This window comes from Lampetra fluviatilis, chromosome 50, assembly GCF_964198595.1.
Source record: "Lampetra fluviatilis chromosome 50, kcLamFluv1.1, whole genome shotgun sequence".
NCBI lineage: Eukaryota > Metazoa > Chordata > Hyperoartia > Petromyzontiformes > Petromyzontidae > Lampetra > Lampetra fluviatilis.
Window position 1 is genome coordinate 8,597,105 of NC_136324.1, and position 130,342 is coordinate 8,727,446.

Below are 130,342 nucleotides of genomic sequence, written 5' to 3' on the forward strand. Positions count from 1 at the left end.
TGGTCAGGGTCAACGGCGGCGTGGTGTATTCCACAAATATGGCCGACTGTGAGGGCGGGCACAAGCCGTCGTAAGTAGGTTAAACGTTGAGTTTTATAAGGGCACCACGGGGTGACCAGCCCCTCCCCACCCAGCCCCTCCCCACCCTCCCCACCCAGCCCCTCCCCACCCTCCCCACCCAGCCCCTCCCCACCCTCCCCTCCCCACCTAGCTCCACCCTCCCCTCCCCACCCAGCCCCTCCCTCCCCACCCAGCCCCTCCCTCCCCACCCAGCCCCTCCCTGCACGACGGACGGAGGGACACAATAATCCCCTGTGGGCTGGTGTAACCAGGAGGTTCCTACCAGTATTAATCCACTGCTGGATGCTGGTCGTGTGGGTCATTTGACCATGCTGCAACATGCTGGTCAGTATGGGTCAGTGGCAGGGACCATAGAGATACTGAAGAACAACGGTCTAACATTATCCGTAAAACATATAACAAAGCTGCGCATGCATCATTTAATGCATCACTCAACGCTTCTTGACTCATTAATTACTTACTGCCATTGAGAAACACAGCCGCTGTTGCCCGTTTTAGCAAAAACAAGGCAGGACCCACATTAAAAATAGTATTGAGACGCAGTGGGGGGATTTCCCGGACAAACAAGCGAAACGATAATAATTAGTATGCTAATTAGTATGCTAATTATTATCGTTGCGCAACGACAGTCCCGAACCATTTCATTAAACTAAGCAGGGCGAGGCAGTCACAGACAAAGATCCCCCGTGTAGCCGAAACAGACTGTTGTGGCAAGTGCTGTTCGCGAATAGCACCTATAATAAGTGCTCCACTGACACTAACACACATACACACACAAAGACAAATATCCCCCGTATAGCCTGAACAGGCTGTTGGGGCAAGTCCTGTTCGTGAGCACCTACGAAGGCCGGCATGGCGCACGAGGGGGGTGGGTGGCCATCAACACACCCGACCGCCTTTGTCTTCCCAGTGGCCATGTTTACACACCGCATCATATACTAATTTCAGGCTGAGTCGACCTCGGGGAGGCCCGGGACCGGTTCAGATAATGGTTGCCGCGAGTGGGAATCGAACTCGGGTCGCGGGGGTTCGTAGTGCGAACCACTTCACCACCGCGCCCATTCCACACAGTCGCCAAGCGCCCAGCAAGTGAGGATGGTGGACGAGAATACGTCACAGCTTTAAGCAATCAACAACAGCCCAGGTGCTCGCTACACCGCAGGTGCTCCTCAGGTAGAATGTCATCATACCTGTTAACCCTTTATCAGTGCCTTCCTTATTACAGACCAATGTAGACCTTATTGGTCACCCCGTGTCCCTTATATATCTCAGCGTTCATCCTACAAAGTCCCATCACAAGGGAGAAACATACAAAAATATTAGAATTTTGTTTTTACTCAATGTCCCTGTACAGGAATACGTGTATGGAATGTGTGCACGTGGGTAAATGGGGGTTGAGGTGCTCGTCAGAAACGAGTGTGGTGCCAGCAACGCATTGTCGCACTGTGTGTGGGCGCATGCATGATGCACACATTCAGTACCTGGGTGCGACGTTTAGAAGATTAACCAATAGTTTTTTTTTTTGGGGGGGGGGGGGGGGAGGCATTGGGTATACCCGGTAAACATGGAAGGTTGGGCCAACGTTGGTCCAACGGTTTCCAAACATATGCCAATGTTGGCCCAATGTTGGAATGCTTGCTGGGTATATACTTTAGCGTTTGCCCAGACCATTGCATTATAGTTGCGAATGTTACGGATCATCCCAACATTGCCGACTTTATTAGGAACGTACAATATTCACACTGTGTGGTGAAGGGGTGGGGTTTAATGCTACTTATTTTCAGTCTCTTACACAGGGAGATACTTTATCAATTCAGTCAGGGATATATTATATTATACAGTACAATATAGCGCAATTCTACATATCCGCCCTTACCAAATAACTGCCCACACCCAGCATGCAGTGTTTGCACGAGCCGTAACTGACATGTTCTACAGACGTTCACGAATCCGTCCCTTCCACATACATCGTAGTCGTGGTTTCTTCACAGCGCGTACATTCGCTCACTTGTAAAGCACAGTGAGGCATTTCCCCATGCAGTAATTCAAGCAGCTTGCGCTTTATTTTTTTGTCCAGTAACCAATTCGTCCATGGCGTCATTTTACACACACGTTCACATATCTGACCTGTTCAAATCTTTACATGCGTAGTGTAATAGCGCCGGCTGGTGGACAGCAGTGGCAATTGTGACAGTACACACGCCGGTGGGTGTGTTGGCAGAGAGGAGGAACTAGGGTAAGGGTCACGGAGGACCCCATCTGGAGGCCCCTGGAACCTGCTGGCGGGTTCGAGAAGGGAGGCGCGGTCAGGGCGGAGCCAGGCCGCGCTGGAAGCATAAAAGGAGCCGAGAGCGGAAGCTCGAGGCTGCCGGTTCTGGGAGTGGACTCGTCTCGTCGTCGCTGTTGTCTAGTCGCCGTCATCGTGAAACATCTCTGCTAGATATTGCGCTATGAAAGATAGTAGTTGGCTACCTCAGTCAGCGCCGTCAGTGTTAGACGGCTGGTGTTGTGTACAAGCTAGGCTGAGCTACTGTAGAGTGTGTGGACGAGACGGTGAAAGTTGTTAATGAAGAAAGTGCCTCTTAGAAACTCTGTCTCTGAATCGTTGATACTACACATGTAAATCCGCCCAAGCCTCCCATACATCACGTGACTTCTGTGTGACCAACCCCACTCTGAATTCCTCCCCTTTCCCGGGCCACTGTGAAAACAGACGCTGCTCCGTAAACAGTTGAGGCCCTTTTGCCGCTTCTTCTTCTCTATCATCTTTCCTGGCCGTTTGGTCCCGTTTTTCCACCCTTTTCCTCCTATTTCCCATTCTTTCACTTTCCTTCGTACTCTTTCATACATTATGTACTTGTATGTATGTATGCTGAACTTCTTTAGCATGGGACGTATCCAACCGTGGTGTGCACGGGTAAAATGTTGCTAGTATTCGGTGACACCTCCAATCCCCAGCGAACGAGATTTGTGATGTACGTACTACATATATATTGGTATTTTAGTCTTCATTCGCACATTGCCTACTTTACACACACAGGATATCAAATGGAAGCTACTGATCTCTCCTTGTCACATACTAACATTTTAATTGCTATATCTTGTCGGGTTTTTTTTCCCATATAAAATCACGATGTAAAAACTTATCGTTACATCCAATGGGTAAAAAAATGGATGTGCCACGTGACAGCGCCACATAGCGGTGGCACGCGGGCAATGATGAGATCCAGGCGTCGAGCATTTGGGAATAATAATAACTAATCTTCTTTGTTCTTTCGGCTGCTTGCGTTGTGGCCTGGTCTTCACCTGAGGACGGCTGCTTGCGTTGTGGCCGAAACGTCGTGAGAATTATTTTATTATGTTTCATTTTTATTATTTTATTACTTCCCTTCTACGTGACTTTACCGAAAGAACCAAGAAGATGAATCCCTGCAGTCACGAAAGCTTTAAATCGAAATAACAAGACTGTATTCATATTGCTAGTTTAAGATAATGAATGAAATACACGCATTCCCAGGCAGTGTGTTTTCAAAATGTGGGTCTCTGAAAGTTGCGTAATTCACATCAAAACATATTTAGCATTCTTTGCGAATTCGTGTGAACGCCAAAGGCTCCCAAAGTTAAACTAATCAATCTTAACAGAGATCGTAAAAGTAATGGGAGAAACGTTCCAATCAATTCTGGCAGGGGGCCGTCCATAAGTGACGTCACGCGATTTTTGACGATTTTTGACCCCCCCCCCCCCATCGTCACACGGCCTCACAAAAAGTCAGACCCCCCCTCAAATATGACGTCACAAAGCTCTGCCCCCCCCCCTCCAAAAAAATTAAATATGCTTCAAATCGCTTTAAACTATTGTCATTGTAGTGCGTATTTAATGTGGCGCTGCACTCTAATGTTGTAGGAGAAAACATTTATTAAAACGTATATTTAAATACGTAGAACGTGTTGTCTATATTCATTTAAAGTTGCGCATTTTGATGTGACGTCACATTTCTCACCCCCCCCCCCCCTCGTGACGCATCGTCACAAATGTCTGACCCTCCCCCCCCCCTAGGTGCGTGACGTCATTTATGGACGGCCCCCAGACCACTTTATTTAAAAATCACTAAAAGGTCAAAACAGTATCTCTGAAAGTTCACTATTAAATGCAGTGTTATTGAGTGGTGCAGTGATTCACACACTGCGCTATGAATCCAGCAAACCTGAGTTCTATTCCTGGCCACGGCTGTCACCAAGTAGCTTGATTAATTTCTGTACCGGCCCCCCTGCCTCCCCCACGTCAACCAAGCCTCAGTGATCAGCATGGTAAAGTATGGTTAAACAACCCCCCGTCACTGACACAGCGTGGGATTTTATACGTCAGTCATGGGGGTTGCTGTAGGTTGACAAAGAGCTGTCTTAAACCCTATTTTTGCTCTTCCGCTTATTAAACGTTTAGTTTATTTAGTAAATGGATTACAATATAATTATCTTCATGCAGAGTGCCTGCTGCTGCTGTCTTGTTCAGCGCTTTGAGATCCTTGATGAAAAGCGATATTTAAATGGAATTATTTTTACCTAGGTGGAGTTTGACTTCTATATTTAAGGGGGGGGGGGGGCAGGGGTTCGCTTTGTCCCTCACAATCGCGGGTGTGTATAATTAAATGATTTATAATCATAATTTTTAATTACTGTAAATAAATGCATAAATGTATCCAGTTTGCGGATACCCCCTCCCCCCGCAATCTCCGCCCATGGCTGATGATTTTTTTATTGAATGTGGTGGGATGGAAAAATAATACGTATACTATGCACTTTAAAACGTATTGAAAATGCTTAACAAAGATTTGGACCTGCCATTAATACTTCAGCCATGCCACTAATACGTACGCTTCTTCTGATGGATTATTTGATGAACAACAAATGCTTTTGTTGTTGGCCGGTGGCCGGGGCATTCCTTCGATTCCTTATATTCATTCGTTGTTGGTGTCCAGCAGTGGCCTGCTAACCCTAATGTTTGACTCGCCTTCTCTTCCGCCGTCCGCTCTATCCTTTGATTTCTCTCGCAAAAGCCACTCGGTTGTTAATTCCATTCCAGCAAACACATGCCAACGTTAGGCTAACGTCGTCAGCATGTGGTTGGAAATGTTGGCCCAACGTTCCATGCTTATTGGGACAGGATAGGAGCTGAGTCTAACATTTTAAAAACCCATACATTAGGTTAAATCATGATGTATTCAAAGTGATGATGGCATTCACCACAATACGGTATATATTAACACATTTGATTGTATTAATTTCACAATTAACATACAGTATTATATTAATTTCACAAATTCCCTTTAATATTATTTAAGTCTTTCATGATATTGTTATATTACATTTATACTGTAGTAGTAAGGGTCTCGGCTAGGCAATTAACAATATATCAGCCCATTTAATTAGCCTTTTATGCTGAAAATCACTTGAAATTTTCTTAAGCGATTTACACAATTCTATACAGATTTAACGCTCGCTCTACATATTTGCAAATTGTGCACGGGAAACAATACAGTTGTGGTAAAAAACAAGATCAACATTTGTTTTAAATCAAGTAGTGACCCCCCCCAATATGATAATGAACCACTCTTGGGGGGGACAATCGAAAGATGTCTGGTTCTAGATAGTGGTGGGGTTATCGCTCAAAAGATAAAAGCTTTTGCAGATGCCCTCTTTTCGCGGTGCGTGGGACGCAACAGACAACAGTACAGTGTCTTTTTTTTCCAGGCCTGGCATATCAGCTTTACACACCGCCGCTGCATCTATTGTGTGTGTACACAATAGATCATTGGTTGCTTTGCAACCTGAACTGATGCCACCTAAGCGCTTGCCAGGTGGAAGTGAATCTTTTATTACCACGGACCAACCCTTTAATTTCCTGTACGTACAGCAAGCCTCTCCTTATCACGACTCGGGCAGCACTTGCAAACCCGCACAGACCGCATTAAACAACAGGTGTCTAAATGTCGCCTGCCTTGCGTATTTTCTGTGCAAATTGTGGTTGGCTGTGCCACATACGTTCATGTGCATGTGCTAAACCGCCTGTAACCACAATATCCCAGAAAATCAGATGCTTTCATTCTTAAAAAAGCAGTCGCCAGTGTGTACGCACGCATGGCCACACGTATGCGAATATAACTGAGTCATTTAACACGCAGGCTTTCGCGACCAGTATTATCCATAATTCCATAATAGAGGTTTTTTTTAGGTGAGATCGTGTAAATATAAATGTGTCGTTAAACCCGCCACCACCCGACACAGCCAATTAGTAAGGTTTGTCACGGAAACAAACAAAACATGCCAATGTGTTACTAGTACAGCACACCGGTGTGTTGGAGAGTAAACCCACGACAGCATTTACATTTCGAGTACTTACAATTGCAAGTACTCGAATTGTAAGTACTCGTACCCACAATATTTACAATTGTAAACCCATAATATTTACCACTGAAAATTGTTGTGGGTTTACTCTCCAACAGCGGTGTGCTGTGCTAGTAACAAATTGGCACGTTTTGTTTACGTGACAAACCTTACTAATTGGCTGTCGGTTGGTGGCGGGTTTAACAACAAAATGTATATTTACGCGATCTAACCCCCCCAAAAAAACCTCTATTATGAACTAAGTAATTGTGATGCATGTTTAATAAATGGTTCACTTGCGCCGAGGGTTACACTGCAGCTCACAAAGACGCAAACGTTGTGGAACGTAACCTTATTGGAGCATGAAACAATTCCCAAGAGTTACTCAATTAGCCTTGCGTTTATTTTTAAACGAGACGTGCCCCTAATGTGTATCCTGATTGAGCCAACAAAAAAACGATGTTGGCCGTAAAAGAAAACCCGACACAGTATAATTGTTATTGCATGTTTGTTTAAATGAATGTCAGAGGTAATTTCTGTGTGTAAATATAAGACAAAACATATATAAGACAACAGAGCTCTCCCTGTAGACGTATGTCTCCTTGCGAGTCACAGACATGCAACGCAACGTTGACACTGAATGTCCCCCCCCCCCTCGTGAACACGAAGAACAACAACCTCATGGTCATCATCAGCAGCCATGGTCGATCCACTGCTGGATGATGGCCTCGCCAAGCCGTCGCCACCCCTCGTAATTCTGCGATGCAATTATTTATTCAGCACCTGCACGCGAACCGATTTCATCGCACCATCTCCCCGGTGGATAATTTCTCGGATGCGTTCCTTTCCTTGACTGCCACTTTGACCAACATCCCTTCTGCCCAAGTCCACCCTTTCGTTGGAACAGTTTGAAATATGCCATTGAAGCTGCTTATCTTCCCGAATCGACGCGCTCTTCTTTCTGTATTTCAATGCAATTGATAAAGCGGAAGACACTGATTAGAGAAAATACGTCGGTACATTTTGCTGTTAGAAACGCACGCTTCATTTCAGAAAAAAACCCTTAAATAATATATGTATCAATTTGCATAATCCCAATATAATTGTTTTTATTACACGACAGTATTTAACTGTTGATGTGTTAGTAATTAGTCACCAATTAAACAAAATGTTGTCATGCTGAAATTTCCTTCTGTTCTTCCCACTCCGATGTTGTGATGATTATGGAAAAGGGTGCTTAGTGCATCACGTGTCACATTTAGATGTGTAATTGTGCCTTCGTCTCTCGTGAAGCCCTTAAAATGTGATCGAATATGCACACGTATTTTTGTAATGAATCAGAGCAAGCTATGATTCACGGCGCCCTGCCCACATATTCTCCAACCACAGATCCTTCCAGATGCTCTGTGAGCAAGCTGCCAAAATGTTGTCAACAAGAATCGGCCAACCACCCCACATTTCTGAAATAACTGCCTAATTACTTAATCTAACCGCTTACCTTGTGGCTTGGTTTTATTCATTTTTCCAGTGTCATAAAAAAAATCTGCCTGTTTCATCCAAAGAAGGGCCCTCTCTCTTTGTTTAAACGAAATTGTCAATTGTACAACTAACGTATATAATCTTTGTCTTCGGCAATCCCTCGCAGTCGACGGTGATTGTCCTTCCATCATCGGTGCCTTGTCTGTGGGTCTCTAAGGTGGCCGACGGGGCGGATGATCCGGGATCCACTGGCTCTGTAAGTCGCGGCTCGTGCTCCGCGTATTTCCCAGCTGAGCGCGTGGCCCTGGGTCGCTGGTTCAGTCGGCGACGACGCTGCTGTCCTCTGCCACTCACCCTTTGGCTTCCTCGTGTCATCGCCGTAGGGTTTCCGAAGTGCCGAGATCCTCGCAAAGGGGACCCCTTCCTCCATCTGGGACGATCCCGGGCAATAAGAGTCACCCCACGAGTTGTAAAACTAGTGTGTGAGTTATGTATATATGTCTACTGCCCTTTGTGAATCTCACTGCTGAGTGAAGCAGTGATTCTCCAGTGTGCGACTGTGGTCATCCAAAACAGACCGTGCAATGTGTGACGACGCAATTCCCGATCCACAAATACGAAGAAGACATCACGGCGATACACTCCGCTGCTCCTGATGCGGTTATCTGCCTTGGCCACCTAAATGTGAAATTCTAGTTGTTACTCTGCATCTACATCAGAAGAAGACGATTGCAATATCAGTCATGGGAGTGGTTCGACTATACTTCGCCATGCTGGTCAGTACGGGTTAGTGAAAGGGGAAGTGGCTCAGGCCTGGTCCAGATATCATTCGGCACGGATGTATCTTAACTGTGGTCACCGAGGTCGTAGCACAGTTTGCTAACCACTATACCACCACTCTACCTGATGTATGCAAAATATAATGTAAAGGATAAAAGTTACATTTACAACGGTGTATTTGTTTACGTTGTCAACTCGGGAAGTTTAATTACATTATATTGTAAAATACAGTATTTCACGTTGTTTTTTTGGTGAAGTAATGGAGCAGTGGTGAGTGAACTCTGCTCTCAAACTGGCCACCTGAACTTCATTCCTGGCCACGGCTAATATTCGTGCCGAGTGATCTCTGCATCAGTCCACACCTCCCCACACTTACCAGCGTGGTGAAGTATGGCCAGACGACACCCACAACCAACATGGCATGGGAGGGCCGTCATCTATCACTGCATTGACAAAGTGACTGTTCACTATTAAGGACAGCTCATTCTAACTGATCATACCATTGCCATACTGAATAAGCATTTGAACTTGTTACATTTAAGATAAATATATGACAATTTTGTTCCTCTATACATTGCTATATGTTCTTGCTATATGAGTGTTCTTGCTTGAGCTGGGGTAATATGAAATCAATTAATCGGCCAAATGTTATAATTACCTATAGTTTGTATTCGATTACTCGGACCCCTTTAAAAAAAACGCTGGCCCCTCCCACACCCTGCCTGCTGAAGGTGGGAAACCCCCATAGAACCACGCCCAGTTTGAAACGGCTGATGGCGCCGAAGACAACCACGAAACCCCGGGCATCCCCTCCCGTCCGGCGCTGGTGGGAACTGAGGTGATACTTTTCAAATGAATTTCGTGTTTACCTTTCGGGTAATTGAGCCGATAATCGAAATATTAATCGATTACTTAAATGATTAGATTCCAGTTGACCTCTGGTTCCTGCCTTATTAATTAATGTCCAGTGTTTATGCTCTACTCTCCACAAGACATATCAGAGCGAGTGACTTGGGTGTTATCTACAGACACTTCTAAAATGTAGGCAAGTGTGCAATCGGGCTTTGGGCACATTTTTTAGTGAAGAACGACACAATTAACATTTGTACGTATAGTGCCCGTGCATGTGTAGGGGTGTTACGGAGGGGCTGTATACATAGGATCACACGGGAAACAAACACAGTGGGCGGGGCTTCGTGAGTGCACGGGGAGGTGCTCTCAACGACGTCCGCACAGGGCAGCCTGGGGGGGCTGGCCCCACCCCTCAGCGAGGGGTTTTGGTATAAAAGGGGATGAGCCGGAGAGCTCGGGGTAGAATGTTAAAGCTAAACCAGTGAAGACCGAAGATCGTCTAGCTAGAGCCCTGGACTCCCCTGGGTCGCCGCCCTTGTCAGGGCCGCGCAGGACCGAGCCAGCGGCGTGGTCCCGAGAACCAGAGCTAGTGCTCTGGGACTCCGGGTACCGTAGCCCGACTTACCAGTGTCGGGCCAGACAGCCTCCCCTAGCCCGTTAGTGGAGGACTAGGAGGTAGGTCAGAGATAGCTAGCAGTGTATTCCCAGCTAGCGGGTGAGGGGGCCGATACCCCCTCCAGTGTTGTATGTCCGCGGTTGTGACAACTGTTGCGGAATAAATACGTGTGCCTCAACCCCGGCGTCCAAGAGTCCTCAACGATATTACACATGCATATCTCAAGAATTACATTTTTACCATGTTAAACCATTTTCGTTGGGAGGAGTCTTCAGAACGATTGACCCCCCCCGCACCCACCTCGCCCCCCATACATCTTTGAGTTGTCACGGTTCAGCACAATTACAGAGAGGTGGGGGGGGGTAAATGGGACGTTTTGCCCAGGGCCTCAGATCTGGCGGGGCCTTACAGAGGGCGAAGCTGACCTCCAGATGGGACGTCGCCTTTGCCATTTTGCCCCGCGCCTCCCGAAACCTTTGGCCACTTCTGAGATTGGGGCTCACCATTGTATTCACGAATTCCATTGTTATTTGTCTTGTTGGTACTGTCTGTATTGTATATCTGATGTTTCTCCCATGAGCTGAAATGTATAATATCTCCATACAATATGCGTACATTTGGAAATATACTGCTCGTTATTCGATATATGCATTTATGGAGAGTAAGAATGTTTGGAAATGAATGCACCTAAGAATCGTTCCAGATACTAGCAGCTGTTAGAAGCAGTGTGTGAATGCTTAACGCGTATTTGCTCAGGCTTCATCGGCACATCTGCGGGTTATTCTGGGCCACGGTGAACATCTGTGGCGAATGATATCTGATCTGATCCTGGGCGCACAGCTGTTTTGCCAACACCTGAGCTCCGCCAGCAGGGTGAATTCTGGTCTAACAAGCCTCGTGACTGACACGGCGCAGGGTGGTCATCATCCAGCAGCGGAATGTCAAAGCGCTTGGAATAATTTGCATTACTAGTACTCGTAGGCGAAGTTTGAGTTTGAAAATATAAATGAATAAAGGTCTCCAGTTTGGGCTGGACATTGCCCCCCCCCAACTCCGCTCATGCTGGTACTGTATTAACATATAATATTAATGCTACTCCTTTTTTGGCCGAAATAACCAAAGAGTAATTATTGCAGTCACGAAAGCTTCAAATCAAGTTTGAACCACCTCTACGGGGAGGATGTAAGTTGTTTTCTCTCTCTCTCTATCTGTGTCTCTGTCAAATTTCACGTGTAACTTCTAATTTTAGCAATCTTTGGAGATCGTAATGTGTGTTCGCCGACTCTGTGTTGAATTACATTACATTACCAAAAGATTTTCTACATTTAATTTTCTCAAACTATTTATCTCTCTAAAAATGTACCAGGCTCTCATAGGGCCATTCGATACTTCTTTTGTGACTTCCAACAATAAAGTGGAATGCCTATAAAAAGGCATACGTATGATGGAAATGCGATGTCTTGCCATCTGATTTGGCTTTGCCCAGTTCACGAAGTGTGGGGAAAAGGGGACCTGCCCTTGCCAAACCATCAAAACTTTTTTTTCTTGAATCATCTTGGCCGATAAAAATAGGACCGAGCTACCTGGACCAGCACAATCGACCAATTACCACATACAGTGAGTGTGTGCTGTGTGTACGTGCCACCAGTGGGGGATCATTCACGACTGCTAGCTGCCCCAGCAATGAACGCAGCGGCTAACAACATTCAACGGCTGTGACAGTCGTACTCAACGGTTCATGGACAACAATGACTTATAGTGACTTCAAACTTGAAGGCACTGCAGTAGCGGCGGTATGCAAGCACAGGGTGACGCGTTCTTCACCGCCGCTGTCAGAGACGTATCCAGCGTGATAGCAGTGGCTCTAAAGAAGAGCAACTGCCCAAACCCTTCTCTTCTGAACACTGTTAAGACACACTGCGTATTTACATACCTAATACTGTATATAATGTTGTACATATAATTCATAGTATATCTGTGGGTTCATTCATCCCATGCATATACGCACATATTGTTATTTGGATTATTGTTATAGTGTTATTAGGTTTGTAATTTGGATTTTTTGTGGATTATTTGTTAGACATTCTATTGTAATGTTGTGGAGCTGACAAGCATTTCGCTGCACCCGCTATAACATCAGCTTCACTGTGTATGCGACCAATAAACTTTGATTGATTGATTGATTCTTTTCTCTGCCCATCAGCTCAAGAACGACGATGGGGCCGAGTCAACTCTCTCCATCATTGGTCTGACTTTTTACGGCTATTAAAAGGTTCGCACTCATTACACGCAAAGTGCTTGCCACAAATGAACCACAATACCTTGCTGATCCCGTCAAGGAGCATAAACCATCATCACGCAAACTCTGGTCATCTTCGCAGCAGCGGCTTTTGGCTATTCACCCAACAAAGACGATCACTGCATCGGGTGCTTTTAGATGCGCTTCTGCGGCCGTCTGGAATGCTCTCCCTTCTGATATTAGGAAGCCACTGGAGCTATGCACTTTTAAATCTAGATTGAAAAACTCATTTCTTTACAACTGATTTTTTCTATTTCGTTTGTTGTCCTTCCCCCACACCTCCGATTCATGCGGTTGGCTATGTACGGTGCAAAATAAGTTCTACATACTTACATACTTAGTTTTGTTGCTTCATTTGTACTCACATTTGTTTGATCAATATCATTCATTTATACATCAATACACCTTCCTTGTCTCGTGCTGCAGGCAGGCCACATTGTATACACACGTTTTCCATGTTTTTTTTGCCAAAGTTTCACTTGAAACAGCCAATGACTTTTGGGACTGTTGTCTCGCTACCAAGTCAAATGCAGGGGACACATTTCAAATGATTGGTGATGAACACAACACTGCCGCGAGGCCCTGTTTACTTGAAGCTCAGATGATGCTTCAAGTAATGGCGTACCATTGGTTGTTGGCATAGGCCTTGGAACAATTAATAAAATTGGGCCCCCCATGTCAATTTCCCCTCCCCTCTTCATAGCCCGGCACCTGGACTACCTCTGGGCCTGGGGGGGGGGGGCATGGGTACAGTTGAACCCAAGACAAATTCCACCCCGGTGCAGGCTCATCGTCGCCTATCATTGTAATAATCGTATCAATGTCTGTGCCTCGTGCATGTATGTTGAACTTCTTTCGCGCCGCGCGTAGCCAACCGTGATCGTCGGGGAACTTGTACGTTAATGATGAAACCAATCGTCCCCCACGTGAATCGAATAAAGTGTGGCCGCGCCGCTGCTGACACATTGAGCGTGTGCTTGCTCTTGTCTTGACGTCATGCAGCCCAAACAAAACGGCGGGCAGGCGATGAATTATTCAGATCGCAGGTGACAGTTGTTTTCACTGCGTCACTGTGCACATTAATATTCCATTTTAATGTACACATCGTGGATTGTACGTGGACGCGCTGCAAGCCTCTGTCGGTAGACTGTTGGAGGAGGGCCTCCCGCGCGGCACGATGGGTTTGTTGGGGTTAATTGACGCGACCTCGCCATGCTGGTCAGTGTGGCTTGGTGAAGATGGGGAGCATAGAGGTGCAATACAAACGTGGATTTTACTGCACTGCTCTCTTGCTATCCACAATGTAGCCACAAAGCCTGAGACGGCCTTCTGTGCATTTCTGATCATTTAGCCTTGTGGATTCTCTCCTTTAGTTTCCTTCCGTCCTCTAAAAGACGAGGTGGCTGTATTTAGATATCTCTACCTGTTGCTGCCTTGTACCAGCTTCCGTGCTTCCTTTACCTCGAGTATTATTGTTCGACATAAATTTCCACTGTGCATCCTTTGATCCTCATCTATTTCTTGAACGGTGTGCTTGTGTGCATAATGCCAGGTTTGTTTGTTTTGGATCCAAACCATCAATTGCCTCTTAAATCTTTCTCTATCAGTGTTGCATCTTGTCCCACTCATTCTCTCACTGAATCATTTCATATTTTCCGTTGTCTCGATACTCGGGATTATTCTCAGGCAGCTCATTTTGTCGGAATTTGTGCCATACATCATTATCAGCGAAACGTCATACTCGAATGGTAAATGTTGTGGGTTTGCTCTCGAACACACAACCGGTGTGCTGACCTAGTAACGAATTGGCACGTTTAATTTACGTGACAAACCTTACTAATTGATTGTGTCGGGTGGTGGCGGGTGTAACGACACGTTTATATTTACGTGCTCTAACCCAAAACAACTCTATTATGGACAGCTATAGTTCATAGGCCTTGGTTTTTTTGGTAAATATCTCTCGTGGACCATCTATTGCTGAGCTTCACAAAGGCTACCGCTGCGAATGTACGATGCTTCTCTCGATGTCTTCTCAACGGCTTCTATTTTGTGTCACTTGGCCTCCAAGGTACACAAATGTGTCGCCCTTTTTATAACCCTTTTCTTCCACCTTTATCGTTAATTCGTCCTCTCGTCTTCCAGTCGTCATGAGCTTTGTCCTTTCCCTGTTGATACACAATACAAATATTCTTCTTCAGTAGGTGACAGGGTGCATCCCCCGTCTCACCCCTAAAAAGACATCCTGAATGATTATGTTAACTTTGTAACCACTCTGACTGCGCTCGCTGACTGGCTGTAGATTCTATATAGCAACTTGAGAAACTTCTCTGCCATGCCGTTCCCTTCTCAGAGCCTGCCATAGCCCTTTCTGCCAGATGCCTTCAAAAGCCTATTTGATGTCAATGTCAAGTTATTCTAATATTTCCTATTATATTTGGCATGCTATTAAGAGATGTGTCTGATTGTAAGTAACTGGTCTATCATACTTCTTCCTGCTCTAAATTCAACTTGTTCCTCTGCCAATGCTGTTTCTATGTACCTCAGAATTCTTCATGAACACTATCCCTGCTACACTTCACAGTCTGATTCTTTGATAATAATTGAACTCGCTCTTGTCTTCTTATTTGCATATAGGTAATATTATCGCTTTTCCCTGCTCATTCGGTACTTGCTCCTGCTGACTAATCTTGCTTAAACACTTGCAGGGCTTTCTTATACTTGCTTACCCAGCTTGAATATGCATTTGTACAATTCTTAATGAAATTAAAATCTTGGATTTTTTGTCTTTTGTTTTTACCCATTCTTTGCTAAAATAAAAAATGTCGTGGGTTTTTTTTCCTGGCCAAAGCGGTTTAAGCCTTGGGCAAGTTCCATCACTGCCCCTGTCCATATAGTGGTATCCTGCTGACACTGGAGAAGGCCAATTGGTAAACCGTTTGTGGTGGAGTGTGTGTGCCACACCTTCAGTTCAAGAATGCGAGGGGGTTAAATGTAGTGCAAATGTTAGTCCACCATCCTATGAACCTGTTTGATTTCCATCCACGGCTAACATCAGTGGCTAATGATATCTGAACCGGTCCTAGATCCTGGTCACTCCTTTTCACCACCCCGCAATGACCAGCATGGACCTGCACCGGGAGGTCTAGAATACCCTTGAGAGGATATTTGGCCTACTCTTTCAGGCTGGCCAGACAGAGTAACCACACTGCACCCCGCCACATGCAGCCTCCAAGTCGACTTACTGGTGTACCCCTCTATACTGCAGGGTGAATAGAGGCAGGGGGGTTGTATAAAGTCGCTCATTGCAAGTCCAGCATGCTAACCATTATATTACGTCAGCATCCAATGTAGAATTGTGGGCGATAAAATGATGGGTGTTGTGGAGGCTTGGGAGGATAGGTACAGCAGAGCAATTGTAGGCAATCTCTTGCACAACAGGAAGGGATGTGCTTTTGCATGATTTTTATAGGCTGCACTTAGACAAAAATCTCGAATTTACGCAACATTTCTCAGTATAGTACTTATTCAATTTCAGGACTGCAGGAGTGTTTGTAAAATACTGAGAATGCCAGATTTGACTCTCATAAGAACTTACTGTTTTGCATACTACCATTATCTTCAGAATATTCGATGCTCTGGAAAGCAAGACTATCCTCAAACGTGTTCTGTGTCAATAAAGTTACACAATACATACACACACCTACTGGATTTAAGAGACACACACCCAACTTTATCTTTAAAATACACTGAAGGGAAAACATGTGTCTTATAATCCAGAGAATATAGTAGAACCCTAGAAAATTAGTTTGGACGACACACTGCATTATTAGCTTGGTGGCCTACGTTTTTTGACTGGCCATGGTCTCTGAATTTCCAAGTATAGCCAAAAATCCCAAATAACTGACATGGCATGAGGATGCCTCCATACAGTTGTGGATTGATACAAGGGTTCAAATACATTACTTTATTATATTACTATATTAAACATATCCTTTGCATTTAAACACATACTTAAATACACTATATCAAATTTAGCATTGCATTATTGGGATTGCAATTGTTGCTACTTTATCATGAATAAATCAACAACCACAAAAACAATCAGAAATCAGTCAATATGATGCAAAACACATCACGTTGACTGATAACAGCACTTAGGCTTGCGCAGCATGTCTGTGTACATATGTTGAAGTTCTTTCGCACCGCTCGTAGTCAACCGTGCTAATGCGGAGGTGTCCGAGGTGTCCACAGACGGGTATACCAGACGAAGGGGAGACCATCACGGAGATGGAGCGATGGAATTACATGAGCTCGTGTGCAGGTGCTGGATGGATTGTTGCATCGAAGGACTTCTGGAGACAATTTGTTCCAGCAGTGGACACAGATCAGAGCTGATGATGAATCCCAATTCAGAGAGCCATTTGCAGGTATGTCCGCCTTAAATCCAAGTTAATGGAATTAATAGAGTCATGGGCATCTGCACATGAATTCGATCTTTTGAATGACAAATTTCTACTTGTCACAAAGGCGCAACTTGGCATAAGCCCGTGCAAAGTTCAACGGATACAGTATAAAGGGCAGCTTTGTTTAACTGCGCATTTCACGCGCCGTGTGCTGTCGATGCAGGCAGAGAATAATAAAGCCAACGAGGCTGGGATCACACGCTGCCGTGGGCGCGTGACAGACGGATTCGTCGCTCGTGCAGTCGGCCCAAGGTTCACCTGCAACGCGTTAACGCGTTAACGTGGAACGGCGGGTGCTGCGTCTGGTGATACCCCCGTGCATCTTCGCCGAGAATGCACAAACCCCCCCCCCTCCCCGCCACATGTAGCTTCTCTCTCGTCGTGCATTATGATGATGGTTACATTCTGAAACCACCCCCCCCCCCCCATATCTCACAACCGGTTCGGCCGGATGTAAATAGCCCAAGGGGCGGTTACAACTCTGTCATTTGTTTCCCACCTTCTACTTTTGCCCTTCGTGAAGAGAGAGAGACGAGAGAGAAGAGAAAGAAAACCCGCCAGCGAGACACTTTAAACAAAACAACACATCTTTGAGTTCCAGGCTGTGGACCGAGAGGGTTGCACGCCACCAACGAAGCGAATGTTATAAACCTCGAGACTGTACGATCGAGAGAGAGAGAGGAGAGTGAGATGGCTCATCGCAAGAATCTTCAGTCGAGGCTCGCCAAGCTGACCAACTTCTATCAGTCCTTGGGCAAAGATGCGGATGCCGACACGGAGTCTGGCTCCGAAGCTGGATGGGAGCCCGGCTACAGTGACAGGTGAGAGGGGCACAGGCAGCCACAGGGTGGTGGGTCGGCCTCGTCGCTTCCTCCCTTCGCAACTTTTAAGGTCGCCTCTGTCGGCTCTTTCAAACAACAACAACAACGCGCACGAGAGAGAAGCGACTGCAAGCGATGTTACATCGGCCGCGTACTTTTGATCCGTGTCTTTCATTTTTGTTGTCGTCGGTTGTACAGATTTGATTGACGCGGCGTGAGTTTGGGGAGTTGTGAACCACCCATCCCACCCATTACCCCTCGTGTGCCACCACAGTTGTCGGCCTTCGTAGGGTGCTTGCTGACACTCGCTACTCGCAAGCACTTGCCCCTGCAGCCTGTCGCAGGCTACACGGGGGATCTTTGTCTTTGGGGTCGTTCGCCGGCGAGAAATGATGATGGCGATTACTGTGATGATGAATGATAATGACCCTTAGTGGGTTGTCCGGAGACGCACGCTTAGCGTTGAGAAATAATCTGAATTAACAACAACCTTCAGCTGTGACACAAGTTTTACGACGACTTGCGGTAGCAAGGCAAGTGTTTTGCTTCACGTTTTGCCCTCCGAAGTTGCCGAGTGATCTGATAACGCTGTTAACCTTGTAAAAACATTCCTACTGTCACGTTTTCACAGTGTGTCTTTAAACCACCACAACTACCACGGGTCTACTGTACTGTTCAAATAGTTTTAAAATGCAACATATGTTCCCATTCTGCTTCAAGTAAACATTTAACATCTTTATATTTTAGTTTAATTTAAGTTCCCAAGTGTTTATGAAATCACCTTCCACCAACAAGGGCAATTTTCCCAAATCATTGTTGATATTGCATATAGTTTTGGTACAAGGCCCCATGTATTATATGACCATGTCATGATTAAATCTGACATGTTATTTTCCATACATGTGAAGAGGAGTCGTAGACGGGTTATGCACTTGCTTATTCTTCAACCCACAGCCACACTCGTTCCTAAAACCAATCCCGAACATGCGTCTCGCAGCCCCTTTTAAACCCTCAATCCCTGCCCTCGTTCCCAATACACATCCTCGTCTCGCACGCCGGGTCCGTGTGACGTCAGTGCCCTTTAACCCTTGACCCCGTGCGTGTGATTGGTGCGTGCTATGCTGAGTGCGGACATTTCATGTCTGCATGGTGCGAGTGCGTGAGGATGGCTCGCAGATCCCTTACAACCCCCCCCCCCTTCCTTGAGACAGAGCCGTCCTCGGCTCAACAACTGTGTGCCTCGGCCGGTCAAAGCCAACTGCGGCCGGGCGCATGTAATTTCAACAACAACAAAATGTGCAATAAAGGCGAAATTAACACAACACAATTCCCCCTCCGTCCCCTTGTTAACAAGAGCGCCGCCTTTGTCGCAGACTTCCCCCACGATCCGATCCCTCGACCGAACACAACAGGGTTGCAGGGATGTCCGTGTCCACAGCTGCGACGAGGCGGCGTGAGCGTGAGCGGGTTAAGAGGCCCAGTCCTGTGGCCAAGTCCTCGGCCGATGCCGCGGCTGCGTCTTCAGCCACGGACGCCGATGGATCCGGTGCTGGCATCCCGGTCACCTGTAGTCCTGCAGGACGGGTAGTGGCTGCATTGTCAGTCGGACGTATAGCAGGCCGCGAGTGTGACAACCTCCTCCCAACCGGCCGAACTGACGATGAAGGTGGTGAAGGTGACGATGCTCGTAGGGGCAGCTCGGCCACGACGTAACGTTTTAGCCTAGAGGGGTGAACGTACCACCTACGTTTTCCCAACTGAATGCAAACACATTGAGGTCGCAATACCTGCACCACTGTGACCGGGCCCTGCCAGGGCCGGTGCAGTTTCGCTGACCTACGTAACGGTACCTGTGGGCAGTGCAGCCAAGCCTGGTCACCCACTGCAAAGGGATCCGCGACCGGCGGCTTAGCCCGCAAGCGCTCGTTCGTAGCTTGCGCAGATGCGGATGCTGCCGAGGCCGCCTTGCGAGCCTCGTGCAGAATGCGGCTGACCAATCTCCCGAACGCGACGGGACAGGGCGCAACTGTGCCTCAATCGGAGGGCTCTGCTCGCGTCCATACATCAAGAAAAAGGGTGAGTATCCTGTTGATGCCTGCGGCGCCGAGTGATAGGCCGTCAAAACCCCAGGGATGTGCAAATCCCAGTCCGTCTGCTGGTCATTGACCATCCCCGAGATGGTGCGGTTAAAACGTTTTTCCATCACGTCCGTTTATGGGTGGTAAGGGGATGTCCGCACCCTCTTGACACCCAGCATGTAACACACCTCCTGCAAAAGCTTGGAGGAAAAGTTTCTGCCCTGGTCCATCAGCAGCCGCTCAGGAGCCCCCTTGTCAGCGAAGTACCCAATTACAAAAGTGTCCGCTGTGGATGCCACAGTCTGGTCGGCCAATGGGCAGGCAAAGGGCCAGCATGTAAAGTACTCCATCCCCACCAGTAGGTATCTACTTCCTCGGAGTGGCGGGGAAGGGGCCCAATATATCGAGGGCCACGAGCTCGTTTACCTGAAAAACTTCCTGCGCGCACAGTCTGCGCACGCCGATACCCCACGGATATCGGCAGACATGCCCAGCCAAAAATAGCGAAGGCGTAGCGCAGCCTCGGTCTTACGGCTACCTAGATGGAGCAACTGTCGGGCGTGAACATCGGAGTATAGCTGACTTCGCAGGGAGGAGGGGCACCACCAGGACTTTACGGTTCACAGTCATATCCCAGCGCATCAACAAGCCTTCCCACATGAGGAAAAACTTCCCTTACGTGGGGAGATCGTCAGCACGTGCCATCTCCGCCAGCCGGCGAAGTAGTGCTAAAGCCGCGTCTGCCTGCTGCTGGTCCCTCCATTCCCGCAGGGTGAGCCCCAAGTCACAATCAAGCGATACCGGCGGCCCCGCCCGGTCCGTGTCTACAGCGCGCGGATCCGTTGCCGCAGGTGCACTTACCGGGGGCTGCCAGTCTAGACAATGCCTAGGCGTTAGTATGCCTGATTCCTTTCTGATGCACCACTCGATACGTGTACTCTTGCAGCCGCTCCAACTATCGGGCCATCTGGCCGGTCGCTTGGTCAATGCGGAGTGAGTACTGCAATGCCGCATGATCCGTCCGAACAGTGAAGTCGCGGCCGTACAGGTAGGGCTAAAAGTGCTGAACAAAGTGGACAACATCAAGCAACTCGCGGCACGTAACGCAATACTGCTGCTCGGCCTGCGACAAGACATGACTTCCGTTGACAATGACAACTTCTCTCCCCTCCTGAATCTGGGAGAGAACGGCCAGATGCCCACGTCGCTCGCATCCGTATCCAGCAGGAAGGGAATCGAAAAATCAGGGTATGCTAGGGGCAATGCTTTTGTCAAACGCTGGCGCAGTGTCAAGAACGCGTCGGTCTCTGCCTGGCCCCAACGAAACGACTGTCCCTTCGCCGTGAGTGCATGCAAGGGCTTAACGATGGGAGCAAAGTTCTCGACAAAACGGCGGTAATAGGATACAAACCCCACGAATCTGCGGACTTCAGGCACGGACGTGGGTATTGGCCAATCACAGACGCATGCCATTTTGTCGGGATCTGTCGCGACCCCCAACGCATTAATGACATGACCCAAGTATTTTATAGAGGAGCGAACCAGATGGCACTTGGAGGGTTTTAACTTGAGGTTCGCATCACGAATTTTCGAAAACACCTGTCACAACCGGGTTAAGTGCTCCTTGAATGTGCAAGCAAATATAATTGCATCGTGCAGATAGATGAGGCATGACTCCCACTGCTATCCCATAAGTACCAGCTCCATCAATCGCTGTAAGTGGCATGAGCCGTCTGTAAACCCATCGGCAAACAGTTGAAATGAAAGAGACCTTGAGGTGTTCTGAAAGCCGTTTTCGGTCTGGATTCGGTATCTAGTGGTAGCTGCCAGAATCCCGCCAAAAGGTCAAGTGTGGAGAAATGTTTTGCTCCTGCGAGTGCATCCAATGAGTCATCTATGCGCGGGAGGGGGCAGGCATCCGCCAAGGTAACTTTGTTGAGCCGCCTGAAGTTTATGCAAAACTGCAAGGATCCATCCAATTTCTTAACCAATACAACCGGCGCCCCCCATGGACTCGTAGATGGCGCTATGATGTCCAACTCCATCATCTCCTGCACTGCCCGCCGCACATGCTCCTCGCTAGGACCCATCCTATAGGCGTTCTGCCGAATGGGTGGCGCATCACCTGTATCAATGTGGTGCTCCATCAGCGTCGTGCGACCAACATTGTAGGGACCCTGACTGAACATGTCTGCAAAGTCACGCAACAAAGTCCTAAGCTCCCCCGATTCCTTTGCCAACAGATCGGTGTTCCGTGCCAGGAGCGCGTCTATCCATGGCATATCCTCTGCGCCGACCGATGGACCATCCAAATGCACATTGTTGACATTCTACGCCTCAGGGTTCGAATGCATGGGACTGACATTTGCAAACAAGGTCCCTTCCTGAACTGCAGGAACAGTGGCTGATTCCTGCGCACAAGTGTATCAGCTGCTGCTAGGCAATGGCGACCCACCACCGACGGAACTGCGGAGACGACGAGCGGCGCATCTGACCGGGAAGTGACGAGCGAGATGCGATATCGAAGCAGCACCAAGGCCTGCGCACCAGGCAGGATCGAGACCGTAGTCCCGACTGCGCCTGAACTCACGGAAGCTGCTTCGGTTCCCCGTCTGGACGCAAGAAATACAAGCGACCCCCCCCCCCCCCCCCCCCCCCCCCGACGGGGTTTCGACGCAGCCTTCACCCGACAGAATGCGAAGGGGCATAAGCCCCAACAGGTCCGTGTCCAGCAAGCAGGGGACCGTGAGCACACTGGAGACCAATACCGGAGCCCGTACCTCCAGCTCCCCGATGCAGACCGGCACTACTACTTGGCCTATTATCCCCATACTTCCCCCATTTGCGGCTATGTACCTTGCCTGAACCAGCGCGAAATGACGCTGTCCCTCCAGTAAGAAGTCAAAGACGCGCAGGGATATGATGCTGGCCGAAGCACCCGTGTCAACTCACACGCGGACGCTAACTCCTGCCACCGAGCCTACCAACACGGATGTCCCAGCCGTGGCCGCCACCACCATTCTGGCCAAACGACGCCACTTATTAACCGTGTCTGGCCATGGCTCCCGGACCATTAGTGGGAATCCTAGCCGCCCCCGAGGAATGAGATTTTTGATGGGGTGATCCTGGGGTGGATGGTTCCGGCCGGGTCTCCGAGGTGTCAGCACTCGCCAGAGTCAGAACGGCCGCGGACTGAGGCTGATGATCCCGTCTGGTCGTCCCCGCTGCACTCGTCCTGCTGCGACATCCGCGGGCGATGTGTCCCTCACGACCGCAGCGATGGCAGATGCCTTCTTTGGTGAGGTGCCCAGCGCCGGGGTCGGCGCTCCGCTTCCCGCAGCATCCTCGAATACTGCTGCTATGCCGCCACCGTCTCTCCCTCGTCCTCCTCCGCCGATGACGCGTGTCTGGTTGGGGGCCGTGGCAGCCCCTCGACGTCACCGCGATCCCATGCAATGTGTGCCACACTTCGCACGGGTCCCACCATCTCTTCGTATAACCCATAGCGAGGTGTGGGCTTTCTCCTCCACCACCGGCAGCATCACTCCAGCCTTCTGTGCGATGGCAAGGAGCCGCTCCGCCACCAGCGAGTCCAGGCCCGGCTCGTTGAGCCGCGGGAATGCGGCTTCTGCCAGCTTCAACAATTCCGTCCTGAAGACCAGGAGCGATTTAGATGCTTCCCGTTGGCGGTTTTTAAACTTCCGCCATCTCATTGTAGACGCCCTGCAGGGATCCTCTTTTTGCAGGCTGAATTGTTGAACACCGCCAATGTGGGGTCGTCCGACACAGTGGGCAGCATTGTCAGGGCTTGTCCGTCCACTTAATTTCCCGGGCAGCCGTCTCGAACCGGCGGACGAAAACGCGCAATTCTCCCGATCTGGACGCGAACCTCTGTATCGCGTCCAGCTGGTAGCTCCATCCTGATCCTCCCTCCGCGGGCTGCCTCGGCTGAGTTTCGGGCTGAATCTCGCTACCGACCTGTGTCCTTGTCCCTTGCCTGGTCAGCTGCTCTCCACTGTGCTCCAGTCGTTCATGTCCCCGGTGCCGCTGCTGTCGGCGGATATCGGGAGGACAGGGCAGAGTTTTCTCCCAGGTCCCGCGCGGGACGCATGGTCGGCCGCGTCGCTGGTGCTGCTCCATCCCCTGATAGCTGCTGCGGAGTGCCTGGTCTGGAAGGCTGACCGTGGCTCCCGTCCCGTCGCTGGGGAGGTGGTGCGGCTGAAGTTCCCCCCGCTCGTTCGAGCTCAGGACTCAGCCGGCGAAGCAGCGCAGTTACTGCCTCTGGCAGCTGATCCATCCTCCGATCCCTAGAGGATGATCTGCAGTGGCGGCGGCTCTGGGTCTGCACCGCCGGGTTGGTGTAGGAAGGTGCCCACACGGGACGAGCAGCTGTCACGGATCCTGCCTATGAGCCGGGTGACGAATCCCGACTCGTCGGTTCCGTTTCCGAGCAAATCTCGTCCCGGGCACCTAGAGCGTCTTCTGGTTGAGTATCCACCGTTGGGATCTTGCATCGGCTGAGGCGAGATATCCCACCGCTGCCACCAGATGAAGATGAGTCGGAGACTGGTTACGCACTTGTTTATTCTTCAACCCACAGCCACACTCGTTCCTAAAACCAACCCCGAACATGCATCTCGCAGCCCCTTTTAAACCCTCTATCCCTGCCCTCGTTCCCAATACACATCCTCGTCTCGCACGCCGGGTCCGTGACGTCAGTACCCTTTAACCCTCGACCCCCGTCTACTGTATTCCCGTGCGTGTGATTGGTGCGTGCTATGCTGAGTGCGGAGATTTAATGTCTGCGTGGTGCGTGTGCTTGAGGATGGCTCGCAGATCCCTTATACATGTTTACCCCTTTATTTCCACGGTTTCTGTTTGGAAAACGGCGTTACTCCTTGTCTAACCCTGACATTCATTGTATTACTAGCGTCATGCAGTCTTGGTGTAGCAGTTACATTCTTGTAAACAGTTTTTTTTATGTTTGGATATTTGTTTTTGAGGCCTTGCTTTGTGAGACTGCGGATAATGACCGCCAGGCAGCGGTGGCTAAAATGCACGTGGCCTGCCATCTAGCATTGCATGGTGTGTGGGATAGAGTGTTGTCCTTCTCGCACGCATGGGTTTCCTGCGGATGCTCCCAGTGCTCTCTCGCATGTTAACACTCAAGCCTACGTGTTAAACTCAATAGTTGCCTGAAAAGAACGTACTATTAGAGGACAGCAGAGCTTTGGCAATATTGGTAACGCCGGCTCACTGCCTGTCTGCCTTTGGCTTGTCTGTGGTTCCTCGCCCCTCTTCAAGAGAGACCAAATAATGTACAGGCTAGGCATAATGCTAGAGTATATGATCATTCATCATAGATTTTTGAGTCACATCTAAGTATAATTTGTTTTGTAAACCCTCCTCCACCTGACACAGCTGGTTAATAAGGTTGTTACCTGAAAAAAAGTGGCAATTTAATACTGCTTCAGAATGCTTTACCGAAAGAACCAAGAAGATGAATCCCTGCAGTCACGAAAGCTTTAAATCGAAATTTATCCACACATATTTAACACTTGGGTAGTCCGACATTTTTCTGGTGGTCACAACCAGTATCATCAGACAGTTGCCATAATTGTGAAGATGTTCTCCAGTTGTGGGCCTTAAGTCGGGTGGTGTGATATCGTCAGTGTACACCCACGAGGTTTTGCACTTACGCAATAATATGGGTCGCGAAAACATGGGTGTTAAAGAGCATGTGACGTTCATTTGTATGAAAAAATAAGTATCGGTTTTACCTTTTCTGCCAATAACACAGGAGGTGTTCAGATGTGCAAACACTAAATAGAAAACCTTTTGCAAGGAATCAAGTCTGTATTGACCACACGTACTTGTGGTGAACATGCAATCAAACAAACTCTGATAATATATGCATTGTATTTGAAACTAATTGGCCTACACCAGAGACGGCTTTCTTCATTTGTCTTTTCCAGAATCTGATTTATAGCACAATATGTATTGCAGTCATCAATGATGTTGCAGTACGTACTCGATTCATTGTTTTGAATACGGCTGCTTTCCTGTTTCCACAATACATGAATGTGACATTTAATATCAAACTCATACACATTCAGTGTTATTGCCTTAATACGCATGACATCAGCCCTGACAGCCTGTAATTCTGCAATACATGACCTTTGTACATTTTACAAATAAAAAAATAAAACCTTTGCAAGCGGTAAAAATGTATGCAATATTTATTTGCATTGCCAATTGCAAATTATTAGGAATTAAATTATTAATCGATGAAACTAAAATATCTCTGACAACGAATGCATAGAATTGTGCAAGTAATAATAATTGAGAAAATCTATGCTTATTTTACGTGAGTGTTACTTTGAGGCTAATGAAGCCAACAACAATAACAAATGTGTCAATACATAGCAGGGGGTGGAGGGTGGAATATGAACGAGACTGTAAGAGCAGGACAAAAATACAGGAATCCAGTCATCTGTAAATTCCTGTAATTCGGGGATTCCCGAACGGTTCATGCCCATGGAGGTGGAGATACAATCTGCGTTTTCTCTGCAGACTTTTGGACTTCTTCTGGCAGTGGGTAATTCATCCAATAACTCCTGGCACACTGCTCTGGGGATTATAAGACAACTACAGTATGAAAAATAAGGAAATGTTTTACCCTTTATGGTAATAAAATAGGTGTTAAGATGTTAAAAACCAAAAATAAACCTTTTGCAGAGAATCAAGACAATTACAGTGCCGTGAAATGTAGAGTGCTTTGAATTTAAAGCGCCACTACTGGGCATCTGTAAAAAAAATGCTTTATAGCTAACCAGATTCCTGCTCCAGTTAAAATTCATATTCTGATTGATTCTGAAAGGGGCCGTTTGGTATATCTGAAAGCAATGTCCGGATGTCTTGAAAGAGGTGGAAGGTGCCCACACTTTGCAGTCCCACACGACCTGCCAATCGACTTACTGTAGTGTTTACATAACCCAGCATTTCTACTGATGGGTGGGCAGGAGGCTGGGTGATTTAAGAAAAACGCACCCATTGTTTCCACTGCCCTATGATGTTAGAAAAGCTTTTCCATGATTGCCAACAGCCTCCATCCAGTGGATGCTCATAACACTCTACAACACATCCCTGACAACTACCACCTTTCCACGTGCTCTCGCGGGAGTTGTCTATCTTCACGCAGAGCTTAGCAGGCGATTCCAGGTCTCCTCTATAGAGTCTTTCTCTCTCTAAAATCCTCCAGTCTTTATCCTGAAAAATCACTCTTCCGCTCTTCTGTTACATCCCTTATATGTTAGAGTGCCTTCCCACAACCGTGTCAAGCTTATTCACATGACGTAAAAAAGAAAAGTTGTTCAATGCACATACTTGTATTTGCACTCAGAAGTGGAAAATACAGTATTTTGACCCCATAAATAATACAGTTTTATGGGCTCGATAAATGTGGGTGGCTTGCATAAGGAAAATTAAACTTATCGAAAGGGGTAAAATGTACCATTATTAATGATTAAAATTGAGTTCAAAACACGAATTGGACCACAATGGGCAGGACCTGGACCAGGTTTATTTTATCATGAAAATCTTGAATTGTCACTCCGAGGCGGCGAGTCTGTGTAGAAAATGTCAGCTCGTTAGGGCTTCGTAGATCCGAAGATGTTAAGCGTCAAAGATTCCAAAGAATAGAAATGGACAACACGGCAGGTTCAATAAAAGTGTGTAAGAATAATACAAGTCAGCACTGTCATACGTCCTGTGTCAGCACTTCCCCCCTGTAATTAAACTCGCTCACCTGGCACCCGATTAGCACGGTTGGCAACGTGAAAGTGTGATAAAAGTTCAAACGTACATACACGCGTACATGCCCTGTCTCTATCGAACAGCCTTTGCCTTCCTCGCGCATCTTTGATATTTTAATCGCATCGACAACGCATTGCTCTCTTATCCAACTCGACAATCTTGGCCATCCTCAATCCAAGACATGCAAACGCAGAAACTAGAGACTGCACTTGTTTTCATCATTAACATACCTGACATAAAGCTTTCCTGACTGCAGGAATTCATACTCTTTGGTCTTTCGGTAAAGTCACGTAGATAGAGAAATAATAAAACAAAAAAATCACGATATTTCTATCGCAACACAATCGTCTTCAGGTGAAAAGAAAATCAAAATAATACAGCAGTCCGCCTGCTGTTTTTTTTCACCTGAAGACGATTGCTTGTGTTACGATCGAAACGTCGTGATTTTTTTGTTATTTTATATTTTTTCTATCTACGTGACTTTACCGAAAGACCCACAGAGTATTAACACACCTGTCAACCCCTTAATAGTGCCCTACCTTATTACAGACCAATTCAGACCTTTTGGTCACCCTGTGCAATTACAAATCTCAACGTTCATCCTACAAAATCCCTTCATAAGGGAGAGACACAAACAAATAGACAGAAATTATGTTACTAAACAAAAACTGTTTTTTCTTTACTAATTTTGATCATTTGTGTCTGATGGTTCTTATCATGCTACTGTCTGTGATCTTGCATGCTGATGCTGCTTGCTTGATATGTGGACGCACACACTCATATTGTGAATGTACAACAAGAAACACAGAACATTATGAAGGGTTAAACAATACACCGTCGTTCATGTACATCCCAATCCTGTTTTCACAAATGTCAGGGAATCCTCAACAGAAAGTGCTTTACAGAATCATTGTCAGCTACTATGGGGATCGCTACTCTCCAGAGTAAACAAAAAAAACGCTGTCCCACGACTTTTTTTTATTTGGCCATATGAACCTTATGGCTGGACCCCGGGGTCCCAAATAAACGTCAAAATCGTAATTAATTCATTTTTGGCGACTCCGTCCCACCGCGCACACAAACGCCGCGACCCACCTAGCGCGGATCATTCTGTTGTCGTGTCGTCCAAGCGCAGCAGCGAGGACGAATGCGCAGAAGAGCTGAACGAGCGAATGCACTCCATGCTCGGATATGGGCAGGATCATGAGTCTTATCCAAAGCTGCTTAAACTGCCGACACGACTTAAGTCCTTTATTTGTCATAACGGTCTGCACAATACAGTGAAACTGCTCTCTTATCTTCATTACTATCTGTGACCTACCAATATCTACAGCCATGATCAATCGATGACAATCCTATTACCTGCAGATACTTAACAGATGAGATGCGTTGCACTGTTAATTCCTCATGTTTGATAATACTTCTCTTGCCCGTATGCATCTGTGCAGATAGGTGTTTTTTTGCGGTTAAGCCATAGTCCCCACATACCGCTCGTATCAATGCGGATAAGAGGAGGGGCGACCCACTACTCTGTAGAGTAACATTGGTATAAACAATTGTTAAAATATGAACAGCGCATTGAAAACTCATACTATTTTATGTACTGTTTATAAAGTGTGTTCACAAATCCACAACGAGAAACACGATTATTGACAGAGGGGTGGAACTTTTTTTTTAAATAGACGTACTGCAGGTAAGTAGTTTTCAGTTTTAAAGGCATAGTTTAACAAGGCAACACTTGCCATCATCCTTCAAACCCATTGGTGAAAAAGATCAAAGTTTTTGTTACATTATAATATAATGTTTATATTCTTTGGGTCTTTCGGTAAAGTCACGTAGATAGGTTCAAAGAAAATAAGAAAAATAACAAAAAACTATGACATTTCGATCGCAATGCAAAAGGTCGTCATCGGGCTGAAAAAAAGAGAGGAAAGCTGCTGAGGCAGACTGTTTTAAAGGTTTGAAATGGGTAGTAGCCCAAGGACCATCAACGAAGTGGGCGGGGCTAGTGATGTTAATGTGATAAATTAGCATATTAATGTAAGATCGGAGGGCGACCTCCACAACGAGCGCACATAGGTGGCTCTGTTAATGTGAGAGAGTTATTAGCATGTAATGTAAGATCGCAGAGCCGCAGCCATGTCGGCGCACGAGGTGGCTGACAAATTTTGCCTGTTAATGTAAAATCAGAGAGCTGCAACTAACAACTAACATCGGTAAATAGGATGGAAACATCACAGCCAGTTAAATGATTTTAAACGGCTGTACGCCGTATGGACCTAAAAACTAAATTTCCCTGTACAAGAATATGGGGTAAACCGTATGGGTCGACAGGTATTCATTAACACCATGTGACGTCTCCTTAATCGCCCCCTCTTATGTAATAGCCCCATGATAAATCAGCGTTGACATTTCCCCGCGCCCTCATTACCACCTTTAAATAACTTCGTGGTGTTCTTTAAGATTTCTGAGACATCTGCATGATTTAACCCTCTCGTGCATTAATAATAACAAATTTAAAAAACCCACCAATTTGTAGTTGAATGTGAATTTCGAAGTAAGAAAAAGAAACAAAAATCGCAAACATGCTGGCAATGTGCCGGTTCATTTCGTAAGCAATCATTTAAATCATAGCAGTCCACCACAGTGGAAAAAAAATGTGTTAGTGGGAGTTAGTAAAATGTCCATTCAGGTTTTGTTTGATGAGGTACTGTATATTTATATCTCCTGAAAATGCATTTCATATGACCGATTACTTTTTACTTAAGGTCCTTAAGTGCAAACTTGTGAGATTCATTATTAACACTGACCACTCAATATTAATACAGAATGCCAGTGTACATGTAATAACACTTGGCAAATGTTTAAATGATGTATTATGACTCGTTATTACAATTAGGTAAATTACACAAGTGCTGTATATGGGCTCCACCCATATTTTCGTTAGCATGCCGCTCATCATAAACCCAGCATTATGGTCAAAGTACATGAACAGTGCTGATTGCATTAATATCGGGGGCCAAATTTATCATATTTTTTGCAGAAATCAACTGATTTTCATCAGGCGCACTCCACCATATTCCATATCCGTCATTCACAGCAAACCTACATTTGCCAGAGAAGACGGTGGGGTGCGTGCGGCCGAGTTTTGAGTTTGTTGTAGAGGGGCAAGGGCGTAGGCAGGGAGACCGACCAGGAGCGAGTGGCAATAATCCAGACGAGTGAAGATGAAGGGGAGTGCACAAGAAGTTTGGCAGTGGTGATGGTGATGAGGAGGTGAATTTTTCTGATATTGAAGCGATGGAAGTGGCATATGCGATTACGCAGCACGTAAAGTCAAGTTTCTTTTTGGTCGTTTTACGAAGTGACAACTCCAGAGACCGAATGATGCACAAGCCCCACGTTGTTGGGAGGGTGCAGGAGAACTTGGTGCAGGAGAAATTATTACGGGAGAAGGCCGCAATACATCCCAACATTCGTTTGACATTGAGACGTTTTTTTCACACCCCTATGAATCCCAACGTAGCCTCGACTTTGAGACTCACAAATGAAGGACAGACATTGTTATCGTCACTGCTGTATTATTATTACTGTTACCGGATTCTTGCTGTCGGTCTCGTCTGCCGCTGTTTATGCTTGCCATTTTAATCTGTAGCTTTTTTCCCCCCACTCTGCTTCTGTCCGTCACTGCCTCTGTAATCCCTGCGTAATCTCTCCTACATTCTCTTCTCTCCGCCTCTCACCTGTCACAATATAACGCCACTTGCTATGCAAGCCTGAATTTACACCTGGGCTTCTGGATCTGTCTGTTTTTGGATGGTGAATTTTCATGAAATTACGGCTGCACTTGTCAGTTGCATTGCCATACTTGTCAACCCCTTATCAGTGCCCTCCCTTTTTACAGATCAATTCAGATCTTATTTGTCACACCGTGCCCTTATAAATCTCAACGTTCAACCTACAAAGTCCCAACGCAAGGGAGAAACACAAAAAAAATAAACACAAAAATATCTACTTTTTTCGCCCGTAATGACACGGCTGTGCACCGTATGGACTTGAAAACTCAATTTCCCTGTGCTAGAATATGGGTAAACCGTATGGGTTGACAGGTGTGATACTATACACCACCACTATACACTATATTACTATACACTACTACGTACCTGTCAACCCCTTATCAGTGCCTACCTTATTACAGACCCATTCAGACCTTATTGGTCACCTCGTGCCCTTATAAATTTCAATATTCATCCTACAAAGTCCCATCACAGAGGAGAAACAAACAAATAGGCAAGATTATAATTTTTTACTCAATTTCCCTCTACAAGAATACGGACAAACCGTATGGGTTGACAGGTATGCATTGCTCCAACCAGCGAACGCCCCTTTTTGGCAGAGCAATGCTTTAAACAAATAAAGTTAAGGAGCCAATAAAGTTAAGGAGCCAATAGCAAACCTCTAACAAAGCAGACCAAAGACAAAGACTCTCCGTATAGCCTTAACAGACTGTTGGGGCAAGTGCTGTTAGCGTGCACCTAATGAAAGCCGGCACGGCACACGAGCGGGTGGTTGGCCAGCACCACGCCCGACCGCCTTTGTCTCCCTCGTGGCGATGTTTACACACCGCACCAGGTACTTGTTTGAGGCCGAGTCGACTTAAGGGAGGCCCAGGACCGGTTCAGTTATCACTGGTGTTGGGTGTGAGCGGGAATCGAACTCGAGTCGTTGGGTTCGAAGTGCAGCGCGCTAACGGCTACAATACCGCTCCCCGCAATAGCAGACCCCGCCTAATGGCACACCCTGACTCTCACCACTTCCCACGACCAGGAGACCACAGCAACATTACTCACCATCCTGCACTGGCTGTCCAATACTGTACAGATTATAAATTGTACCCATATATCTTGCTGCCTTTCTTTCCCTTGCCCGGTCCCTCCCATTCACTAAACGTTGTATGTACCTTATGGGCTTGTTACAAATGTAAGTTGTTGTTATGTGTACTTGCGGGACGTGGAGATTTTAAATGGCAATGCCATTTTGTTTTGGTTGTGTCAAAATGTGCATCTTCCCACATGTGGATCACACTCAATGTGTGTATGTGCGTTTTATTGCCAAAACTGTGTTATTGTGTTTCAATGTTTACAGTTATATACCAATGGCCTATTATGATAATTATCAGATCACCTTCAATGTGCCCTGTCTCATCAGATCTCGGTAGCTAAGCAGGTAGAGCCTGGATAGCGCTTGGATAGGTGAACACCACGCACAAACAGGTCGTCATCGGACAGCAGGTTTTAAGCAGGCAGTAGGGCAGCAGTGCTGCAGAGATTTTTTTTCATTTAAATCTGGAGGTTTTTTTCCCACTCTCTGCTTCTCTCTGTGATCTCTGTGTACTCTATTTCTACAATATTCTCTCCTCTTGTCGTACTGCACATCTATGACTCCCACCTTTAAACTCACGCTGCCCAAAGTGAAACACAGACAGATTATCCTCTTGACCTGCGTGGCGTGGGGAGACCCTCATCCAGCAGTGGATTGACAAAAGGGCTGTGTATGTACACGTTCCATTGTGGAGTTAACATCATGTGACTGGATTAATGCATTTGTATATTCAGGGATTATTTGGCGAGGAGTGCATTTCATTATGTCAACGAACAACCTTTTGAAGATTACATCTTCGAAGAACAACTTCTGAAGTCACTTTTATAAAAACCTCTTATCCAAACAAAGCGGTGCACCCTTTTTGTATGCTCTGAAAATAATGTTAATCACACGCCTTTTGGCGTCCTCTGGTCTAACACCGTTTGAGGCTAGGCTCGAAAGAAAGCTGTCTCTGGTGTGGACCAATCAGTTTCAAAGACAATGCTTAGTTTGTGTCTGCAGTAGTAGTTCCATTGGGGAAACTAAACGACATGTCTCGGACCGTGTTCGTGAACATCAGGCAGATCTGAAACACGGTAGGACCAATACCTCAGCCGTGGCTGATCATTGTTTTAATGCAGTGGGCTCACACGAAATGGATTTCTCCAAGACGAATGTACTTTGCAAGCCCACTGGCTATCAACAAAGATTCGTTCATGAAGCCATCCATATATATAGACACAGACACAATTTCAACCAAGAAGATGGGTACAAACTGAGCAATCGTTGGAAGGACGTTATCAACCAGTTTAAGTCATAACTGGCTGTGATGTTCCCATCGTACCACCTTCCGATGTTAGTTGTGCTTCACGCCCAATTCAAACTTGCGCTTTCACAGGGTTCACACGAGCACAGCCACCTCGCGCCCCGACCCGTGAGTTGCGGCTCTGCGATCTGCCATTAACATGCTAATCTCTCATTAACATGCTAATCTCTCATTAACATGCTAATCTCTCATTAACATGCTAATCTCTCATTAACATGCTAATTTCTCATTAACATGCGAATCTCTCATTAACATGCTAATCTCTCATTAACATGCTAATCTCTCATTAACATGCTAATCTCTCATTAACATGCTAATCTCTCATTAACATGCTAATTTTCACGTGGCAGCCCTTTGATTGGTGAAAAACCAACCACCGTCGGGTTGGGCTGCCCACCACTCACATTATCATTGGCTGCTGACATTTGGGCAACGCCCATTTCAAACCTCTATAAACAATTTACCTTGGAAGCTAAACCCCCTTTTCCTGAAGGTGACCGCTTGTGTTGCGATCGAAACGTCGTAGTTTTTTGCTATTTTCTTTGAACCTATCTACGTGACTTTACCGAAAGACCCAATAATATGAATTCCTGCAGTCACGAAAGCTCTAAGTCAAGATTTAATGCATATATAATCAGAGTATGTTTTTTGTTTGCATTCTGACCACAAGTATTGTGGTTAATGCATACATGATTCCTTGTAAAAGGTTGCATTTTGGTGTTTTAACATCTTAACACCTGTTTTGTTGCCAGAAAAAAAGGGGAAAACCTATTCTCAAAACTGAATGTATTTAGGTGTTATGTCCGAAATGTGGCGATAGCATTTGAAGAACCAAATTTGTGTTTTTGTATGAATATTGGTCGCCAGGCTAACACCATCAACGCACAAAACTTGAGAACCTCATGTTCAGTTACCACAGGTGGCGGTGGCCTGGATTCAAACCCAGGATCTCAGCAGTGGCGTGGTATTAGCTCCCCGAGCCACCCAGACACCTTCATTCTCAAAGCATTCGTGACTGCTCCCGAGTCAGCAGGCTGGGTAGCTAAATGCATTTTAAATATAATTATTCTACCCCCCCCCCTCTTTGGCAGCAATTGGATGAATTATCACAATTTAAGTGGACGGTTTAAGGGAAAAAAACGTGTTTTCTTTTATGATTACTGTCTCATTTGTGTTGTTTCTTTTGTACATGTGCCTCATTTGTAGTATTGTTTGCTCCGTTATCCACAGATATGTATCAACAGCACATCATTTGCATGTGATTTCCTTACACTATATAACCGTTTTTATATATTTATGATTTGATGCATGTATGAAGACAATATGTGTTTTAATCAATTATGTGATGCCTCTGTGCATGCCCAGTAAATAGACAGGTCAATTAACGCCTGTTCACTGATGAACTAAACACATTTTAATAATAGTGTTTTCCCCTTTTTTCTGGCAACAAAACTGAAACCTTTTTTTACGAGGATTCATGTCTGCATTAACCACAATACTTGCAGTCAAAATGCAAAAAACACACTATAATAATATATGCATTGTCCTTGAAACTGATTGGTCCACGCCAAGGGACGGCTTTCTTTTGAGCCTCGACCCAATTGGTGCTCGACCAGAGGATGCCAAAAGGCGTACAGCTCAAAGACAATCAAAGTAATGAGGGCTCGGGGTGACCATCTACATCATTAGACCTCTTTTGCCAGTACCAAAATATAATAATAGGGGTTTTCCCATTTTTTCTGGCAACAAAACAAGAAACCTTTTTTACAAGGATTCATGTCTGCATTAACCATGATGAGATAAACACATTTATTTTTATTGTACTCATGCATTGGCAGTGGTGAACAAGCGTGTGATAAAAAAAAACTCAACACATTCGTCAATAATACCGCGGCCCTAAAAGGAAACAAATAGAGAAAGGGTGACGATTCAGGAAATGGCGCTTCTTCTCCGCAGCACATCCGATGTGCTGCGGAGAAGAAGACGTGTTATGAAGAAGGGCCATTGCTCAAGAAGCGTCACCTATTTTGTTTCATTTTAGGGCCTCAGAGTTATTCGATATCTATGAGTTATTGCTGTATGCCACGAGAGGGAGCGGGGCAGTCACTTACGTTCACTTGATTTAACGCCATCCCGGCTGCTTTTGACTACCTGAACCTGTCAGTGCAGCAGGCAATGATGAATTGCGAGTACAAGAAGCTTCCAGCCACGAGGCTTGATTTAAGTGCCCTTTGGAATGTGACAACAACAAGAGCCAGTCTCTTTTTTGCTCCCAAAACTCTGGAATCAAATTTCGTCGGGTGAAACGATTTTGGCCTCAAGTGGAAACATTGCTTTGACAGTTATCAGTCACTGCCAATTTAGGGATAAATTTGATGGATGTGTTTAGAGATGAGTAGGCCAATACATAGTTATAACAAAAAAACATAACTCTGCATGGAAATTCATTCTTGAAAGACTTTTTGGCGTTCCGCCCTGTTGCATTGTTAAGGGACTCCTTTATCAAGCAAACGAATTGTTTGGTGACACTACATTGAAAGTGGTTTAGTAGCATAATTAATACACAAACGCAACACATTTGTAAATAACACAGCCTTAAAATAAAGAAAAAGCTAGTGTTTAGGGCAATGACCCTGTTTAGGGCACCATGGTGACCAGATGTTAACTACCTCACCTGGTATACAGGCGGTCATGGGTTCGATCCTGACCCCCCAACGCCTGTTTATTTGGAGTTTGCGTGTCTCTCTCCCCGTGGTCACGTGGATTTGTCTCTGGGTGCACTGGTTTTTCCTTCCACATTTAGAATCAACATGACGCATTTAGAGTATTTGACTGCTTTACATTTCCATGTGATAAGCCACTTCGTTGAGCCATTATTTGTGGCCAGGTAGCTTCTGAAAAATAGCTATATAGCTTTGTTGTGGCTCACCTAGTAACATAGTATTACATTTTATAGTTTAGTCATCAATATAGTGTTCTTGCTAGAGCTCCCTCTAGCGGAGGCAATTTGCCACATTCAGTCGCATGAGCAAGCAATGGTAAAAGCTGCACCTTTACCTTTTATGGGCATCATCTTAATGCACAATTTTAAAAGGTAGCAGCAGAGTAACAGATGGGACATCCAATGGACGGTTAAGCGGCGGGGTGTATGGTCTATATTAGTTAAACAAACTTATTTGGCTGAGAACCCGAGAATAATACATTTAGAGTACAGTATACTTTTGGATTGGAGGTGTTTTTTTGTGTTTTGTGTGAGCAAGTCAACCGGAATGCACCCCCATCCTGTCGGGGCCTGGGAGGCTAAACAGAGTTGAGCCCTGGTTGGCGACCACCAGCGATAATCCTGGTGTTTTTCAGGATTGTGGGCAGCAGAGGGCATTGTGGCAAAATCCGTTGTTGTACTGTACCCCCCCCACATTCACCAACCCGCACTCTGTCAGCGTAGTGAAGTATGGTGAAATAAGCCTCAAGATCTGCGCAGCCTGGAGAGGCCCTCATCCAGCAGTTGACAAACAAGCTGTACACGCTCTTGTGTCGGCGGTGCACTTGTGTTTTCTACAGTGCTTGCGGCTTGTCACCCGTATGGTCTCGTGCAGTGGGGAATTATATAAAAACTCAAGCAAAGCCAGTGCAGTCCAAAGAAAATAGAGATATCAGTTTAACACATAGGCTTTTAGTAAGGTTTGTCACGTAAACAAAATATGGCGATTGTGTTGGAGAGTAAAATTAACCACATTTACAAAGAAACCTATCCTACGGATATAAAGATATGTTGTCTACATTGGCAAACTAAATCCAACTACTCTACTTAAATGAACTGTAATAAGGGCACCAGCCAGTTAAATAGATACAAGTGATCTGAAAAATGCTTCGTATGTGCCTAAATTGGAATCGGCGACGGAGCAATGCATTTAAAAAATGAGCAAGTTATACTCATGGAGTTAATTGACAATACTGAAGCTGAAGATGATAATGTGACAATGATGGCCCCGGTGACCTTGTCATCTGCAGAGTTAACCCCAGCCATTGTAACAAAACTGACATTTATTACAAATACAAATCTTTCAAGTACGTACCGTGATTTTAAAGAACATTGTCCGCTACTTGCAGTTGTATTTTCAATCTTATCTTTAAAAAAACAACTGAATATGCAGGCTTGCCTGGGTCAAGGGTTATATATAATTATTAATAGGGTATGCTTGAACGATGCTGACTCATAAAACGAACTTCTGTTGTGGAATGTAACGTTCCACAAAATGTGGGAAGATACAACTACTACTGCAATGTGCCAGTCCATAAGTATTGTATTTGCAGAACACCACTATCAAAAAAGCTCAACAATGCGGCACTTGAACGGCTGATTTTTTTTCCCACCACTTTACAAGGGCCCTTTTGTACCACGTGGCCCACCGAGCAGACAGCCAATAGCCAAAGTGATTTAGTGCGTGCATCCCTTACGGCACCTCTGCAGGGTTGCACACCTTTCAAATTTACCTCGCTCTACAATTAAACGGCAGCCTCCCACATCTCAGTTCAACATACACACACCGCACCACCACCACACAAGCCCTCGTACGGTGTGAAAGAAGTTCAACGTGCATACATAAGACATATGCTGCTCAAGCCTCATTGGTGTTCTCGTCAGTCAATATGATGTCGATAGCCTCAATATGTAGCATCATAATGACTAATATCTGATTTGTTTAGTGAACTGGATTTTGTTGGTTTATTCATGATAAAAAAAGTAGCAACAATGGCAGTCACAATATATGCAATACTGAATTTTATATTCTGTACTGTTTTTAGATAAATGTATTTGTTCGCCAGTGTCACAATGCCATGTTAGTGTATGTTACCCCAGTTCTTCCGAGCAAGAGACACACGCTTCGTAATTAAAGCCATTCAATATCAACATCTTCATCATCACCATCACTGCCGTCATCAGCCTTTATCTATCAAATAAAGGCCACCGATTGAAATCTAAAGTCACCAGTTTACAACAATAGACACTTCTTCAGAAACACCGCCCGAGCTTACTATGGCAGCATGGTTACTACTACTAACACACCCTCTTTAAACGGGAACACCCGACATGCCAACCACACAGTTGTACCAACAACCAAACTTGCACCTAGGGGGGAAGTGACTGCCGCTGGTCATTTGTCACGCCCACACAAGGCGTGCGTGTGCATGCATGCATGCGTACCTGTGTCTGCTCAGTGCCCAGCGAACAGCACTTGCCCCTACAGTCTGTAAAGACTATACCGTAGTGGGGGGGGGGATCTTTGTCTTTGTTTGTCTCCGTGCGTGCGTGTGTCTCCCACTCTCTCCTCCGAACATCAAAAAAACCGAAACCCCGCAGAGAGGCAGCGGCTGTCCCGCGCAGCTCCGTCAGCATCGTCCGTAACAGGCGCTCCTACGCAGAGCCATCGTCCCCTCCACCCGAACAGGAGTTCCCGTCGGAGAGCGGCGCGGACCTAGAGGTGAGACGCGCACGCACGCACACCTTTGGTGACACTTACCCACCAACCTCCGATTACCACGTACGGTGCGAAAGAAGTCCGACGTACGTGTCTCAATATTAAGTTAACTTCAATATTATGCTAACTTCACCTTTTTTCTTCCAAAAGTATTTCATCAACAAAACCCTGCTGTCTTCGTAAGCTCTGATACTTCTTCACCTTTAAAATGGCATTGAGTTAACACCGTCCGTAAAAAAAAACCGGTTGTAATGCATTTGACACTTACTTTTAAATAATTAATACTCTGCCACGCTATGTTGGTGTTATTCACAACACATGATACTTTATGCACGAAAGTACTATGCGTGTGTTAACGGTGGCACAGTGAGTAGCGTACTGCGTGGTAAACCCAGTGATCCGAGTTCGATTCCTGGCAACAGCTGATAAAAAATTGACAAGTGACATCAGCCAAATGATTCTGAACCAGTTCCCAATGGTGCATTTTCAAGTGATCGAAAATCACGTATTATTCATGCTTTATCATTGTTACGTTAATGTATTATCTTAATGTCTCTCTCATTGCGTTAATATTGCATGGTGCATAATCGAGGATTTTTGGGGTTAGATCGCGTAAATATAAATGTGTCGTTAAACCCGCCACTGAAAGCCTCCGACTACGTGTTCGACTGTATGGTGCGTTAGCTTTGACAGACTTTTGACCGAGTCTCGAGCCTTGGGAGTCAAAATGAAAACCGTGCTCCTTAAAATGTGCATCGCTTTAATTCACATCTAAAATGCATTGCTTTGACATTACCACACGAGCCTTGCCACGACACTCACTGAGAAATGTGTTTTGTTCATTGCAATAAATGTGTCTGGCACTAACCTGTGAAATGTCAAGCGCTACCTTAGCATAAAATTAAAACGTTAAAACACGTATGCAACTGAAGGACAGTCTACGTAAACATGATGGGGAACTAAGATATATATTTGTGTCGTGTGTGGCATTGATAGCCTGGCACGGCAAGGGGATGCCTTCATGCAGCAGTGGACCAAACAAACAGCTTGCTTGATAAAGAATTGACAAGGGGGCCGAAAATTATAATGAATTATTTTGTATTACACGCTATATACAATCATTCAGCTAGTAATGACGCTGTATGAAGGGTAAAGGTGCAGACCTGCAATTGCTTACGGGTGGACGGGCCTCCACTAGAGGGAGCGCTCGAGGAGCCCTCTGTAGGGCCTTTTTGCCTACTCTTCCACACTGGCCAAACGTCTTGGAAGAGTGTTGGGCGTACCCACACGTTAGCCCAGCGCACTTGACCTGCCAGTAGACGAACTGTTATGTACCCATTTATAATGATGGGTCGGCAAAGGTTGGGGATTTAAAAAACTTGCACCGTGGTTTGAACTGCCGTACATAACTGCGTAAAAGTTTTTTTCTACAAGGTGAGATGTTGGAAACCGCACAGAGACAAAGTACATGATTCATTCAAACATGTGCCCGTTTTAGACTGTAGTTTATCCCTAAATTAGGCTGTGGGTTTTCTGGAGTAATTATGTCCCAAGCTGTGTCGTCCTAACTCTGCCCGAACAAAGTGAGATTTTAATTTGAAGCTGCAGGCAAATCCTGTCTGGAAGAGGCTTCATAGAACTGACAACGCCATGTTGTGGTTGTGTGTATATGGGAAGCTCCTGTGGTGTGCGGAAAGTGCACCTAGCATGGCACAAGCGCCTTGGCGATGTCACCGTCACTTAGTGGTGTACGGCGGTTCTTGTTGTGTTGTTGGTTGCATGTGGTTGGTTAAAATGTGAGTGCTCCTACCTTTTCCATTGTAGAAGAGTAGGCCAAATGCTCTCTGGAGGGACTATCCAGTGGAGGTCCTTCTGCCAGCATCGGCATGTTTCCTTGTTGCCTGCTCTTCTGTACGGATGATTTTGAGGTTGTTCTTGCTATGTGCTGATGCACCACGCATCTCCCTTGCAAGCTAGCTGGGTAACTGGCTAAACGTAACTTTCTGTGTTATAACTTATGTATGTACGTTGAACTTCTTTCGCACCATACGTAGTCAACCATTCTAATCGAATGTGCGGACAAGTATACATTGATCAATTGAACACGTAATTGCAGGGTTGAACCTTTACCATTTTACCTGTGTGTGTGTGTTGCGCTACGAACCCAGCGACGATCTGCACTGAACTGGTCCTGGGCCTCTCCTTGGTCAACTCAGCCTCAAATGAGTACCTGGTACAATGTGTAAATATCGCCACTAGGGAGACAAAGGCGGTAGGGCGTGATGCTGGCCACCCACCCGCTCGTGTGTCGTGCCGACCTTCATTGGTGCTCGCAAACAGCACTTGCTCCTACAGTCTGTTAAGGCTATACGGGTGATCTTTGTGTAAATACTGTGATGATATGTCTAAAAGGTTCGCCCATTGACCCCTCCTTGATAAGCACTGTTGATAAGCAACGTTTACTCGTACCTGTAAACAGTACTGTGTATAAGTAGCAATCCAAATTAACTGGTTCAAACAAGGTTGTAAATAGTTGAAAGCACTTTTAAAATCCACAAACTGACGAACAGACTTAGACAAAGAATCATGTTGAGGAGATGCCTTTAGCAATTGCCTATACAGCAACAAACAATAACAGCAGCGATGTCACCACGACAGCTGTGCCAGGCTAAGGGCAATGTGACTCCACGTGGAGTCTGACACAACACCTGCCACCGCTTTGTTAGCAAACTGCATGCATAGCTCAAATAAATTGGGTGAAGCATTTTGGTATTCCCAAATACAGAATCTGCAAGGTCAATAAAAAAAACTTGCTTCTAAACAATTAACATCCATACACCTCTTGTAAAAAAAAATAGACATAACCCTTGGGTCACACCAGAGTTGGGTGAAATTAGCATATAAAGTAGGCCTGGGGCTGACCTAGGAAAATGAAATCACCACAGTAGTCTGCGCTCCATCAATTGAGTCATAGCAAATCTGAACAAACTGTGTCTTGAAGCCTTCTCTTGGCTAGCTGACCTCAACATTGGCATTTGTCTTCTGAACATATTGCCATACAGCGTGGACAAAAATCAATTCGATCATCCCAAAACTTTTTTAAAAAATTAAAACACTTTAAATTACCTTTATAAATGTTATATGGTGACTCGACACTTATCCAAAGCAACGTTTGGGTTGGCTATCTCAAATAACACTTCACATGATGGGTATTTTAGTAAACAACAATAAATAATACTAACCCAAAAAAACTGTATTCAAATATTAAGCCTACGTGTTAAACTGAACAACAACAAAGTCCGCAGGGGGAGGAAAACATTTTACAGGTCATAAAAATCACACTTTGGTGAAGCAGGCAATGCCATTGGCAACAGGGGCCTCTCATACCATTTACTTTGCTACATCCGAGCTCTTGGGCTTCATGGCGTGGTCACTTGTATTTCATATCTTTCTGTTTGGAATGCTGCTGTGGTTTAATTGGTTAGCGCCCTGGACTTTAATCTCCAGGCACTGCCGTTTAAACAATGGGGCAAAGCATCTTAAATACCCCCCTACCCCCACCTCTGGCGACTCAGCCCTATAAATGGGTACCACCACAGGTAGTCGTCCAAAGGGTTCATGTGCGGGTGGGGTAAAGTATGGGTTACATCCACCTCTTGCAAGATGTCTGGTCAGCGTTAAAGAGGAGGCCAAATGTTCCGCAGAGAACAACTCCAAATATACATTAGGCGACAGGGTTGGGATCGAACCCACGGCCTACTGCATGCCAGGCGAGGTAGTTAACATCTCGACACCCTGGTGCCCAGGGTAACTGGCCAATAGCTCACTGGTTACCACTAAAGGGGCTCTCTATAGCTCCCATTAGTGGAGGTCCTTCTACTAACAATGGCATGAGCAAGCGGTTGCAGGGCTGCCCCTTAACCCTTTCATTTGTAGGCAGTAGAGAATAGCCTGACCTCCCTAGAGCATTGTGATTAACCAGAAACAACAACATGCTCTGCCCCAAATTCTTCAAATTGCTCCTGAAGTACCATTGTGGTCCTAAAAACACGCATCTTTTTCAGCTGGCAATCATTTTTATTTTGGTACCTCGTGTTTGAAAATTTGCACCCCTATTAAAAGGGTGGAGTAGTAATCAGTACATAACTACAGTGCAGACGAATATCAAATCTGTGCATACAGCCAAATATCCTGGTTAATTTAGTAGAGCAGCAACTGTTTTATAATTGGTATTGTTAAGAGGCAGGATTTATCATAAATTCAAAGCAATCTGGCGTCAGGCCAAGGCTTAGCACCACATAAGTTGCTTTGAGCACTTTTATGATACCAACATCATTTAAGATGAGAATCAAATATGTTTATCCGTCTTCATTGACCCATCAAAAGCCTCAAGACTGAAATACTGGCATTTTCAACTATTTATAATTTTACCAGGTAAAGCCCACTGAGCTATATAACTCTTTTTCAGTAGCGGCCTGGCCACAAATGAATAGTTCAACGAAGTGGCTTATTGTGTATCTAAATGTGGAGGGAAAAACCCGAGGACGCGGAGAAAAATCTATGCCACCACGGGAGAACATACAAAATCCATATATACAACAGGCATCGGGGTCGGGATCGAACCCATGACATCCTGCATATCAGGCGGGGCAGATAGCATCTCTCCACCGTGGTGCCCATATCACTTATGAGACAGTAGCGTGATGTTCACATTACCTGGAGGGAAAAAAATCAGTGTGTTAACATCATAATTCATCAAACTGATAACCGATTTATTTTAAAAGTTCCTTTAAGGGTCTGCTTTTATTTTAACCACATAATTGACTCCCCCACAAATTAATATTGGTCACATCCTCCCCCCCCCCCCCCAGTGTTTTATCTCAGCTATGCCGTCGGTGTCATTTCGTAAGACAAAGTATCCAGTCCGATCTCCCGCCATGGCAGTGCAAACGTACGCATTACAGAATGGTCAAGGCAAGGGGATGGCAAAAAGTTGCCGTTGAGATCCTTCCAAAGTATACTGGGGGCCAGACGGTAGGGGGCAGCACTTTCCCATCAGTCAAAATCGAATCATATATATTTATTCTGAGAGATGGAATTCAGATACAATTGATGCAGATTCATGTTTGATGTGATTGTATTTTTGTGCGGTCATTGGTGACCCAGCTGAGGCCAGCAACTCGCTATGCTTGAGGACCAATTTGGAACTGTTTGGGGATCTCGTATAATTAACATTTGTTCCCTCTCAATCACTCTTCTATGATGAACTATATATATATTTTTTTGCCTTGAAGATTTGAGCGCAAATGTTTTTGATTGTTCTTACCCAGCTAGTCCATATATTGTACGTGTTTGCTTCGTGTTAAACTTACACCTTTGTTCTTTTCTGATATTCATTTATTTTATTTCTATATAAATCCTAGTTGTAGCTGTTCCATTTTTCGAATTGTTTTTTTTATAATTTCTAAATATTTATTTATGCCTTGAACATGGACAACTGCATTCATTTCCACTGAATCAAATGTATGTCCATACTCTGCAAGGCTGGGTATAATTGACCTGTATTTCATATTCATTCATATATTCCATATTATGATTGATGGGTTGTATGCAATTGATGGTAGAAAACGCTTTTCTAAACCAGGGATGCTAATGAGGTTGGTTAGCTTCGAAAGTTTGTGTTATTTTGCTTGTAATAATTTTCGTAAACAATTGATATCCATGCAAAAAAAAGCAAATGGATAAGTTTTTCACCATTATTGAGGAACAATTCAATGATTGAGGTATTTAATTTACTTGTAAACATAAATATCTCTGCCAAATTAGTTTCAACAACTGGTCCTGCTTCTTTGGTGATGTCCACAGTTGTACCATCTGATCCATGAGCTCTCTCTTCTTTTGTACTTTGAAGAGCAGGGATTACTTCTTTAAATGTGACATTTGGAACCTCCGCTTCATGGTTTTGAATCTTGGTATATAAAATTAAATTGATGTGGAATAACATTATTTAATTGATGTTTAGATTTTGTCTCTTATCGTGCGTTTAGGTTACATATTTCTCCGGAAGGTAACCCTTTCTGAATTACTAGTAATCAACCTGCTTTTTGCTGCTTACAAGTCCCTATGCAGTAGACATGCAATGAGAGATGGAGCAATGAGCTCACGTTACAAGAGCTAGATTAATTGCTGAATTATTTATTTTACCAGGTAAGGCCCACTGAGCTGTATAGCTCTTTTTCTGAAGCGACCACAAATGATAGCTTAACGAAGTGGCTTATACTCTTTGGTTCTTTCAGGAAAGTCACGTAAGTGGAAAAATAATAGATCACGACGATTCGATCGCAACACAAGCAATCGTCATCAGGTGTTGCGATCGAAACGTCGTGATCTATTCCTGCAGTCACGAAAGCTTCCAATCAAGATTGAAGTGGCTTATGTGGAAATGTATAGCAGCAGCCAAATACTCTAAATGCGTGATTCTAAATGTGGAGGGGAAAACCGGAGGACCCGGAGAAAAATTAACATGACCGTAGGGAGAATGTGCGAACTCCAAATATATAACTATAACAGGAGTCGGGAGTCAGGATCGCACCCTCGACCTCCTGTATACCAGGCGAGGGAGATAACATCTCACCACCATTATGAGACTGTGACGGAATGGAAATGACCTCCATCAACCAGTGGGCAAGTCGTGGCCAATGATGATCGTCACCACGGTGAATTGGTTTGTTTTAATCGCTCTAATATGAGGGTTAATATACGGGATATCTTGAGTTTAATTTTCTTGTCGAAAATGTATTTTGTGTTCTCATGTTTTGCTATGCAGCCCAGGTCCCTTTTGCAACAACAACAAAAATATACCTTTAGTCCCAATGGGCTCTCACCTGGTTGAAATAAAGGATCTGAATTATTTTTATACTTTGAAAACCTAGGAGAGGCACAAGGTTCAGAAACATACCAATTGCCTCTAAACAACACAATGGCAATACATTGAACCTAGATCAACTGGAGTATAGTACAGTCCACCAACACCATCACTCCCTACAAAAACAAAGGCGCACTTATACGATATGCATGGTATGTAATGTACTCTGACATTGAAATGCTTTCAGTAATATTACGAATACATTTATTTTATGACGCGAAACATTTATTGCCTTTGGGGCGTTCAGATACAAATTTACGGCAGGGATAATTTGAACTCGCATTTAGCACTGGAGGCTGTTAGTGAATTAATTCTGTCGCGGCTAAATATTTACAGTTTCCTACTTACGGTAATTTATTTTATAATCGTAAACATAATCATCAGTCATGCTCTATCCACTGCTGGGTAAAGGTCTTCCCCATGACATCATCACTCACAGTGTCATGATGCCCCAGGACATTGAACTCGTCATGGTTCAAGTTCAAGTTCATTTATTAGGTATTGCCCTGTGAGCCATTCGGCTCTTGAATCGGGTGCAACCGCAACAAACAAAAAACAAAAACATGAACAAAAAACATCTTAAAGTGAATAAATTGCAAACATAAAATCCAAGAAAAGACAGCAAAAATATTGCAGAAAAAACACCGTACACCAACGCTGTGTGCAAAAATCCCAGTGGGATGCAAGTCAAACAACAACAACAACCACAAAACAACTTAGATGTTAACTACCTCACCTCGTATACAGGAGGTCGTGGGTTCGATCCTTTTCCTTATGCCTGTATATTTGGAGTTTGCATGTCCCTCTCCCTGTGGTCGCGTAGATTTTTCTCCGAGTCCTCTGATTTTCCCCTCCACATTTAGAATCGACATACATTTAGAGTGTTAGGCTGCTATATATTTCCAGATGATAAAAGGGAACTATAATTTGGGATAGCATGGTCGCTTCTGTAAAAGAGCTACACAACTCAGTGGGCTTTACCTGGTAAAATAAAAAATAGTTTTAGCTTAACTCCTTCACATGCACCTGTTTATACCTTCATCTCGACGGCGGTTGCTCTCTCAGACGTTTCATATCTTTTGGCTGCCATTCCATAAACAAACACCTCCAATTAGCACAGTTGGCTACGTGCAGTGCGAAAGAAGTTCAACATACATACATACATACGATCCTTTTTAGCAGTGTGACCACCCGTGATATTTGGATCATTCCTGGGCCTCTGTCACCAGCCTGCACAAAAGCAACATGTTGAAATGTGGTTAAACAATACCTGATTGACATTGCATGGGGGTGGTGTTCTGACAGCAATAGGTTGACTAAAGGGCTGTAATTTGGTCATTGTAAATTACACCACACATGCAGTACTACTGTAGCTATAGTATTGCAAGTAATTTGCCGTATGACCAGACTGTAATGGAATGATGCACTTGAAGATGTGAATAGTAATTCGATCACAATAGTTACGGTCATGCCTTGAAGAACGTAATACATATTGAATTTGACTTAATGTGTGTTCTGTACGGTATTATTATTATTTGGCCGGGTGGCGTGGAGCTTCGAGTGCGTGGCTCGTAATAAAAACATGCCCCCAGTTCCAATATCATGTTGGCATTGACTCAGCCTTCCATTCCTCCAGGGTTAACACACTGAGCACTCTTTTTGTGGGAAGTCAACAGTGGTTGTCAATACGGAACAGACTCTCCGCCTATGTAAAAATGTAGAATATTTTGTCCACCACTCAGAACTGCGAACAGGTGATGAACTTGTGAGAAACTACTTTTTAGACTTGACGTCAGATGTGCTGCTGTGCCGAGATGTGAACTCGCTCCCCAGGTATGCAGGAGGTTGTGGGTTCGATCCCGACCCTGACGCATGCTGTATATTTGGAGTTTGCATGTCTCTCTCCCTGTGCTCTCGTCGATTTTCTCCACATTTAGAAATGTGCGTTTAGAGTATTTGACTGCTATACATTTCCACATGATGATGATAAGCCACTTCGTTGAGCTGTCATTTGTGGTTGCCAGGTCGCTTCTGAAAAAGAGATATATAGCTCAGCGGGCCTTACCTGCTAAAATAAAAGATAGTAATACAGTAATTTGTCAGGAATGTTAATCGTTTTAAATTAAGTAAGAGGTTTAATATAAATGACAACATGACGTTATCATGACCAATGAGATGAGAGGCAGCTATTGATGTCTTGGTCGACTGTCCTTCGGTTTTGCCTCTTAAACCATTACCCCCCCCCCCTCGTGAAGTTCAACACAGATACATGTGGTTGGTACGGGTAACATCTGTGGTCCAGGTGTTTCATAACATTTGCCGTTTTCTGCAAACTGACATTCCCAGTTATGTAAACGAGCCATTAAAATGTCACAGCGTTTGTTCAAATTGTGCAACACCTCTGGCCAAAACTATTTAATAACGTGGCGGTATAGTGTTATGTAAAAAAACGTTTATATGTGCGTGTCATTGTGTGCACGTACAATCGTTTGCTTGAGTACAATTGTATATTGCGCAAATTGAATTTAATATTTAGATGTTTTGCGTTAGTCACTGTGTACCCAACACACCTGTGGTGGAGCATTGGGGCTGCGGTTAACGCAACCGTGCTATGCATCCGACGACCTGAGTTCGATTCTCAGCCATGGATAACATCAGTGGCGAATTGATAGCTTAACTGGTCCAAAGTAAACCCGCGCTGACCAGCGAGGTGAAGTATGGTTAAGCAACCCCCCGTGAGCGACACTACGTCGGAAGAGCTTACTTCAGCGCTGGCTGTAAATTCTGAGAATATTATTCTTCACACTTCCGCAAAATGCTGCTGTTATTTGAGAAGGTACAAGTGAAGAGTTTCATACAAACATCAATGATTGATATGACCAGACTACCCTCAATGTGCCCGATCTCATCAGTTTGTGGAAGCTAAGCAGTCATGAGTCTGGTTAGTACTTGGATGGAAGATTCTTTGGGCATAACAGGCATTGCAGGCTTGGGCTGTTAGATCAATGGAAGATAGCAGAAAGGCCATGGATTCCTGAATCAATTTGTGTGGAGCTTTCAGGTTATTTCCCTCATATGCATGTGATTCTCTAGGCACTCCAATTTCCTCCAACAAGCCAAACACCTTCACACCTCCAATTAGCACGCTTGGCTATGTACGGTGCAAAAGAAGTCCAACATACGTACAAAAGACAAAGATCCCCCGTATAGCCTTAACAGACTGTTAGGGCAAGTGCTGTTAGCAAGTATCTATGAAGGCTGGCACGACACACGAAGGGGTGGGTGGCCAGCACCATGTCCGACCACCTTTGTATCCCCAGTGGTGACGATTTGCAGTATTAGGAACTCATTTGAGGCTGAGTCAACCTAGGGGAGGCCCAGGACCGGTTCAGATGATCGTTACTGGTGTTGGCCATGAATGGGAATGGAACCCAGATCGCATACATACTAATTTAATGGAATCGACCAAATATCCCAATGCAGGATCTTACTTAAAACGAAGCATTGCATCTCAGTGTGGCTTCCTGAATAAATAAAAGGAATCCTCATTATTATTATGAATGTGAGATAATTGATGTTTCCATGGGAAATATCATTGGTAGCCCTCACCCGCAACCCATTCACCAACCTTCCTGGGGAAGTATGGTCAAACAACAACTTTCCTTCGCCACTAAGTGGTGGTGACGTGCCAGGCTATGTGCACTTTAATGCCACGTGAAGTATCGAACGCCCGCTGGCAGGAGGTCACGGGACGGACCCCTGGTGCCATGGGCTGACTGACTGAGGTGAACGGCCGATGTACCACCAGTGCCTCCCCTACTGTGCCAACTTGCTGCGTTTTAGCCACCCGGCACTCACCCTGACCAAAATGTCATTGGGAGGCCTTCATCCAGTGTTTGATTTATAAGTGGCTTTTAAATGAATTAGTTATATATCAGCAACTTTCTGCTCCTCTGAGCCACGTACCAAAACCTTCACATGACCGAGGAGCCACGATACTTGTGCTGAGCGGGTCACTTCGCTCGCGCTGATTGACGGTGAAGTTTTTTGTATTCAGAAATCTGCAGGAGTATTCCGGCAGTACTCATGTGGAGATGTTAACCACCTCGCCTGGTTTGCAAGAGGTCGTGGGTTCCATCCGGACCCGATGCCTGCATATTTGGAGGTTTGCATATCTCTTTCTCCCCGTGTTCATGTAGATTTTTCTCAAGGTTCTACGGTTTAGAGTATTTGCTGCTGCCATAAATTTCCAAATGGTGATAAGCCACTTCGTTGAGCTATAATTTGTGATATCCACAAATTATATCTCAGTGGGCCTTACCTGGTAAAATAAAAATAAAATGTTTAATAGCTTAGTTTTGTCTGCTGCCATGGGAAAGTGTTACGGGGCTGCTCCTGCTTCCGCAATTTTTTTCCCCCTGTTTCAAATAAGGTTATATTGAACGGTAAAAAACCACTGTATCTGTGTAACAATCGAGCCGCACTTGACCTATCCAGGAGCTGCACTGAGCTCGCCAGCCGTGGTTTGGCCACCCGTTGTCGTGTGCCACAGTGAGACGCGCGAATGGGGTTTCATCTTTCTCCCCTCGCATAGTGTTATGCTGCACAGGAAACACTGCAGCGTTAGAAAGGTACCGGTGTGTTCAAGGTAATATCAGAGGACACCCTGTAACACGATAGTCTGTGGCTCTGCACTTTGGAGCCAAATGAATAATGCACGCTGTGTATTATCAGCGATATGTGTGATTCGTCTTTAAAATTGTCGTGTATTTACTGCGCTTGTTGTTTGTCATCCAATGGTGGTTATTTACCAGAAATAATTTTTTGTTTTAACTTTTAAATGTGTTGGCACCGGTGCGCTATTTCGTTTTACTTTGTCACAGGGCTCATTTTAAAACGTCTCGTGCCTGACCATATTATGACTCATTCTGGCTCGGTCTCTCTCATTCATTTACGTAATACTGTCCTTTAGTCTGGCAAAAATTGCTCTTCCCAATGCTAAAATCGTATACCCTTTCTTTGTAAAACATTTTGATAACAACATGTTTAGTTACCAGAGCATGTTTGGACACCGTGCGAGCGTAACTTTGACGTTTAATGCCGTGGACCCTACCAGACTCTTGAAGCCCTTTTTTTATCCCCTTCTTTTTGACGCACGCAGAGAAATATGCTTAAAGCCACAAAGTGGTGTTTAACAAACCTGCCCTAACGCGTTTCAGTCGGGTGTGATTTACTGCTGCACATCGTTGGGTTTTGCAGCCCTAGCAAAGGGATTCTTCCTTTTATTGGATTTGACCAGCCATGTGCATCGCATTCTTTGTCATATACCTTTAGGCCATCATTGCCGATTTAACTATTTGTTTTCCACCATTTTTTTAAAAATAAATCCCTCTTTAACTTTAGTTTATTTTGTATGCGGTAATAGTAATGATAATAATGATTCCATTTATCCAGAAAAGCCACACTCTCAAGCCAATTTTTCAGTCGGATTCAAACAATGGAATGTACCAGCCATCCCCTTGGTCATCTCAGCCCACGCCTGTAACATCTGGTATTCTGTCGCAAAAAATTCTCATCGAAGTACCAACCAGCCTCAACTCTGCTTGGCCCCTGACGAAATCGGAACATTTGAAATAATAATTTAAATGTATAAAGCGCCCTTAAACAATCGTTCTCAGGGCGCTATGCATGGAAAAGCGGAAAATAGTTAACAATAACCAATTGGAGAAGAAGTGAGAAAGACGTTTTAAAATATCTAAAGAGAGAGCCGCGTTTTTAGTCGAGATTTGAAGATTTGTAGTGTCTCGGAAGTCCTGACCTCGAAGGGGAAGGAGTTGCAGAGTTTAGCTTCTTCTGAGATTGGGCACATTCGGGGTGATTTTTGTCTTACTTATCCCAGGCGTTCCTTGCGAAAGGGACCCATTGTCTCATTGGGCTTTCATCTGATAGATTCACGATTACTGACCGGCTAGCTGATGTAGTATGCACCTCTGCACAGCACAAGACTTCACCGATAGGATTTCTAAAGCCCATAAGATTACGTATTGAGTGTGTGAACGTAAAGTCCTGCAGGAGCATCTGTAAATGTATGTACCGTATGTTGAACTTCTTTCGAACCATACATAGTCAACGTGCTAATCGTAGGTGCTGGGGAAGGACAACAAACTAAACACAAAAAGCAGTTCTAAATAAATTAGTTGTTAATCTGGATGATTTAAAAGTGCATAACTCCAGTGGCTTCCTCATATCGGACGGAAGAGCGTTCCAGACGGTCGCAGAAGCGCATCTGAATGCGGGCGATGCGGTGACCGTCTCTGTTCGATGGTCAGCCAAAAGCCAAGTGGAGACACAATATAGTCGATTAAAATGTAAGGTAAGAGGGGCAGTCGTGCAATTGCTGGATCACACCACTGCCGGCAGAATGGCCTCGGCTAGAGAGAGCTCTAGTGAGCCCCACTAGAAGCTATCTGGCCTACTCTTCCACGCCAGCCAGATGTCTTGGAAGAGGCACGAGTACCCAGACTCTGCCCCACTACACACGGCCTGCCGACCATCTGTGTTGAACCCATTTATACCGCTAATCATTGCGCCACGCAAGGCAGCATCCCTGACAGTCAACGCCTGAAAGTGATTTGCGACAGCGATTTGTCTCGGTCACTGTGACTGCACTGGTGACAAGCGACACCCTTTTTAGCGAAGATGTTCTGATAACCTGTTGGACCGCACACACAACCATTGCTGTGTTGATGCTGTAAATGTCACGGGGCTTTTGCAAAACTCACCTTTGCCTGGGGAATCGCAAACAGTTGACTACTTTACAAACTACTCTTTGGTTCTTTCGGTAAAGTCACGTAGAAAGAGAAACTAATGAATTAAACAATAGCATACGAAGTTTCGATTGCAACACAAGCAATCATCATCTGGTACAAATGAAAGAGAAAACAAAACCTAGTAAACTTAGAAATATAATGCAATACAACACAGATAGTTGGCTAACATAACAGTCAACACCCTACCTGGTTGATTACGTTCTTCCAAAGATTGCTACATTTAAGAGAGAGATTAAACACAGAACCGGAGACAACGCCTCTGTGTTTCTCTGTGTGCCTATGTGTTTGTCTCTCTCTGTGTGTCTCTGTGTTGTCTCTCTCTGCTTACGTGTCTGTCTATGTGTCTCCGGTTCTGTGTTTAATCTCTCTCTTAAATTTAGCAATCTTTACAAGAACGTAATCAACCAGGTAGGGTGTTGACTGTTATGTTAGCCAGCTATCTGTGTTGTATTGCATTACATTTCTAAGTTTACTAAGTTTTGTTTTATCTTTCATTTGTACCTGATGATGATTGCTTGTGTTGCAATCGAAACGTCGTATGCTATTATTAGTAAGGTATAGTGGCTCATGTCCATAATCCAACAGTTAGGATTAGTAGTTCATGCACAAATGAAGTCTTCATGTGTGTCACTAGCTATCGGGCAAAGATGGTCACCGCATCGCGCACTTTCAGATGCGCTTCTGTGGTGGCCATCTGGAACGCTCTTCCTTCTGATATTAAGGAAGCCACAGGAGCTATGCACTTTGAAATCTAAATCGAAAAGTCATTTCTTGAGAACTGCTTTGTGTGTTTAATTTGTTTCCCCTCCACTGCACCTCCGATTAGCAGGGTTGGCTACGTACGGTGCGAAAGAAGTTCAACATACACACCGAACAATGTGTTTTTCAGGGAATTGAGGTAGTGCCATTTGTGGGCACCACAGCAAATGATTATCTGAGCTCTGAGGATGCCGCGTGTCTGCAATCGAGCATTGTGGAGGCAGCGAGGGTTTGGTGGGTCGCACAGCAGTTGTGAAACTGCCTTTCACGTGGGCGTCGAGGTGCCTTGCCCTGGCTTGCGAAGAGAAGGCAGCACAGCAAGCGGACTCATCTCCCACCTTATTCCATCTGTACAGGGAGAGCGTTGCCCCGTCATGTGCGTGGGTTTTCTGCGGGTGCTCCGGTCCCCCCCCCCCCCCCACATGTATATACGTACTCATGAAATGGCTGAAATAGAGAAAAACCCGATGCAGGACCCTCCTGACAAATACATCTTGGACTCGGCGTGGCTGTCCTCGGTAATATAAAACATTATTATTACATGCTTGTGCATTCTCCAAGCAGTCTTCAGCCTTAGACAGTCATTGCCAGGAAATTAGCTGAACATTCAAAGCAAAACTATTCTTATTCTTTCCAAATGCACAAATTACTGTATTAGTCACACCGAAGCTTAGTCATGGGCGAACCCGTATTAGTCTTACCAATTCTCAAAAAAAATTGCATCCAGTCTTCGTAAAGAACGTTCATAAATAAAGTGGGGTGTTTCTTTTTTTACGATTAGGGTTCTTTGTCCAGTGGGGCAATTCACGGTGTGTGTAAACCTGTCGGTGAACTTTCCCACTTGAGCTGAATGATGTTTTGTCAAAACACCAGAGTGCTGCGGTTGCATAACACGGGACTTCTCGTGTGCTCTCTTGGAAGCTGATCATTGAAAGGTTCCTCTCTGCTCTGAGGGCTCACCAAAGCACACAGATTGCTGACCCCAAAACTAAGCAGATTAGGGCCTACTGCCTGTGGCACATTCCTTACGCACCCCCCCCAAATAAATAATTAAAGCACACGGATGCCCGATAATAAACCACCCACAAATGTCAAGCGCAAATTATAGGTTTCTTCGAACTGTTTAAGACCTTTGCAAACTATATTAATGTCGGGTGTTGTTAACTTTTACGGTGAGATTGTTGTGAGTATTCAAACATGCTTGTTCGGCCTTAACTTGATTTTGTTATCAAATTTATGGTTCTTGCTTTGGCGTCATTCCAAAAAAAGCTCTTGGATAAAGCAACGTGAGTGGATGAACCACCACGTAGAAATTAATCTCTCACAGTTGCTCTTCATTGGCCATTACAAAACCATCATTCATAAAACTCAACTATGCCCGCAGAATGAAACAAACACTCCGCGTTTCCCTTTCCCGCTCGCTGTGATGCAACTGCTGCTGAATTGCTGATGCTGTTTGCGTAGTTTATTGGTTTTTAGAAGGCATTAAAGGTTGGGTTTATTTCACCATCTTTTCAGACGTTCTTAATTTCCCGGCCTTTCATGAATACGATGTTTCGTTGTGCGTACGTTGAACTTCTGTCACACTGCACGCAGCCAGTCGCGCTAAACGGAAGTGCGGTTGGCTACGTAGCATGAATGAACGAAAAACAAATAACAATAAAAAATAAAAGTATTACTTTTATTATTTCAATGAAGATAATCGCAAGTGTCGAAAGGTGGCTGGGTGGCTTTGGGGTGCAAGCACTGAGCTTTGTACTGCTGCTGTTATCTTGGGGTTTTGTTCTAGGTTTTAATTACAGCCGCTTGTGATTAAATCATATTCTCGAGTGCAGCAAGGCGATTATTGGTCTCGGCCTTGTCGTCAAATGCCTGTGGAAAATAAATATCATATTTAAACTTTTTTTTTGCTTAAGTTGGAAAAAATATTTTATCTCTAAGAATTACAATCACTCTTTTTTACTTTGACTGCCATGTAATGAACAGGACAAGCGGAAACAATGCAGTTTCTCCCGAGTGAGCATAGGACGTCGATAAAAAGCCATTTCAAAAGTTGTTCTGTGATATCGCCTTCTGCGGGCCATTGCCCGACATTGGCTATGTGCAAGGGTTGCGCGTGGACACTTCGTCCCATGACGTGACCCCAACGGCGGAATCAGAACAGAAGGAGTTTGTTTTTGCTTAACACATTGGCAAGTAAGTGCGCAGTTAGCAATGATGAGAACAGGTACTGTGGTGCAGGAGTAAACATCCAATCTTTGTTTAATGTCATCTGCCACTCCTGTCTGTCTCCTTGCCTCTGGCTCTAAGCATTTTAGGTTCCAACAGCTAATAACGTCTTAATGTACGTACATATATATGTGCATGTCAGTGTGCGTTTGTAAAAAATATGGGGGAGCGATGCGTCGTGGTTGGCACGCAGCGCTACGGTCCGGGCAATCCGCGTACCAAATACCGCTTACGGCCAACATGAGCAGCGGCGAACATATGCACCTGTCCTGGGCCTCTCCTAGGTCAGCTCAGCCTTAGATGCATACCTAGTACAATCTGACAGCGTTGGGAAGACAAATGCGGCTGTGCCCAGCCTCCACGAATGCTCTCCAATGGCACTTTCCCCGACAGCCTGTTTACACTATTACAGGGGGTCTTTGTAATTTTAACATTCTCGGGGGAGTGGAGGCCTTTCCTTTAACCTGCTTGCCATACTGCACCTCCCCATTGCACCGCAAGGCAGGTGTATCATTCACACAGTAGACACGTCGCCGCGTGATCCACGGACCCCTTATTCAAGCCGCTGCATTCGTGCAGGGAGCTCGTGCGTGACGACGTTACGTTTTTGACACCTGCCCGGTGTACCTCACATATGCCAGTGGGTGCATCTGCCTGTCCACGTGTGCTTGTAGGCACCAAGTGTGGCGGTCCACGTGTATATCTGCCCATGCGTGTATCTCTCTATACGTGTGTCTGTCCATGTGGGGAACGGGAGCGCAGCGGTTAGCGCGCTGCGCTACAAACTCGGCGATCCGAGATCGATTCCCGCTCACGGTCAACACCGGTGACGATTATCCGAACCGGTCCTGGGCCTTCCCTAGGTCGACTCGGCCTCAAATGAGTACCTAGTGAAGCGTGTAAGCATTGCCACTAGGGAGACAAAGGTGCTTTACCCAACAGTCTGTTAAAGGTTATACGGGGGATCTTTGTCTTTGTATCTGTCCATGCTTATTGTCCACACATGTGCGTCACTCCACGTTTTGTGCGCTTGTTTGTCCCCGTGTGTGCCCATTGTCTGTCCCTGTGCGTGCCCATTGTCTCTCCTTGTGCGTGCCCATTGTCTGTCCTTGTCCGTGCATGTCGTCTGTCCTCGTGAGTGCACGTTTTTCTATCCCCGTGTGTGCCCATTGTCTGTCCTTGTGCGTGCATGTTGTCTGTCCCTGTGCATACGCGTCTGTCTATCCCCGTGCGTGCATGTCGTCTGTCTGTGGTGCAGCTGTACAGGAGCTCGCTGCAGGTCGGAGAAGCGGCGCGAGGCTCCGGCGACGACATGGACACCTCTCCGTCCCCGCAACTGTCTTCAAATGCCACTGCCACTGCCGGCGGCGGTGGGGGCGGTGGCGGCGGTGGCAGCGGTAACGACAGCGACGGGGGGACACGGCGGAAACCCTCGACCGCGGCCCGGGCTCCCAGGAGCCCCCAGGATCCCCGAGGGCCGCGGAGCCCGCAGAGCCCACAAAGCCCGCAGAGCCCACGGAGCGGTCCGGAGAAAACCTTCGGACAGTTTCGCTCGTCGGCCTTCATAGACAAGGCCGGAAGGGGCAGCACGAGGTCAGACGAGGCACAGCTTTCACACGGCGAAGACGAGGAGGCTTTTATCAGTCAGAGAACCGTATACTTGTAAGCAAGCAATGCACACGACGTACGTACTGTGCGAGGGGAAACCGGTCTTACGTTACTGGATCCTGTTGTGCTAATTTTCTCATTAACCCTGTTTGAGTCTCACTAATTGAGGGCCCATCTCTGTGGAAAGGGCAGTTGATTGGTGTTAACAGATTCTCATTAAACCAACAATTGCAACATCCTGCAATGTTTTGGTGGAATCGATATTGTTTTCTGCTGTCTGCTGCGCATTTGAAAATCGGTGAATGCGCATTCTTGTCTGATTCGCGAATCCGTGGGCGGCTGTTTCAAAAGTTGGCGCTGGCGCCACCTCGGCACTTCCCCATTCACTGATCCAATCACAATGTTAACGTCAAAGTTGTCGGTGGATGGCTCGCAATATGTTTGCGAGTTAATCCGTGCCACTTTGCGCGCATTCCTACCATGGGGATGTGGAATTTTTGTCACTGGCGGGGTGCTGTAAACGGTAAATGAGCACTGCTCCATTCTCATTGGAGTGGAAAGTTTTCTTATAATTTCATGCCACAGTTCCAGACTTTTGAAACAGCTTATTTTTTATCATGTTTAACTAATATTCCACTAATAATTTATGATTATTATGTGTGTGTGCAGTTATTGTTCATCTCAACTTGAAATCCGAACTCGATAATTGAAGGTTTTCAATGGGATGCGTTGTGTCTCTTTGTGACTCTGTGCGTACCGAAACCGGCGTGTCTGAATGATTACCTCTGCAGCTCTCATTACGATTGTGGGCACATCGATGTATAACAAAAGCATGTGTCACCGACCAATTTAACACATTATTTGGTGATGTTGCTGCTGCTGCTGCTGCGTTGGCAGTGATGCACAATTAACAACAACAATACAACTCAACACATTCGTGCTGAAATAATTTCGGTGACATTTCGGACAGTGGCCCATCTTCACAACAAACGTGTTCCATGATGAAAGGCCGATGCCCCAAAACGTCCACCTATTATATATTTATTCTTTTAAAGCAAACGGCGTTGTGGACGAATGTGTTGACTTTCTTTGTTGTTGCTTTCACTAATAATTGTCTTGGAGTTTTTCTTTTGTATTCTTACACAACGACACGTGACTGCGTCTCCAAACGCATGTTTCCCGAAGCTACTCTATCTCCAAAATAGTCTTACGGGGGGAATTCTCACCCTTTGAACTGCTTGGCAGATTATAACGATGTACTTAAAGAGTTCATCATTTTCCTATTACCTAAACGTCACTCTTACTCATCGAGAGGAATGGTGGTTAACCCACTGTGCTCTGAATCCAGTGATCTGAAGTCAATACCTGGCCACTTGCAAACATCGGTGGCGTGATATTCGAACTAGTCCTGGGCACTTGCTTCCATCAATTCGTACCGACCAGTGTGGTGAAGTATGACCAAAGAACACTCATTACACTACGCGGGGAAGCCTTCGTCCAGCAGTCGATTAACAAAAGACTGCAAAGTATTATTTTTGGGAGTAGTCTGCTCTGTTATACTTTGGATTGTAACTGTAGTGTCCATTGGCACACACAAATTATATGCAAACATCAATTGGCCAAACTTGACAAAGCAGCACCCCCTTAAAAATTAGTCTTGGGAATGAATGCGATCCTGGCTAAATATGTGAAAGTGGCTGTATCATTGGTGACCGATTTTATTTCATTTGCAGGAAACCCACCGTAAACCTCTTCAATCCACCTGCCAAGGTGGCCAGGTCGGCCGCATCCACCGAGGCCGCGAAGCAAGCGCGAAATGACACGGAGGAGGAACACAAGACGGAGAAGACGGAGAAGACGATCAGGCTGGTCAGGCCTCAGAAAGACCGACCCTCTCCTTTAAAATCTACGGAAACGGGTCGGCAGGCTGCGACGACAGGCATGGGCCCGAGCCGTGCGCGAGGAGGAGAGGAGCCCATGGAGGGTGTCGAGGATGTGGGTGGTGAACCCCGAGCACCCGGCGCAGCGTCGAGGATGAAGGACGCTCCAATGGAAGGGCCAGAAACGGGCCCCCGGGGCGGTTCGGTGTCGTACGCCACGTACCAGGGCGCCGCGAAGCTGAAGAAGAGGCCTCGGCCCAACTCAAAGTTTTTCGACGACAGTGGGGCGGAGTCTGCTTCGGCCAGCGAGGCGAACAACTCGGAGGAGGCGTCCCAGTCGGACGCCGCGAGGAGTGCGAACGGAGCAGAGAGGAGCAAGGTGCTGAGGAAGACCCCGGGGAGGCTGCCCAGGGTAAATGGCAAGGAGGACGGAGAGGCCGTCCGCTCTCTCAAGGCCAAGGTAACGCTGGCCGCATCCGAGCAAGGGACTGCGGGGCAGGCGGCCGACGGCCAGGGACAAGGGAATCATCCCAAGGAGGTGGTGATTGAGGAAACGGAAATCGTGACAATCGAGGAGATCGTGACACCCAAGGACAAAGTGGGCTCCGGCTTGTCGACGATTTTTGACAATGAGAATTCTCAGTCCGTGAAAACGCAGATTTCGCAGCACACCAAGACCAAGAAGACGGTGGTGGTTCAGGGCAATCGGACATCTCAGGTGACTTCGTCAAAGGGCAGCTCGCCTCCGTCGAGTCCGAAAGAGAAAGATTCTGACGCCGCGAGTGGTGTGGGCAAGGCGAGAATAAACGTGCGGGACCGTAGGTCTAACCCATTCACGGGCAGTGACATTAACTCCAGGGCGTCGCCAAAAGCCACCGAGGAGGCGAGTCAACGAAGCCCGGTTATCTCTAGAAAAATGCCGACGTCAAAGCCCGCGGAAGCCAAACCCATTTCGAAACAGGACAAAGTCCTCTCCGGTGATTCGGAGACCAAATCCGAGGGCGGGCTGAATTCCACGCATGAGAAAGCGTGCAACATGCCAGAGGAATGCGCCGATCAGAAAGCAGCGCCCGGTGTGGCAGAGTCAGACGCTACGGAGGGGGCAACGCAAACTCCAGCCAGCGGCGGCCGTCAGCTCACCGGTCGTGGCGATGACATGGGCGCCTCCCTGCCCATTCAGGGTGGCGCAAAGAATGGGGGAGAGGACCCGGCGCCTGATCCCGCGGCGCCCGAGAGCGAAGGGAATGTTGCGGGCGTCTCGCGCGAGCAGGATAATCAAGCGGAGCTGCCAGCACCGGATCGCGAGCGCGTGGGCGAGAGCTCCGCCGTGCCTCCAGGGTCTGAGAGTTCGGTGAAGAAACCCCGAACGGTTGAGGAGGGTGTCTCGTATGCCGCCGCCACCACCACCACCACCACCGTCTCAGGTTCGGACACGCCGCGTTTGGGCGTGCCTGTTAACGCAAGCAAAAATGTTGATCGGTCGTCGGCAGCGAATCAATTAAGAGACGGGGAGATACCTGAAGCGGCGGCAGCAGTAGCAGCAGGCGAAGTCTGTGCAGCGGCTGCCGAGAAGGAAGCAAAAATGGACGTAATAATTGTAAAGGACCTTTGCAGTAAAACCGGTTCTGGTACAGAAGTCATCTCGAGCATCCTGGATATTAACAAGGTCGCGACAGTCGAGCAAACACAAAGCCTCTTGAAAGCCAGCGCTGCTGCTGAACCATCACAGGATATTAATTCAGTCAAAGTAGACATTCCCAAACAAGCCACACAGACTGGTGAGCCTGCAGCACCGAGCATGCCTCTGCTCTCAGATACCAGCAGCAGCAGAAGCGGAACTCACGCTAAAGTCCAAGGAGAACCTTCACGACAGCATGTTGAGGCAGCTCCCATGGATGCCAAGCAAGCTGCGAGTGCATCGCTAGGAAATCCTTCGTCGGGAGTGGAGGAAAAAGCACCGCAGCCATTGCAGCCCTCGGATATGGGCAGCGCAGAGAGCTCGACCTTCACAAAACCTGGAACGCAGTTCGAAAATATCACTGATGGACTACAGCAACAACAGCAGCAGCAACTTCAGCAGCAGCCACCGCAGCAACCGCAGCAACAGCAGCAACCGCAGCAACAGCAGCAACCGCAGCAACCGCAGCAACAGCAGCAACAGCAGCCTGTCATCAACGTAGGCACTGCGGAACACGTCGAGGTCAGTGCAAGTAGCCGCGCGTCACCTGATGGAGGAGGCGCCGGTGAAACTACAGCCGATGGGGCGCTCACGGTACCACAGAGCGCGGACGACGCCACCGTCTCGATCGAGCCGACAGGTTTTCAGTGTTACCTGCCGAGGCCTTCGCCGATGGAGATGTGCGCCGAGGTGGAGGTGATCGAGAACATGTTCCAGGACGGGACGGCAGCGCCAGACGCAGCGGACAACGGGGGGCGGCCCTCCCGACAAAACCCGGCATTTGAGCAGTTTTCTCTGCTATCGCCCATTAAGGAGGAGGACTTGGAGGAGGAGGGGGGTGACGAAGAGTCGGCAGGGGCCGCCAGAAGGCAGAAGTATTTCCCCCCGGGGGACGTAGCCCTCGCGAGCAGGAGCCCAAAGTTGTCGCCGCTGGCGAGCGGATTCGGCGAAAGTAAAGGCGCTTCCAGAGTCGCCGAGGAGGACGGGGGTGGGGGAAGGACGAGCGAGCGTCCGCAGCCGCCGGACGACCAGCAAAATGTGAACCTTTGGTCCTTGAAGAGCGGCACCAAGTCCGAGCTGCCTTCGGTCGACTTCCAAAAGACGAAGACGATGAACTTCTTGAAGGAGCAGATCAAAAACCGCAGCTTGAAGTCCATGGTGGGTCACCAGAGCCTGCACAACGGTTTCGGCAAGGACAAAGCGGGGCAGCTCAATGAGGACGGCGAGGGCAAAGGTGAAAGTGGCGCCCCGGGCCCGTCGCCCCACAACAAATTCTCAAACTTCTACAAGCAGTCCTCGCTCTCGCTGAAAGGCTTCGACGCCGGCGGCCTGGAACCGCGCAGCCCGGTGCAAACGTCGGAACCCGCGGACGTCTGGCCAAGCCCGAGACTTCCCGGCGCCAGGGCGGCGCACGAGGGAGCGGATGCGACGAGGGTGACATCTCCCAGAGGTGCGTTTGCCCCTGGCGCGTCTGCGCTTTCTCAGCTCGGAGACATTGGTACAGCCGGCAACGACGGTGGCGGCGTGCCTGCGCTGCCGCCACCGCTGAGCGGCTACGCTTCGGCTGCTGTCCAGAGTTTCGAAGGGAGCAGGCAGCAGCAGCCGGGCTCACACGGGGCTGCCCTGGAGCTTGCGTCTCCCTTGAGGGATATGACCTCCGCAGCCGCTCTCGGGCGCAAAGGATCCGGGGGCAGCGACCTCCTGCAAGAAGCCTTGCCGGGTCCCGAGCAACTGCTGGCGTTCGGCAGCTTCCCCGACCAACCGCAGCCCGGCATGTTCCCGCAGGGCCCCACCAACGGAGCTCCCCAAGTGAGTTTGTCCTTCCTTGTTTAAAATCCCACCGTGCACCTGCAGAGCTGCACCTTTAACTGCATGCGCGCGGTCGCAGCGCAAAGGTTGAGTGAGGATTCCTGAGCTTTTGTTTGCATTGCCGTTTCGTTTTTTTTAACAGTTGTCAGTGTCAAGTATGTTTATTGAGAATACACAGATATAGATTTGTTTTTACCATTTGTGTGCTTTGTATTTACCAATTGACACGTTTGATTGCTGTTGTATTTTTAGATGTACGAAACTGTGAATGTCGAAGTGAAACAATGTCGGCATGGGCAATTGTTTTTTGTGTGTGTGTCAGCCTCTTGTGCATCGCGCGTTGCTGTTTGAAGCAATGGCAAACGATTGTCACCAAATCAGCAGTGCATCGTAACAAACCAAAAATATCCACAGTAATAACAGTCGTACAATTAGCACGTTCGATTACTTTTGCGTTCTTCGATGTACAAAATCACCTGCAAAATTGAGGCGATCGAAACACACATCGGTTAATGACAATGAGTTATTCGTGTGAGCGAACACATGATGTGTTATGCTTTTCACGTAGAGTCTCCTTGTGAACGCTGCAGCTACTGGCAAGACAAAAGTTTGTTCGTGTGATTCTTTTTCCTTTTTTTGCTCTGAGACGCGTACGTGACCTACAAACAAATGTCGCAGAGGAACTGTAATTTACTGCCGTTGCCTGACTCCTCGATTGTATTTCATTGCATCCTATTTAAAAACACAATAGGCTGCAGCATGCTCTGCTTGGGTTGCTGTATGGATTTTTTTGCAAAGTTGGATTGTGAGGAGCGGCAGCCGCTTGGGGGGGCCTTCATCCAGCAGTGTATTGATCATGGCTAATAATGATGATGATGATGCAGCTCTGTAGCAATTTGGGCATTTGTGATCTCTCGTGCAGGATCCGGCAATGGAAGGAGAAAGACACGTGAACCCAAGGCCAGGCAAGGTAAGAATGGAGCGTCGCTTGTACGCTGCAACGTTACTGCCGTTGTCGTTTGCCGAAGAAAATCCTCATTGAGTCTCAAGACTATAATTGCAAGGAGGGTCCTGCATGGGATCGCTTAGCCATTAACATTTAAACATTTGGCACGTGGGAGGAAAATGGAGTATCCGGAGATACCCCCGTGGGTACGAGCGATTAATGATAATCAGGACTCTCATTTGGATAGATGCAAGAATGAATCACTTATCCCAACTCACCACTATAGTTTGTAGATGGCGATTTGCTGCTTGTCAACAAAAAACCCCGTGAGAACAGTTCAGCGTGGTCCAGGAATACCAACATGTATTAATTAAATCAATTACCGTAAATAACCTCTTACAGCCGAGCACAGTCGCTGAACCCTGTGATTTGTGACTTCGTCTTGAAAGATGAGGTGGTGGGAAAATGACAAGAGATTCGAGAAGACTACAATTTGTGGCCAATTAACGTTTTAATAATAGAGGTGGCTGGGAGGATCAAGGGCTTGATGCCCGTGTCGAAAAGCAGGGCCAGTCATGCTGAGATCCCGTGTTCTAATTCCTTCACTTGTGATCGAACCGGGTTCTCGTGAGTTTGATGGTCTCAGTCCGGCTACCTACCAGGTGACTACACCAACGTTTTCATTGCACACTGATGATGACTTATCGGCGAAAGTGCCCCCCCTCCCTCTGAAAATGGCCAAACGTTCTTGTAATAATGTAGCTAATCGCACCTCCGATTTGCACGGTTGGCTACGTACGGTGCGGAAGAAATTCAACATGTGTGTGGTGAGCATGCAGCAAATCATTATCTCGAGAGAAACGAAGGGCTGGCACTGCCTCATGTTGGGTGATAGAGGGCCTGATGCACCAACAATTCCATACTTGCTATGTGATGTCACTGGAGTAAAACGTAACATATTGCCGATCTTTGGAAATAGTCGATCTTGTTTGCAGAGCAGGCTCATGTGTGGTGAGTACTTAGATATGAGACTGCCTGGGAATCCCAGGTGCTATGGGCTTGGGCTGCGAGGGGGGCTACCATAGCAATGGGTAACTGAATCTATTTGTGTGTCGCTTTGAGTGTTACGCCCCTCGCAATGGAATTATTTTTGTGATGCTGCGTTGGCAGTGATGCATAAGCACAAATAACAAACAAACAAAAACTCGATGCATTTTTAAACAACGCTGCATGAGAAGGAAAACATATCATAGGCAATGATTTTTGGAAATGGTCCTTTTTCATAGCACGTCCTTTGCTATCTGCTATGCAGAAGAGTCATTAATGCCCGTAACGTCGCCTCTTAAATATTTTTTCCTTTAAATGCCACACTGGTTTTGACGAAATTTTTCGGAGTTTTTGTTGTTATTTATCCCCTCATATTGTGTGGGTGTTTGTTACAAACTCATGATTCCTCCCACATGCCAGACCCTCCTATATTGAACAGATTTGTCAAACATCTCCAATGCAGGAGCCCTCCTGACAGAATCGTCTTTGTGGCTCAGTGACCCTTTCAGAAGTAAATAAAGCACGTTGTATTTCCGACATGTTTATGTACCTTCGTGACGTGACTACAATCACACGTTTGGAATATAATTGGTGAGAACATCTCCACAACATGCATACGAATCAGTTAAGGAATTAACTGTCCAGGATTGGTCTCAATCATTATTTACTGTACCTGCCTTTAAAAGCTATTATAATTATTCATAGAAATATAAGCGTATAGAAAATCACTACCAGACCCGTATGTGAAATACCTGAAAATAATGAGCTGAACATGTAATTGCAGTAATTCCCTCGTTATGCACGAACTTGCTATCCGCGATTTTGGCTATCCAAAAATCGCATCTGGAACTCTGCACGACTGCATTGAGAGAGAGAGAAAGAAAAGCAAATGAGATGGAGTGATGAGGGGGCGTAAAGTGATGGTAGATAAACTCTTGAAATAAAAGTTTGGTTTTCGTCGGCCAGTATCACCCGCGAAATTTTCTATTCGCAAGCATCTCCAGAATGTATCCCACGCGAATAACGAGAGAATACTGTGATGTGTGCTTAAAAACTACACTTTCACCATCAGTTCTGTATCTCCACATAAAAAGTTGAATGTGTTTTAGTCCAATCAGCCTATTGGCCTCACAGGCTGATGTTAACAATGGACGTTGGTTTATATAAGTGAACTTCGGACCAGCTTTACCCTTCTGGGGCTCATCAGCACACGTGTAAAACATATACTGCCGGTTTATAAGGTGGTGTTGGAAAAGAGCACTCTTGTAGGGACCATGAACTGTTGGTGTAAGATACAAAACTAAAGTAAGTTTTGAGAATAGTTAAGCTTTGTGCAATGCACTGTAAATGTGGCGGATGAGGTCGAGAAATGTAGATCCTTTCGACAAACACATAATGACCTTCCGATTATATCAGCACCATATACAGCACCATATACCCATGGGTTAACTTGTTTAGACCCTGCTCTACAGTACCATTGTGTCATTGTTAAAGGGGTTTACTGATTCCAAACCCTCTCCGGACGACCAACTGCAGTACAGTATTATTGCTGCTAACATGGCGTCATTGTTGCCATACTCCACCCACAACCCAGAGGTCTGCAAAGTTCAATCGTCCTGCACAGGCTGTTAAAACAATAAAGGAGAGATTCTTTTAAAAAAACTTTGCCGCCTCTGTCCGCCAAACAGCTTGAAATGGGTACACCCACAGACTGTCCAGTTGATCGTCAGGTTGCGTATATGTATGTTGAACTTCTTTTGCACTCTACGTAGCCAACCGTGCTAATCGGAGGTGCGGCAGGTTATGTGTGGTGGGGTAGAATGTGGGTAGCTCCACTTCTTCCAGACGTCTGGGCAACACTAAACAATAACACTGAACTCTTTATTTTACCAGATAAGGCCCACTGAGCTGTGTAGATTTTTTCAGAGTGACCTGGCTATCACAAATGATAACTCAACAAAGTTGCATATTGTGTGGAAATTTATAGCAGCCAAATACTCTAAACGCATGTCGATTCTAAATCTGGAGGGGAAAACCGGTGGACCCAGAGAAAAATCGACATGACCACGGCGAGAGAGAGATGCAAACTCCAAATATCCAGGCTTCAGGGTCGGGATCGACCGCACGACCTCCTGCATACTAGTTGAGGTAGTTAACATCTCGCCACCCTGGCTCCCAGGAACTCTCTATAGCTCCCTCTAGTGGAGGCCTTTCCTCCAGCAGTGGAATAAGCAAGCAATTGCAGGGCTGCACATTTAGGTCTTGGAAGTGCAGAAGATCGGTTGAGTTGGCGTCAGGATCTAAGGACAGCTCAGTGTGGGTTGTGGTTGCTTCTGAAATGCCAATACCGCATTACTCGCGTATATGGGTGAGTCACTCAGGTTTTCTTTCATAATTCTTAAAAGCTTTGTTAGTAGTAAGCCGAAATTAATCTTGACTGAGCCACCGTATTAATTTTTTATACGATACTGTACTCCTACATGACCATGACATTTCGCTGTTGAAGTGCCCCCAAAACAGCCCACACACAGATGCATACACTACACAGCAATAGCTGCCATTCGCCACAAAGTGGCCATGACATCACCGTGATGCTTTTGCCAGGCTAGGTGCACTTTTAGACCACGTTAAGCTCGCTGGTCATGAGACAGACCCAGGTGCTATGAGTTGACTGATTGAGATGATTGGCAGATGCACCCGCCACCTGTACGCCTCACTGTCCGAAATTTCTGTGTTTTAGCTAACCGGCGGTACGCTCGTTGTGAGCGTCACTCCTCCACCCTCCGTTGTTGTTGGAGTGCAAGTGCCTCCAACTGCTGAGTAGCGTCCCTTCAGGAGCCAAATACACAATGTATAGACACACATACATACACACGCGCAAACTACACGTAGACTTACATTCATACAGGCACGTATACACAAATACACACAGAAACGCCTACGTTCACACAGCAACAGCCATTATTCACCACTATGCGGCGGTGACATCACCACATAGCTTGTGCCAGGCTACGTACAATTTAAGACCACGTGAATGGTCGTAGGTTCGCTGGCAGCTCACGGGAATAGGCCCCCAGGTGTTAAGGGTTGACTGAAGTGATTGACTAACGCACTACCTGTGTTGGCCGCTCTGGCAACTTGCTGAGCTTCAGTCGTCCGCCACCCTCTTCTGAGCGCTGCTGCTCCGCACTCTTGCTGCTCACATTGTCAACGTGTCAAAACACTGCACCTGTGATTGTTTCTACGCCCACGCATTAACGTCCTCCACGGGCCCACCGGCTCATTTTGTTTTAGACATATGACAATTGTTTTATGCATTTTGTAATAAACTGTACATTTGAAGAAAACTTTTTTTCATGCATTTTGGGATAAGCTCGAGTGCCCTGGACGAGGCCCACGTGTGTGATGGGAGCACACGTAGACACCAGGCCAGTGCCGGGGAACCTTTTCATTGTTGGGGGCCGAAGAGGACCTTTAAATACTACCTTTGGCATGGCCACAAAGTAGTAGTGGACGCTGAACTTTGATCCTTCTAGGGCTGTGTGCGTTCACATTTTACTCGCAACCATTTTGATAGGCAACAGGTGAATGAGCATGATATATGTTGAAACAGCATTGCCAAGTAGAAAACTTACCTCTCTCGTACCCAATTAGTCCATATTAGGATGTTCGCAGTAATGGATAAATATTGTTTACAAGCAGTTTTGAGTGGCAGGCGTCATGTGGCCGTATTAAGTTGTGGGCTATTACCTACCTGCAGCCTGTAGGATTGCAATCCTGTTCTAGGCAGAGAGCTTGTCAGAAATCTGCTTGCCGTGCTGTATCCTACAGGTGCCACCTCATTGCATCGCTGATGAGTTATGCAATCTTACTCGCTGTAAATGTTTTATAAATAACAGGTAGTGCCCCGTGAACACAAGTAATGAAAAGCAGACAAAACGTGAATGACCCACGCTCAATTGGGGCAATAGCATGTTAGAAAAAAACACATCGTTTTTGAGTGGAATGCAGGAGCCAAACCTACTGATAATGCTACAAAACTAGCCAGCCTTCCGTGACAACTTGTCCTACCCTAACACGAATACTATCCCCACCTCGCCCTTAATCTGGGCCCCTTTCCAAGTTACATTCTCTTTCGTCTTAGTTCCTTGCGTAATAACATGCACACCCCACTGGATAGGAAGGGCAGGAATTCACGTGTCAGGCCATTTCATAGTGGAAAGCACTTTGAATGGGAACGCCACGGTTATTTTATTTAATAATATATATCAAATGGGGTATGCCTACGCATTATTTTATTTAATGATTTACATCAACTGGAAAATCCCTTGAGATGAAACGTCTCATTAGCATGGCTATACAGGCTTTACCGACTTACGCATACATAGCAAACAGGTAGTGGCACGTCTACAAACGTAATGAAATCTGGTCGATCATCCAGGTCGTGCGGGGTGGGGTACAAAGTGTGGGTGCTCCCAGCTCAACCAAGACATGTTGTGTTTAGTTTGTGTTGTCCTTCCCCCACCCTGCACCTCTGATTAGCATGGTTGGTTACGTACGGTTACAAAGAAGTTCAACATACATGCAAAAGACAAAGATCCCCCGTTAACCCTTAACAGACTGTTGGGGCAAGTGCTGTTAGTGAGCACCTATGAAGGCCGGCACGTCACACGGAGGTGGCCAGCACCACGCTCGACCGCTTTTGTATCCCCATTGGTGATGTTTTTACACACTGCTCAGGTACTCATTTGAGGCTGAGTCGACCTAGGGGAGGCCCAGGGCCATTCAGATAATCGTCACTTGGTGTTGGCTCGGAGCGAGAATCGAACCCCGGTTGCCGGGTTCGTATTGCAGCGCGCTATCCCCACAATATACACACACATCCATCCATTGGGCCAGTGTTCAGTTTCAGCCCTTCAAGCCATCGGTGGCAAAATAAAGAATCGCACGCCTGCCCTTTTTCCTTTGTTTTACTGAAGTTTCTGCCCTTGTTGCTGCAGATGGTGATTTTCTACGAGCCGGGCTTTACCGGCAAGAAGATTGAGCTGTTCACGGACGTTGCTGACGCGACACCGTGGGATCTCCCCGCCACCATCTCGCTGAGGGTGGTGCGAGGCGGGTGAGCTGTTAAAACCCCACGCACTCACCACTCGCGTGCCCGCGCGCTCGTTGCCCTAAGCCACAGTGGGGCCACGGTTTTGTTCCCCAACCTTTTTGAGGTTGGGGGGGGCACCGTACAACCACACTCCACTCCACCGGAACGGCGAGACTTCGCGCAGCCCGCGACGCTGAAACGTGCCGAGCCTCTCTCAATTCCGTGGTCTGTGCGAGGCGCACCCACTCGGACTCGCCTTCTTCCCATTTTAGCGCTGGCAGTTCTTTTCAGGACAACATGGCCACGTGTACGCGCCTAAGAGTGCCACGATTGCGGGCTGGAATTAAGGCCAGCGGACCCGCATTCGCAGTGTTTTCGCGACCTTGCCTACGCATATTTGGCACAACAGTAAATACATTAATGTAAAATAAAAAATAAGCCACAGAGAATGGCGGCAGTGGCAACCACTGGTTTGCCCCATTGGGTTACCCCACTGGGTTTCCCCACTGGGTTGCCCACTGGGTTGCCCACTGGGTTTCCCCACTGGGTTGCCCACTGGGTTGGCCCACTGGGTTGCCCACTGGGTTGCCCCATTGGGTTGCCCCATTGGGTTTCCCCTATGAGGGGCAACCCGGGGCAAGCGCTGGACTCCCGCTGGCGAGGAGAGAGCGTCCAGGTTGAGGCGGAGGTCCCCTGCAGCACATGGGTCTGAGACCTGCAGCACCAAAGCAGATTACTCAAATGGTATCGACGGGGTAACTGAGCTGAAAGACTCCAGGGAAAAGAAAAAAAGGTAAAAATGCTCAAGCTGGGTTCACTAATATCAAAACGTATATTGGCAATTTCATTCAAGACTTTTTTAATGAATGTTTAAAGCAATCAGAACTAGGCCATTACAGGAATCTCCCGCTGTGTATAAGGGAATGCGTCTTTGGGAAATGCTACTTAACTCGACATAACTTAAAGCGAACTATAATTTCCCATAGACATAATGTTAAAATCAGGAGTTGCGTTCCGAGCCAATATTTATGGTGAAAAAAAAAATGCATGACTTCTTGTCATGAAGTGTACAAAAAAGCATATGGTTATATGTTAACATACATTTTTACATTTTAACGAATAATAAATACAAATAATTCTAATAAACTTACCAGAGATGGTCGAGGAGTTTGCTGATCGATGCCCCTTGGGGGTGACCAGTGATGGAGTTCCGCAGACAAAGGAGCGGCATCAGCTGCCTCTTCATCTGACGATGAAGCTGGAGCCACAGGACGGTTCACCAGCAGAGGCTGCCCCTCTTTTGTGCTCTCCTCCGGACCTTCTGGCTTGATTGCAAAACTTTAAAAAATCTGTCTTCTTCAGCTCCTTGTAGCAGTAAACGCCATTTAATATTCGCGATGGGGGTACCGTTTCATCAGCCTCTTCCCCCAGATTGATGTTTCAGCTGCATCAGATCCTCATTCGGTAGGTAGGTCCTCACAATTGGGCTCAGTATTGCGCGCTATGCAAGTACAGTGCGGCATTACCTAATAGTCCGTTTTTCACCACGTGCGTTCCTAAGTTAAGAAATTGCGCTCGTAACAGTGTCAAATATTTGAATCGGTCCTGGGCATCCCCGAGGGCAGGTCGGCCTTAAATGAGTACCTGCTGCAGAGTGTATACATCAACAAACTGGCGGAAACAAAGGCAGCCGAAGCGTGGTTTTAGCCACCCACCCTATTTTCTGCCATACTGTCCTTCATAAGTGCTCGCTAACAGCACTTGCCCCAACAATTATGTTAAAGGTTATACGGGGGATATTTGTGTGTGTGCGCTGCAGGTGGAGCGGTAGTGTAGCGGTTAGCGCGCTGCGCTACGAACCCGGCAACCCCAGTTCGATTCCTGCTCATGGCCAACACCAGTGACGATTATCCGAACCAGTCCTGGGCCTTCCCTAGGTCGACTCATTCTCAAATGAGTACCTGGTGTGATGTGTACACATCGCCACTGAGGAGACAAAGGCGGTTGGGCTTAGTGCTGGCCACCCACCCCCCTCGTTTGCCATTCCGGCCTTCATAGGTGCTACTCGCTAACAGCACTTGCCCCAACAGTCTGTTAAGGCTATATGGGGGACCATTGTATTGAGTTTTTTTTCTGTGTGCTGCAGGTGGCTTGTGTATCGCGAGCCGGGCTTCACGGGTGAGTGCTTCGCGCTGGAGGAGGGAGAGGAAGAGATGACGGATCCGTGGGGGGAGATGCTTGCAGAGGAGCAAGGGTTTGTGGGTGGGCCCATGGCGGGGAGGATCGATCAGGGCAAGGCGGAGGAGGATGGCGAGCCCAAGGAGCCGAAGATCGTCATTGGGTCCATCAAGCGCGTCGTCAAAGTAATGACGTGAAACGATCGTTCGTGTCGTCGCGGAGAATATAAACAACGAAATGGATAAGCGCACTGTCTTCTTAACGTATATGTCTCTCCACAAACAAAACAACAGTATTCTTTCGCACAACCCTATCGGCCCCACGCCCTTCTGGGAGTGCATCATTTCAACGGCATTGATTCATATACGAGCAATCTCTTAGACCGGTTTCGACATGCAGGCTTCTTTCACACCGTACTTAGCCAACCGTGATAATCCGAGGCTTCCGTAATTCACTGCTGCCAAAGTAAGGTCAATTTATACAGATAGTTATACTCGATTGCAGGTCCCAACTATTCACGTTTCTTAGCAGTAACACGATTTCAGAGGTGGATAGGGTTGCTCAGAGGTGAAAGTGCTGGGCAGACAGCGCTGAGATCCTGGGTTTGAATCCAGGCAGCTGCCTGTGATTAAACCGAGTTCTGAAGTGTAACGAGGTGATGGTCTCGTCATGGTTACCACTGACTAAACACAAATAAGCCATCACATTACATTTGAACCTTATGGCGGTACCCCGGCTCTCGCATAATGACCGTGATGCAGTCATTTTTAGTCTGTTGATGGTCGGCAATGTGGCAATCGACTCATCTCGACGAGCTGTGCACGATGCACCACTATGGTGCATACGAGCCTTCAGGGTTTCAGCGCAATCGTCCTCGCTGCATTTCGACATTGTGGAGTTGCACTGATTTCGGATTGATTGTGGAGTTAAGTACACCCCTAGAAAAAATAGTGTCCCAGAAATAAAATGTATAATTGCCTCGGCCATTTTGTATTATTGGGAACCCTGGGGTACCGCCATAAGGATCATTTGGTCCTTAATTTGGTTGAATTTCAGCTCTGAGAATAAATGGAAAAAAATACTAACTCAAACTAAACTTTGTTATTTTACCAGGTAAGGCCCACTGAGCTAAACAGCTCATTTTCAGAAGCGCCCTGGCTACAAATAATTTCTCAACGAAGTGGCTTATCATGTGGAGATTGATAGCAGCCAAATACTCTAAAGGCATGATTTAAATGTGGAATAAAAACCGGAGGACCCAGAGGAAAATCCGCATGACCATGGGGAGAACATGCAAACTCAGGCGTCAAATATACAGGTGTCAGAGTCGGGATCAAACCCACGAGCTCTTGCATAGCAGGCAAGGTCATTTACATCTCGCCACTGTGGCGCCCAAATGCATTGAATGTCATGCTACGAATGTTACTCTCATATGTAGAGCGGGTGGGATGGTGCTGTGTGGTTCAGAGGTCACTTTAAGGCATATCGGAGGTAGCTATCATTGGTATCCGCCTCTACGAGCCATCCCACCACTCTGTAAGATATCCCAATAGATTTTCATCTCCCGACATGACGATGGTGATTGATGATGATAGCACAGTCTGGATAAGATTGGATCAGGGGGAAGGGGGGTATACAAGAACAATGCTTTTTTTGTTTAACCAAATGGTCTTGGCAGAACATAAAGACTCTTTCTGCAGGAAGGCCTTGCTCGAGGAATTTGAGCCAGTTTGTTAACGTTCACGTATTTCGTGGGGAGAAAGACACTTGAGTGCCCGGAGATGTCCTGGACACACGGGGGGAATAGCACCGTTGAAAGTGGTCAGATGTCCTAGTAGCTGCACATTTTTCAAGTAAGACTCCCTCATTGCCCTGCAGGTGAGTGTTTCGTAGGGAGACCACCAACTCTTTAGGTAAAATATGGATCACAGGCATGCGTCGTTGCATCAGTTAAAAGGTTCCATTTTTAGATAGGAAGTTTAACACGTAGTCTTTCGCAAACTATACATAATATTTTTTTTTAAAAATGGAGTAGATCGCGTAAATATGAATGTGTCGTTAAAAACTCGCCACCACCTTACACAGCCAATTAGTAAGGTTTGTCACATAAACAGAACATGCCAATTCGTTACGAGTATGGCACACCAGTGTGTTGGAGAGCAAATCTGATTTGTAAATCAGATGGTAAATGTTGTGGATTTGCTCTCCAACACCGGTGTGCCATACTCGTAACGAGTCGGCATGTTCTGTTTACGTGACAAACCATTACTCATTGGCTGCATCAGGTGGTTTAACGACACATTTATATTTACACGAGCTAACCCCCCAAAAAACCTGTGCTATTTTAGATAAGCAGTCGCGCATAAACAGCAGCCTCAGTGCCTAGTCGACAGCAGTAGTTGCGCGGGTTTTGTTGGAATCACATAGTGCCGCAGAACCCCCGGCATCACCGCAGCCCTCGTTACCCGCGACTCCTGTGGGCCCGTGGCACCACAATCTTAACCAATAACCACTGGGAAACGCTTGCGAGTCGGACACCCCCCACCCCAACCTTGTAAAATGCTGCCGTGCCCCTCTGCTTTGAAGTGAGAAGTCCCCCTTGTCAAAAGTGACGTGAGCATTGTGCAGTCACACCTTTACCTGTAAGTATCTTTGTACGTTGTACAATGTTCATTACAGCCATTCCGTAACTGACAATCGAGGCATTCATTGTCGAGTGGTTTTTCTCTTGAAAAGTTTTTTTTCTTTTGAAAAAGAAAGGGCATTCATTGGGCAAGGCAGGAGACTATCCCTCCATACCTCTTATCTGTCTCAATGCAGAAGGTGTGGTTTCACATTCCATCGGAGTGCCAACACATATTGTAATTCTTTTTCGGTCGGCATCCTCGTGCAGCATTATGATTGTTTGAGAATGCGTGTTGCGTTTTAATCTTGATACTGCAGAGATTTCCGCAAAACCCATTTCGATCAGATATGAACCGGGCGTGAATGTAAAAAATTAGATTAAATCCCAGATAGAATGTTTATTGTTCTCTCCGACTGCTATTGTGATTCAGAGTGTGTGTGTGTCACTCTCCTGTCAAGCGAGGGTGGGATTTTTGTCAGCTGTGAGCCACGTGGCTCAGGTTACCACACGGAAACTGGAGAGAGGGGGCAACGGCAGGCATGTGCGTGAAGCAGCAGACAACCGTCCAGTTAAAAGTGCCAGCTCACGTGTACAGCAATCCCTCACCAACCGCCATGGGTGGTGGAGTTAGATTCCTGGCAAAGGCCGAAGTAGGCAAATGCGTGGTTGGTAAAGTGCAGGGGCTTATGGGAAATAGGGGGTTAGGGGAGCCACGGCCACGGCCAGACTCGTCATAGCTTAACTAAGTTGCCTGTTTATTCTCTACACACGAATAAAATACAGTACATTACACATACAAAAAAATAAACATAAATATACATCAAATTAACTTTACATACCGTTTACATTTAGGGTAGAAGTTCACGATGATGATGACAATGAGATGATGGGTGAAGGGTTTGTTAGAAGGAGGTCGACCCATCCTCCCCCTCTTCCTTTGGGTCATCAATGACAGATGAGTGGGCAGGCGAGGAGGCAGGCAAGATGTTAACTCCTTTGCCTGGTATACAGGAGGTTGTGGGTTCGACCCTGACCCCTGTATATTTGGAGTTTGCATGTTCTCCCCGTGGTCGCGTGGATTTGTCCTCCGGGCGCTCCAGGTTTTCCCCTCCACATTTAGAATAAACACGCATTTAGAGTATTTGGCTGCTAAAAATATCCACGTGATAAGCCACTTCGTTGAACTATCATTTGTGATAGCCAGGTTGCTTCTGAAAAAAGAGCTGTATAGCTCAGTTGGGCTTTACCTGGCAAAATAAAAAAACTATATAAAAGGTATCTCTGTCTCTATTCCTCCCCCTGCCACAGGACCACTCCATGCCGGAGATCGTGCTCTTCTCGGAGGAGGAGTTCCGGGGGACAGACATCATCGTGTGCGACGACGCGGAGAAGGTGGAAGTTTACGGAATGCAGCCGACCGTCTCCTCCATCATTGTCAACTCTGGCGTGTGGGTTTCGTTGTCCGAGATTCAATGAAGTAACGACGGCAGACCTCGTGTCTGAGATCAGCAGCCACGTTCAAAAGCCGCGACGTCACGCTACAACTACAACACAATCCCCACACCATGTGACTTCCCAACATCTCTCCACAGCACAGACCCCTCTTGTGGAACTTCGGGTAGACTCACCATGATTCATAAATTGTGATAATTTTAATTCGAAGAACCACTGTGCATCATGTTAAAATAATAATGATTGACAGTGCATTGTCAATCTACTGCTGGATTAAGGCCTCCTCATGCTCTGTTGATCCGGGGGAGGTTCTTTGACCTTACTTCACCATGCTGGTCAGTATGGGTTGGCGAGGAGTGGGGGGGGCAGGTGGAGGGGCTAGGACTGCTTCATATATCACTCGCCACTGATGGTAGCCATGCCCAGGAGTTCAATTCCTTTCATCACTATTAGATTTACAGGTTCATAGTGCAGTGCGCTAACCACTATTCCACAGCTCCCCCCCTGCATCCTATGAATTTAACTGCTCAACCCAAGCTGTTAGTGCTTTGATACTTGCATTGGCCTTGTGATCTTCACATTTTGGTGTTCACTGGTCCAACACTGCTGAGACAAGGCCATGAAGGAGGCTGTCTCTGACGTAGGCCGATCAGTTTAAAGAACAATGCATACATTATCAAATCATATTTGCACGTTTTAGCACAACCATTTCTAATTATTGCAGACTTGATGCCTTGAAATTGGTGTCTATTTGATGTTTGAACATCCTAATACCTCCTGTATTATGGATATTTGTAAAAAGGATCTGATAGATATCTGTGAGGATGCTATAACAGCAGACCTTGGAGGTGGGGTAGTCTGCTGTGCAGGATTGCGCGGTTTATTATGCGAGAGAACACCCAAACCAAACTGGCAAGCGTTATTACTGAAGGGTAGAACAATTATTCTAGATTTGAAGTTTTCGTGACTGCAAGGATCCATATTCTTTGGTTTTTTTCAGTCAAGTCACGTAGGTGAAAACAAAATAAAACAACTAAATAAAATCATGACGTTTCGGAAACAACACAGCAGTCACACCTGATGACGGATGCTTGTGTTGTTTCCGGAACGTCGTGATTTAATTTAGTTTTATTTCTATTTCATTTTGTTGTCACCTACGTGACTTTACCGAAAAAACCAAAGAGTGTGGTAGAAAAAGAAGCCCAGATGAACCATCGGCACCAAGTAGGTCAGCGACACGCGCTGCAACATGCAAGGGGTAGATGAATACCACACACATGGATTAAGAACCCCACTTGCTTTTCAAATCGTGAATAAGCGCACTTGTTGCTGTACAGGTGGGCATATCACGTGGTCACCATCTGATCACGGTCCAACAACCCTACCTCCGAGTCTCTGTACTCCAGATGTGCAATAGAGGAATCACGCGTAATCTTCCAATGTCTGCATGCCCAGATGTTGTCTTTTACACTGTCTTTGTTCCCCATTGTATCCAGCTTCTGCTAGTGGGGTCATGTTAGGAGACAAACAATCCACTCGGAACTGGCGCAGAACAGTGCAACACTTCGTGTTAGAGAACAGTCCACATAAGCAAATACCACAGAAGAACATTTGAAATCCCTTTCAGTGACCTCTGGTCCACACACTTTCCTACTCGCCCTGCAACTGAGAGTAATGTTCAGCGAATGACAGTCAAATCACGTTTTTTTTGCTCAGAGCTTGAATTTAGCCCAATTAAGATTTCCCATTCCGATGACGTACGCGTACGTCATTCGAATGGAATCGGAGGAAGAAATACGTACCGAGACTCCGACAAGGCCATGCGGGAGCGGGTGTGGGACAGTTTGGCACCAGCTATCGTAGAGGGCCGTCATATCACTATGGTTCTCTGCAGTGAGTACAATGTCTTTAAAAACGACGGTGCTACGCATCTCTAAACAAAATGAATGCTAACCGCTTGCTCGTTCCGAGATTCAGCGGTGAACGGAATACCCACTCTGCAACTTGCAGAGTGGGTATACTTGTCTCGGAACGGGAATGGATTAAGTGAAGAACCATGCTGTGTTTGTGCAGTCATTGGTAACCGGGCTGAGACCATCAACTCTGGAACACTCGAGAACCTGGTTTTGTCACAGGCAGCTGCCTGGATTCAAACCCAAGGGCCCCCAGCAGTGCCAGCTCAGCTCTCTGACCTCAGAACTGCCGCCAGCCATATCTGACAGCCACATATGATAACTCCCGCAAAAATGTTCGTGCTGACGATAACACTTTGTTATTCCTGGCTGCTTCTCCCATCTCAGGTGGCTGCTGTACCTGGGATTCCACTACATGGAGCTCATCAGCATCCTTGAGCCTGGGGAATACCCCACGATGGATTGTTGGGATGGGATCCAGCCTCGCATAGGATCTCTGCGGCCCCTCAAAATGGTAGGGCCTCTCGTTAGTGGTGCGGTCCACAGCCCTCCGCCGAACATAGTGACTGGAGGAGCTTATCTTGGCTAGACCCGGGATATCCGATCATTTAAATAGTTGAATACTGTACTTATTATCAGTTCTTTAAAAAAAATAAACAAACGACCTATATATTGCTACTGCGTTGGCAGAGGTGCATAAGGATGAAGGGGTCGTCCATAAATAACGTCACGCACCTGGGGGGGGGGGGGGGGAGGTCAGACATTTGTGATGATGTGTGACGAGGGAAGGGGGTTTGAGAAATGTGACGTCACATCAAAATGCGCAACTTTGAATAGAAATAGACAACACGTTCAACTTAATTAAATATACTTTTTAATAAATGTTTTCTCCTACAACATCAGAGTGCAGCGCCACATTAAATACGCACTACAATGACAATAGTTTAAAGCGATTTGAAGCATGTTTTATTTTTTTTTGGGGGGGGGGGGGCAGAGCTTTGTGGCATCATATTTGAGGGGAGGTCTGACTTTTTGTGACGCCGTGTGACGAGGAGGGGGGGCCAAAAATCGTCCAAAATCGCGTGACGTCATTTATGGACGGCACCAAATAACAACAAAATTTGACCGCAACACAGGAATCGAGTTAAGTAAAACCGTTGAATAATAGATGACATATCATATGAAGAAGGGCAATTGCCGAAAATGTGACCTATCATGTTTTTATTTTCCCTTTAAGGCAGTGTTATTGACGAATGCATTGAATTTGTTTGTTATCGGTTGATCACTCGACTGATCAGGTCACATTGAGAATATTTGGAATTATGTTTTAAGGTAGTAAAGCAGCACAGCACTCCTGTTCATGAGATGGAGAGTCATAATCGTGTTCAGGTCAACTCGGTCCCATCGTTGTCAAAACTCTAGGGCTGGCAAAGCTTGTACCACCGGGTGAGGCTTCGCCATTTAGTCATAAGTCAGTGGTGGTTGTTTCTATGCAAAAATGGGTTCTCACAATAAGAATGTGGAATTTTCATGACTGCCATCGATGAAATCCTTTATCTAAATAAATGCAGATTAAGCGTAATTTGCATATTAGCCTGATATAGACCCAACATTCGTATTAGAATAAATCTAAAGAAATCAAGTTGCTGAACTATGCAGTAATCATCAAACTGACCTTTGACACCAACATTTTACTTAAGGAAATGACAAAAACGTAAAAAAAACACTTGAGGTCTGAGCTCTTCTGAAATGATTGTAGCACCCAATGCCTCTTTTGTAGAACGAGTACATGTCGTGAATGACTCTTAACATTAATTGTTTTGTTTGATTTTATTACAGGGAGAAATCAAAGTGGAGAGGCCGAATGAAGCAAAGGTATGGTGTCACTGTTACTATTCTTCAACACCCTGTGACATGATGGCTTCATTGAGCATTGAAACACATTCAATGTCTTATTCTTCTTCTTCTTACTGAAGCACTTGGCACAGTCTAGGTTGCAGCTAAACGTAACATTTTCCAGATTTTGAATTAACCGCCATGGGAAACAAAATAATATTGTAACACGTATGTATGTTAGAAATTATTTCGCACCATACGTAGCCAACCGTGCTAGTCAGAAGTGCGCACATTTCACACTTTAGGTGCTCCTTACCCATCAGTGGTCTGTGGCTCAGTGCCCACATAGACAACGTTTCAGGCAATAGCCTGTAAACTATTTGTGAAAACTACTTTTTTTATTTTACCAGGTAAGGTCCACTGAGCGATATAGCTCTTTTTTAGAAGCCACCTGGTCACTAATACTAGTTTAACGAAGTGGCATATCACGTGGACCTTTAGAGCAGCCAAATGCTCTAAACGCGCGTTGCTAAATGTGGTGGGAAAAACTGGAGGACCCCGAGAAAAATCGACGCAACCACGGGGAGAACACGCAAACTCCAAATATACAGGCGTCAGGGTCGGGATTGAACCCACAATCTATTGTAAACCAGGCGAGGTAGTTAACGTCTCGCCACTGTGAAGAAGAGCCAATGCCCGAAACGTCGCCAAATACATAACTCTACATACAATACATTTCCTTGTTGGGCAGCGCTGTTGACGAATGTGTTGAGTATTTCTTGGTTTGTTCATTTGAGAAAGGTGAACTTTGACCTTCGCCTGTTGCCTCTCTCAGGTGATTTTGTACGAGAAGCCGAATTTTGAAGGGCAGCAGAAGGAGGCGTTTTTGGAGATTTCGACGCTGGGCGGAGTATTCGGGGAAGACTCTCCCGGGAGCGTCGCTTCCATCCGCGTCAGGGCCGGAGTGTGAGCATCCACGTGTGCACCGCGTATTGCCCTGCGGCAGATTGGTCCCAGTTGCATCTATCCCAGTCTTGTCGTCATCATCAGAAATCATTCACAGCTGCACGAAAGCCTCTCAATGCCATCACCATCCCGCATGGCCCCACGAATGCCACAATCTCTCTCATTCCTACAAATTTGCTGATCTCATCACTCCGTGCATGCATGTGTGTTGAACTTCTTTCGCACCGTACGTAGCCAACCGTGCTAATCGGAGGTGCGAACTCCATCTCTATAGTGAACATTCATTCTGTTGTGGAGGCCTGTCAATAATTATTTATGCAGTGGGCACACACCACCCTTCGCCCGCTGTACTGTGCAGTGATGTGGTTGCCGCTTGTTGCAGAGGTTCGCGGTTTGAGCCCAGTGGCCGCCCTGGTTAATACTGTGGGGTGTATTAACCAACAGTACTCGCTGTCCACTTCACAGTGGACGTTGGAGATCTCGTGACGTTATTTGAAAACAAGTCTGCCATCTGTGCTGGCATCGGGGTCTAAATTTTCCAGATTTGGAAACACGTTCATTGAGCTTAAGCCACATAGGAATATTGCCCCCTGCTTGAAATCACTGCAGACTATATTCGTCTGCGAAAACGTGGCGCCTTTGGAATAGCCTTGCACCATAAGAATGGTGCGAATACCAGTTGCACTAAACTATTATTAATGTTACACTGTCAGTTGTCAGCAGCGCTTCCTCGAATAGACATAGGCAGGCTAACAAGGAGTGCCTCTGTCGCGTTGTAGGTGGGTTGGTTACGAAGGTCCTGATTTTTCCGGTCGGCAGTACATCCTGGAGGAAGGTGAATACCACAGCTGGCAAGAGTGGGGAGGCTGCAATGAGACACTTTCCTCCATAAGACCCATATTTGCTGTAAGTACATCACAAGTTATTTTACCTATGGACAAATTGTTCTAAATGCACCCAGAATGGGAATCAAAATCTTAATTTTTCCTGGAAAAATCCGATGAACTATGAAGCTCTTTTTCACACAAGTACATATGTATGTATGTCGAACTTCTTTTGCTCCATACGTAACCCACCGTGCTCATCGGAGCTAAGCAGGGGCGGAGCCTCGTTCAATGTCGGCATGGGGCTGTGAGGTGGCCAGGGGATGGCAGTGCTGAGTGTCACCCCCTTGTATGCATAGTGGGATTTTTCCCCGGTTTCACCCCTTTCCTCCCACAAGCCAATCCTTCGTTGACGGTATGCAGGGCCAAAATGGAAAAGAGTCGTGAGACACGAGATGCCTGCCTGGTTTAAAAAAAATAACATTACTATTTTATATTCTTTGGTTCTTTCGGTAAAGTCACGTAGATAGAAAATAATAAAAAGGTAAAAAACCACGACGTTTCGATCGCAACACAAGCGATCGTCCTCAGGTGAACAAATACAGCTGGCGGACCGTTGAGAGAAATATAGCGAAAGAGCTGCTTGAGCCAAATGCAGAGCCACTGCAACCAATGCTTCGAGTAGGCAGGGCTAGAGATGGAATTTGCAAGTAAATGCAAGATCGCAGAGCTAGGAATACCTCGGCTAATTATGTCTGTATTGACCACGATACTTGTGGTCAGAATGCAAACAAAATAACGTGATCGGTATTACCTCGGTGTCGCGGCATCTCTTCAGAGAAGTGAAGAGACTCGATCTGTTGAGCCCTCTTGTCTCGGAGTCTGTTTAAAGATCTCATGGTTGGCCAAAATGAGTACCTCGTGCTCTGTGTAACAACAACATTGGAGAGACAAAGGTGGCCGGGCATGTTTGCAGCCACACCACCCCTTCGTATGCCGTCTTGGCCTTCATAGGTGCTCGCTCACCACATTAGCCCCAACAGTCTGTACTTCTTACAACATATGTGTGTGTATTTATATATCGATGTCATTAAGCCGTTTATTAGCCTCTTTGGAAGTCTGGTGGCTCGTCTGTCGAGGCTATAAGCCTATAGGGGGGAATCCTTGTTGTTGTATGTTGTGTGTACGTATGTATGTATGTACGAAGCCAACCGTGCTCATCGGAAGCTGCTGTCGATGTTGTGCGCTGCAGGACTTTGCGGAGCCGCGGGTGGTGCTCCTGGAGCTGCCCGGCTCGCCCGAGGGCCGAGAGTTGAGCGTGGAGGGAGACTCGTTGACGGACGTAGAAGCGGTCGGCTACGCGCCCACCACCACCTCCATCTCCGTCGAGCGCGGCGTGTGAGTCACGTCCGCCGCCCCTCACCCCCTGCACGCGTTCGCTCTAGGAATGGCTTCACATCGCGCCGTGGTCTATGGGTGGTCGGCACGCTGGACTTGCAATCCAGTTAGTCCACCGGTTTGATCTCCTGGTTCGCCACACTGGCGAGATGTTAAGTCCCTCAAGTGGTTTGCAAGAGGTTGTGGATTCGATCCAAACCCCGACGCCTGTATATTTGGAGTTTGCGTGTCTCTCTCCCCATGGTCGCGTGGATTTTTCTCCGGGTCCTCCGGTTTTTCCCTCCACATTTCTAAATATGCGTTCAGTGTATTTGGCTGCTATAAATTACCACGTGATAAGCCACTTGGTTGAACTATCAATTTGTGGCCAGGTCGCTTCTGAAAAAAAGCTACATTACGCAGTGAGCCTTACCTGGTAAAATAAAAAGTTTAGTTTTGTGTAGATTGAAAAAAAAAAGTGTTTTTTGTTATTCCCCCCAGTTTCTTGTTCACCCTGCAGTGTGAATGGCTACATCACAGTCAGTGGATCGACAGGTCACATGTAGTGAGGTAAAGTGTGGGTAACTTCCAGGATGTGGAAGATTTGGCCGAGCTACCCCCTAGCACGGTTGTTCTTCATTGCAAGGTCCGCGGGCCACTGGCGGCCCCCTGGTGGACATTAGTGCGGCCCCTGACGCCACCCCATCATCATCGTGCTGCTGTCAAACTCCCATTGGAAAAAGTGGCCTCCCTCTGAAACTTAGCGAAGAACACTGTCCTAAGAGGCGATCTCTTGAACTTCTAAATGGCCACTGACGCCTTGTAACGTGGGTGAAAGGTTGGCAAGCGGATTGCCATGGTAACCAAAGCACCTGTTTGGCTTTTTGCCTTGCTGATACAGGTCTATCTGTATTCCTTGAGAAGAGTCAAGTGAGCTACAGCAATGCACGTTTTACCATCAGAGTTTATGGTTTTTCATCCCTTACTCATATATATTTGCACCTCCGATGAGCATGGTTGGCTACGTACTGGTGCGAAAGAAGTTCGGCGTGCATACATACGTACAAAAAAAAGTGTCAAGTATTACACTGCATTTTCTAATGAGAACGTTGGTCTTTCTGTGTATGTGTTACTGGCTGCTCTGTGCATGTGCGTTGCGCGCACAGGTGGGTCGCGTTTGAGCTCGAGGACTTCATGGGCCAGATGTTCGTCCTGGAGAAAGGATATTACGCAACACCGGCGGATTGGGGTGGCCAAGGTCCCACTCTGGCCTCCATTAGGCCTGTCCGACTGGTGAGACTCACCCCTCGCACAATTCCCCGGCTCTCTTACCGCACACGCGTACGTATTTTTTTGCTGTGGTAGCTGAAATTGAGATGGTGGCAAGTGGGCCATCGTGTGAGTGAGACATGTTCCTTGTTGGTTTTAATTGTGCGCTTTTAATTTTTGTGTTCCAGGAACGAAGTGTGGAAATGAGTTCTAAAGCCAGGGTAAGAATATATAATGTTGAGGTTGTTGTTGAAACTTATCATATAAAGAAACCATCCCCAAATTCAGCTTCGGTTCTTTATTCTCTGAGTTCCCAATGGCATGCGGTAAGGGCGTCACCAAGTCCTGATATCGCACAAAATCCCCGAGACGTCATTGGCTGCACTCAACACCAATATCACGATCTTCGCATTTTTTTTTTTTATAAACATATGCTGAGCTTCCATTTGAACAAAGATGTAGCCCAAACAACAAGCATCTCACCCGGGCTGTGTGGCCTGGACTTTCTGACAAGTTATTAAGCCGTTCTGCTTTCTGGCATTTGTCTCCCGACTCACGTGCGGTCTTTGCCTCACTGGTCGTCCACCGTCACTCATCCCGCCGTTAGGCCTCCTCCTCTCCGCAATACCTTCATATCGTGGTTCTTTCTATATCCGTTTATTTTTTTGGTCTCCACCCTGTTGTTTTGCAGTTTTACTCTCCGTTAAATGAGAAAGAAAAACTATTTGTGGTATGACTGCCATTAAGTTTTAATGCATCACTTCAGCGCCATTGCCAGACTGTGTTACGTGTGATTATAAAAATAACTTCAAAGTATTTTTTATCAAGGAAGAATCTGAATTGTGCCGGTAAGTGAGGCATGCACAGACTAGGCTCTTGTCTACAAGACGAGGGTGCTCTTTTTTTTTCAGCCTCTTGATTGAGTCACACCTTCTCTGACACGTGTTTACACTTTTGCACATAATCGGTGAATTCTGTCGCAAGCCGCTGCTTCTTTCATCAGCTCCCTTGATGGGGAGGCAAGGATGGTTGTGCGTGGGAAGGTTACGTGTATTCCCTCGGACAGATTTTACAACGCCGCCCCCCGTTCCCTTGTGTGTGTTCAGATGGAGGTGTACTCGCAGAGAGATTTCTCAGGGATGCATCGACCCGCAGATGCCGATTTTAAGACCCTGCCCGAAGGCTGGTCCACGGTTGGCTCCGCGCGAGTGTTGAAGGGCTGGTAAGTGCGTGCAGGGTGGGGCGCCACGGTGGTGTGAGGGGCGCCAAGATGGTGGGATGCGATCTTCCTCACCTGGTATGCAGGAGGTCGGCCGTTCGATCCCGACCCTGACGCCTGTATATTTGGAGTTTGCATGTTCTCCCTGTGGTTGCGTGGATATTTTTTGTCCTTCCACATTCATAAACATGCGTTTAGATTATTTAGATTAATTTGCTGCTATAAATTCCCACATGATGAGCCACTTTATTGAGCTATCATTTGTGGCCAGGTCGCTTCTGAAAAATAAGCTCAAATAGCTTCGTGGGCTTTTCGCTGTGTTTTGTGCTCCCTGCAGCTGGGTCCTCTACAGCAACGAGGACTTCACTGGGAGGGAATTCATTCTGGAGGAGGGCTGCTACTCATGCCCAGAAGCATTTTTCTCACTCGACGCTCAGATCAAGTCTCTTCGGCCAATTCCTATCGTAAGTATGTATGTACGTTGAACTTCTTTTGCACCGAGCATAGCAAACCGTCCTAATCAGAGGTGCAATTAGCATGGTTGGCTTAAGTAGCTACTGATTCCATACCACGGCATGCCTTTCGCTTATTATAGCCCTACAACCAGTTCCGGATTCACTGGCGTAGCCACGTGACTAGTAACCACAGCGAGACGTTTGCTTGGTGAGAGACGCAGGTGAAATTAAGCCCTGGTCCTATTCATTAATCAAATAATGTTTGCTGTATTACTAGGTAGGTGTTTGCAGTTGTGCTGTGTAGCTCTTCGCTGTGCGTTCTGGTCATACAGTGTATCGTACGAAAGGATGTCCCTCCACATGCTGGGAGCTTTATTTTGCTTAAGATATCTACACTTTGCTTCACCAGTATGCATCGACCCTTGCGCAGAAGCATGAGCGCTCATCTACGCTGCATTGCGCTTTTCGGTTCGTGTTTATTTGATTCCTTGAATGGATGGTCCCGTTTAGGCAGCTTCCTGGATATTTTACAACGGAGATCCGTAGTATGCGTGTATGTGCATATGTTGAACTTCTTTCGGGTCCTACGTAGCCAACCGTGCTAATCGGAGGTGCGTGAGCACAGACGCAGCCGCAGCAGCAGCAATGAACGCAAAATACAAAAGCATCAACGTTGCGGAAACCAACAAGCAACAGAGTCCTTGAGGAATTTTGCACAACCAGCAAACGAGGTCGTAAAACGAAAAAACACAAATATTATTACGAGAGCAAGAGGTGTCGGCAAAAATAAGCTAGGTACAGACGCAAGCGAACACCTGCGTCTCACTGTGCAATGCGGCCCGCTTGTGCAGGTCTTCTCGGAGCCGTCCATCAGCCTCTTCTCGCACGAGGACCTCCGTGGCCGGGAGATGGTGCTGGAGGAGGCGGCCCCGAGCCTGGATGCCCTCGGCGGTGGAGGCTGCGTGCGCTCGCTGCACGTCCACGGCGGGCTGTAAGCGGCGCGCCACACCCCGTAGTACGCATGCAGCTCTCACTCCCTGTCATCCGTGGGGATCTTGGAATCTCTCCGAGATGAGGCCTATTCATTATCATGATCAGATATTATCATTGGCTTTCCACTTTGCTGACATTTTCTATCCACTTCTGGATAGACAATGGCCAAAGGAAGGCCTCCAACAATGGAAGGCCTCCTTCAAATCTTCGCCATCCAATGCAGTCCTGCTGTACCACAATCTGTCTTACTCCTGCGTTTGAACTGATTTCACTGCTCCCACCATCTTGGCAGTGGCCTTCCTCGGGCATACTAAGCTTTGTCCATCATTCCTTTCAACAATGTACCTTGCCCACGCCATCTTCTCGTAACGGTGAATGTGAATGTCTCCGATTGGCGGTTCTTTCACTAATCCGAGTGCTCTAATTTCCGAGTCCGCGTCCGTAGCCAGTTTCTTCCGAGTTGCAGATAAACCGTGCTTTTCCTAAGTAAGGAAGAACATGTTAACATGTAGCGTTCCCTGCTTATTCACACCTTTTGCGCCCAGTGGCCGATTACTTTAAGAAACAATATCACCCCATTATAAATACGCTACACACGGTCATTCACCACCCCCCCTCCCACCCCAGTGGCAGGCAGGCGAAGTCAACCTTCCCCTATAGGTCCAATACCAAAAGCACGATACCTTTGTTCGTTGCACGTTTGGTTCTCATGTATGCCACTCGAAGGACTGTAAGGTTAGTTAATGAGTTGATGCTCTTCATCCCCTATGGGACGTGAGGCCCTCTACTACTTCTTCCTGTCCTTGGCAACGTCGTGAGCCTTGCCCCAAGAGAGGTTGACCGCTGCTGCCGGCTCGTCCTTCACGGTCTTGCGCCAGGTGGTCTTTGGTCTCCCAGGTTTCTTTTTACCCTGTGGTGTCCATCGTAGAGGGTCATCATTCTGAGTACGTGTCAGAGCCGTCTTGAGTCGCCGTCTCTTGATGTCTCGTGTCTGGTATTAGAGCAACCAGTCTTCTTGTTCAGTTCGGTGTTGTGGATTTTGTTTGGAGACTGTACAGTTGGGTTCTTGCCAAATATATTTTTTCAAAAAAGGAAAAGACATCAACATTGACACTTTTTCTGCTTCTTCACCCCAACTCTAAGTAGGTAAACAACATTTGTATAGCATAATTGACATATTAATCTGTGTTACTTTTTATCCAGGTCATCCTCCCTCCTATTTTTCCGGACAAAGGACAGTATCCCTTTTGTCTTGCCAGTGCGATCTTGCCGTGCATCGCAACCAAGGCGGCGATTTTCCACAAGTCACACCCCTGATTTCCCTTCCCACTTCATCATCTCAATATTGCCCCCCTTCACACGCTCTCCGATCCAGTAACCGAGGCCATATGTAGAAGCCCCCCCCTGTCCACCTCGAATGGGAGGTTGTTCCTTTTTCACAGCCACTGTAGTTCGGAACGTCCTCAGCCCTTTGACTAACTGCATTGCCGACTCACTGCCCCCATGGGCGAATTGCCCGATGATGCTGGATGCAATTACCAGCGAAACGTCGTACTCAAATTGTAAATGTTGTGGTTTCACGCTTCAACACACCGGTGGGCTAAAGCAGTGAACTATTTGTATTTTGTCAACGTGACACTTTTGTTTTACTGATTGGCCGTGTCGGGTGGTGGAGGGTTACGACACATTTATAAATAACGCGATCTAAACCCAAAAATCGTTGATTATGAACAATATTGGTCGCGAAAGCCTACGTGTTAAACTGCCCCCATGGAGTTTGTGGGGTGGGGGGGCACGGGGGGGGGGGTGCCGCAACACCTTTATTAATTTATTTTCTGCAGTTCACAATTCGGATTTGCATCCGCGATTACTATTTATTTACTTTCAGCAGTTTACAATAAACATTTTACAATTATGTAATTAATTATATGCACCCGTGATTCCTAATGTGAGGGACAAAGCGAACTCCTGCCTCCCCAACCTGTGAAAATGCTCAAGACCTTCACTTTTCCCTCTGTGTATGACTGACTCCCTTCAACAAAGTATCTTCAGCTTCACTTTACCATACGCTAATTTTCCCTTGTCCGCCCCACAGCCTCTTACCCCCTCAACCCTCCCCTAAATAATATAATTCCTATTCTTAGTTTTTAAATCCCCATTGTTCTTTTAATGCGCATGTATACCTACCTCGTTCAATATTTTCCAAATCTAAATTGTATTTTCTTACTCTTTGTGTTAATAAGGAGCTCATGACTGAGGAACGATTGTGCAAGCATGCATAACCATCGCACCCAACACAGCAGTCAGAGGGCAACACACGTGAGCTTCCGTACTGTAGCAAACTGGCTGAGCCAGTCCCAGAAGTAGCATACATATGCCAAGTCTCATTTTAATTGAGGCAATTTGGTAGTTAAAATCAATTGCTGTTCGTCTGCGATCGGTTCAATGGTTGCCTCTTTTCATCACAAGCGCTTTGCACAACAAACATGAACAATTAAGTTTTGCTGTTACAATTTAAAGGCCGTCGTCTACCCCAAGGGACAATCGTGACAGTTGTGGTCGAACAGTGACGCCCCAAATTAACGTCTCGGCACCAACCCAACCGTTGAGGGCCTCCTTGGCTTAAACCTGCCACAAAAACGATGGCACACCCTCGAGCAAGTGACCCGTATAGCACCCATGGCAGCTCCAAGTGGACATTCAGAGGAGGAAGCGGGTGTCACGGGGACCAGACCGAAGGGCACTGCACGTGCTAAAACATTGTGATGCTCGCAAGGTCAGTGGGGGCATTGAAGACGTCCTTCAGATTCCTCCGAGGGGCCGTGCCTTGGCTATCAGACGTGGGCGCACAGAGTTACGTGTGATTTGCTGTGCGAAGCCATGCTCTTGAAGAATGCTCGACTCACTATCACCCTGTGGTTCTTTTGTTTGACTTGTGCAGTTGGGTGGCGTTTGAGTTCCCTAACTTCCAAGGGCGTCAGCTGCTGCTGGAGCCGTCGGAAACCCCCGACTGGAAGCAGCGGAGTTCCTGGGGCCGACTCGGTTCCATCCGGCCCCTGAAACAGGTGGGGACCCGTGTTGATGGAGTCGGCGTTTTTGAGTTCTAGTCGTAGTTTCGGTCTAGTTGATGACAACCTTGCGGAATTTTAATCAAGTCTCAGTCTGTGGATTTCATTTAGTAATTCTCGTAGGCCCGTCGACTAAAGCAGTCGAAGCTTTTTGTCAAACGCTCTCAGTTATGAAATGCTGGCTCCACACGGCACGCCATTTGAGGGTTTATTGTTCCGGGTTTGACACGTGTTCGTAATTTGTATCTCCCTCTGTCATGTCTGTGTTCTGGGATCTTCAATAAAAATAATAACTATTATTAGTAAAAACATACAAAAAAATATGTTGGTATGAGGGGCATGCAATTTCCCCCATCCCAGTCCTCCACCAATGTTATCAAATCAGCCAATCAGTGAACTCGGTAAACAAAATTGTTAAACACATTTGAAGCTAATTACCATGTTTGGTATGTTTCAATGCACTGGGGTACCTAATAACGTTACTAAATTATCCTCATCTGCTTCTCAATTCAGAAGTTGTTAATTTAATCTTTTGAAGGGTCATTCCCTGCTGGCTGATTTTGTCCACTCTCATCGTTCACTGTTGACTAAAATGAAAGGTACTTCACTGACAAACGCATTTATATCACTAATTTCCTGGAAAATGTTATCACTGAGTGGGACCTACTGATCCCGACCCTGACGCCTGTATATTTGGAGTTTGCATATTCTCCCCGTGGTCGCGTGTATTTTTCTCCGGGTCCTCCGGTTTTTTCCTCCATATTTAGAAACATGCGTTTAAAGTATCTGGCTGCTATATATTTCCATGTGATAAGCCACTTAGTTGAGCTGTCATTTGTGCGTACCGACTATGTCCCAGTGGACGTTGAAAATTCCGTGACGTCACTCTAATACGAGTAGGCCACTGTGTGCCGGCAACACGATCCAAATTTACCAAATAAAAAAAAATTATCCCATAAGTTACCCACGCAGCAACATCGCCCCCCTATTGACAGACTATACCCGTCTGTGAAACACAGTGCCTTCGCGGTAGCCTTGTGCTATATATTTTTTAAAATCGCTGGGTGCGAAGGCAGTTGCCGAGGACAACTGGCGGAGCACATTCAGCGACGAGGTTGCCGACAAAGTGGCTTGAGGAGGCGGCACGCTGGTGGAGAGGGCCAGCGTTAATGTGTGTGCGTACACCCCACCCCCTCCTCTCTCCCCCTCTGCCCACGCACAGTCGGGTGTGTGCGTGCGTGTTAGGAACCAGGGCCAGGACGGCGTACTGACTGTGAAGGGGGACCTGGCGGACCCGCGCGGCGTGTCCGTTTGCCTTCTCCCTGATTGCGGCAAATCCACGCAGCTTTGGCTCTTCCAGGATGGATTCCTGCGTAGCTTGGTACGTAGGAAATGCGTGCGTGAGTGCATGTGTTCGTGTGTATGTGTGTGTTGTGGCGAACGTGAGTGCAGCAGTTAGGGTGCTATGCTATGAACCTGGTGACCTGGGTTCGATTCCCGCTCACGGCAAACACCAGTGAAAATTATCTGAACTGGTTCTGGGCATCCCCTAGGTCGACTTAGCCTCAAATGAGTATCTTGGTACCATGTGTAAACATCGCCACTAGGCAGACAAAGGTGACCGGGCGTGGTGTTGGCTTTACGGGGGATCTTTGTCTTTGTGTAATATGGGGAGCGGTATTTGCGGTGATTAATGCACCTCGCTACAAACCCGTCAAACCGAGTTCGATTTTCACCCACGGTCAACATCAGTGATAAATACCAGTCCTGAGACTCAACATAAAATGAGTACCTGTTGCGGTGGGTGTGAAACATCGGGACTTGGGATACACAGAAGTCTTGATGAGTTGCAGGTCACCCACTTGTGCACCATCCTGGTTTTCATCGGTTCTCACGAACAGGACTTGCCCCAACAGTTGTCTTTGGCTATGCGGGGGGATCTCTGCGTTGAGCGGTGCTACAGTGGGTCCACACACTGCACTTCTAATTATATTTCGGACTATGCACAAAATCAGTGGCAAGTGGTGTCAGAACATGTACTAGGCCTTCCAGTACATGGTGTGGAGCGGTAGTGCAGTGGTTAGTGCTCTGTACTACGAACCTGGCCACCCGAGTTTGATTCCCGCTCACAGCCAACACCAGTGACAATTATTTGAACCATTCCAGGGCCTCACCTAGTTTCACCTCAACCTCAAATGGGTTTTTGGCGTGGTGTGTAATCATCGCCGCTAGGGAGACAAAGGCGGCCGAGTGTGGTGCTGGCCACACACACCCCCTTGTGTGCCGTGCCGGCCTTCATAGCTGCTCACTAATATCACTTGCCCCAGCAGTATGTTAAGGCTATACGGATGACCTTTGACTTTGTGCCTTCCATAGGGCAACTTGGCCTTAAAAGAGTACCTTGTGCGGAGTATAAACATCACCACTTGGCAGATGATGGTGGCTGGATTGGTCCTGGCAACAGCACCCATTGTTATGCCAGCAATGTGTAAACAAAACTGGCCTGGAAGAGATTTTAATAGATGTAGCTATCGGCACTTGCTTGCACGACCTGTCATACGTCGGTGTTACTTTGTTGACAGTGGGTGCACAAAGACGTATAATAAATAAAAAACCTCAACAAATTCCAAAAATAACACGGATCTCAAAAAGAAAAAGTATATATTGGTAAGACATGGAGAGGCCAGAGATGTCGAGTCAAACACTTAAGGACGATTAGAGCAGTGGTTCTTAACCTTGACTGCAGCCTGCACCCCTTTGATTCTCAATCGTAAAAAATGTACAATGTTAATAAATACATGGGTTTGATGAAACAAAGTAGTTGTACTTACGTGCCCATGCTTAATTTGTGTTTCGACGATTTACCTTCTAAAAAAATCTGCCCATGTCTCGTACCCCCGTGGGGTGCATGCACCCCAGGTTAAGAACCACTGGATTTATAGACTCGACGGTCAATGTTTGCATTTGCTGGCGCGTGGCATTGGCGTGGCGCAGGCGAGCGAGGCATGCCTGGAGGTGGTGGGTGGGATGGCGCGCGAGGGCACGCGTGTGGTGCTGTGGCCAGAGCACGGCAAGCCGCAGCAGCGGTGGTACATCGACAGCGACGGCACCATCGGCAGCCGCCTCCGTGACGACCTCGTGCTCGACGTTCAGGGTAAGCGAAAGCGGTGACGGATCACGCAACGATCAATCGTCACGTGGAAGGGTGACCGACGAATGGAACGCACGAATGTAAATGCAAAGTCAATCCACCGATGAATGTAAAGTTCATCAATTCATTTTTCTATTAATCTGTTTATGTATCTTGAACTTGTTTTGCACCGTACATAGCCAACCGTGCAAATTGGAGGTGCGGGGAGGGACAACAAACTAAACACAAAAAGCAGTTCTCAAGAATTGAGTTTTCAATCTCAATGATTTAAATGTGTATAGCTCCAGTGGCTTCCTAATATCGGAAGGAAGAGTGTTCCAGATGGCCACGGAAGCTCATCTGAAAGCGCGCGATGCGGTAACCGTCTAATGTAAGTGTGAGATGAAGCGAGGATTAATTTTTAAATGTCATAAATCAACGATAAATAAATGTATTCAAATATCAAGGGAATCAATGAATACATTCAAAAATTATAAATAATTACTTATAGCCCTTTATCAAACGACTATCAATACATGCCCTGTCGGCCATGATAATTATTTGATCGTACTCATAATTGAAGTGGATGCCCAGGACCCTTGCAGATGTCACTCACCACTGATGTCATCTGTGGCTGAGACTTGAATTAATTCAAATGTCAAATAATTCAATGATGAGTGAATTATTTCAAATATTTAAAAGGTCAAAGTTGTTTCCTGCTCATGCAAGCAGTGGCAATGCTCATTTAGAGCTTAGAAGCAATTGTGTATATTCCACATTTCTATTGCAGGGAGCCAGTCCATCAATAGAATAGCGATACTAATTTGATTCACCCCGGAGGAATGAAAGGCTGAGTGGAACCTGAACGGGGATTTGAACTTGCATACCTCTTTTGCCATAATACAGGTTTTTTGGGTTAGATCGCGTAAATATATAAATGTGTCGTTAAACCCGCCACCACCCAACACAGCCAATTAGTAAGGTTTGTCACGTAAACAGGACATGACATACCTATTTTTGTGAGCTGCTAGCTCTAAGCAGCTGAGTAACGAATTTTAATTGTCATTAAAAAAAAGCTACCTTGGGGCAGTGTTGGCTTAGTGGTTTAGTGCACTGCGCTGTGAACCCGGTGACCTACATTCCACTCCCAGCCATGGTACCTAAACTGGAAGTATGCGTAACCTCCCATCCAGCAGTGGATTGGCAAAGGGCAGTACATATTATAAACTTTTGACGGAGGCCACTCTGAGATACGGCCACTTTATCTCTGAGTTATTTACTCAGGAAAGCCTTGATGAGTCTCAAGGGTCAGTTTCAGGATGGCGTTTCTTGAAATTCTTCGCCGGTTTCTTCTTAGAATATTGTTTGTGCGAGAGAGGAAACAAACTGCAGTTCCCAGGGAAGATGACAATCGATCCGTGGGAAATCATCTCCCATGCCACTTGCTCTCAATGCCCTCTGTAGGCATTCGGCCGCTCCTGCAGTGGTTCTGTGATGCATATGATCTCTGAGCCCAGAGCTAGTGCCACCATTTAAAATGACAGAATTCAATCGCCGTGTCCATTCTGAGTGCTGTACGTAAATTATATGGGGACTCGGTGGCGCGGTGATTCGTGCGCTCCGATATGAAACCAGGCGACCTGAGTTCGATTCCAAGCAACAGCTGACATCAGTAGCAAGTGGTGATATATGAACCAGTCCTGACCACCGCCCTTTCACCAACCCACAGTGACCGGCATTGTGAAGTATGGTCAAACATTCCTCATGACTGGCACGTCATGGGGAGACATTCATCCAGCAGTGGATTGACAAACAAACCCTTTACACTATTACATACATTTGATAGTATAACTACAACTGTATAGCTGCAGGTCATTATCCATCTCTAATTCCTCTTGTTAGTTAATGCAAAATCGTTGGGGGTGTTTAAAAGTAATGTTTTCACCAAATGCACAATTGCCTCTGCTCAGTTATTTATGGGCAGTTGGTGGTGTGCGTGGACACTTTAATGATTGCCTGGGGTCTGTCTTTGGGATGGAATGTGCACATGTTTGTGCATGAGTTCATTACCACCGAGGGTCTTTTTTCTGTGGGTGCGGCCCTGAACAAGAACCCACAAAATTTCCAGCTAAATTTCTGAGATTCCGTCCCATGGTGGAAATATCTTGTGGTGCACTGATGTGTTCGGTACGGCCCAGTGCAATAACACCGTGAAATGTATATGCATCGGGTCTTCATGACCAAGCAAGGGATCGTAGCAGTGCAGTAATACATCCAATGTGGTAATGTACTTTCTATGCTCCCACATCTCTGCTCTCCACCTTCATCAACCCCTGCCGACCAGTGTGGTGAAGTCTGGTAAATAAGCCCCCATGGTCCACTCGCCATGGGGAGGCCCACATGCAGCAGTGGATTGACAAAGGGGTGTACATGAGGGTCTGCTGAGGCCTCAAGTTTCTTACTCATCAAGGGAGACCTGTGTTTCATCATCTCCATCTGTCGATTCAGCTCGCTCGTTAGCGATGGCCAGGCGAAATAAATTTCCACCATGGTTCTTTTGCTTCTGTCAGTATTGCTGCTTCGCTCAATCTCAACCTGTTGCCTCCGAGGTCTTCTTGTACCCCGCTGCATCTAGCCGCGTGGTTTTCTGTCTCGCCCGACTCGTTTGTTTCTCCCACTTGTGTGTCGCATCGTCAAGCGCTGCGGGCATGATCCTGTCCGGGCTCATTCTCGTAACGTGGTCCGAACCACTGCGGTCATCTCTCCTTCACTTTGTCTAACAAGGTCGGTTCACTCAGAACCGTGTTCTTATATCGTAATTTTTCAGTCTCTTGGAAAGAGCAACCAAATACATTGCACAGTTACAGAACAGAAAAAAAAACTGTTAACAATTGCAAACCAAACAAAAAAGAGTGAAATACCGTGATCAACCGCTTGACGTTATCCGTGATATCACTTTCAAAAATGCTCTTTAAAAATGTGCAGCCCTTTGTCAATGCACTGAAGAATGAAGGTCTCCCCATTGAGGGATCATGGTACTCAAATGTTCGGACTAATCGGTTGTTGAGCCCCTAAACGCTAAGTGGCCAGGAATAAATACGACGGTTAAGAGTTCATATATTTCTTGAGTTGAGCGAGGAAAAGGCAGAAAGATAAATGTTGTGACATGCAGTATGGATTGAAGTCTGTGGAAACAGTAACCATGTTAGTAATGATAAAGACTGATAAGGCTGCTGGCTAAGTCAGATCTCGCCAGGCCATGGTGGCAAGATGTTAACTACCTCGCCTGGAATACAGGAGGTCGTGACGTTGTGGGTTCAAACCCAACCCTGATGCCTGTATATTTGGAGTTTGCACGTTCTCCCCGTAGTTGTGTGGTGTTTCTCAGGATCCCCCCGGGTTTTTCCCCTCCACATTTGGAAACACGTGTTCAGCGTACGTATTTGGCTGCCTAGAGGCGGTGGTCGCCCTCCCCACAAATAACATGGTTTCATTGCTAGAGGGCGCCACTCTGCAAATGCTACGATGAAGTGCAGCTCTTTGCTGTAGTCGTGTGCTGTGCACTGCTGTTGATGTTGGGGAGGGACGGAGGAGGCGCTCGCAATTGGCGAGCCGCAGCGCGAGACCAGATGGAAATCAAAATTTATTGCTGTGCGAAAAGTAATACAACATAAAAAGAAAATTCAGAATGCATTTTCACAGTTTCTACCCTGAATGTTCTTTCGGGCATTATTTCAGCAGTGGGATATCACAGATTTACTTATTAGTTCACTTTAAGTCACCACTATTCCACACATCTGGATGCAAAAAAATTATACTTAGCACGTGATAGTTAAGCCAAAATATTATTTTTTAATATCTCAGATTTGGGACTTTAGCCAAAATGAGTGAAGAGCAAACTTGTTTAATGTGATGGCCTTTTTGTTGTTGTTGTGGTTATCGGTGACTGAACTGACATAATTTTCTCGCCTACACTTGAGAGACCGATTTAATCACAAGCAGCTGCCAGGTTCCGGCTCAGCACCTTTGACCTCTGAGCCCACTTTTTTGCTGGCCCTGCGTCGCGTACAATTTTAAGAAAAAAATGACAATCGCTGGCCAGTAGGTGGAGACAAAGCACTGTGCACAGTATTGGACCGAGCATTTTGATTTGATTAACAGGTGCGTTACCTTCCCATGAATTTGACTGGAAACTAGGAAATCGTTGAAAGCAAATAAAGTACGCCCCACTCGTTGGAGAGATATTAACAAGTTTTGCCACCTACATTTTTCATTTGAATTTCTTTGTACAACTTTCTGGAAAGTCTAATGTGTCAGATGTATAAACGCAATGGCTTCCGATGTTTTACCCGACTACAACCCAGACTTCTGAGGTAAAATAAACTTCGAGTCTCAAAGGGCTCTAGCCTGAATATAAGCGCATTTGTCATCTGTTAATTGTTTTATTAGTATTGGTCTTTCCAAATTATTCCTAATGTTCTATTAGCACCTAATTGCCATGTTAAGCCACTTTGGCGTGGCATTCGGAACTGAAAAAAAACGTCAGATGCTTTCATTTTGCAATCAAATTGTGTTCGATGTTTGGTCGAAAAGGATTTTGTTTAACTAATTTTTTTTATTTTATTCTCACCATCATTATTTAAGCACCATTGCCCATTGCTCTTCTGTTCTGGCTGAACACGGCCACACCGCCGCACGTACAATGTGGCCCCAATTTGTATTTTTCGCCGACTGTCTTTGAACAGGCTTACGCTGCAGCTGTGTTTACCGCTTGCTGTTATTTTCTGAGAATGATAACACTTCAAGCCAGTGCATTCAACTCAAAAGGACAGCCCTCTCATTTCCTGAACGAGGCTTGTTAAAGAAAGAGGGGGGCCGTGTTCTTTTATTCTGTTTTTTTTAGCTCTCATTTGTCATATCCAGGAAATTTGAACCGCAGCATTAATGACAACAACATTTTTTTTACCAGGTAAGACCCAGTAAGCTATACAGCTCTTTTTCAGAAGCGACCTGGCCACAATTGATAGCTCAACGAAGTGGCTTATCACGTGGACATTTATAGCAACCAAATACATTGAAACGCATGTTGATTCTAAATATGTAGGGAAAAACTGGAGGATCCGGAGAAAAATCCACGCGACCACGAGGAGAACTTGCAAACTCCAAATATACAGCAGGCGTCAGGGTCAGGCCTGAACCCACGACCTCCTGTATACCAGGCGAGGTCGTTAACATCTAGCCACCCTGACAAATATGATTCAATCAGTCAGTCACAGGCCCCGGCTCGGGTTTAGTGGTCCTCACAATTCATAGTCAGGCAAAGCCACCCTATTCTGCTGCCAAATTTCGATTCTTAAATCATATTTGTAGGCCAAAAAAGGTTGGGCTTTCTGTTTCTGCAAAATGCATGATTTAGATTAATAATGGTGCATAGGCAAACCTTAAATATATATTAGTAGAACAGACCATTCCATGCTTTCTGTGAGTAATATTTATTCATTACGTATATATTGCGACAAACGTTGAACGTTTTTTGGTTAAAAAAAATACAGTATGTGGCCATTTTGAGAGGTGTTTTATTGGCTGCAAGGTTTAAGCCTTACAGCCACATGACACACACTTGTTTGATATTCCTCCATTGCAACTGAAAATCTATTAAAAGAACTGACGTCAGTTCCAGTAATACAAACGGTCTTTGCTGAACCCCACCCTCGGATTCACAAACAGATGCTTTCATCACCGGCTCTAATTTAAGTGGTTATTCATTAGCCACGGCTGCAATTGCTAATGTATCGTTTACAACGACAGTTTTTTAACTCTGGGCCCGAGACTTCTGCCGTTTTGTGTGTCTGCTGGCGTAGGCCCCACGTATTTTATTAAGTGACTGCGTGTGCTCAAGTTCTGCCCATAGGAAGACAATTTTCCCATCGTCTCTCTTGTGCTGACCACAAACTTCAGTTATAATATCACAGAAAGAGAGGGGTATAACAACAACAACAACTGCTGAGGTGGACAGGTGGCTGAGAGGTCAGGGCGCTTAGCCAACGTCGTTTGGGATTCTGGGTTCAAATCCAGGCGACCAGTGAATGTACTGTCTCAGCCCAGCCACCAATGGCTGCACGCAATAAAACCCCATCACGTTTAGTTTTGCACTTGAACTTTTTGGCTCCATAATCCGACAGTCTCGTAGCAGCATGGGGAAGTGCGACTTCCCACCCCCGACTGTGTAATGGGAACAAAAAGCAAATTGAAGGAATTTTTGGAGGAACCAAAGGTTCTCGCCGAGATTTCTGAACAAATTCTTTGCCTCTTTACATGACACCAATAGCGCACTTGGAACGAAATGTGTGTGTGTGTGGTGGTTTGGAAGCAAAAGACCCAACAAATATTTTTAAAATATTGCCTGAACTCACATATTTATCATTACTCTCAAATGTATTTAACATTCTCACACTCACCTATCTCCTGATCTCTACTAATGCCCTCTCTCGACATAGTTTGCCCACACAGCAGAGGTGCACCGTTTCAGGCACGGTCACTTAGGTTTTAATGGGGTAGGAATTACGAAAGGGGGACAGTGATTGTAAAATAGATAACAGGGAATTGTTGTTTGAAGGTCAGGCCACGCCATGAGCGCAACTTCCTCTCAAGCTCTCCTCTCCACGCACCTGCAGGTATCTTAAGGGGCTGCTGTTCTGTTTCCAGGCCAGTACGTGAAGGTTTGGGAAAAGATTAGGTCCCATGGGAAAACAAAAAACACAGCCCTTGGACAAATGGGTAAAGATCTCCATGCTCATCACCCTAATGGTCATTGATTTCCAAGGAATGCTTTACTTGCTACCACCAGGTGCAGTGCAAATTATTAAATCTTTTTTTGTTTAAACAACTCTGTCAAAGGTTTATCTCCCTGAACAAATAAAAGGGTTCACTGGAGTTAGTTCCCTCTCGTGGGGAGGCCCTTTCCACCAGCAGTGTGCGTGCACAACTGCAGTGCTGCACCTTTGCCATGTGCCATGCAAAACCGGGAACAGAAACTGTAACGTTTCTAAGTTTGCATGCTTTCTGCTCAAATCTACCGGCTGATAAATTGCATGGCGATGTCCACATCAGAGTTCAACGTTGTTATTTGCTGTTATTCCTTGTCGCAGCATGTATTACCTCCCTTTACCCCCACTGCTCGTGGCATTCATTGTGCATCTAAAATCCACGGAATTCCACAAAGCTTGCCCCTGCGCGCTTCCACTCGGACACCGAAAGTGTCCCATTGTTGCCGCACCTCAACCCAAGAGGTTCAGCACCGTTCTTTCGTCTGTCAGCATGGCAGCGCGCCCACGCTGCAGGCGAGGCCATAAAGTTAAACGATTTAGTTTGAAGCCGCGAATGCTGCACTGTGGTCCCTTTGCCAACCCCGCTCGTAGCCTCATGGCACAGCTTTATTGTGGCTTGGCAGCCGGAGCCATCGCCGTTACGATCATTTATTTAAACAAAGGTAGCAGCGGGCCGGTACATTTGTGGGGGTTGAAAACCCCCTCTCACAGCCCACTGCCTGTCCCCACATTGCTCCTGACGCTCAACAGAAACCTTAACAATGAATTAAAACACCTTCTGTTCCATCCATGTACATACCCTTTCTTCAAACCACTGCTCGATGAAGTCCTCCCCATGCGGTGTGAGTCATTGGAGTTTTCTTGGCCATACTTTACCATGCTGGCTACTGCAGTATGGTGAAGGTGGGGAGCATAGCTGTTGGGAACATGGTATATTACATAGCTTTTGGGAGCATGGTATATTACATAGTATTTGGGAGCATGGTATATTACATAACTGTTGGGAGCATGGTATATTACAAGCGTATGGACGTGTGGATTTTTCTCCAGGTCCTCCGTTTTTTCCCTCCACATATAGAATCAATATCACACCTTTAGAGTATTTGGCTACTATGAATTTCTACATGATGATAAGCCACTTCGTTGAGCTATCATTTGGGATGGCCAGGTCGCTTCTGAAAGAGCGCTACGCAGCTCAACGGGCCTTACCTGATAAAATAAAAATATATAGTTTTATAGTATTTTGCTGCACTGCTCTCTGCTGTATCGCACAGCATCTGTTCTATGCATATTAGCTGCTCAGCTACGCACTATCCAGGCTTAGGCCCTGCTTAGGTTCATGAGACTTGGTGTGTTCATTGTGATTTGGCCAAAGGCTGACTTTTGCACGTCCATGTAAAAATGAAACGTGCTTTAGCCTCTCGGCCTGCTCTCTTATTAGCTCGCAGCAAGTAATAGGTATCCAAATGTTCCACTGGAGTCTGGGGGTAACTGTGGAAGAAGGAACCGGTGTTTTTTTGGAAGCCTCGTATCATTAAAGCCACTCTCCGCAATCTCTATTGTGATCAGCTGTTTGACCAGCGCTGAATTAATGCAGCACATATGGCCAAGCCTATGAAAAAAAATCACCTGGAATGCACCCAACTTTATCCGGTCACGGAAGCTAAGCATGGTTGAGCGTAGATAGTGCTCGGATGGTTGGCCTCAAAACAAGTTGTCTTCGGTGACCGGGGGGGGGGCCTTCGCACCAACTCGTGCTCACCAGTATGGCCCAGTGTGACCCTCATGAACCTGAGGGTGTGGGGAGGCCCTCATCCAGCAGCAGATGAACATAAGAGCCGTCCGCGTACATGCATGCTCAAAAGCAGAGATGTATTCCTCAGGTGAGCATATGCACGTTTCTCATAGCCACTCTGTCATTCAGTCAAGTTGCTTGTAAAATAAATTCCATGAGTTTATGCAGCAAAGTTACTGAATAACGGATTTGTTGGAAACCCTACTTTCCGTACAGTCTTTCAACAGGCACCTCACAACGCTATGGGTATCTATAACGCCGATGGTGTAACCCCTATAAAATGTATCCCGAGCGGTATCCATAACCCCTGTATTTATGTTATCACCATGACGGTGGTCATGGTAAGAACATGAATGCACCTGGCGCTGCACCGCGTGGGCCCCAAACCAATTCTGATTAGCAGCAGCAGTGTTGTAACTGCAGCGCCCACACATGTGTCCAGGTTGCCAGGTGACGGCCATTATCACACCGCACTTGGGTTCAAGGTAGTTTCGTACAATACTTTTTCCAGCCCAGCGCAGCGATGTTTTCCGAGTGATTTTTTTTTTTGGTACGGGGGGGGGCTACTGATTTCCAAGGAATGCTTTATGTGCGTGTATGTTGAACTTCTTTCGCACCGTACGTAGCCAACCGTGCTAATCGGAGGTGCGGGGGGGAAGGACAACAAACTAACCTCAAAAAGCAGTTCTGAAGCTGTAGCCTTGTTTTAAGGATGAGGCTTAAACAAAAAAAAATTAAGTGGGTGTCACAACACGGTTACTATTAAACTCTGAACAAATGTCCGACGCTAAATGGGATGAGTTAATGCCATGACCTGCTTTTAGCTCTCATTCGTTCGACTTGAGCTCTTACCTCCACCCCCCCTGTTGTGTACGAGGAAAGACTGCGACGCCATTGCTTAGTCGTACAGTATTAATATTCGTGGCCTGACAATAGTTTATAAGTGGGGCTGAGCCTTCATCAGAGGGTTTTCAGCCACCTCCAATCCCCCCAACGCTTCCACCTCACTCACTTACAGGGCTGGTTCATATAAGGTAAAACTAAAACTATTTAAACTGAGCTATGTAGCTCTTTTTCAGAAGCGACCTGGCCACAAAGGATAGCTCAACAAAGTGGCTTATCACGTGAAAATGTATAGCAGCCAAATACTCTCAACGCATGTTTCTAAATGTGGAGGGGAAAAACCGTAGGATCCGGAGAAAATGCCACACTACCACGGGGAGAGAGAGATGCAAAGTCCAAATGTACAGCAAGCGTCAGGGTTGAGATCGAACCCACGACCTCCTGTATACCAGGTGAAGTAGGTAACATCTCGCCAGCGTGGTCTATGCCGTTATTTTTATTTAAAGAAGTAAACAAGTAATGCGTTGGCATGATTGTGGCGTCCGAAGATTGTAACTGTGGAGAAAGGTGAGGGGCTTGAGTACCCCCCCCCGCCCCCGTGCGTCACACATTTGAGAAATCACTGTGAAGGTCACTGCCCGATTAATCAATAACAGGGCAATTTGAACGCCTTCCAAATTGCAAAATAAGATCTGTGCAGTGATATGTCTGGTTCTTTGTTTATACACGCTGGCCTAGCCCTGTGACGTCTTGTTTTACTTTGAGATAACAAATATTTGTTGGCAGGAACAGACCTGTGCAGAGGTCTGTCCATTCCTCACGTTATGAAACTCAAGGTTTAAATGTGCAAACATACTCATATATTTTATTAAGTTATACTGTCTGGCTTCCTGGTTGGCTGGCTGGTGTGCGGGTGGGAGGGCATCACGCCAACCCCTTCACCCCAGCCATGGATCCTGAGCAAATAATTTTTCGACTATTTTTAATTTTACCATGTAAGGCCCACTGAGCTTTACAGCTCTTTTCCAGAAGCGACCCGGCCATCACAAATTATAGCTCAACGAAGTGGCTTATGACGGTATACTTTTATTGCAACCAAATACACCAAATGGCACGTTGATTCAAAATGTGGAGGGGAAAACCTGAGGACCCAGAGAGAAATCCACGCGACCACAGGAAGAGAAAGACTTGCAACTCCAAATATACAGCAGGCGTCAGGGTCGGGGTCGAACCCACACTCCTGTGTACATGCACAGGCTTGCTGGTACGTAATAATAATAATAATTGGCCAAACATCCCAGGCAGCACTTTCTTGAACATCCTTCTTCTTGAATATGGCTCTGTTCATGTCCCCAGGTCCTTTTAGTCAAAGGGCAGCCCGAAGGAATGTCACCAATTCGTCTGCTGAAATTTCCGAGGCTCATGATAGTGTGGTCCGGATTTACACGGTCGAATGCCACCTGCCTTTCTCTGGTTTTCCACTGCAATAGATGAAAAAAAAGACTTGAGTCACTGGAATTGGCACTTGTTTAATGATGTTTACTTGGTAACTGTAGCACTTAAAACATGTCTGCACTGAGTGCTGTTTGGGATTACGAAATATTTGCTGTGGGCAATGAGTCCAATGGAAATAGACCAGGGTCCAATCCACTCAACGGAAATATCCATCTCGGAATCCTCAGTAGATGCAAATGGATACTTCAGCTTTGAAGGGAATACCCTCTGAATGTGACATCATCATAGGGCTTCTCCCAATGTTTTTTTTATTTGGCCTCTTCTTCATATGACATCATTACAGTAGCAGAGTTTTTTGTTCTGTGCATTGAACGTTTTTCTTTCGAGTACAAAGTAAAACCCTCTCGAAGTCGGACAATTCGGCGAGGAGAGTGTTTGATGAATGAATGAATGAACTGATCTAAAGCTGACGTGCATTGCTGCCATCGTCTCATTCCAGGGAGTGGGATTATCGACAGGAACCAGGCGGTGATCATGCTGCGGAACCAGAACAGGCGCTCGCAACTCTGGCAGCTGGAAGTCCAGTAGCGGTGCGGCACAACTACGACACGCCTAACACCGCAGCAAAGTCCCGTTTGCCACCGCCGGCTGCTTGTGAAGCCGGCGCAGAGAAAGACGCGCAGCGTTCCGTGCTTGAACGCTTCTTCGAAGACGCCAGAAGTTTTTGGGTGGACGCATCAAAGAAGATTTTTTTTTTGCGAGTGAGAATGCGCCATTGAACTTGACACATGCAATGTGGGTTCTGTTTCCTTTTTCAGAATTCCGAGCTGAACCCCCCCACCTCACCCCCGGTCAACTTTGCCAGCTTAACCCTTTACCATTCCCAGATGTCTGCAAGTTGCAGGGTGGGGTGTCCCCTTCACCTGCTGAATCTCCGATATGCGCAAGCGGTTCGGCGTTAATTTCATTTAGAGAGGCGTAGTAGCGCCGCTGTTTTTTAAGACATTTTTCTGTACTCACCGCAGAGAACCGTAGCAACACGACTGCACTCTACGAGAGCCGGCGTCAAACTGTGCCACACACGCCCTCCCGCGTGGCCTTTTTACTTCCGATTCCATTCGGAATCGATTTTGTCGCGATGACGTACACGTACGTAATCGTAACGTAATCGGAAGAAAAACCGACGACGTGCACACGCACACGTACGTCATCGGAGCGGGAGAGGGTGAACAGGCAACAAGAAACGTGAGCCATTTTCCTTGCACTCCGCGCGTTGAGTCGTTGCCACATTACCCCACTCATATCTCGTGAGGGGGAAATGTGTAACCGATGACGTGCAAGCATTCACTACCACGCGGGGAATTCGAAACCAGTCGCGAGCTGTGGAGGAAAAAAAAACATCTACCAAGTTGTTAAATAAGAGTGATAATCTGGATATGACACAGGCGTCGGGAAGTGGGGGGGGGGAGTGTAAATGACACTTGCCTGTGCAGGCGATACTACCCGCGTGATAATGGCAAATGCACTCTGAAAGGTCGCTGAGCTGCACAAATGTCCTCATGGCGTAGCACCATTTACAGTGGCAACAGCCCGACCGGGTAACCAACTTGTAGGACTAGTTCGCAAAAAAAATTACAGCAAAGACATATATTTGTCAATAGGCACAGCACTTTAAAACCACACGGAACCTTCTGCTCTCCATTGGCCACGCACGCCACAGTACGGCAGCATTAGGGGATTTCGCCAACTATGATATTAATTTTAAAATCTTCCGCATGCAATTTGAAAAAAGCAACAACTTGCAATTGTATGTTTAGTGTTGTCAGCCATTCCACTGCAGCATCCGGAGTGAACTATAAACTAAACTATAAACAATTTTTATTTTACCAGGTAAGGCCCACTGAGCTATATAGCTCTTTATCAGAAACGACCTGGCCACAAACAGTAGCTCAACCAAGTGGCATGCCGCGGTATTTTCGTAATTATATGAAAGGAACGAACCTCGTGCCCCCTCCGCTCTCCATTGGCCATGCACGCCGCAGCCCGACAGCCCAGCAGCCGCCACCCCTCTGCCCTTTCAAATAACCTTGATCGCGTATGGGCAGTCGGGCAGACGGGCAACTGAGACGCAGACACACAGACACGGATGCACTCGCGCGGAGACGCGCAGAGATGCGCAAGAGACATAAGGTTCACATTTGTTTTATTACGGAGGAGTTTGGGGGGGGAGACATGGCTCGATCCGCGGTATATCTGAATCCACGGTGTCGTGAGCCATGTTCTATCGGGCATTTACTGTACCGTTGATTTGGCTTCAAAACCCATGTGATCACTTTGTGACGAGAGGGTGCCATGTTCCTGCTGATTTGGGAAAAATCCTACTGAACCCACGCCAAGGTACAGACCCGTGATATATTCTTGATTTACATGTTGTACAGCCCTGTTTTGTTAATCTACTGCTGGATGATGGCTTTCCCACGCCATGCAGTTCATATGCATTGTTTTGGCCATACTTCACCATGCTGGTCAGTGCAGCGATGGTGGAGCATATGACAGTACAACAGTGAATTTTGGTGGGACCCTGCAGGAGCCTATAATACCTTTTTCACTGCAGGGTGGTCACCCAAACACTATCCAACTTTAACCCTACTTAGCTTCCGAAATCTGCTGATAATGTCGTCGATGGTACTCAACCCCATTCAAGATATCAACACCGGCTTTATGACAGTTAAAAATGCGTGCTGCGTGCTAGACCTTTATCACCGATTCTTTAAAATTGTGATCGCCACTTAAGAGCATTTACAATTCCCAGCAACATGGCTAATGTGCTGGGTACTTATCCAAACGCGAGCAAATAATTGCCGAGTCAATTTCCCCCGGAGCATTAAAAAGAAACCAACTGTGCGCCCAACGCAAATTCCAATGTAAATGACGTCCTGTGAGTCCTGCCAGCCGGAGCGTCATTGTTGTCGGTAAATGTCACATTTAATCACACAAAAGCAACGGCTTCGAATAACACGATAGCATCGAAGCATTCGTGATACCGACGCCACCTTTGTCAATATATCTGCTTGCAGAGCTGGTGGCGATGTGTTCGCTCGTGCGCCCTTTTGTCATCGTGAGCTAATTTGCAGAGGGTAAAAATTGGCCGTGGTGCACTTTGGAGGGACATCGCTCCTCTGCCAAACACAAAGCAATTTGCCTTTCGCAGTAACTGTATACCCGCGTTGGGAAACCAGTTCTACGCGAGAATGAGATGCTGTGCTCTCCTTTACATGTAGACATGTTGGCGGGTACACTGGTGCAGCGTAACACATCAGTCCTCGTAAAACCATTCTAAAATCTAAATTTGAACTGACATTCATCTTCCGACTGCTTCGACCTCACGAGATCTGATTTTGACGCTCGCCACCACCCCGCAAGATTTTCTCACCGGGGTTGCAAATCGCCGGGGCAAATAAATAAAAGAAATAATTATCGCCCAAATATTTGTTTTTGTATACCACGCACCATCGGTCTACCGCCAATACGTTCATGTACTCTCCAAATCCGTGATGAACTTACAAAAGTCAGAACGCTGGTGAAACTCGATATCCAAGGTGCTCTCAACGTGTAGACCTCTTTGTGTTTTCAGGCAGTATCTTTTAACGTGCATTCACCGAGCGAGTCCATCGCCTTCACAATTACTCCGCAGGCACCGGCGGCTATTTTAAACAGTGGCTCTGTCGGCTAGGGGCAGTGTAGAGAGTTCGCTCCCAATGCACTCGGTCCCCCATCGTTCGGTAGTAGCTCGTGACATGGAGAGGGACGCCCAAATATATTACGCGTTCCGCACTGAGCAACCCTCCAGGATCGCCCGCGAAACGTTTTATGTTTCTCTTGAACTTTATAGCTGGGTTTTCAGACATCGATAGAAACGAAGCTAATTTCCAGCATTGCATTACCCCCATGACAGAGAAGCGTTCCCGAGAGGATGAAATGAGGTATTTCAAGACGAGCATGTTGTTACATTGGTCAGGATCGCAAGGTTTTTGTTGTTGTATGAATACAGTACTGTATTTAAGTAATGCATGCTATTTTCTGTATATTGTTTTTGTTGTAAGAGAATTTGTTGAATGCTGTATCTGCTGAAATGTGTTATTAAAGAGCATTTGGGGATTTCGCCAACTATGAAATTAATTTTAAAATATTTTTTTGCGTGGTATTTGAAAAAAGAAGCAGCCTGCAATTGCACGATTAATGTTGTATGCCATTCCACTGCTGAACTATAAACTAAACTGTAAACTATTTTACGTTACCAGGTAAGGCCCACTGAGCTATATAGCTCTTTATCAGAAGCTACCTGGGCACAAATAATAGCTCAACGAATTGGCTTATCACGTGGAAATTGATAGCAGCCAAATACTCTAAACGCGCGTTGTTTCTAAATGTGGAGGGAAAAACCAGAGGCCGCGACCACAAGGCGAGAGACATGCAGACTCCAAATATACAGGCGTCGGGGTTGGGATCGTATCCAAGACCTGTGTAACAGGCGAGGTAGTTAACATCTCGCCACCGCGACACCGAAGTGATAGCTCAGTGGAGTCCGTTTTGTCCCACCAGAACACGTGCATTGTATTGGGTGATATTCGCCTGGTGGTTTGCACCTCACCGCATTCAAGGTTTTGCGAGTCCGTGATCTTTTATTCGTGGAGGAAATATCCACAGCGATAACGTGCAGGTTTTTTGGCGGCCGCTATCCACGTTGGGTTTGCGTGTGTTGAGAACCCTTCTCAAGCTTTCACCACATGCTGCTGTGGGAATATTTCAGGTGTTAATACGAATCTTTATTTTCATGGAGAAATCCGATAAGCTATGAAGCTCTTTTGAATTAGCAAAATAAAAAAAGGTGACATGCCTCCACATTTCTGTCCCTCCGCGTAATTTTGTTTAAAGTCTCTTGTTTTACACATCCCATCAGCCACGTGGTCTACTTGGGAGTGCATAATTTCAGCAACATTTAATTCGACACAAGCAAACTCTGGACCGGGCTTCAACATGCAGTGGCTCTTCGGCAGAGTCAGGTTTGCTTGAACCAATGCTGGTGACCTGTCCACTGTTTATAAGCGAGGAACCCTTGCTGTTGGACGTGTGTCCCCGAGATTGCTTGTGGTTGAACCAATGCTGCTGAAAGAATACACTCATATGGCTGTGTGGCTTAATGTCGAGGTAAAGATGTGTGAAGGAGGTTTCTTGTTTGCTTATTTATTTTGTTGCTAATATTTTTTCCGCAATGACGCAAACTGTTAGGTAATCTCACGTGGTGTTATTTGCCCCCTAATCTGCTGGCTCGGTTGAACAAAGTACGATCAGGGTCCATGGAATGCCTTCATTGTCTCCTTCATAAACACCGATTGTTCTGTGCTCGTTTGATCTCGGGGTGACTTTGATGACTTATGTATACTGGCCCCGGTATTGATCTCTCTTCAGGCTATCTGTAATTCGGTTCCCTTTGTGGCAGAGCCACCTCCCTGTGTTAGTGTTTTATTTTTTGTTGTTGTTGGCGTGAGGAGCTGATCAATCAGAGTCCGTTCAACCAAGTCGGCAAACTGCAAAGCATACGTGATGACAGGAGGAGGCGCGATTACCTAAATTAAATTCCTGATTATGCCAAATGTTGTGCCTGGCATAACGCTTGAGAGAATTGCTGTGTCTGGCATAGCACTTGAGAGAAATGCTCTGCTTGGCATAGCGCTTGAGAGAATTGCTGTGCTTGGCATAGCGCTTGAGAGAATTGCTGTGCCTGGCATAGCGCTTGAGAGAATTGCTGTGCCTGGCATAGCACTTGAGAGAATTGCTGTGCCTGGCAAAGCACTTGAGAGAATTGCTGTGCCTGGCATAGCACTTGAGAGAATTGCTGTGTCTGGCATAGCGCTTGAGATAATTGCTGTGTCTGGCATAGCGCTTGAGAGAATTGCTGTACGTGGCATAGCACTTGAGAGAATTGCTGTGCCTGGCATAGCACTTGAGAGAATTGCTGTGCCTGGCATAGCACTTGAGAGAATTGCTGTGTCTGGCATAGCGCTTGAGATAATTGCTGTGTCTGGCATAGCGCTTGAGAGAATTGCTGTGTCTGGCATAGCGCTTGAGAGAATTGCTGTGTCTGGCATAGCACTTGAGAGAATTGCTGTGTCTGGCATAGCACTTGAGAGAATTGCTGTGTCTGGCATAGCGCTTGAGAGAATTGCTGTGTCTGGCATAGCGCTTGAGAGAATTGCTGTGCCTGGCATAGCACTTGAGATAATTGCTGTGTCTGGCATAGCACTTGAGAGAATTGCTGTGTCTGGCATAGCGCTTGAGAGAATTGCTGTGCCTGGCATAGCGCTTGAGAGAATTGCTGTGTCTGGCATAGCACTTGAGATAATTGCTGTGCCTGGCATAGCACTTGAGATAATTGCTGTGCCTGGCATAGCACTTGAGAGAATTGCTGTGTCTGGCATAGCGCTTGAGAGAATTGCTGTGTCTGGCATAGCGCTTGAGATAATTGCTGTGTCTGGCATAGCGCTTGAGAGAATTGCTGTGCCTGGCATAGCGCTTGAGAGAATTGCTGTGTCTGGCATAGCACTTGAGAGAATTGCTGTGTCTGGCATAGCGCTTGAGAGAATTGCTGTGCCTGGCATAGCACTTGAGAGAATTGCTGTGTCTGGCATAGCGCTTGAGAGAATTGCTGTGTCTGGCATAGCGCTTGAGATAATTGCTGTGCCTGGCATAGCGCTTGAGATAATTGCTGTGCCTGGCATAGCACTTGAGAGAATTGCTGTGTCTGGCATAGCGCTTGAGAGAATTGCTGTGCCTGGCATAGCGCTTGAGAGAATTGCTGTGTCTGGCATAGCACTTGAGAGAATTGCCCAATTCTAGATTTGAAGCTTACGTGACTGCAAGGATTCATACTCTTAGGTTTTTTCAGAAAAAGTCACGTAGGAAAAAATATAAATAATATATTTTTTTAAATAATAATAGATTTTTTTCTTTATATTATTATTTCTATTATTTGTATTATTAATTTCTTACCTACGTGACTTTACCGAAAAAACCTGAGAGTAAGAATTGCCCAACCCAGGAATTCACCACTTGAACTCCAGAGATGTTGCCACTTTTCTTTAATCGACTACCACGTCTTTGTTTCTCTCTCTCTCTTTAGGCTGTAGCGTGGCAAGCCGTCGGAGCGTTAGAAATTACTACGGCCGTTTTGTTTGTAATGGGGTGGAGGTGTCTTTGACAGAAAAAAAAATTCGTATAAAAAGTCGCAAAAATATAAATAACCTTTGTGTAAATTCACAAGCTGCTGCATAATTATATTAAATGATGAGGACGTTACATAAAAGGCTTTTTTTTAATAAATAAGCTGCTTTTTGTGTTTAGTTTGTTGTCCTTCCCCCACACCTTCTGTTAGCACGGTTGGCTACGAACGGTGCGAAAGAAGTTCAACACACATAGATAGGGCATTGCTTTGAAGATGCATTGCATTGTGAATTTCGTTGCAACATTTTTTTATGGACCTGCATGCGTTTAGTGTAAGACGTTTTGCCATGCATGTGTTAGTTTTGAAATTGCATTTTTGATTGTAAGAACAGGCACTGATTATTGCATATGCTGCTGTAGCATACATTCAGATGAGCCACTCGCTGTTCACACTTTTGCTAAAGTCTTAAATACATTCCCTAAGCACTGTGTATTTTATATATTTTTTATTTATTTAAAAAAATCTATAAAATACACATACATTAACCATCATCCTCTGAACGGGAATTTTAGCCAATCTCGTGCGAGTGGAGCTGCTTTTAGTCAGCATATCAATGAAACCCTTATGCACACATCACGGTATTTGGGTACTTTGTAAAATGTATATTTGTGGGATTGTGGTATATATGTTATATTTTTTACAATATATAATACCCTCCGTGTGTCTTTCTGCTCGTTTTTTTTATTGTTAACCAATTGTGCTGCGTACGTGTTAACGACATCGTCACTACGATGACGACGATGATGAAATGCAGACACTAAATGACACTAATAGCACAGCGCGTATCACAAGATCAAAGTACTGTTAAGAGTTCTAGATTTGAAGTTTTCGTGACTGCAAGGATCCACACTCTTTGTTTTTTTCGGTAAAGTCACGTAGGTTAAAAAAGAAAACAAGACGGAAGCTTGTGTTGCCTCCGAAACGTTGTGATTTAATTTATTTGTTTTCTTTTTTAACCTACGTGACTTTACCGAAAAAACCAAAGAGTACTGTTAAGAGATTAAAGCCACCATAACCATTGGCATGGATACAGTTCATGATTTAACAACAACAATGCTGAAATAAAGTATCTGCAGCATTAACTCTCAGTCACTGGGTCATTTGTTGGGGACATTATCAGAGCGATAGCTTATCAGGGTGGGCTCGCTTGTATGGAGATCATTTTCCTATGCAAATGTTTAGCAAAGACAGACACTATTTAACATCCACACCTTGTACTCAAAGAAATTCCCAACAAAAGAAAAAAGAAGAGGTGGATATGGGCTCGGATGAATCATCTTTTAAACACGAGTAGTGGATTGAAACTGGATACCGCTGATAGTGAAACAGCTTTTTTTTAAATATCGGAAAATCAACTACGTCATATTTTTCGTTGGAAACGTTTGAACATCACACTTTTTTTTGGTGGCACAGTATGCTCCGTTGCTTCAATCCGTCCCATTGCCCGAGCAGAGTTCATGTCTTCTCTTGTAATATAGTAAAGATATGTATTCTCTTGACATGTTGCTACATTTGTGCTCCGAACATGCTGAAACCGTTTTTTCGTCCTTTATTTGAGCGAGCTCCACGGTGATTGCTGCTGACATAACGCGGGCCTTTAACGACCTCTCGCCATTTCACATTCAACGACTGATGCCACCTCCACGCACCGTCACGGCCTCTCCGATCCGCTCATTCACATCGCGCGCCACGTGCCGGGAACTCGACCCTGCACCCGGGGTGACGGAGGCTGGGCATGCGGCCGCGCCAACACGACGGAATGTCCTGGCTACCGGTGGTGAGACAGGCGAGCGAGCTCGCCTTGTTTGGGTCTCCTCTAAAGACTCACCTGCTTCGCCTGCGGGCCTACCCTTCCCCATGTGTGACCAGTGGGACTTGGTAGTATTTATATTAAACTTGATTTGAAGCTTTCGTGACTGCAGGATTTACTATTTGGTTCTTTCGGTAAAGTCAGGTAGAAAGAAAATTAATTAAACAATAGAATACGACGTTTCGATGGCAACACAAGCAATCGTCATCAGGTAGAACACAAACCTAGTAAACTGATTAATACAATGCAATACAACACAGAGAGTCGGCTAACACAACAGTCAACACCCTACCTGGTTGATTACGTTCTTCCAAAGATTTCTACATTTGGGAGAGAGACAAAATACAGACACGGAGACACATAGACACACAAGCAGAGAGAGAGACACACACATAGACAGAGAGACAGAGAAACAACGCCTCTGTGTCGAGGCCTTGTTGGCGTGTTGGCTGGTTCAATCAAGGACGACGTGGTTGCCCACGCGGTTAAGCACAGGGCAGTGCTCATCCCCCGTGTACAGCGTTGAGCCAGCAGGTGGAAATTCTACACTCCGATAGGAAGGTCACGTTTATCCTTAACTTCCTATAAAACAGTCTCACTTTATTGACCCACTAATAATGAAGGCGATTGCGAACCTCGAGAACCAGTACTCCAGCCACAGATTATTTGACGTGCTGTATCATTCAGTGTGTTACAACACATTGGCAATTGTAACTAATGCAAATAGAGTGCTAAGAATTACAACATCAGTACCTGTGGGCCAAATTTATGAGTTTGGGCCAAGGTGTCCATGACAAGTGTTGACTCTGCACCTTGTAACAATCGACCCGTGCTCGCCGTGAGCATTGGGCAATGCTTGTACGATAACCGAGTCACTTTTGGACTCTGCGTATGCCTGTGGTCGAGACTGCTCCTTTAGACAACCTCTGTTAATCTTCCACCAAGAGGTTGCTCACCACCTCTGACCAGGACGCCCGAAACGCGCCCAATCTCATAACGTGTGGCACTCTTAAGCAGGGGTTACGCCTGGATCGTGCTTGGGTGGGCGGTCACCACGCTCAGCAACCCACACCGATTAGCACGGTGACGTATGATCAAACGCCCCTCAAGACCCACCACAGCGTGGCGAGGCCCTCATCCAGCAGTGGATTAGGCCAAAAAAAAAAGGCTGCACGTGCGTGCAACATTTTACGAACCCCTCCTTGGGACTCCGCCTCGTGCAATCACGGGTAGAAGCGCGCCGGCGTGCGGTGCCTGGCAACGGTTTGTAACCAAAAAAAAAGCTCGCCTGTTCGACGTGTCTCGTTTATGGCAAGTCAATAATAGATGGGCCACGCGGAACGTGTTTAGGCTATCGGGTGGCAAAACTGCGAGCGACAAATGTGCTACAAAACGGGTGTTGCATTACCCACTCCCCACACCCCCCCAAGTGTCTCTCCGTGACAACGGAACGGCAAATATCGTGCTTTATGATTTACTGGCACGTAATTTTAATTCTGTACAATGCATAAACGAACGGCTTCGGTGGGGTGGAGGGGTGGAGAGATATTTTTTTGACAGGAGGGTGCCCGCATTACATCCCTTTCACGAGGGATCCCATGCCAACCGAGCCACGCCACTGCCTATGAATACGCGATGCTGAAATGCATCAGGTGAAGAATGAGAAAAATGTAATACGCTTCGGTAGCAATCATAACATTGACCAAACAAGAGTCTGATTACTCTGCAGATATATTCTACCATGACCATTAAATGCTCAAATTGTGATTGGCAGTGCACGTAGGAACACGCTCGCGCATAGCAACTCATTGAAATGCGCACACAGTCATACAAACCAAACAGGCAACATTAAATTGACTGTTGTGCCTACAACAAGAAGTAGTGTGAAGTGAGTATTAATAGACCGTAGTAGTTCAACAAGGGAGGTAGCTCCAGGGCTATTGTACGCCTGCTCCCTGGAAGCTCTCTCACACACACACACACGAAGAAGAAGATATGCAGCGTGCCACAATAACGGCGTTGTACAATATGTTGAGAGGTACGGACTAACAATGAGGAACATGAAGAAAAAAACCCGAGATGGTATTTCACTCTGCACCCGGCAAAATCCTACACACAGCCCAGGCATCGCCGTTGGCAGTGCACAACTGAAGGCTGTCATCGAGTTCTGGCTGCCTTGGCAGCACGCTGTGTCACCGATGTTGTTTGAGACAAAGGACCGATGACTGGACCACCAGAACCGGGACATTATTTTATCTCACTGAGTATGGAAACAACAGGGCATGAAACGTCGTGATAAAAACGAAGATTTTAAAAAATGTGCACTGCGGTTGTGCTTTCCAACCGAATGTACGATCCATCTCAAACCTGCGATGGACCGCCCACCACTAGGTCAGAGGGTGGATGACACCAGGTGGCCAAATCAACCGCGACACGAGGAACTGAAGGAGGGGACCTGCTCACAAGGTGGCCCGGAGACTCAGTTGTACAGGGTGATTTAAAAGATTTGTTAACACTTCTGAGAATGTGTAACAATACCTACGAGAAATGTGCCTCTGGGCGCTGGAGACCACCTGGAGAAGATTCCAGGCAATGTGTTGCCAATGATGGCGAACAAGTGGAGACTCTTTGACTTTTTTAAGCTATTAACACACATTTGTTATCATGTTACAGTGTACTATCCGCTCTTTTCCCATTCAAAACGATGTTCCAATATAAGTGTTAACATATTTTTGAAGCACCCTGTACTTTTCAACCGACCGTACTGGATGTGAGACCATGACCTGTTATTGAAGCCGCATCCAAATCCTGGACGAATTCCGTCTGTGTCACCTGGCAACGCACACGACACTACGAATTAAATGGTAAGGCGAAGTTTCCTGTCACGGGGTTCTACAACGTGCATCCCAAATCCGCTGTGCCGTGAAGTGGCCAGGGGGGTGGCAGTACAGCAAATGGGTGGCGAACCCCATCTGATCATTGACCTTTGGGTGTTACCCCTCCCCCCCCCCGTAATGTGTGGCAGTGTGGCACAATGATAAGGCTTGACCTTTACAGCAAGGTTTACTGGGGTTCGATTGCCTATTCCGGTTCCATTCCGTGTGGAGCTCGGATATTTACCCCATTTAAACCATCGCAACGATCTACGTGCATTGTGGCTGAAACGTCGTGAGAATTATTTTATTGTGTTTTATTTGTATTATTTTATTATTTCCCTTCTACGTGACTTTACCGAAAGAACCAAGAAGAACTACGTGCACTTGTTTACTTCCCCCCTCTAAGGTTTCATGTAAAGCCGAGTCCATTGTGGGCCCAAGGTACATGTGAACCCGAGATTGACTTCTGCCGTGTGCAGTCTGACATCATTGTCAACACTAAGATTAGCCTGAGTGCAGATAAATGAGGTATTGCACAGCGGAGGGGCATTGTGTGTGTGTAGTGAATGTTCTTCGTGCACGCGTGCAATGCTGCGCCCGCGTCCCATCCGCTCTGAAAACAATTACCTAAAACACGATGTAAATTAATCTCACAGGGTGAAACCGCACACAACAGGAGGCAAAAAACAGTAATTTGCATAAAGGTTCAGCACCATCAAGCTGAAGTTCAAATTCCAGTTGGAGGTTGCACCATTGTCTCTCCCCCCCACCCCACCACTCAAGAGAATACGTGACCCTTTGTGGGACGACAGAAACAGTTAGACATATCTCTGTAATGGGAATGTTGAATTTCCACCATCGGCTCAGCTCCATTAACCAGGGTTGCAAACTCTTCCACATTCTAAACCAAGGTATATTTCTGAGTCAGCCAATGCATATCGGAACCGTGCGGTTAACTGCAATGAATTTCAACCCAGTGCCACCAGATCTCGCTACAAGCGCAGACGCCATTTCCGGCACCGTCCGGGTTAAACCCGGTCAGGCGGAAACCCTGCCACGAGCGGCCATAACCCCTGTGTCGCACAAGCGTTTACCACCCTCTGAGGTCAAAGTAAACCTGGACGTCTCGTGCGACGAAGGCTACCTCCCTAATCTTCGACACGCGCCTGCGCTCGCCTGCAATCCGGCACTGTGGTGGCAAGGGGTTGGCGGATCACACAAATGCTATGAAACTCCCCGTGCGTGTCGAGCAGGTGCCATACCCCCTGGCTTGCCCCCCCCCCCCCCTCAAATGCGTGGTTTATCTCTTTATCTCTGGGGGGGGCTCCGGTTTCCTCCCACGTGTAAAACACTCATGAATTGGTCGATGACACCTTGACATATGGAGGATTTCTGGAGCTTGTGGGGGAATTTGGCTCTGGCTCACCGCCTTGGCTGCCTTCGCCACTTGCCCACTCATTTGCGGTTCCTCGTGCTACTGCGTCGTTCCCTCTCTCTTCACGGGTGAGTGGTTGCCTTTGCCACTTGCCTACTCATTTGCGGTTCCTCGTGTCACTGAGTCGTTCCCTTGGTAGTCTGTGGGGGGTGAACTAAGCACAAAAAGCAGTCCTAAAGACATGAGCATTCAATCTAGATTATTTAAAAGTGCAGAACTCCCAGTGGCTTCTAGAAACCACTGCTGCCCCCACCTCCCCCCACCCCGAGCATCAATGGCCAATACCTTTCAAGTGCCATTAACCTTTGAAATGATCGTCGGGCACTATATTTGCTTTGTGACCCCGAGTCCATGGAGGAAGTGGCAACATTCAAATAACGGGCAGCATGAGTCGTTGTCCCCACGAGATTGCTGCTGCTGCTCACAATTCACAGCCTGCGGTGGCGAGATGTTAACTACCTCGCCTGGTATACAGAAGGGCGTGGGTATCCCGACCTTGATGCCTGTATATTTGGAGTTTGCATGTTCCCCCCGTGGTAGCGTGGATTTTAATCTGAGTCAGACGGTTTTTCCCTCCACATTTAGAAACATGTGTTGAGAGTATTTGGCTGCAATAAATGTCCACGTGTTAAGCCACCTTGTTGGGCTATAATTTGTGGCCAGATCGCTTCTGAAAAAGAGCAATACAGCTCAGTTGGGCCTTACCTGGTAATATAAAAAATGTTATAGTTTATTTTTTTAGATGATGAAGCTGATTCAACTCCAAACGAGGAGATGTGAAACTGCAGCATTCTGCTTGAGAGACGACGCTTTTCCACGGCGGCCAGCCAAGAGTCATAACTTATCAAGCCAGTCCGCATCAACGATCAGGGTTTATATTCTGTGAGCGTGCTCTATAAATGCGACGATAAAATAGAACACGTTTTATTTACGAGCACCAAACTTTATACGAGTTCCCATCTCGTTTTTCTACGTCGGTGATTACCAGATGACACCATAACTCCGATATGTTTGATTGCAGCATTATCCCAAATGTTGATCCAGGTTTTGGAAAATGTGCACATACTCAAATATTCAATAGCTACACAATATAGGTTTTTTTGGGTGAAAAAAAACCTAAATTATGTATTCAATAGCTACGTTAACTGTATTTTTATTGTGTTACCGGTCTTTGACCTTAGACGTCAAATTGCCTCAGTTGAAGCTCTGGTTTTACCTCTTGAGGCAAAACGTGGTTCATATACCTTTAGTCACGATGACTGTATCGAAAACTAACTTGCTGCCCATGTGATTTATACGCACAACGATAGCAACAACAATGGAACTGGTCTAGCATTGCCTCGCTGAATCTCAATGCACTTTTAAGCAGTCTTGCATTGTCAAATATTTGACCAAAATTTTTCGTTCAGTGTTTTGTGTGCAGAAGGAAACCAGAATGCACGGAGAAGGCCCACCTTCACAAGGATGCAATGCTAACAGGTCCACACAGATGGGTTATTTCACTCATTGGCCATCTCGCACCGCAATGGAGAGATCCGTGAGTTTCATAAATCTCTACATGATCCACCAACCCTTGCCTCCGAAGCGCCACCACACCCCTGCATGTACTCAGCTGTATGGGAACAACACAGTGTCTGAGAATTAATAAGAAGTCTAAACTAAACTATTTTATTGATGTAAAGCTTTCGTGGCAGTCGAAACGTCGTGAGAATTGTATTGTTTTATATTTTTATTGTTTTATTATTTCCCTTCTACGTGACTTTACCGAAAGAACCAAGAATATAAACTATTTTATTTTAGCAGCTGAGGCCCATTGAGCTATGTACTGTAGCTCTTTTTCAGTAGCAACCCGGCCACAAATTATGGCTCAACGAAGCTGCGTGTGGAACTTTATAGCAGCCAAATAACCTAAGCGCATGTTTCTAAATGTGGAGGGAAAACCCGGAGGACCCATACAAAAAATCCACGCGACCACGGGGATAGAGAGAGACACGCACACTCCAGGGTGGAACCCACGATCTCCTCCACCCCAGGCGAGGGAGATAACCCATAGCCACCAGACGTTGATTTCCCGAGTAAAGCCGATTGAGCGGCATAGAAAACAAAAACTTAACACACTCCTCCGCCACACTACCTTAAAAGAAAATATATAATTGGTAACATTTCGTGCAATGGCCCTTCTTCATGGCACGTTGAGCAATGTGGCTCTTGTTTTAGGGCGACTCAGCAAGCAGGCAACGGGAAGAACAAAGTTTAGTCTCGTTTCACGAACAAAGTGTTACCTGAGGCAAAGTGAAGAGATAATTACTGTCACGAATTGAGATACACCGAGGGTTTCTTTAAAGGAGGATTTTAAGAGATTAGTCGCATGATGCATTTATAGACGTCTTACAATTAAATTATCTATCCAGGACTGTTTGTGTCTCAGTCGTCACTAGAGAATTAAAATGATGATCTGAAACTAAATTACTTAACAATTACTCGATACTCTTTGGTTCTTTCGTTAAAGTAACGTAGGTAGAAAAGTTAAATAAAACAAAAAATAATATATTACGACGTTTCGATCACAACACAAGCGTTCGTCCTATTATAACACGACCGCTTGTGTTGTATATTTTTTTCCGCCTGAGGACGACCGCTTGTGTTTCGATAGAAACGTCGTGATATATTATTTTTTGTTTTATTTGTTTCTATCTACGTGACTTTGCCGAAAGAACCAAAGAGTATGGATTCATGCAGTCACGAAAGCTTCAAATCAAAATAACTCGATAACGTCACTCCGCTAGCATCAATGGAAGTAGAAAAATGAATCCAACATGAAGCAACAAATAAAATGTGTTCATGCGGGATGGTTGCTCAAGACAACCTCGGCAAGATATCAACATTCGTGTCTAAATTGCTCCCTCCGGTGGGCGTAACCGCATCAGCTGTTGCTAACGCGCACGCCAAACACACTTCATGTGACAAGGTTTTGTTCAACGTGCGAGTTATCTCGAGGCCGCTGCCTTTAGCGTTGGGTGTGAGTGGGTGTTCTAGTTCTGTGTGCGGTGCGGAGTTGGGTGGCTGCATTGAGAGTGGAGGGACAATCCCTGTGGTCAACTGCATAGCAACGGAATTTCAACACACCGTCAATTTCTGTCGCGCCTGTAATCTGACGAGCGCATATTTGCTCTGAGATATAGATAACAAATAAAATAAAATAAATGATGTAATAATGTTGTCATTTAATCTATCTATCCAGGAAGGTCTCAGTCTCAAAATACGTTTACGTTATTTTCCACCAAGTCTGTCTGTGTGTAACACGAACAGTCTCTCAACTATTTATTTTAATTTTAAATTTAAAGCTTTCGTGACTGCAGGGATTCATCTTCTTGGTTCTTTCGGTAAAGTCACGTAGAAGGGAAGTAATAAAATAATACAAATAAAACATAATAAAATAATTATCTTAAGTTGTGTTGCTATTGCGTTGTAAAAACAAAACTTGAAGACATAAACGACGACTTAAAGGAATAAAAGTACTTGCATATTTGCTAGCGCATCTTTCTTTCTCTCTCACAGCTGCCTGCTGGCTTCCGTACTGCTGTTTAAACACTCAAAGCCACTGAAACACTCGCAAAGACAAACGCGTGTGCGTGATTTTTATTTATAGATTTCCTCATTTGTTTTCAAATTCTTCTCCGAGAACTTTGGTGGACATCGCTTTGGGGGAGCGTTGGGCACGCGCACCGAAACTGCATCTAACCGGAGAAACCCCATTTGCACGGCGTGGGAATAAACCCGAAGGTCCGCACACTCGAACGTCGAAATCCACTTCGCTGTACCGCCATTCACTGGCCACCTCGCTGCCCGGCAGCCTTCGCTGTGTCACAGAGCTCGACGTCATCCACCAATCTTTACTGCTCTCTGGAGGCACGGGTTGGTGGACCACGTGTTGGTGGACCACGTGTTGGTGGACCACGGGTTGGTGGACCACGGGTTGGTGGACCACGGGTTGGTGGACCACGGGTTGGTGGACCAGCCCGTGCCGGAGAGCAGCAGGCACTCGCTTGCCGCAGCCGCACGAGTGACACCGAGGCCTAATCTAAGTTGTCTTGTGGTTGTTGTTGTTGTTTGACTTGCATCCCACTGGGATTTTTGCACACAGTGTTGGTGTACGGTGCTTTTTCTGCAATATTTTGCTGTCTTTTCTTGGATTTTCTGTTTGCACTCAATCACATATTCACTTTAAGATGTTTTTGTTCATATTTTAGTTTTTTGTTTGTTGCGGTTGCACCCGATTCAAGAGCCGAATGGCTCACAGGGCTATACCTAATTAATGAACTTGAACTTGAGCCTCGTAGCTGTGGTCGGCGTACCGTGGAGTGCCCCGTGTCCCTTTTCGCTTAAAAAAATAATAAACTCCAGGTCAAGTGCGTGGTCAAAACGTTCCTCTGTAGCCGACGGGGCCGTGTTGGAGCCTCCATCCAGCGGTGGGGCTCAGGCGCACATTAATGCCCCCCCACCCCTGCCCGCACCTTTCTTCGTTCCACACGTGCGACGGTGTCTCGTGGGACCAGTTTAAGGAGGTGACGCTTTCCACCTCTTCGTTGAATGATGAAATGAGTCGGATAATGAATGCCGAGGCTGAGTTCCTGGCTATCCCCGGGGGGTGGGGGATGATTTCCCAGGGAAAGATCGTCGATTGCGACCAGGATATCATATGCATTTGTTTTAGCTTCAATTAAATCGTACGTGTGCATTTGCAAAGCAAAAACATCTGACTGTTGACCGAGCCACGGTGGAGAAAGCACCCGAGGACATGTGTACCCAGGGCAATGTTTGAAAGTGGAACGGGTATCAACGCAACGAAATTAATAGGTCAAAGAGGATAGTTAAGGAGTACTTTAGTCAATCCGAATTTGGCTGTGACAAACAACTCAATGATGTCCCTCCTTCTGCCCCAGCAGGAAAAAGTTTACCGTCAGCGCGCATTGCTGCGATGGAACCACGTGGACATTCGAGAAAGACAATGGAACAACAAACCGAAAAGTGTCCAAACAAGTACAGAGAGACGAGTGCTTTGGACGTTACGCCGAGAGACAGACAGAGGAGCACGTGAATCGGGGAACAAATGACGATCGTATTGAGAGTGAGGCAAGTAAAGTGGGCTCTGGCCAGGACATATCGACAGGAGAGACAATGTCCAAACGACGACACTGATGATTGAATGGCAGCCAGGGGAAGGAAATGCAGCACAGAGTACTGTACATGTTGAACTTCACGTATGGTTTGTCAACGTTTTTTATTATTCAGGGACGTTCTGTATATGCACCATAGCGTAAAAAGAATAATCACCAACTCGTCTTGAAAATGAGAAATGTTATCGGTAACTTTTCACACGGTTACGAGGAATAGTTTGTGAACTTGATGACTTTATGGCATCACAAAAGTTTTGTCTGTGCGAAAACTAAAATGAATGTGTACAAGTCTGTAATGACGATGCACATTTTAAGTTCATATAAATAAGAGTCATACCCAATGTTGGGTGCGCCATTTCCTACGAAACATCACACCGCCAAACAACTACAGTCCGTTCTCCAATAACACGTGGCCTCATAACGCGAACCGGATTTAACGCGAGGATGAATGCATTCGGGAACACATTTTTTTGTAACGCGAATAACGCAAATTGAGTGAACGGGACTCCGTCGCGCGAGTAGGAGGAAGCGGTTGTACGGCTGCTTCGGCGTAGCATTACACAAGGCAGTGGGATACTGCTGGATGCTTCAGTCTTTGTTCAGCCTGCATACGCATCTCACGTGTATCGCGGACTGTGCTTTACCCTTATATTAATTATTATAGCGCCATTTTCCATAACGCGGTGTTCTTTAGGAGCGCAACTACTTCCGCGTTCCAGGATAACGGACAGTAACCAGCACACTTTTACTTCAAGCTATTTATGCCACACACCCACGTGTCATCATAAAATAAAGTTTTACACCCAGTGGGTGACGAGGCATGGGTGGACGCACGCTCGGAATTACCGTTGAGAGAGACAGAGGAATTACGCCGCGACGAACATTCACGGGTTACTGACATCATTAAAACTGCGCTTGGTCAAGGACCCGTTGCCGTGGGCGATTGCCGATGGTGTAGGAGTAACGAAGGTTTTGGAATGCGTCTGAGAATACGTCGGCCGAGGAGATGGAGCGATGAAATCATTAAGCGGGCACGTGCTGGGTGGGTGATTGAGAGAGGCAGCGGTGCCTTGGAAGGGGCCTTGATCCCGCAGAGGATGTACCGTGGCTCACGATGCTGATGATGACGACAATGGCATTCTGTAACATTCATGCACGAACACCACTTGCTGCAATTCATCGGCGCGTGTATTGATTATATTTTTTCGAAACGTGGCAATATTAGTCTGGTGGTGGAGGGTTAATGACAAGAATTTATGGAAAGAAACTAACACGTGGCCGAACTCATATGCTCGTGAGCTTCAGTTATCGCAAACCCGATATCAAATTTAGATTAATCATCTTTAAAAATCTACAGATAAAAAGCTTCACAGGTCTGGGCTAAAAAACCCATTCTTTTGTATTGACAATCTGCTTAATTTTGTGGGCTCAAATATCAAAGCTTTTTCTGGTTTGTCTAAGTTATAAGCATAAACTCGGCTACATATTTTCAAATGTAAACTTTTAAAATGTAAGCAACCGCGCTAATCGGACGTATGGGGAAGGACAAAAAACTAAACACAGAAAACAGTTCTAAAGAAATTAGTTTGCCAATCTAGATGACGATTTAAAAATGCACATATAGCTCCAGTGGCTTCCTAATATCTGAAAAAGAGCGTTCCAGACGGCCGCGGAAGCGTGTCTGAAAGCGCCGCGCGATGCGGTAACCACCGTCTTTGTCGACGGCGAGCCAAAGGCTGTTGCTGCTGCGAGGATGACCGGAGTCCTCGTGATTGTGGCCTATGCTCCTGTAACATCATTAAACGTGACATCAGTCCCTCACGCACTCGCGAACCGGCCACATGTAATGTCCGTTGTAGACAAGACTCTTATTGACTTAAAGCTTTTGTGACTGCAGGAATTCATATTCTTTGGGTCTTTCGGTGAAGTCACGTAATTAGAAAACAAAATATCTAAAAAAGTTTTAAATAAGATCAAAATGATAAAATAAAAATTACGTGACTTTACCGAAAGAACCAAGAATATTAATTCCTGCAGCCACGAAAGTTTTAAGTCGAGAAGACTCTTGTTTCATGGAGCACATTGAGCAGGTTTCGCGTTTGCCAACAGATGGCGCTGTGTAATTTTACATCGCCCGGCCCAAATGTGGCCTCATCAATACTACCCAGGGTGCCAAATGCTCTCAATGATGTTCTTAAAGAGTGTTATGTTTAGAGTTGCAAGTATGAATGGTAGCAAGCTCAGCATTGTAGTAGCTCTATACGAGAAAAAAACACAATGGCCGTTCATTAATGGTATCGGAGGATTTTTTTTGTTACGTAAAATTGCATGTGATATGAAACGTCTTCAAAGTATGAAAATAACCATGCATGCAAACAACAGTCTAAACAATGTATGCTTATTCATATTTTGTATTTTAAAAAATTATTAAGCGCGACAGATCACGGAGAGATTTCAAAGTGCTGTACAATGCTGTATAACAAAACTACTTTCAATAAAAGTCGTAAAAAACACATACAGAATATACTAAAGATTGTTTTTGGGTTAGATCTCGTAAATATGAATGTGTCGTTAAACCCGCCACCACCCAAACAGCCAATTAGGTTTGTCACGTAAATAAAATGTGCCCATTGGTTACTAGTTCAGCACACCGGAGTGTTCGAAAGTATACCCACAACGTTTACAATTCGAGTGCTGTGGTGTTCCACTGGTGATTACAACAGCAGCAACCAGTCTCATCGGGCGATAGCCAGAATCGTGAAGAAGTCCTCTGTTTCGGTCTTAAATAGGGGGAGTAAAAGGTGATACCATCAATTTAGTTTAACCACAGTGTCATCCAGCCAGATGATATAACAGACACAAGTAAGCCGGAATTCAGCGTAAGCCAGAAAGCTCCGCAAAATGAAACTTAATTATTTAATTTTTACACCCAGGAAATTCTAAAAACAGATCAATGTATCAGGATTCAACTTGCGGTTAGTATTATTAATATAAATAAAATTGGAATCCACTGCCGAATGAATGCCTTCCTAAATGGTATCAGTTATGGGGTTCCTTGACCATATTTCACCGCACTAATCAGAGCGGGAAGGTGAGAGGGGGGAGGGTCACACAATCTGTATTACTCTCCACCGATATGTCAGCCGCTGCCGACATTCATGCTCAGGTCGCAGGGTCGAGAGCGCGATGGTGAGCCTAACCGCAGCGCCACCACTCCCACCTCACCCTTGTCCTTTATTTGACGCAACCATAAAGTGAAGGTGACGTGCTCACGAGAAGTAACGAGCGAGTACACGTCATCGTTGTCGTCGCCGCCATCGTCGTCGCCATCGCCGTCGCCGCCGTAATCACCGTCGTCGTCGCCACCGCCATCGTCATCGTCGATGTCATCATCGTCGTCACCGTCGTCGTCAACTTCATCATCGTCGTCACCGTCGTCGTCAACGTCATTATCGTCGTTGTCGTCGTCCCCACCTCCTTTAGTGCTGCCGGGAAGGACATAAAATTCTCGTGACGTACACAAACGAAATCCCACCACGCGGGGTTACGGCGCTGGCCACGGTGATGTTCACGGATCCCTATCAGTATTTGTGGCACTTTATCTCAGTTCCGTATCCGGTAGGGCACAATTACAGCAACGCGGACCCTTTGCCAAAAATAAGAATAGGGTTTACCCTTATCTGGGCAATAAAACATGTGTTAACATGTTCGAACACCAAATAGATAACCGTTTCACCACAAACACGTCCGGTTGATGATCTATTTAGTATTTGAACATCTTAACACCTGTTTTATTGACAAAAAGGATAAACCCTATTCTTATTTTCATACATCGATACTGGCAAAAAGGTATCCCATAATATAGCTGTTCACCCCGAGCTATAAATGCTCTGATAGTGCATTGTTTTTGTACTATTCGCATTTTGACGTTCTCTAGTCCTGACACCGGTAAGACTAGGCCCTAAAAAAGGCTGCTATCTTTGGTGTAGGCCAGGGGTCTGCAACCTTTAAGACATAAAGAGCCACTTGGACCCGTTTCCGAAGGAAAAAATAAACTGGGAGCCGCAAAACCATTGCAACATTTAAAACAAATAGAACACTGCATATATTGTTTCTTACCTTATTGCTATATACAGGATCGTGCAGTCAGCTGTCAATCTGAATAAAAAAAGGACTTTTTCACTTAACAATGTAAAATATATTTTTGCAAATTAATAGCTAAATTACCTGGTTAATGGGATTTTTGCTCCTGAACCTCAGTGCACAGTGTCTGCACATCAGGGCTGTAAGACGTCACCTTCATTTTCATACAGGCTTGCAAGCCGTCATCTGTGAGGCGTGATCGATGTTTGTTTTTAATATAGTTCATGTTGGAGAAGACCTGCTCACATACATATGTGGAGCCGAAGATCGACAGGACTCCAAATGCATACTTTTTCATGTTTATATAAGTGTTGGGGATGGCATTCCATGTTTCGAATACAAGTTTGTCCTGTTTGGGAAGGTTTTCAATATCACTCCATTTATGATTCTGAGCCAGAATGGCCTTCTGACGGGCAACATCCTCAAGAGTAGCGGTCAAGCATTTGAACTTGGACACCCATATATCTTTGTCGGCTATATCGGCCAGTTCCATCTCAAGATCAGGTTGACTTACACCTGCAAATGCAGTCATATTCAATACGGATGGATCGATCGCCAGGGGAGTGACAGGGAAGGATAATGTCGTTTTTTCCTCTCTGAACTCACAGAATCGTTTCCCAAACGAACTTTGCATTGTGGTGATTGCAGACTTGAAATATTCCAAATTTATCGTATCATGACTTTGTTTGAACTCTCTCAAAGAGGGAAAGTGAGACAGTGTACCTCTCTGTAAATCTTTGACAAACACTGTCAACTTGCGCTCGAATGCCAAAACCTCCTCCAGCATGTGCAGGGCTGTGCCTCCTTTCCCCTGAAGGGTTGTATTTAGCGTGTTTAGATGTGCTGTCATGCAGAGGTGGGACAAAGTCATTGTTATGCAAGTCCAAGTCGAGTCGCAAGTCATCAAATTCATGACTCGAGTCTGACTCGAGTCCAAGTCACATGACTCGAGTCCACATCTCAGAGGTGGGACAAAGTCATTGTTATGCAAGTCCAAGTCGAGTCGCAAGTCATCAAATTCATGACTCGAGTCTGACTCGAGTCCAAGTCACATGACTCGAGTCCACACCTCTGCTGTCATGTCTACCATAAAATGTAATTTTTCCAGCCACTCTGGCTGTTCCAGCTCAGCAAAGGTGAGCTCTTTGCTGCCCAGGAAGGTTTTTACTTCTTCCAAACATGTGACAAAGCAACGGCAACGTTATTGCCTGTCACCGGGCGGGCAGTGTGGAGCGGAGCGGCGACCTGTCAGCAGCGGCAACGCCAGAGCAGGTGTCACAGTGCGCCTCCTCCCCTCGCTAGCATCCGCCCCGGAGCCGCGGTCAAGGTTCAAAAGAGCCGCATGCGGCTCCGGAGCCGCAGGTTGCCGACCCCTGGTGTAGGCCAATCAGTTTCAAAGACAATGCCCATGTATTATCAGAGAAAGTTTTGTTTGCATGTTCACCGCAAGTACTGTGTGTGGTTAACATAGACTTGAGTCCTTGTAAAAAGGTATCTGTTTGGTGTTTGAACATCTGAACACCTCAGGTTTTATTGCCAAAAGGGGTAAAGCCTATTCTTATCTTTCATCCTTTGATACTGGAAAAAACGGCCCCATGATACTTGCTTATCCTCATTGCACAAGCGTTGCCATCGGCTCCATCAGAGGTCGCCCCCTGGGTGCGACCAAATGACCTTCTTCAAGTTGGGGTGGAGAAGACGAAGCAACGATCACGGCTCCAGAAGCGCTCGGTGCCACATCAGCAAATCCTTCACTTGTGCGATAATTATCTTGTGTCTCGATGAATGGTTAATGGCTCAATGAGTCTCAAGACCCATTGTCAGCAGGAGAGAGTGGCCCATTATTTTTTTCATTTGCATGCAAGACGAAATTACGCTGTGCTACCAGAGGTGAATCCCGCGCATAACCACAAATAAAACGTAAGCAAAAAAAACCACTTATTTAGCAACCTGCTTGCTGTACTAGTGCCTCCCGCTGATGCCTTTTTCCTTCGCTCGTTCCATCCTTTGCACGATCTCCCACAACTCATCCCCGTCTCTAGCACTCTCTCACCTGCCCCCTTTATCTGGAGGATTTGGAGGCTTCGGTGGCCACCCGCACTTTCTCAATTCACTCCCATCGCTACAGCTGGACATCATGCCTCAGACCAGTGGTCCACTTACTTCCTCTCCGTGTCACCTAACCCTGGTTTCACCTTTGGCCACATCTTCCCGTCGCTCACACGGCCGTGCCAAGAATGTCAGAGAAACCTGCTGCGTGTCACGTGTCCCAGCAAGTTCATAGGCTGAGGTTGACTTCTATATTTGGAGTGGCGGTGGGGGAATAACATTTTAATCTCCGCTTCTTGCGTTGCGCAATCATTTTACGAGCACTGCCGAACTTAACAGGGAATGAGGTTGCATATTTGGCCTCATTCTATATGCAAACACCGCGGAGTGGAGGAAGCGCAGTTGGGTTCCGATTCGCTTTGTCCCTCGCATTCGAAATCGCGGGTGCGTTGCAATTATGATTTTTCTTAATTGGAAACGACTTGAAAAGAAAGGTATGAAGGTGACCACTCGTCACATATGAGCCTCTCTACATACAACAATGTATGCCGTTGATGATTGTTTTGAGTGAAGTAATTGTAGAATGTTGCGTCCGACTTGGACCTACATCTGTAACATCTGGCAGTCTCGCCAGAATTTGTTGAAGTGAGCCTGACACAATTCGCCGAAACCGGTCCAGAGTTTGCTTGTCCTGAATGAATGCTACTTTACATTTGTAGTGCTTGAGATACGCGTCACACGCTGAGGTCGGTGTGCACGCACGCGGCGTACAGTGGGAGCAAATGAGGACACAGGGCACTGATTGGCTGGTCGTTGTTGTTGTCTCAAAGGAGGTGACGTGATGTCTGAGGATGGTAGCAGGTGGCAGGGAGTAATTAAGGACACAGGGCGCTGATTGGCCGAGAGGGTGTTGTTGTCGCAGAGTGGCGCCACATTGTCTGGAAAAAAACATGCCACGTGGCAGCGGGGGATGCCCCTGATTAATTGGGAATTAATTGGCTCGGGGATAAAGACAGGGGTTTTCGGAGGAGACGGGAGTTCGCGCCTGGGAGGGACAGAGGATGGAAGAGTCGGAGCAGCAGAGCTAGTAACAGTTTGGGTAGCAGTGGAGAAATGTAGGGTAGCAGTGGAGAAGCGTAGGGTAGCAGTGGAGAAGTGTAGAGTAACAGTGAGACGACGAAGCCAGTAGGAAGCGGCTGGAGTGTG

At 46.3% G+C, this 130,342-nt stretch overlaps 1 protein-coding gene across 3 annotated transcripts; it reads left to right on the forward strand.

The window, feature by feature from the left end:
- The first annotated feature begins 17,511 nt into the window (after window positions 1-17,511).
- Window positions 17,512-109,266, forward strand: LOC144948689 (uncharacterized). Of its 3 annotated transcripts, none has more exons than XM_078878342.1 (22): window positions 17,512-17,772; window positions 39,215-39,335; window positions 57,334-57,737; window positions 59,417-63,050; window positions 63,973-64,020; window positions 70,044-70,162; window positions 72,285-72,501; window positions 76,251-76,390; window positions 78,695-78,821; window positions 80,147-80,182; window positions 80,979-81,109; window positions 81,889-82,015; window positions 83,186-83,331; window positions 84,477-84,603; window positions 84,768-84,800; window positions 85,686-85,801; window positions 86,136-86,262; window positions 87,105-87,244; window positions 90,188-90,311; window positions 91,537-91,695; window positions 93,309-93,468; window positions 104,864-109,266. In XM_078878342.1, exons 1-22 carry the CDS (start codon window positions 17,642-17,644, stop codon window positions 104,950-104,952), a joined length of 6,456 nt encoding a protein of 2,151 aa, XP_078734468.1. In that variant the 5' UTR covers window positions 17,512-17,641; the 3' UTR covers window positions 104,953-109,266. The 3 variants fall into 3 exon arrangements, with proteins under 3 accessions (XP_078734468.1, XP_078734469.1, XP_078734470.1); XM_078878344.1 differs by having other exon boundaries at window positions 17,513-17,772; window positions 57,334-57,668; XM_078878343.1 differs by lacking the exon at window positions 84,768-84,800.
- Window positions 109,267-130,342: the final 21,076 nt, after the last annotated feature.

Coding starts and splice junctions, on each gene's coding strand:
- LOC144948689 (XM_078878342.1), top strand. CDS start 17,642: ATGGCTCATCGCAAGAATCTTCAGTCGAGGCTCGCCAAGCTGACCAAC. Junction 17,773..39,214: donor GAGCCCGGCTACAGTGACAG/GTGAGAGGGGCA, acceptor GAAACCCCGCAG/AGAGGCAGCGGCTGTCCCGC. Junction 93,469..104,863: donor CCTCGTGCTCGACGTTCAGG/GTAAGCGAAAGC, acceptor GTCTCATTCCAG/GGAGTGGGATTATCGACAGG.